The sequence below is a fragment of the Lutra lutra genome, chromosome 14 (genome assembly GCF_902655055.1).
Source record: "Lutra lutra chromosome 14, mLutLut1.2, whole genome shotgun sequence".
Taxonomy (NCBI): domain Eukaryota; kingdom Metazoa; phylum Chordata; class Mammalia; order Carnivora; family Mustelidae; genus Lutra; species Lutra lutra.
This window is the reverse complement of record NC_062291.1, coordinates 40745677-40886450: the sequence shown is the minus strand read 5'-3', so window position 1 is coordinate 40886450 and position 140774 is coordinate 40745677. Positions and strand designations below refer to the sequence as shown.

Genomic DNA, 140774 nt, shown 5'->3' with positions numbered 1-140774 from the left:
ATGTGATTATGGGTGCAGCTGAATTAGGGCCTTGGTCAAGGGCAGGGGTGCCTGCATGGAGACCAGAGCCCCGCTGTCCTCCCTGTGCACTGCCCAGATGGCTCCCTCCCTCTCCAGGGCCGCCCTAGCCCCTGCCTGGAGCCCCGCAGGGACCTGCACCCTCGGAGGGTGGACCTCACCCCAATAGCTTGGTGAAGAGCCAGTGAGAAGGTTGGTCCTCCTTGCTCTCAGGATCTCAGCCTGCAGCGCAGTGTCATCAAAAAGGGGTGGGCGAGGCGTCCTGGACGCCAATGCATGTTGGACTGCATTCCTTGTGACAACCACCTACCCCTATCGTCTCACTCTGAGCCACACGGCAGTCCCTAGAAGTATTGTCTTCGGGTATTAGTTGGGGAAGCAGACTGAGAGAGGTTAAATAAGTGGTTCGAGATGACACGAGCAGGAGGCGCTCGCTGCGAGAGTGAGGTGTGACCCATTCTGTCCGAGGTGCAGTTCTCCGGGCCGCTCTTACATGTGCTCAGCCCTTCTGCTGGGATGTTCTCTGTTTGTTAGCTTTAGTCTTTTATTTCCAGAATTTGTGCCTTGTAAGACTCTCCACAAGGGTCTGGGAGGGGCTCCCCTTGGCTGGCTCGTGGCCGCCCACTTTCCTCCCTCTCTCGCAGAGACGGTGTGCAAGACGGGCATGGTGCTGCTGTGCGGCGAGATCACCTCCACGGCCACAGTGGACTACCAGCGGGTGGTGAGAGGCGCCATCAGGCACATTGGCTACGACGACTCTGCCAAGGGTGAGGCGGGGCCCCGGGTCTGAGACACGTGGGTGCCCCAACAGTGTGTCTGAACTGAGGCTCTCGGTCCTCCGTGAGGGCAAATACCCCCGGGAAGAAAACATGCCTAGGCCCGTCTGGCAGGGTCAGGGGTCAAAGTCTCTGGGAACAGCATGGTGGCCCATGTGATGGTGTCCAGTTGAACTAGCCCATGTCTGTCCCTCTGTCTGTTTCGACTCTGGTCTTCTTGGTGCAGGCGAAGGCTTTGAAAGAGAGAAGTGCCTACCGAGGAGGGGAGCTGCCCCCTGCTGGGGACGTGTCCTCTTTCATTGTTTGAGGCCCTCTGCTGTACTCCTCCCGCAGATGAGGAAACTAAAACTTGGGAATGTCCACCCTTTGTGTAAAGCGACAGCCAGCAGTCAGCTGCCTGTGTAGACCCCTGTGCTTTCTGCTTCTCTCTGCTGCTTCTCATGATAGAGAAAAAGTCGACTCTGTCTAGAAGTGGTAGCCATGGCTGGTGAAGGGGGCAGGCTGGCCGAGGTGGGCTCCAGTGCCAGGCAGTGCGGGGACCTGCTTTCCAGGAAAGGGACACAGGCCCTGGCAGGAGTAGGAGGAGCTCCACGATCAGGGGAAGTGACATCTGGAAAGAACAGGAGGGTCCAAAGCAGATTCCAACATCGGAGACAGGGCAGGATGGGATGGGGCTCAGCCTGGAGTGACCTCAGAAGACCGCCGCGAGAGCCAGATGCTGAAGGCCTGTGTGCACGGACATCCCAGCTACTGGGTCTTTAGGGCGACGTGTGCCACCGCTGTGGGTCAGGGCAGACTGGAATGATGCAGTGCACACCTGTGAGTGGGAGCCCCTCGCGACTGCAGGTGCAGACACAGAAGCTCAGGGCAGCCACCTTCTGAGCTGCCCAGAGCACTCCCTTGAGCACATGACAGTTTGGGGGGACTGTGTTGGGAATCAGCGGGAGGAGGACCAGTGAGCACAGGCAGAATCTCCCAGTCAGCACACGAGGGTGTTCATAGAGGAAACACTGTCCCCAGGCAGCAGCTTCCCGACAGGCTACCCTGCAGAGCCTTCACCCTGTTCCACAAGGAGAAGCCGATTGTTTACATTTGTGTAGACCTTATTCAAGAGCAAGTCTTGTTCTTGCTATGCAGAAGGGAAACTTCCCAGGAGGCCATGTCTCCTAGAAAGAGTGAAGCGGGGCGCCTGGGTGGCTCAGTGGGTTAAGCCGCTGCCTTCGGCTCAGGTCATGATCTCAGGGTCCTGGGATCGAGCCCCGCATCGGGCTCTCTGCTCAGCAGGGAGCCTGCTTCCTCCTCTCTCTCTGACTGCCTCTCTGCCTGCTTGTGATTTCTCTCTGTCAAATAAATAAATAAAATCTTTAAAAAAAAAAAAAAGAAAGAAAGAGTGAAGCGAGCGAGAGGCCAGCTCTGCTGCTGGTGGCATTTCTGCGTGCCCAGCTTGTCCCCGCGCCTGCACCCACAGGAGCCCGCGCAGCGTGGCGGCTGCCCTAGCGGGGCCCCAGGCTACCTGCCCCTCACTGCTCTGGGCTGCACAGTCGCTGGGCAGCTGCCTTTCCGGGCCCTGCTCCTCTCTCCTTAGTCCCCTGAATTCCGTGTTTCCAAGTCACTTGGAGCGCTTGATGGATTTGCAGCACTGAGATGATTCACCGTGATTAGGAAAAATGCAAAGTGTTTAATGCACGGTGGTGAGTCCTTGGCAGCCCTCTAAAGACGGTTGTTGGTGTGTGTGTTCAGAAACATTTGCTGGGAACAGGAAGCTGCAAGGGACAGAGGCTACCTGATGCTCCCGGGGTTGGGCTGCTGCCTGGCATTAGATGACGCGGTACCAGGTGCCCAGTGGCCAGTCGGTGGCACAGTGTGCAGTGAAGGGAGGGAGAAGGAGGGACGGTCCAGGGGCGTTTACTGACAGCCGGTCTGATTTGGGTGTGTGGGGATGGGGAGTCGGAGGAGGAGTGTTCTGCACAGAGACATAAAGTGGAGGAAGAAAAGCGAACCACGCTGAAGGCTACACCCAAGGGCTTGGCTGGGGCGGTTCAGCAGGGAGGGGCTGCGTGGAGCTGAGGGGCTGGTTCTGCTTCATTTGGCGGGAGGTCCCCACGTGAAGCATGCGCAGGAACAGCAGATGGATCTGGTTGGCTGGTTGGTTGGTCGTAGTGAGCTCACACGGACAGCCTCGATAGAGCCGACTGGCAAGAGAGTGGCAGCTACTCAGCCTGCCAGTAACACTTGACCTTGTGGTGGGGCCTCTGTGAGTTTCAGCCCCTCATTCATGCAGTCCCCATGGCTGAGCCTGGCAAGACCTGAGGACCGTCAGGGAGATGAGTGTGCTGTCCAGGCGTGGCAGCCCCTCCCCGGGGCTCCTTGGGCTGGGCTGCCGCCCGCCAAACCTCTGCGAGCCAGTTCCCAGCCTACGGCCCTTTGCTGGGGAGAACAGCCTCCATCTCCGTGCCTGACCTTTGGGGATGGGCGGATGGGGCCTCGGGCTCCAGAGGGATGCTTTTCCATTACGCTCCAAGCCATGTGCATAGCTTGGGATCAGAGGACTCTAGGTCTGGGAGCCTGTCTGGGTAATTCCTGTGCATTATATGTGTCCAGTATATTCAATACCTGCACCAGGCACACACCTGGGCTCCAGAACTGCAGTGCTGGAAGGTGATTTTCAGCCTGGTCTTAGAAGGTGCCTAAGGGGGCAGGGCCAGAGTGACCCACCTGCTCTTCAGCCTGAGCGACTGTAGCTCTTGATCTGGTTTTTATATAATCTGGGTATAATTTAATATAGTAAAGTGCACTGTGGAGGGTTTTCTTTGACTTGGAGTTCCAGATGATCATATGGGAAGGCTACACGGGCTTCCCATCCCTGGGCCTTCAGCTTTGAGCCCGACCCACCACAGCTGGTTAGAGACCACCCACCTCAACACCAGATGCCACATGAGGAGCTGAGCAGTCCACCAGGAAGCTCACAGCCACGCTCTGCCTGACCCGTCCCCCCACTGAGGCCCACTTTCCTTTCTGCCTAGGCTTTGACTTCAAGACCTGCAACGTGCTGGTGGCTTTGGAGCAGCAATCCCCGGATATTGCCCAGTGTGTGCATCTAGACAGAAACGAAGAGGATGTCGGGGCCGGGGATCAGGTAAGTACACAGGGAGCATGGGCGCAGTGTCGGGTCGTGGGGATAGCACTGTCTCTCTCCACCCTGGCTTGGACTCTGGGGAGGAGCTGGCCGGGAAGGTCACGAGCACTGGATGGGGTGCAGTCCCGTGTGGGTGGTACATGCAAGAGGCACCCGATACACCCGAGAGTGCCAGCCAAGTGTTAGATCAGAAGGACGTTCCCGCCGTGTAACATGGGCCTTGCTTGGCCGGCCCTCCCCCCGGCTGCAGGGCTTGATGTTCGGCTATGCCACCGACGAGACAGAAGAGTGCATGCCCCTCACTATCATCCTCGCTCACAAGCTCAACGCCCGGATGGCGGACCTCAGACGCTCTGGGGTCCTCCCCTGGCTGCGGCCCGACTCCAAGACTCAGGTGAGCTTCCTCCTCTCACCTCCCACGGAGCCCCAGACACCCCCTTCCCGCACCCCGTGGCCCTCTTGATTTCGTGTCATCACTCGGATCAAAATGTTCAGTCTGGACATGCAAGAGTTACTGATTGTGAAAAGAACTCTTTGTTTGAAAACTCTTCAGGTCTAGATGTTTTCTCTCCCAATTTTATTATGAAAAATGTTTAAAATACAGAAAAATAGAAAGAGCAGTTCTAGATCTTTCCTTGTTGCCCTCTTAGCATATATTGACCCTGGTCACATGACTTCCTGGTCCCTGCCACAGGGTGCTTGATCGGTTTCAGACATCGGTCACTGCCCTTCCACCTCCACAGGTCTCCCCACCTTGAGCAAGGACTGAACACCGAGTTGACAAGGGCTGTCTGCGTCTCGCTGTGACCCTTCACCCCTGTTTCCCATAAAAAGGCTCTCCCTTTGCTGTTTTGGACTCCCTGTCCCCTCGGACCCTGACCTCACTGCTCCATGTGGTGGGGAAATCCTCACCCATGTCCACATTTGAAGGTTGACCGTGATGCAAGTGCGGACATGGGAGGCCCCCAGTCTGCCCCCTCTCTCTGCGTCCTGCCTAGTTTAACCCTGGTGACCCTGCTGGCCCCTTTCCCAGGGCTGCCTTCTCAGTTCCTCCTCTGCCCTCCAACAGGTCCTGGGCCCTTCTTCACACGCTCTCCCCCTCCACCCACACTTCTGCCCAGTTTCCACCGTGTCCCTCTCAGCGCCCCAAGCTTCTGCCTGCCAGGTCTCTGAATCAGCAGCCGTGTTTCCCGTCCACCCTGTAAACACCTGTGCCTGGGAGCCATCATGTGTGGCCTCAGTGTTGTCTCCTCCACAGCTCAAGGGAGTGCAGTGGTGCCCCCACCTCCTGCTCAGTGCCCCCCTGCCCCCCGTCTCCACCCTGCTTTGCTTTGTGCTTTCCCTCCAGAGCATCTCTTCCTCTCCAGCCTGGTTCCCAGGGCCAGGATCCACACCAAGGATTCTCCCTGCCTGGAAACTCCCCTTAACTCCCTTTGGACTTTTAATTTCTTCTTCTTTTTTTTTTTTTTTTAATTATTATGTTCAGTTAGCCAACATAGAATAGAATCCTCTGTAGTTTTCTGCTTCCTATAGGGGGACAGAACCCTACTTGTTATTCTGGGATTCCAAGCCTTTTATGGTCTCCCAGTTTTACCTTCCTCTACCTCCCCTCCCCCAGTCTGCTTAATCTGGCTGATTTCACTCCTGTTCCCCTTATTTCTAGTGCTTTGCACCTGTGTTCCCACCCTCCACCTTACCTGGAATCTTCTCAGGTCCTCCCCTCTCCATCAGTGGCCCACAAAGCTCCCACCTCCTCTGGCTTTCCCTGGTGGCCACCACCTGACGGGGCCTTCTCTTGTTCCTGTAGTTGGAATTGGGCCCACGTGGTTGTGTAGCTCAGCACAAAGCATGTGACTGTCCCGTTATTACGAGGTGCATCCTTCTTGGCCCCGGTGGGAGGCCGCACAGGGCAGAGGTCGCCGCTGGGCTGATTGGGGCAAGGAAGTGCACTTGTGGCCTAAAGCAAACCCTTCCTGGTGTTCTCCAAGGGACCCCTAGGTGGGGAGGGGAGCCATCAGTACTCCTCAGGGGTGCTCTGAGGTTGTGGGGCAGGGGAGCTGACATGCAAAGACTGGTGGGATTGAAAGAGAGGGGCACACAGGAGGCGCTGGGGCACCTGGGCCGGTCCTGAGGCAGGGCAGCGCTATGGTGGAAAGTGGGGTGGAGATTCTCAGAACACAGAATCGTGGAACAGGGGTGGGAGGAAGTCGAGCTACAGGGTTTTCCTTTTCCTTGTGTGGCCGTGAGGCCCGGAGGCACCCCCGTGGGACCGGCCAAAACAGGGAAGGTCTGCATCATCCCGCTTAGTACTTGGAGGCTCCCAAGTCCACGATGGGGGCTGGGGGACCATGATGTGCTCTTATGGGGGCTCCCTTCCTGCAGGGCTACACAGAAGCCTCTTAATGCTACCTGGACACTGAAGTCCACCTGACTGCCCTGCTGCAGGGGGGCTGAGCCCCTGGCATCGTAGAGGTGTGGGGGTGGATCGGCCCCGGCCAGCTGTCCCACAGTCCCACAAGCGGTGCCTCCCCATGAGCCATACTGGGTCAGAACCGGTTTCTGGGCCAGCTCCCGAGCCCATTGGAGAAGGGCTTTCATGACCTCAGCAGAGTGTTGACTGTGAACAGGATGAGTCTTTCCACCTGAACAAATGCTTGCTGCTGATATGGGACTCGAGTGGTGGTGTGGACGGCTATTTTTATACCTAGTCAGAATGGTGTTTTCCATGGTGTGTTTTTCCCCACATCTTGCTGACATGCTGAGATAAGGGACGCACTTGGAACTCTTTGCCCTGCCCCAGTTGTGTGGCTCTACATGGAAGCCCAGGGCTCACGGCTGGCCGAGTGGGACATCCAGGGAGCAGGCGAGGGGGGAAGACGGGCCCTGCAGCTCCTCAGGGTAGGAGCCTTCTCCTGGGCCTGATGCCCACGCAGTGGGTCTGGTCCCAGAGCCGGCCACAGGCCTCCCCTCCTGGGAGCCCCCACCACAGATGTCCCTGTGCCCCTGCCTCTCGTGCTAGGATCAGATGTCACGTGGGCAAGGCCCTTCCTTCTTCTGGACTCCACCTCAGGCTTTTCGAAGCAGGCAGGGCACAGAGTAGGAGTTGTAAACAGGCCCAGTACTTGGTGGACAGCGGAGGGGCCTTGGGCAGGCAGAGATCCTGCCAGAGGCACAGCCCCGGGGAGGCACTGTTGGCCGTCCCATGGTCCTCTCAAGCCCTGGCCTAAGAATAGTGCTCCGCCTGGTAGCCCGTGTTGCTACCAGGGCCGTCTGGCCCAGCTGCACTCCTGCGGGCCCCACGTGCCCTCCCCACCCCCGCCTAGTGTGTCCACAATGCCTCGGGTGGCACAGGGGCCTATGACTCCTGAGTGTCTCTCCAGGTCCTGAGCGGCAGCCTTCTGCTGGGCAGTGCCCCGGCTACCAGGCCACACAGCCCCAGGGCTAGCAACCGCTTCCCCCACCTTGAGGCGCTAACTGCTTTCCCAGGTTCACCTGCCATCCACACTGTCCCCCTCCCTCTCTCTCTGTCAGCCTGGTGTGTCCAGACCGCAGTCCTTGGCCACTGGTCAGATCAGGCTGTGACATCGGCCTCTTGTGCTCGCTGATGGATCAGCATAGCCCCGGGTCTGTGAAAGAGGATTTTGTCTGTGCTGCTGTGGGAATGACGCCAGCTTTTGGATGGGTCAGAACAGGGTTTGGCTTTTTGGCTTTTCTCTGACTGCTGTGTGACTTCAGACAAGTTGCTCCACTGCTCATACCTTGTTTTTCTCAATTGTAAAGTGGAGATAAGAATGCCAGTCTTGCTGGGATGACTTAAATAGGACTCGGCAGGGCCCAGAACGGGTGCAGCGCTGACACAGTTGGGTAGAAGGGAGCATCGCATTGCTCACTTGCAGGGGTCCTGCACGTGGGCTCCCTCCCTCCACGTGCTCTCGGCTTTTCCTTGCTTGAGCTGAGATACCCAGATGGCAGTCATGCGCGGCTTTTCGCCCTCTCAGTTTCAGCCAGCCTGACCTGAGTCCCTCTCACCCTGTCGCTACAGCAGGCAAGTCCCCTGGCAAGTACACTTCCAGAGCTCGTCCACTGAGGGGCTGCTTGAGGCGGACGTCTGTGCTTCTTGCCGGGAGCCAGGATACCTTGGCTCCAGGCTGTGGAGGGTCAAGAGAGGGTTTTGGCCATGGGACATTTGTTCGCACCCAGTGCCCTCTGAGATAGAAGGCGGGGAGTCTAGTTGGGTCACAGATAGAGGAGAAACTCTGTAACCCTGAGTCTCTAGGGGGCACTAATAGGGGTCCTAGGTGGAAACTACTTATGCCTCATACCCAGTTATCCCATACTTAGTGTGGGGCAGTTGCTCAAATATGAGAATATGTCAGACTAACTTTCCCGGAGGCCCTTGGAGAGGACAGGAGCCCCCCTCCCCGCCCCAACTTGGCTCCCGGGAGCCTGATAGCGATGTGTCCTTAGCTCAGGGCAGTACCTTACGGTGTCTCCTCCTGTTCTTGTGACCCAACAGGTGACAGTTCAGTACATCCAGGACAACGGCGCTGTCATCCCTGTGCGTATCCACACCATCGTCATCTCCGTGCAACACAATGAGGACATAACCCTGGAGGCCATGCGCAAGGCCCTGAAGGAGCAGGTGATCAAGGCCGTGGTGCCCGCCAAGTACCTGGATGAAGACACCATCTACCACCTGCAGCCCAGCGGGCGGTTTGTCATTGGTGGTCCCCAGGTGCGCCCTTGCCTCTGAGCAGAGTCCTGATTTGTCCTTGTTACTGGGGTTGCTCACCTGCCCAAGCATAGCGGAGCGGGTAGCTTTGCGTGGCTCAGCCACATCTGGCCTTGGACAAAACACGAGCTCAGCTCTCACTCCGTGGGGCTGGTTGTGTGCACATCAGTGCATGCAGAATGACATGTCCCCAGGACTCTCCCACCTAGTACGTCCTGGCCCCCTGCCCCCCGGTCATACTTGCCCATGCTGCTGCCTCACCCAACTCACCATTGCAGGTGATGGGCCTTTCCCAGGGGGTATTACGGAGTTTTTGCCACAGGTTACCTTAAACTCATGTGCGGCAGGTGTTTCGATGGGGACCCCTGCTGCCCCCTTTCTTTTCTCTCTCCCAGAGGGAGGAAGTAGGGATTGGCAGAGCTCCCCAGAGAGGCTACTGACCTCTGCCAGGCGGTTCTTAGCTGGTTCTGTGACCGAATATAGTACAGGTACACGGGGTAAAAGAAAGGCAAAGCTTACTGTCATTTCCTATAGGACTTCTCAAAGCCCAGATGTGCTAGTGGGAATTGTGGGTCTCAAAGCCTGGGTGTAGAGTACGCAGTCTTTCCCCAAAGCCCTAAATGTGGAGCCCCTGCCCGCTAAGAACATGGTGATCGCCCGAGGCGGCACAGAGCAGCCACGTGAGGAAACGGGCCTCATGGCCTGTGCTGGGTGCCACCAGCCAGGACGACAGTCCGGGGTGTACCTGTCACAGTACAGTTCCCTCCTGCAGTTGGATTTTTCCAGCATGACCGTCTCACAAGAGCAAAGCCTGAAGTAGGCGCTGGCTGGGGTTCCAGAGAGCCTCTGGCCCATCGTCTGCACTTGCCGATGGGGCTCTGTCAGCTTCCCTGGCTTTTGTAATGGGTCAGTGACTGAACTGAGGTTAGACACCAAGGTTTCCAGCTTTAGGGACAGGGAAAGTCTTTAAAAAATGCCCACAGGCAGCCTCAGGGAGCCCTTGCCACATAAGTCCGGTGGCCCTCAGGGTGCTGCCGTGGTCTCTCCGCCCTGCCCTCTTGGCACTCTGGTTCTTATCTCCTCCTTATCCTCCTTTCCCTGTACAGGGGGACGCAGGCGTCACTGGCCGTAAGATTATCGTGGACACCTATGGCGGCTGGGGGGCGCACGGTGGCGGGGCCTTCTCTGGGAAGGACTACACCAAGGTGGACCGCTCGGCGGCGTACGCGGCCCGCTGGGTGGCCAAGTCCCTGGTGAAAGCGGGCCTCTGCCGGAGAGTGCTGGTGCAGGTGCGCGGGCCCCACTCCAAACCTCCCATCTCGGCCCCCGGTGAGGACATGCTGGGCTGCTGGGAAGCCCACAGACTTTGCCAAGGGCTCTGGGGCACGGACCCTGAAAACGTGAGGGAGGTGGAAAAAATCTGCAAGGAGATAGTCCTCTACAGAAAGGGCTGCTCCCTGTGAAGATGGTGGGGATTCTTCTAGGCAGACAAGGCTGGGGAGCACGTGGGGCAAGTGATGGGTGGTCCAGCTTCCTGGAGAGGTACAGAGGCTTCTGTCCCTGACGCTGCTCTCTTCTGGAAGGTTTCCTACGCCATCGGTGTGGCTGAGCCACTGTCCATTTCCATCTTCACCTACGGAACCTCTCAGAAGACAGAGAGAGAACTGCTAGATGTGGTCAATAAGAACTTTGACCTTCGGCCCGGTGTCATTGTCAGGTAAACGCGCTACCCATCGCTATCAGACAGGCCCTTCCTCCTCCCTCACCCAGAGGCTCAGCTCTTGCTGGAAGAGAGACAGAAGGACTTCCAGCCTCCCCAAAGCAGGAGGACCTCCAGGCTTCTGGCCCAGCATGACACACACCCCAAATGCAGGATGCCTGGAGGAGGCTGGCCTGGGGACACTGACGGCAGTGGGGCCATCTTTAAGCAGGTGGGGGGTCGTAGGAAAGTAGTTTTAAGGCCTAATGCTGAGAGTGAGCCAGCAGGTCTAGTCCCATCTACCCTTGTGTCTAATGCCATCCCTGCTTTCTGGAGCATGGCGATGTTATTGGTCTGCACCAGGCCAGTGGAGTGGAGAGGAGAGGAGTGAGGCACAGTGAGGCCAGAGTTCAGATCCTGGGTCCTGGGTGCGTCTGGCTGAGCCTGTCTCCTAAGGGCCAGTGACAGTCACCTCAGAAGGTGTGGTATAGCACAGATAGGAAGTTTATGGGAAATTGCTCTGAGTAGGGACACTCCATGCAAAGATCATCACACTGTTAGTCACTCCTGTGTTCAAAATTCAGAGAAACTCTACTCCTTTTCCACTTAAAGTGACCCTTTCCTTTGCTGACTATGCAGGGATTTGGATTTGAAGAAGCCCATCTACCAGAAGACGGCATGCTACGGCCATTTCGGAAGAAGCGAGTTCCCATGGGAAATTCCCAAGAAGCTTGTGTTTTAGAGCTGGTGGGAGTGGGGCCTGATCTGGCCCTGGAGGGGTCTAGGTGGCCTGGTTCCTCTTCTTCAGGATCCCAGCTCTCACATGTCCCAGACCCAGGGCCCTGACTGCCCTCCCAGGGTGTGTCCCTCCCCCAACCCCCGACTCACCCCCTCCTGGACCAGGCCACACCCTGAGGGTTAGCCGGGAGCTGTCATCACTGTGAATGGCAGGAGGCTTGCTGGTGCTGGGAGTCACACCTCCTCAGGAGGGTAATCACAATGTTCCCCTGCTTTTCCCTCAGACCAAGGCCATGTTAATTTAGTGGGAAAACCACCCCTGTCGAGAGTAAATCCCCCTCACTCACCTCCCCCGTGAGTGGCCTGCTCCTCCGTCACAGGTCCCAGGGATCCTGGGTGGGCCAGGTTTGCCCTTCACATCTGAGGCCCGTGCTCAGAGCCAGGGCCTTCCCGGAGGCCCCCTGGGCGAGGCACCTGGCCGGAACAGGAACGGGGCTGACCTCTCCCACGTATCCACACTTGTGCAAGGGACGGAGCTGATTACTGATCTCATTTCTTCTTCACTGCAACATGATGGGGCGACACCACACCCCCACTTCTATAGGGGGAAACTGAGGCACAGGCTACCTAGGTAACTTTCCCAAGGTCCCACAGCCCCGCGTCAGGACCTAGACATGAGTCCAGGAGCTCTGACTCAGGAACCTGTACGCACCCCCTGCCCCCCGCCAAGCCCTTTTCCCACCTCATGCCAGATGCAGACCCGAGCAACAACAAAGCAGATTTGAGATGAAGCTTTGTGACTTCTTCCCTGAAGACCTGGTGTTTCTGCAATTAGGGGATTAACCCCTGGCTCTGGGTGAGCCCTGGGCAGTGGCATGCGAAGACGGGACAGAGACACAGCTTGTCCTAGCTCAGGGGGCCAGCCTTTCAGACGGAGCACCAGAACCCTGTGTCCTTCAAGTCCTTCTCTCTCTTTGGCCTCGTTATCTGAGTGCCATTGGAATAAGTGGGTTAGCCCCTCAGATGCCCCTTCCAGGGAGGCCAGCGGTGAGGCCCGAACATGTGATGTTAAATAGTGACCCAGGTGGCATAGCTGAACTCCCAGTGGTAGACAAGTTGGCTGGGATGTCCTGAGGAGATCCTGCCTTTGCCAGGTGGCTGCTGGGCCACAGTACTCACAGGGCCTGAGTGGTCCTCAGTGTGCTGGGGTCTTGGAAGCTGCACAATCCCCTGCCTTTCCATCCCTGGCCAGCACTTCCCACCCTGCCTGTCCTCAGCCTGGGCCTCTGACAGCATTTCTGCATTCTCCCTAACTGCCTGGACCACGGGCTCAGGTAGGGCCCCCTGTGGGTCCCAAGAGAACACTGGAGACTGGGCTTCTTCCCAGGGCACGTGATGCTGGTTCTGGCTGAACGGGCAGCCCGTGAAGCCCCATCTGGGGAGCAGACAGTCTACACTGGAGCTTGGGGCCCAAAGCACAAAGACCTGAGGCTCTTTTCTTTCTGTCAGAGAAAAGGCAGCTCTTCTGGGAAGGAAAAAGAAGACCAAATTTGCATCTAAGCCCAGAGCTTGTGTCCACTCTGGAGGCTCCGATGTGTCTGTGGGCGTGGGTCACCCAGCAAGTCTCAAGCTCCTTCCAGGAGTGGGGGTCGCAGGTTTGTGGGCCGTGAGTTCCTCTCACTCGGGCCGCATTAGAAGTCAAAATTCACGATGGTATACTTTCCCCACCCCCTAGAGAAACAAGATCTTTTTTGGGGTCAACATTGTTTATAAGAAACTGGAATCTTTATTGTTAATAGTTCCTGCTAGGACAGGATAAATAAAACAGAATAAACAGTCCTTCTGTGAATCAGACTGGAGGAACAACTACTCTATGCTTAGTTTTTGTCGGCAAACCTCCAGACACCCCAGCTCTGAGGAGCATCCCCTAACCCTGAGCAAAGGGGGTACCCCCTGCTCTGTGTTTCCCCACCCAGGGCCCCCTGTTCCTGTCTGCGTGGGCTTCTCCACCAGAGATAAAGGCTTCTCCACCAGAGATGAAGGCTTCTCATCCCCAGCGACTGCGTTGTCACTGCGTTTCTCTATTTACCCCTCACCACACCCCGCCGAGTTTCATGGGGAGAACCTGAGGCCCAGGGGGTGAGAAAGGTGACCCGGGCACCCGGCTGGCAAGCGGCCCCCCGACTCCCGAGTGCGCATGCTCCATCACCACATGCTACCGCCCCAGGGCCTGGTGCCCTCCCTGCGGACCATCTGTAGCACGACTGTCACGAGGGGGCCCCTCCGGCCATGCTGTCCATTGGCTGAATCGATGAAGTCAAATGAAGGAACTGCAGGAGGGTTTTGGTGTGCAGAGAGATGAGCTCTGTAATCCCCTGTTCACACACTGTGTGAGGAGAATTCAAAGGGGACATTTGTATTAGCAGACTGTAGGAGCAGAAGCCCCTGGAAAGGCAGTCCTAAGGGTGCATGCAGCTGGGTTTGGGGTGGGGGGGCTTTCTGCACTGTGTCCTATAAGCAGGCTGTGGGGAGAGGACCCTGCTCTGGAGAAATGTCTGGGTCCATGCTGAGGGAAAAGCCGCATGAGGAGGCTTTGAGACGGCTGGTCCGGGTGCCAGGAAGGGCAGAAATGTGGCCAACACCTGGGAATGTGGCAGCCGTGTGGAGAAAGCCAAAGGCCACAGGCTTGCATAAGACAGTATCTGTGACTTGGGCAGCTACTACAGGGGCCATGCAGTGACCTACTTTTCCTAGAACATAATCCACATTTTGAAAGAACAGAAAGAGACACTGTGAAACATTGGAATGCTTGCCTGAATGGGAAGGCAGTGAAGGAATGGGTTTTATGGACATCAAAGGGTAAATGATAAGAGAGAGCAGAAGGAGAAGCCACTTCTGAGCCACAAAGTCTTTCATGAAACCCTCCAGTGTCACAGTGTTGTGGAAGTGGTGAGGGACATGGGTGGGGGGGGGGGGGTCAGTAGGTAGGAGGAAAGCCTACCAAGGACAGTGGGGTGTCCTGGGAAGTCAAGTGAAGATGGTATGTCTGGGGCCAGGGAGGGCTCACCCATGAGCAATGATACTGATGGGTTAGATGATGGAAGGCCTCAGGGGTCCAATGACTTCAGTGTGCGGAGATGGGTGGTGGCTGGGAAAAGGAAGAAGAGGCTGTAATGCCTCTTCTTCCCACCCCAACTTTTAATTTCTTGGTACTTCTACTAGACTTCTACTAGACACTGAATAAATTTTAGGGTGCATGACTAAGCTGTCACTGTCCCATGTGCCCGCCCAGTGTCCAACTGTCTAGCCTCATTCTGGGTTCCACTCCCTGTCACCATAGTCCAGACTTCCCAGCTTCTATGGCTTCCTTGAACAGGCCCAGCTCATTCTCACCTCAGGACTTTTGCACATGCCATTCTATCTGTGATACTCTTCTGTCTTTTTAAATGGATGCTCCATCTCATCCTGTAGGTTTCAGAAGAAATTTCTGTCTTTCTGAAAAGCCCCTTCCTTGTAACCTCCCATTTCTACCCATTTTTAGTTTCTTGTTTAATGTCTAACACAATGTGTAAATATGTATTTCCTTGTTTAAACCTCCTTGGGGCCCACCCCTTCATGACTCTTCCACACCCACCCTCCCTTCTCTTCATGTAGTGGTACCTCTGCATCCTTCCAACCTCAGTTTACCAGTCACCCTCCAGAAGGACACTCTCAAACGTGCTCCATAAATTATGACCACCGCCATCTCTATCTTCTCCTGGACTTCCAAGGCTGCCATGCTTTATGGACGTCAGTGCTTGCTTTTTCATGCCTGTTGCCCCCACAGGACTTGGAATTCTCGAGGTCTTACCTTGTCGGCTCCGTTTTGCCGTTTCATACCTGGATCCAGTGCAGGGCTTGGCCCAGAGGGGTAGCTTGTTGTAGTCAGAGCAGAGAATGGATTCTAGGCATGTCTGTCTCTCCTGCCCTTGAGCTCTCCTTAGCAAAGAGATTTTGGAAGAGGTGAGGATCCTGCTTGCCCTCTGGTAGTTTCTGTGCCAGGCTCAGGTGCCCAGAGATACAAATTACAATTTTCAAGAGAATTTTTTTAAGGCACCCCTTAATGTGTACTGTTATGACTGTGAGGACTTTTTGTTTGTTTGTTTGTTTGTTTTATTTGTGTGTTTGTGTGTGACAGCACACGCACATGCAGGGGGAGCAGCAGGCAGAGACAAAGGGAGAAGCAGACTCCTCACTGAGCAGGGAGTCAGTTGAGGAACTCAATCCCAGGACCCTGGGATCATGACCTGAGCTGAAGGCAGACACTTAACCTAGGCCACCCGGGGGCCCCCTGTGAGGACTTCTACTATAGTCACTTGGCATTTTAATCTTTCAATACAAGATGTAGACGTGGGATGACAAGATGACAAGCCCCATTTTCCACAGAGAAGCCAGAGGAAGATGACACTGGGCAGGGAGGCAGTCAGAACGGGCAGGGGAGAACTTGGTCTGAAAGGGGTTTTAGAGGTGGCAGAGGCCAGAGGAGTAGGGAAATGAGAATTAGAATCAGCATCTCAGCAGTGGTGGTTATGGTGAAAGGCTTGGGGTGGGGAATTAAAAAGACATTTTTGCCTGTGACAAATCCCCTGGAGTACCTGTGACGCAGACACAATGTGAGAAGCAGTGTGACGTAATAACCAAGATATGCAAACAGCCTAAGTGTCCGTCGACAGACAAATGGTTAAAGATGATGTGGTACAGATACAGGATGGAATATTATTCAGCCATGAAAAAGAAGGACATCCTACCATTTGCAACAACTTGGATGAACCTTGAGGGCCTTATGCTAAAATAAGTCATGCAGGGGCACCTGGATGGCTCAGTTGGCTGAGCAACCAACTCTTGCTTTCAGCTCAGGTCATGATCTCGGGGTCACGAGATCAGATCCCACATCAGACTCCCTGCTCAACAGGGGATCTGCTTGAGATTCTGTGTCCCTCCCTCTCCTTCTGCCCCTCCCCCTGCTCATGCACTCTCTCAGTAAATAAATAAAATATTTTTTAAAATTCAGGCAGAGAAGGACAAATGCTCTATGATATCATTGTTTGTAGAATCTTAAAACACCAAACTCATAGAAACAGAAGAGTGGTTACCAGAGGCTGTGAAGTGGGAGAAATGGGGGAGACGCGGTCCAAGTGGAACAAACTTCCAATCAAAAGATGAGTAGATTCTAGGGATCTATTGCGCAGCAGGGTGATTATAGCGAGTGTCCTTGGAAGTTGCCAAGAGACTAAATCTTAAATGTTCTCGTCACTGCCTGGAAATGGGCAATTATAGGATGTGTTGGAAGCGTAAGCTAGCGCAACAGGGGTGATCACTTCACAATATATAGATGTATCAAACAAGCATGTTGTACGCCTTAAACTTACGCAATGTTACATGTCCATTTTATCTGAAAAAAAAAAAAAAAAGGCAGGGTGACAGGCACCTGGTCCCTGGGCTGTGAGGTCTCCTGCTTTCTTACCATGACACCTTCATGAGGGAGGTTTTGAGGAAGTAAAGAAAAGGCGCTGTGGTCTGGGTGTAGCTCATGGCAGCCCTGGAAGTCAAAAAATGTGGGTTCAGTAAATAATTCAGTGGGAAGCAGGAAACAACCCCTGGAAATGGGGTCATTTGCAACCCCGGCATCTGTAACAAAGAGGTTCCTGGGTGTCCACGAAAATAAGGCGGTTGCACAAGATCCACTTGATGTGGCTCTCACAGGACAGTAGGAAACTCAGAAGTTGCAAGGGAACTAAATTGTCAAATCTGGTCTCATAAAAAAGAGATGTGCCCTGGGGGAGAAAACTCAAAAGGTCAAAGAGATGTGACAAAAAATATTTGCAATTTCAATGGAATGGAATCAGATCAATAAGAAGCAAGGAAACCCCAGTAGTAAGTGAACAAAGTGTAAGGACGGGAGCAAAGAGATGTCATGAAAAGAAATAGGAAAATCCACAAGAAATGAAAGCTGCTCATCTCCACTCTTCAAGAAATAAAACTTTAGGGACGCCTGGGTGGCTCAGTTGGTTAAGCGGCTGCCTTCGGCTCAGGTCATGATCCCAGCATCTTGGGATCGAGTCCCGCATCGGGCTCCTTGCTCTGCAAGGATCCTGCTTCTCCCTCTGACACTCTGTCTGCCTGTGCTCAATCTCTCTCTGACAAATAAATAAATAAAATCTTAAAAAAAAAAAGAAATAAAACTTTAAAAACGCAATATTGTATTTTGGCAAATAGCTGAAATTTAAGAAGTTCTTAAAATCCAGAGCTGGCACCAGTGGCATGATGGCCCGCCCTGATTACCAGGCGCAGTTTTGGAACATCAATACCTGAGACCAAGTCTTGCTCTCTCTCTGAAATTCAGTGGGAGATGGTGGGCAGTGTTGGGGTAGGTGCCCTGGTCGTAGCTCTCTTGTTTTTGACAGACTTGTTCCACTAGCGAAAGAGAGACACTGTGTCCAGAGGGACCAGGAACACGCCAGCAGCAGTTCCGCATAAGTTCCAGAAAAATGTTTTGCCCCGGGGGTTAGAAGGAGACAAAAGCCCAGAGGTACCTGAAGTCCCGGACATGTATGTCTGAAATGGTCTGGAGCGGCCAAAAGTGGTTCAAAGATCTTGAAGATATGTGGAAAAAACGGTTTCTTCTCAGAATCAGATTCCACCCCTTGAACTGGAAGCTCGTGAAGGTTGGTCCAGAGTATAGGAGGCTGAGAGAAACCCCATCGCCTCCAGTCGGGAGGTGCGGACTTGTGCCCAAGAACAATGAAAGTGGTGACTGAACCAGAGTTTCTAGCCGTGGATGCTGGCGCGTTCTGTGATGTAGGCAGAGTCTTTGTCAAGGAGCGTGTGCTCCCTGCCCCTGAGCCCCACTCTGGCAACAAGGCCGTCCCCTGGTCCCTTTTCTTCATTCCCAAGGGCCGTGTTTCCAGTGAGTTCACATGTGGAGGTTATGGCAGGAGGAGGTTTTCTTCCATCCTTTTCCTCCAGGAAACCTGGGGGAATCCCGGAGCTGGCTTCCCACTGATGTGGGTTGTCAAGCACGACAGTCAAGAAAGAATTCTTGAGACATTTTACAGCATAGGAAGGCACCTTTTATTATGGCACAGGCTCAGGACCCGCGGGCAGAAAGAGCTGTGCTGAGATTGTGAGGAGTGACGGATTACCTACTTTTTTGTTAGTGGGCTGAGGGATAACGTAAGTCTCGGAGGAATTCCTGCATGCTGAAAGTCGGACCTACATCACCTTGCAGGTCCAGCTATTGTCAAGGTTGCCTTTAGTCTAATGAAACATCATCATTAAAAGGGCAGTGAGTTCTTCCGGGATGTCACGCTCTGCATCAATGGGCTGCAAGTTGTACGATTTAATTTTAGCTGCATTTCTCTTGCCTTTGTTCTCCTCATCTCCACGAGGGGTCGCTATCCTCCTTGCTCTCCCTTGTCCAGAAGCGAAATAAGATGGCTTCACGGGGCCCACAGTGTGACCGGATGGGGGCAAACTCTGAACCAGCATGTAATCTCTTATTTTGTTCAAATGTGGGTTTTTTGTTTCAGATTTTATTTATTTCAGAGAGAGAGTACGAGGGGCGTGAGGGGCCGAGGGAGAGACTCCCGGCGGAGTGCAGAGCCCAAAGCAGGGCTCGATCCCGCCAGCCATGAGATCACAACCTGAGCCAAAACCAACAGTCAGAGGCTCGACCGACAAAGTCACCCAGGCGCCCTCAAATGTGCTTTTGTATATTCTACATTTGTTTTTATTTTTTAAAAACTTCTTTTTACATAAGTATTTTTTTCTCAGATTTTCTCAGCTCTCACTTTTTCTCAGTATTCTAAAGAAACCCTGGACAGCATTTTAGTGATTATTTAAATTATTCTCATCATATTATAGTTTCTAGAAAATACAGGGAGTTAAATTTAATGGGATGACAGAATTTGCTATTTCTTCAACAACATGCTATCATGTGAGAGCAATTCAGCCACTGGAGACATGAGAGATATCAGAGAACTTTGTCTCTGCCGATGCTTCTGTGTTGCTCTGGGACAAGAGAACAGCGGGGTTTACTTCATGGTCTCCGTGAGATAGTTGATGAAAGAATGCCTGGGCCCTGCTGATTGCACAGAGGGCACGTGTGTGCAGTGAGGGACCCAGGGACACTCCTGGTGGTCTGGGCCAGGCAGGGCTCCTGCCTCCTTATGATCAGGGCCCTGGCCGGGGTTAAACCATCTCAGCTACTCATGGCAACAAAGGTAAGTACAGGCTGGGATTCTCAGCTCTGCTCTACCTCTCCAGGTGGTGAGGGATCTGGGCAACTGGGGCCCTCAGTCTTTTCATCTAGAGTGAAGAGCCTGCCCCAATGTTGCCACTATCTGCACAATGTGTGTGCCAAGGACTTTGGGGGAAAGCCTGTGCCAAGCTCTGGGGCACGAGGCCCTTGGGGGGAGCCTGTGCCAAGTCTGTGACCTTGGGACTGGGGGTTGGGTGTGAATTGCTGTGCCCAGCAGCCCAGCTGAACCAGGATCAAGCATGTCCAGGGCTGGATGTGGATTATGGCCAAAGAGCAAAGCTGGAGCCTCGGGCAATACGGTAAACAGTCCTGGGACCTTGGACAAAGTTTACCCTACCCTGAGTAATAATCCCAACAGAACTTGTCCAGCACCTAATCCACAGCTGTGGGCATTGCGGACAGAGAATGTGCTGGGTTCTTCAGGAAAACCATGCTTAAGATACCAGCTGGAAAAATGTTCGAACCAGGTTCTATAACCTCCAGGCTGTGCCACCTCTGGTGAGTTACAGAACATCTGAGCCTCTTCCTCCTCTGTGATAGGGAGTGAAGATGGACCTTCCTTCCAGGGAGTCTGGGAGAGATGCGATAGATGTAAACGGTCTAACTAGTCCCTTGTACCTGGTAATGGCTCAGGAAAGGGCAATGGTTGACATTAGGCTTCTCCAGGGACATATTACTAAGCCAGCCTCCGTGGACACATGGAGACGGAGCCCTTCGCCAGAAGAACCCTGACAAAGGGAGGCACACAGGGTCAATTCTCTGAATCTGTCAGACTAGCACACGGGAAAAGCGGGGGAAGCAGGAGAGGATTCTCATGGATAGACCCTGGGGGAGTCGGAGCATTAAACTGTGGCTCCTGTTCTCTTAGGGCACCTGAACAAAGTAGCCCTCTGTGAAGGGGGACGAATGAACAGAGGCTCTTGTCTGCCCAGCCCTTCCGTTAGCTGCAGATTTTCGTGCAGCCACCAGAGGACAGAGCTGACTCACACTCTCTTAGGGGACCATGCAGGGATTTCCTCTGGGGAGTTCTGTGTGTGGGGAGGGGTGGGGGAATGGGGAGGTGATGAGCCCCAGGGCTCGGAGACCCCCATCCTTCACCATGGAACAAGAGACCATTCAGAGCCCCTGAGAGGTCAAGACGCCCTTTCCCACATTCCATCTCTCCAGAACAGGACAGTGCAGTTGAGACAGATGTTCCTGTATCAGTGTAATCGGATTCCTCAGGGCTTTGCTGTGCATCTGCTCCCTCTTTTCCCAGGGAGTGCTCGCCACCTCTTCTTCATTAGGGGATTATTGTTCTCAGGGAGAAGGATCATGCACGTGCTATCCCATGTAGGGCTTGTAACCAATGTCTGTCAGCCAGGAACTGTCTGGGTGGCTCCGTCGAATGAGCATCTGATTCTTGGTTTCAGCTCAGGTCTTAATCTCAGGGTCCTGGGATCGAGCCCCGCATCGGGATCCACACTCAGCAGGGAGCCTTCTTGAGATTCTCTTGCTCCCTCTGCCCTTCCCCTCTAAAATAAATAAAGAGTTTTTAAAAAAAGATTTTATTTATTTATTTGTCAGAGGGAGAGAGAGGCAGGCAGAGGGAGAATCTGGCTCCCTGCTGAGCAAGGAGCCCGATGTAGGGCTCAATCCCCAGACTCTGGGATCCTGACCTGAGCCAAAGGCAGATGCTTAACTGACTGAGCCACCTAGGTGTCCCTAAATAAATAAATCTTTACCAAAAAATAAAGGTATAAAAATGGAGTCCCACTGCAGGGTCATGATTAGCAATAAGAGGCAGAACCCCGGTTGAGCATGGGTGGAATTCATCATGTATGCACATTCTGCACGGAGCCCCCTCCCCACCCCACCTTGTGTGATCACCACTGGTGCCCTTGATGGGAGGCGGGGGGTGGGGGATGGCTGGGCGTTTCGGGGGCAGGGAGAAGAAGTGGCTGGCATCAGGCTCTGATGAACTGGGAAAAGTTATGTTTGCATCTAAAATACATACTCCTCGGGGGTGCCTGGGTGGCTCAGTGGGTTAAAGCCTCTGCCTTGGCTCAGATCATGATCCCAGGGTCCTGGGATCGAGCCCTCCATCGGGCTCCTTTCTCAGCAGGGAGCCTGCTTTCCCCCTCTCTCTGCCTGTCTCTCTGCCTACTTGTGATCTCTGTCTGTCAAATAAATAAATAACATCTTTAAAATACTTACTCCTCTTATTGGGGGAGGGTTGTAGGCTTGGAAAACAATCCCTGCACAAAGGCTCCAGGACCCTTCTGCTTGAGGACGCCCACCCATGTCCCCACCATGGCATAGCCTCTCACTCCTGGGGTTCTATAATCCCCTGCTCGGGATTGACCTGTCCACCTTGACCACAGGCAGCATGTGGGCCCCGTGACACATACACTGAGGTGACCAATGCACTCTCTATTGTTCCTGAGCAAGGGGGAAGCTCAGAGACAGCCAGCTGGCACCCTTTGTTACACACACACATACACACACACGTGCCCACGCACACTGGGACATGACACCCAGGCAGACACTCCTGTACTGACATGGGCAGAGACACATGTGGACAAACACACAGTTGATATGATACATACATGATCTCCATGCAACCCCTAACCTCCCCAGACATAAAAGTCATGCAGGCATGTTCACGGGACATGTCCTGGGGAGTTGCCTGGACAAGGCTTTTTGGTGGCAGCACATGTGGCTTGTGGCCAGGGTCCCTGCAGCAGTCACCTGCCATGGTTACCCTCCTAAAGGCGCACTCTGAAAGTCCCTCCAGGCCTGGCTCCTGGCCCCGCACAGTGTGGGGTTCATCGCCCAGTGTGTCCCCTCAGGTCTCAGGCCGGGGCACCGCTGGGGGACAGAGTCCTGGCTCTCGCGGAGACTGGGGCTTGCCCTGGGTCTGCAGGGGCTGCGCTCCTCTGGCTCGGGTCATATATATGAAGTCTACACTCAGCTTTTTATATTTATATTCATATTCATATTCGTATGTTTTATATTAACACCATTCCCCCAGAAAACCATGGTGTGTGGGGCCAAAGTTGTTTCGGGTAAGTGTTGATTTGAAGCCGGAGTCTTTACTTGGTTGTGGTCCCCCCCACCACCACCCCGGTCAGAGGCTCCCAGCTCCGACACCCACCCCACAGGCCCTCTGGCATGAGTAGAAGGGAAAAGCAGCAGTAACACATAGCGGCGGGTGGTCCCAGGAGATCTAGTTCAGAATAATACAGGTGTCAGGGAAGCCCTGATCCCCCTGAGCAGAGGGCGAACCCCGGGCTGGTGTGTGGGGACACGGTCCCTGTCACTCTGGCACTGTGGGGCCAATTTCCCCACACCAGTTGCTCTGCCAGGGCCTTGACCTGAATCATCACCATTAATTACCTATCCAGCCCAGTGGGGAGATAGTCTCACTACTGTCGCTTTAGAGATGAGGGTCTGAGTCTCTGAGAGGCTCAGCGTCACGCTCAAGGGCTGCTTTCTTCTCCAGAGCCTGCTCCTGCCCCCATGCCCAGCCACCCATGTCCTTGTCCGTGTCGCCTTTCTCCGACTGTGCGTCCAACCCACCACCGTGAACATCCTGGGTGGGAGCCAAATGGGGCTGTTAGTCTCTGTCCTCAATGCTTTCTTTCTCTCTTCCCCTCATGAAGAAGTCATGCTGAGATGGACTCCAGAGGCTGACCCTGCTGGTGGCCAGAGGGAGCCTGTGCCTGGAGATGGCCCACTTCAGGCCACAGAGGGAGGCCTCCAACTGCGTGTTGGTGCTCCCAGTATGAAGAGTCCGGGGGATGAGGGAGAGCCAGTTCAGGAGACCAGGAGAGCACAAGGGAGTGGCCAGTGCACAGGAGGTGGAGGGAGTCTGTGCCCGGAAGTGACGTGAGCCGTATTTCAAGGCTTCATTGGCTACATGTGGCTGGTGACTACAGTGCAGGATAGCACAGGTCCAAAGAGCCAGCCTGGGCCCAGCCTGGGGAAGGGCACCCACTGTGTTAACCGAGACTGAACTTCATAGCCCCTTGGCTTGGGAGATCTTGAAGTCACCACATACACACTGATGAAGGAAGGGGCTGTTTAGCTATTGAGTAGCTAGTGGAGGGTATGAGAGGGGATAGTGGTTCTTTCCCCTGACAGCTAGTCCCTTCTAAAAGAAACAGGCACAATCTGGGGGGATGGCCCACCCCCAGCTCCAAATTGGCTATTTAAAAGAACCTCTTTTACAACCCAGACACCTCCCCCCACCTCCCACAATGCATACCTTCCTCCTCCAAGATCAACTTCACCTGGAATATTTGGTTCAATGAAACTTCGTCATCTCTTACCCACTCTGGTGTGAAAAACATGGAAATTTCCAGTAAGGAACCTATGAAGGCACAAAAGCATGGAGACGAGCCCTTACCTGGTGTTAAGGAAGAAACAAAGCTCTGTGGAAAGCACATAATCCGCATTCTCTCTGGGCATGTGAGGTGGTCCAGCTAAATGAGATGAGCGATAGCTGTAAAACATACGAACCTGGGGCGTCTGGGTGGCTCAGTGGATTAAAGCCTCTGCCTTCGGCTCAGGTCATGACCTCGGGGTCCTGGGATTGAGCCCCACATCGGGCTCCCTGCTCAGCAGGGAGCCTGCTCCCCCCTCTCTCTGTGCCTGCTGCACTGCCTACTCATGATCTCTCTCTCTCCCTCTGTCAAATAAATAAATAAAATCTTTAAAAACAAAACACAACAATACATATGACTTTGAAGATCTAATAAGAAGAAAAATGAATGAAAATGGTAATTTACGATCATTTTATCCTGATTATATGCTAAAATGATACTTTTTTGAATGTATTGGGTTAAGTGGCATTAAACTTCATGTGTTTTTTTCAAATGTGTTTTCGTGTGGATAGCAGAAAATTTAAAATTCTATCTGCGGTTTGTATTTCATTTCTAGTAGTGATCCTAAAATCTGGGCAACCCCAGGCAGCACCGTGGACTCACGTCCACCTGTGGAGGATGGGTGATAAGAATGGGAGCAGCTTCCCTGGTGAGATCAGGAACCCCACGCCTGTGGTTTGGCTGCCCTCCAGGATGCCGTGAGGGACGACCCTGCCCTGTTCTGGAGCCACCTGAAGCTGAAAGCTCCAGAGAACTTCCTCTCATCATGGAGATTCAGGTCTTCCAGAAAATGAAACCCAGACCATCACCAATATTGGTCCCAAATCTTGATCTGAGGGGGCATTCTCCAACAGCCCAGAACCCCATGCCAGGTGTTGACAAAGAGATGCTCCAGTCCCTTCTGGAGTGTTTTTCAAAGTCTGGGTGGAACGTGCTGGGGTGTGATGGCTGTAATCTGAGGCCGGGGGATGCAGGAGGGCTCCCAGAAGGGCATCCCACACAGAGGCGACAGAAACATCCAAGCCACAGCTTCAGGGAGAACAAGCCTCTCCGGACCGTTTTGTGTAGACTCACAGCTGATTGGGTGGCAGTGGTGGGACTGAGCAGGGAGGAGACCAAGATGTGTGTGAGGCTGTGGGCTCATACCTTCTCTGAGGAATATAAGTAGGGGTGGGATGGAGAGATCCATGATGGGAAAGGTCTCTTCAATTCCAGTCTAGACATGAGGCTGAAGCTGCCAGAAACTGGCTGCTGGTATTTCTAACCCCTCAGACTGGGCTCCAGTATAATCCACCCTGCTTCCTTCCTGGGAAGATGAGTAGTGGCAGAGCCCTAACCGAGTTGCTGCTGACCCCTCCCGGTCCCTCTTGGCTGTCAGTCCACACTCCGAGTCCACACCGAGCTCAGCCCTGCCTCCACCAGACAACCTGGTGTAAACAGCCATGGGAGCTGGAGCCCAGGCTCGGTGCCTCAGCTCTGGGCGTCCAAGTGCCTGGAGCCTGCTGTTCCAGAGAAAGAGACAGACACTGAGAAGCCCCTGCTTGTAGTCGACTCCCTGCTCCGACAGACACTTGTCCCTAGGAAGGCTGCTCAGAGGCACCTGTGAGACCACGGCCACACTTGGTCCTTTCGCTCACTGTCCTGTCTACTTTGCCTTACCTTGCTCCATCTCCATGTATTCAGGGCAACTCCATCAAAGCCCCAGGAGACGACCCTCAAGTCCAGAGGCAGGTGGGTGACTGAGGGGTCAAAGTAAACAAATCTTGAACATTCCTCCTTCTGGCTCCTCGATGTCCCCTGCCAGCTTCCTGGAGAGCTGGGGTTTATTTGAATAGCAGCCTTGTCTATGCCATATCTACACTCCATGTTTCAGACCCCTGCTCACTGGCCACGCAGAGCCCAGGAAAGATGTTTCATCCCAAATCTGAGCCAAGGATCATCAAGCTTGTTATGGTCCCAAATTATACATCATACCATGACAGTAAGCCAAAGGAGTTCTCTCCTTCCTTACCAGAAACCTCTGCTTGTCCAAGCCCCTACAGGCAGGCCTGCCCCATGAGATACAAGATGCCCAGTTAAATGGGAACTTCAGATAAACCTGAATAATTTTTCAGTATATAAGTATGTCCCCAATACTGCATGTGGTACTCTTATATTAAAAAGTTATTTGTTGGGGCGCCTGGGAGGCTCAGTGGGTTAAAGCCTCTGCCTTCGGCTCCGGTCATGATCTCAGGGTCCTGGGATGGAGCCCCGTATCGGGCTCTCTGCTCGGCGGGGAGCCTGCTTCCCTCTCTCTCTGCCTGCCTCTCTGCCTACTTGTGATCTCTCTCTGTCAAATAAATAAATAAAATCTTTTAAAAAAAAAAGTTATTTGTTCCCTATACATGCCGAGATTGTAGACTGGTCTAGCCACAATGGAAAATAGTATGAAGTTTCCTTGATAATTTAGAAACAGAACTACCATAGGATCCAGCCCTCCCACTTCTGGGTTTCGTTTCCAAAGGAAATGAAAACTGGTTATAAGAGATGTGTCTGCACTCCCCTGTGTGTTGCAGCATTATTTACAATAGCCAAGGTGTGGAAACAACCTATGTATACATGGGCAAAGAAGGTGTGGTGTAGACATACAGTGGAATAGTAATCGGCCAGAGGAGAAAGGAAACCCCGCCACTTGTGACAACACGGATATAATGTGTGTATCACCTCTATGTGGAATCTAAAAAAACCTGAATTCATAGACACAGAGTAGAGTGGTGGTTACCAGGGACTGGGGGACAGAGGAAATGGGGATATACTGGTCAGACTCTACAAACTTCCAGTTATAAGATAGTTAAGTTCTGGGCATCTAATGCACAGCGTGGTGATTCTAGTTAACGATGCTGCATTATAACCTTGAAAATTGCTGAGAGAGTAGGTCTCAAATGTTTTGCCACCAAAAAAAAAAAAAAAAAAAAAGACACACCAAATATGTGAGGTGATGAAGGCGTTAGCTAGAGCTCCAGGGGCAATGATTTCATGATATGTGAGTGTCTCCACTCAATACCTAAACTCACACGATATTATATGTCAATTACATTTCAACAAAGGGCAAAAAAAGAAAATGCCTAAAGCGTGGGGTTCTTCCCTGGAGTTTAGAAGGCACACTAGATAGTATGGGAAATTCTAGGGGCATGGTGTGAAAGGTGAAAGGCTATGTTGATACAGTGTTAGGAAAAACAAGTAATGTGAATTTTTAAATAAGTTGGCATTTTTAGGTAATAGAAATAGATTTATTTATTATGAAATTCTTTTTTTGATCAAATGGCATTTGATGGAGAGGTACCAATGTAGTGTGTGTGTGTGTGTGTGTGTGTAATGTGTTGACTGTCTCCGGGAACAGCCTAAATTCTCTTTTCCTTCATGTTGTTGTGCTGACACCCAGATTCCTGAGATTAGACCTTAAACTATAGTTAACTAGGAAATTTGCTTCTCTATCTCTTTGTAGGCAGGAGTGGAATAAGTACACCCCTCCAACTGTGGGAATATTATGGCAGAGAATTTAAAATGGCTAAAAGGAAAAATCAAACCCTTGGGGGGCATCTGGGTGGCTCGGTGGGTTAAGCCTCTGCCTTCGGCTCAGGTCATGATCTCAGGGTCCTGGAATTGAGCCCTGCATTGGGCTCTCTGCTCAGTGGGGAGCCTGCTTCCCCCTCTCTCTCTGCCTGCCTCTCTGCCTACTGATCTCTCTCTCTGTGCGTCAAATAAATAAATAAAATTTTTAAAAAATAAAAGAGGAAGCTTGAGGAGGAATGGGATCTTTTGACAGCACTGAAATAGCTTCCACAAAAGGGTTATCAGTGAAAAAGAGAAACAGAGCTAACTTTATGATGGGGAAGTCTGGCCCGCACCATCTCAACCAAATGACCTGAGTGAATATCACCGTTACTGAGACGAATCAAAACTGCACCTGCTAGAACATGACTGGAAGGACACAGCGTCATTTCTGTGATGTGCCTACCAGACGGGCAGAACCCAGATGGACTCCTGAGACAACACATCCGAAAGATGCAAACTGAGAGACATTTCCTACAATTAACCTGTTAGTGTCAGGAACTGTCAAGGCCATGGAAATTAAGGAAAGACTTTGGCACTGTTTCAGATTTAAGGCGATGAGACAGACGTGACGACTACATGGGACATGAACTCCTAAACTGGATCTTTTTCGCATAAAGGACGTTCCTGGGCGCGTCTGGCAAATTTTGTGCAGGGCCTCGAGGTTATATGGACTTATTGTATCAGTGTTAATTCTCCTTTCCTTCCTTCCTACCCCCCTCCCTTCTTTCCTTCTCTCTCATTCCTTCCTTACCCCCTTCTGTCCCTCCCTTCCTTCCTTCTTCCCTCCCTCCTTCCTTCTTTCCTTATTTTTTTGTGGCAGAAGGGCAGTCAGAATACTCCAGACAAGACAAAAATCACAATCAAGGAAAGTCAGGAAAATCCGCTCCAGTTCTGTGAACTTGGAGCATCCTCTGTCAGAAGTCACAGAAGGGAGAGTGGCAGCTACAGCATGAACAAGAAGGCCAGGTAGCTCATTAGATGGGTCATTTTATTGGAATTATGTATGACACAATTTTATATATTGGCATTAAGCTACAAAATGACTCAAATAATGAAATAATATTTTAATGTTTTTAAAAAGTATTTTAATAAAAATCACATAGGATGAGTCACTGTTGATTTCTTGACCTTGATGATTACATTGTGGTTGTATAGGAAAACATCTTCGTATGAAATATAAAGTAAAGATCCAGGTAATGGAGTGTCGTGTTGGCAATCTGTTCTCATTGGTTCAGAAAAAATTGGTACTACACCTGCCGTTTTTCTGTTTGATATTGCTACAAAATAATAATTGAAAAAAAGAAAATCAGGGACACCTGCGCGACTTGGTTGGTTAAGCATCTGCCTTTGGCTCAGGTCAGGTCCTGGGATCGAGTCCCACATCGGGCTCCTTGCTCAGCGGGGAGCCTGCTTCTCTCTCTGCCTCTGCCTGCCTCTCTGCCTGCTTGTGCTCTCTCTCTCTTTCTCTCTGACAAATAAATGGGTAGAATCTTTAAAAAAGGAAGAAAGAAAGAAAGAAAGAAAGAAAGAAAGAAAGAAAGAAAGAAAGAAAGAAAATCGAGGCTCAAAAGTTATATAACCTGACCAAGGCCACACGGATAACAGGGTCGGCTCCCAATCCCAGCTAAGGTGTGACTGAGTCCCAGATCCCCACCTTCACCCACACAGCCCTGGCCGTCCCGGCTGCCTTGCCAAGGCCCTTCAGAATTCACCCACGTTCCTGTTCCTTCACCTGCAGAGCAGTCCTCCCTAACCCAAGCCACACTGAAGTCCCTTTCATGGAACTGCTGCCCCACCCACCCCAGCCCTGTGCCGGCCCGGCCCCCCATCCCGCCTGGCCGGCCCCCCACGTGGGGCAGCAGCAGGCAGCGGCAGGGTTCGGGCTGGCTCCCTCCTCCTAGGAGTGGGGTCCTTTTAGCTGAGCCCCCACTTTCCCAGAGTTGTCTCACTCTGCCTGAGGACCTCAAGATTTTTCAAGCCACTACAGGTAAACACGGTGACTTTTTCTGGCCTTAGCTCCCCACTGTTACCATCCCTCCAGACAGAGATCCTCCCCCAACCCCACATCAGGTGGCCTGAATAGGGGATCTCATCAGTCAGGGTTTCATATGTTATCCCGTCCTTTAGAACAATGACCACTGCAGGTTACAGACATCACCCCTGTACCAAACTGGGAGCCGCTGCCCTCCGGTGGCCTTCCAGGCACGGCCCTGCCTCCCCACCGCTGAGCCTGCCTGAGCAGGGGAACTGGAACTCGCAAAGGGTTTGCCTGTGACTCTGAACCTGTGACTCTGAACCACGTGCCCACCTGCTTCGCCAGGGGCTCCAGAAGCAGGCCCCGGGAGGCCAGGGAGGGGGTGGTGCTGGGCAGCTCGCTCAGTGGTGAGACCTGTCCCCAGACACACAGCTTGTCCTAGCACCACCTGACCACCCTCCACCTAAGCCATGGCCTCTGTGCGGCCTGGAACCAAAGGGCTCCCGTCCCCGGGGCCAAAGAGACTCTGGAGCTGGAATGGCCCCAGGAAGGGGCCACGTGGAGAGATAGCCTGTGTGTGGCTGACTGGCCTGTTTGCTCCCCCAGGGAAAGAGCACGGCCTGCTATGGTGTTCTGTGGAGGTGGGCATCTGGAGGGATGGTGACAGTAGAATGGGGGGAGAAGGCCCCCTTCACGGCACGCCTCCACCCGTGCCTGGGTAAGGGCTCTCGTCCTTCACTGCTGGGAAAGCTGGCAGCGGGGAGAGTGTCCCACCCCCTGAGATGTTAGCAAGTGTCCTGAGTGCCCCTCCAGCCTGAGTGCTCTGTGAGGGAATGTTGCTGTGTAAACAAGATGGCTGCTTCCTGAGGCCCTTGTGACAGGAGCCTCTCTGGGCTGGAGAGGAAGCCTGGAAGCCTGCGTGCATATAAGTGGGGCTGCCTGCCTCTCCACGCCGCCGACCTGAAGGCAGAGGTCCACAGGGGCTCTGTTTGCGAGGGTGAGTTTAAACCCATCCCTGTGGTCCTCCCTAGGGCACAGGTTGCAGGAAAAGAGAACCAGCCCAGCGGTCACAGGCGTAACTAAGGGCCAGACTGGGAAAGAGGGGGCCTCCCCGTGGGAGTCATTCCCAGAATCATAACGATGGATGCAGAAATGTGGGCTTGCCAATATCCTCATTCTCTGACCCTGCAAGGAGGGTAGCTGACAGTATAAGGACAGAGGGAGGGGGTGACGCCATCCCTCCTCCCCACAACCCGGGAGGGAAAGGTCGGGATTGTCTCCAGGGCACAGGAGTCAAGACAGGTGACGTGAGTCCCCATGGTCACACCGCGAGGTGTAAACAGAGAGCGCATTAGAAGCCAGGTCCTCTGACTGTCCAGGTTCCCCTCACTAGCTCAGGTACCATCCCGCCTCCAGCCCCAGAGGTGGGGTGTGAGACCGCAGAGGATGCCAGCAGTTTCCAGGGACAAGTTGGGTCTTTCCCTTAGTCGTGTCTGTACCTGCACTGGCCCCCAGGCCTGGCCACGTGCCTGAATCTTGACAAAGCACAGCAACAGGGAAACCTTGGCAGATGTGTCAGATGAGCCAGTGGTGCTTTCTCGCTGCAGGAAAATCTCTGGGACAGAAGCCATGTTGCTGCGCCCTTTGGCCCTCACTCTCACCTTGCTGATGGTGTCCGGCCTCGAGTACAGTGGGAAGGACATCTGTGGTGGCCACCCTGGCATCCCTGGCACTCCCGGATCCCACGGCTTGCCGGGCAGAGATGGGAGAGACGGTGTCAAAGGAGACCCCGGGCCTCCAGGTACTGGGTGAGTCCCTGCCCTCAGCTGAGGGACAGGGACCTGTTTCCAGGAGGCCCACTTGTCCTGGGCTCTAGGCTGGGTCCCCCTGTCAGTGGGATGGTGGCGCATGGTGGGAGTTGGGAGTTGCCTGGGGGACTTAGACTGGTTACCCTCAAAGTGCCCATGGGATGACAGGTGAATCAGCTCAGCTGATAAGGGGGAGTCCCTTTACATCAGCCCCAGCTCTGCTGTGGGTGGTAAATAACACACATCCATGTCCCCTTCTCTCTGCAGGCCCCATGGGCCCCCCTGGAGGAATGCCAGGCTACCCCGGGCCTGAGGGGGTGACTGGAGCCCCTGGCGTTGCTGGAGAGCGTGGAGAAAAGGGGGAGCCTGGTGAGAGGGGCCCTCCAGGTGAGCAGGGCAGGGCAAGTGGGCCTCAACAACACAGGCACTGCGCCCAGGTGGCCAGTTAGGTGAGGGATGGTGGGGGTCAGACAGAACCCTGGAAGCCCGCAAAGAGCATGCTGCTCAGCCTAAGTGAGAGAAGACGAGGCCAAGGAGAGGAGTCAGAGACTCCCGGGCAGTCGGCCATGGCGAGGACTGGCGGGGGTTAGAAGCGCTCCACACGCCACAACTGCTGATGGGCACAGGTAGGGCATCAGGTGCAGGATGAGAACAGCGCCGGGAGGCAGGGAAGGCACTTCCTAGGGCAAAGGTAGGGGGTGCATTCTGAAAGGTGTACAGGGTTATGTGGGTGCTGGGCAGATGAAGCGAATGGGAGCCCCACATACAGAGGGGCACTCCAGAGCTTAGGGCGGTGACCAAGGTCAGTCAGGAGAACACAGAGAACCACAAGCTCTACCTCTCCATCAGAGCGGCTTCCTATGTCAGTGTTTGAAATCCTGCTTCCTGGACAACTGCCCACTATTAACCAAGCTGCTGGGTGGCAGGTGGGGAGGGGTGAGGTTGAAGGAGGAAGAAGGGTCAGGATCAGGGGTAGAGACCACGGTGAAAGCCTATTCTGGCAGGCAGGTAGATGATTCCATGGCTCAGAGCCAGGCCAGACAGAGAAGGATGGGTATAGCTCATTTGCCTTTGGTGGAGGGGGAAGGAGGGGGGACCTTGCCCCCAAACCAGAAAAACCCATAGGAGTGGGCCGACGGAGCCGTTAAAGGACAGAAGCTATTAAAGGCAGGAAAGAAGGGCAGGTGGGAGCTTAGCAGGTGCAGGGCTGCAGCAAAGGACAAGCGTGGAGACACACTCCAGGGCCAGAGCAGTGGGCATGGACAAGTAAAGGCTCGAAGCTGGCGTCAGGCCTGCTTGGCCACAAGTGGAGGTCTTGCTTGGCTGGACCCTGATCGTGGGCGGGAATCTCTTGACAGGGCTTCCAGCTTCTTTAGATGAGGAGCTCCAAACCACACTCCACAAGTTCAGACATCAAATCCTGCAGGCCATGGGAGGTAAGGGGGTTCCACAGGGGCTTACAGCACAGAGTTTCCTCCATTCCCAGTATCGGGCTCCAGAACCTCGAGACTCGACAAGCGGGGGTGGATATGCAGGTCTTGGGGGAAAAAAAAAATGATACTTCCCTTTCCTGATTCTTTGAATGTCCCCAAGGAGACAGAGGCAGACACAGTTCAGCTCCCGATGTCAGGGGAGTATAAGTTCTCTGCCTATCTTGCCATTTTTTTTTTTTTAAGATTTTATTTACCTTACTTATTGGTGAGAGAGAGCATGAGAAGGGGCAGGGTCAGAGGGAGAAGCAGACTTCCTGCTGAGTAGGGAGCCCGATGCTGGACTTGATCCCGGAACTCCAGGATCATGACCTGAGTGGAAGGCAGTTGCCTAACCAACTGAGCCACCCAGGCACCCCCTCTCTCGCTTTCTATTGAATCTTGTAAATTGGAATTCCTAGCACATAATAGATGGTCGATCAGTAATTGTGAAATGGGTGAACGAAGAGAATGATAAGAGCAGGGAGGGGGATTGAGGAAGACGCAGGCTGGCAGGGTAGGAGAGGAGAGCGGGCGTAAAGACAGGGAGCCCGAGCGAGGGGCGGGGACCACGAGCCAGAGCAGTCGGTGGCCTGACTTGGTTTCTCTGCTCCAGTCCTCAGCTTGCAGGAGTCCATGCTGGTCGTGGGAGAGAAGGTCTTCTCCAGCAACGGGCAGTCGGTAAATTTTGAGGACATTCAAAGGTTATGTGCCAGAGCGGGTGGTCGCATCGCTGCCCCGACGAGCCCGGAAGAGAACGAAGCCATCACAAGCATTGTGAAGAAGTACAACACTTACGCGTACCTGGGCCTGATGGAGAGCCCTGACTCCAAAGAGTTCCTCTACCTGGATGGGGCCCCTGTGAATTACACCAATTGGTACCCAGGGGAGCCCAGGGGGTGGGGCAAGGAGAAGTGTGTGGAGATGTACACAGATGGGCAGTGGAACAACAAAAACTGCCTGCAGTACCGGCTGGCCATCTGTGAGTTCTGAGAAGGCCCCTGGGTGGCCAGGTAGATAGGGCCCTGCCTTGCCGTCCAGCTTCCAGCCGGAACATGTGCCTGATCTCTGAGATGCTACAGCTCCTTCCCAGCAAAATGTATTTGTGGCCCCTCGAGCAGGAGGCATTCTTAGCCACTCCCCTCCCCGGTCAGGTCCGGAATCCTCGCCCACTTCATGCATCAGAAATCAGTCTGACATGTCCCTCCCCACTCCCCCAGCCCCTCTTGGCCCTGCACTGCAGGTGCCCCTCCTAACCTTGCCCTTGATCAAGAGTCAGAGACTTCCTTCTTCCTCCTCTTGTCCGGTTTTTTCATGGCCAGATGGCAACAGTGAGGTCCTGGGTTGGAAGTTCCCTCCAGAATCACACAGCAGGTGCCTGCTTCCCAGCCCCCTCTCCTCTCCCTCTGCAGACTACCCACTGCCCAACCTCATCAAGATTTGGCAGTTCTGATCAAGCACAATGGTGTGTAGGGGGGACTTCTGGGGAATTCCATATGTGTGGGGCTAAGGACGCATTTGGGATTCTCTGGCAGCCTGGAGCCTATGAGGGCACATCTGGTCAGTGTCTCCATGAGGCTGGAGGGCTGGGGGGTGCCCCGGCATGTGCAGGAGGCCAACCTAACCCTAATAATTTCCTTGAGTCTTGGGTTGCCTCCCAACTCCCTGACCGAAAAGCAGCCTGTCTACACCCCTAGGGAAGATCTCACCCCCCCACCCAGACATAATCCAAGTAACTTCTGGCTGATGGACGTGTCCACACCTATTTTGGATCTCTGTGAGGTGTTCACACCTCTCACCACACCACTGGCTGTTTAGTGAGCACACAAATAGCGTATGTGCCAAGTCTATGTACCCAGAACCTTGCCAAGCACTTCTAATACATCTAATACATCTTATGAAATAGGATTTAATCTCTACACAATGCCATGGGCCCAGCCTGATTTCCCCCCATTTTTATTGAGGACGCAAACTCAGAGAAGTTAAATGTTCTGAATTGTATGACTTGGAGCAAGTGGCAGAGGCTGTATTCAAACCTGTCTACCCAGACCGGAAGCTCATGCTCAAAACCACCTTGCCTCTTACCGGACAGAGGTGACTGAAGTGTAATAAACCATGACTGCCTTAACATGAGTTTTCATTGCTTGGATTTCAAGAAACAAAAAGTTTCTGTATTTCTAGAAATCAAATTAACTCTGGCTCTGAGCCCCAACTTACCTCAAAAAAATGGAGAGTTCCATCTCAGGTAATGCCTTCTTTGTTGGGTTGGAGGGGCAAACTGCTTTGCACCCCTAAGTCGTACAAACATACGGCAAGCTACGGAAAACATCTGGAAGAACATAGGGGCATTCGTGCTAATGGCCGGCATTAAGATATCTCCTGAGCTAACCCCACACGATTCCTTTGTGGGTGGTGATACTATGCCTTCCATTTTCCACTCCGCCACCTCAATGTTTCCCATAGCCCGAAGGTGGTGGTGCAGGGAGCCTGCTTCTCCCTCTCCAGCTCCCCCATGCTTGTGTTCCCTCTCTCTCGCTATCTCTTTTTGTCAAATCAATCAATCAGTCCTAGAATGTTTGCAATGCAGGGTTCTGGGGTAAAGATTGTATGAAACATTGTGAGGCCATGTATTCATTTTTTTTAAAAATATTTTATTTATTTATTTGACAGAGAGAGAGATCACAAGTAGGCAGAGAGGTACGCAGAAAGAGAGGAGGAAGCAGGCTCCCCACTGAGCAGAGAGCCCGATGTGGGGCTCAATCTCAGGAACCTGGGATCATGACCTGAGCCAAAGGTAGAGGCTTTAACCCACTGAGCCACCCAGGTGCCCCTTTATTTTGAGAACAAGGTGAGCTTCAAGCTTCCAGATTGTACATGTCTGCTCTATGACTCTTCATCAAACTTGTTATATATTATATTAGTGAGTTACATGGATTTAGTTTTTGATATCAAACCATCCTTTCCTTCCTGGGATATACCCTCCCTGGCCTAGGGGCTGATACTCTCATCACACTTACTCTGTGCCAGGAACTATACTTGGACTAACTCATGTGATCCTCCTTAACCCTATTTTGTGGATGCTGTTGTTGTCCCCATTTTACGAATAAGAATACTGAGGCTCATAAAGGTCACAGTGATGTGCCGTAGGCCATATGGCCAGTTCGTGCGCGGTCTGGGCTGTGAATACACGAGTCAGGTTCCAGGGACCATGCTACTGACCACGGATGCATGCCTGGACGTCAGTAGCTACTTTTGACTTCTGGCTTTCAGGTGGGTTTGTGTCTGCTCCACATTGTTTAATTAATCCAATATTAGTAGTAGCAAAGACATATTCTCCCATGATTGGAAAAACCAGAAGAGGCCGGGTTAAATGCCCAAGCACATGGAAAGCTGCTATTCCTCTTGTGTCTGCTCATGGTCACATGGCCAAGCCGAATGTCACAGGGGGTGGGACATAGAGCATCCCACATACTCCAGGGACAGACTCCACAATGTACCATGGCCAAGGGCATGAACGTGTAATTCTATGATGTGGAGACATAAAATATCAGCAACAGTAATCCAAACTTCTCTGGTCAGATTTGCCAAGTTTATTTATTTTGTTCTTGTAAAGAACATGTTTTTTAAAAAATTATATTATTAACTTTATAGTTATTTCCTTATTCTAATTCATTAATTCGATTGTTTAAATTTTCATTCTTTCTTTGCTTCTTTCTTTCTTTTTTTTTTTAAAGATTGTATTTATTTATTTATTTGACAGAGATCACAAGTAGGCAGAGAGGCAGGCAGAGAGAAGGGGGAAGCAGTTTCCCTGCTGAGTAGAGAGCCCAGTGTGGGCCTCCATCCAAGGACCCCGGGATCATGACCTGAGCCGAAGGCAGAGGCTTAACCCACTGAGCCACCCAGGTGCCCATGCTTCCTTCTTTCTTATACTGTCTTTTAAAAAATATCAGTTTGGGACATCTGGGTGGCTCAGTCAGCTCAGGTCATGATCTCAGGGTCCTGGGATTGAGTTCCATGTCAGGGTCCCTGCTCAGTGGGGAGCCTGCTTCTCCCTCTGCCTGCCGCTCCCCCCGGCTTATGCTCTCTCTCCTCTCTCACATTCTCTCTGACAATAAATAAATCAAATCTTTAAAAATAAATAAACATAAAAATATCAATGTATCTGTTAAATAGAGGTAGCTATCCTGGGAGGACTCCTTCGGAAGCTTGTAGTATCAGTCAGCTTTCATTCTGCTTAATTTCTACTGTGTTTGGTAATTTTTACAAGGGGACCTTGAACTTAGCTGATCTCCATCTGAGAAAATCCTGAGGCACCTAGCATGAAAGTCCCTATGGTGCACTAGGGAGTGACAAGCTGACATACTTGAAACACTATTTTTCATCTTGGCATAAATAGCCAAATTCAGTAATAACCACCTCGGCAGAATAATATTAGCGGGTAACATGCATTAAAACCCAGGCCTAGGGCACCCGGGTGGCTCAGTCGGTCAAGTGACTGCCTTTGTCTCAGGTCATGATCCTGGAGCCCCAGGATTTGAGTCCTGCCTCAGGCTCTCTGCTCAGCGGGGAGTCTACTTCTCCCTCTGACCTTACCCCCTCTTCTGCTCGCTCGCTCTCAAATAAATAAATAAAATATTTTCTTTTAAAGATTTTATTTATTTGACAGAGAGAGAGATCACAAGTAGGCAGAGCAGCAGGCTGGGGTGGGGGGGTGGGGAGCAGGCTCCCTGCTGAGCAGAGAGCCAGTTGTGGGGCTCGATCCCAGGACCCTGAGACCATGACCTGAGCTGAAGGCAGAGGTTTAAGCCACTGAGCCACCCAGGTGCCCCAATAAATAAAATCTTAAAGACAAAACAAAAAAGCCAGGCCTACCTGAGGACATACTAAAGAATATGCATCTTCAAAGGAGGCTCTTTCCCCAGCAAAGTCTAGGCTTTCTTGTCCCTTTCTTTGCTCATCCCTCCCACCTCCTGCCATATTATCTCCCCTGCTTCCCCGAGCCACTTTTCCTCTAGTCTGTAGCATCAAGGGTCCTGGTTTATGTAATTCTCTGCTTCACATTCCTGCCTTTCTGGGAGGTCTGCCCATTTGCTGCGTGGGCTGGATGTTCTTTGTCCTCTGGGCCTGGGGCCCTTCAAAGTCATGTCAATGGCAGCAGGAAACACAGCCCTCCCACGGGTCTTCTGTCCAGGGGGCCCCAGGAATCTAGGAGGGCTGCCGAGCGGGGCATAGTGACTTTGAGTACACAGAGCTGATGACCCTCAAGAAGCCAGAACCCCAATCACAAGGCAGAGTCCAAGGGAAGTGGCCCCGCACCGACTCCCCACCAGGGAAAAAGCAAACCTCTCGAGCTGTTTGATAAGACTGAGTGTTTCAAAGAGCGAGTGTAAATTTGGGGGAGGGCAGGAACCAAAGGTCAGGTCAGGGACTTGAAAAAGGCCACTTGATCAGGCTCTGGAGATAAGCGGATGCTGCTGGAAACCAAGTGCGGAGGCACCGTGTGGACTGGTCTACCCCTGGCTCTGGCGCATGATCTCTGCTCCCCGCTCTGCCCCCACTCTCTCAGGGGACCCGTCCTGTGTGCCCCCCCGCCCCCGGGGTGCACCGTGGAGACAAGCCAGTGAAGCAAACGCAGCTCCTGCCCTAGAAAAGTAGCCGAGAACGTGGGCAATGACATTAGCTCTGGCTGGCAAGCAGTCAGGGGGGCTGCTCAGAGGAGGAGGCGCAGGGACTCCTGCGTTCTCTGTTTATCCAGCTGCCATGACTGCTTCCAGGCACCGCTCTGGATGAGGCCGTAACAGCTGAGGACAAGATTCCTGCTCTGAAGGAGCTCTTGTTCTAAAGGAGGGCGGTGGTCCACGAATATGCCACTAAATAAACAAGACAGTCCTTCGTCTAGGTGTATCTCTAGTGGGCAAAGAATTAAAACAGAAAGACATGATGGGGGGCACCTGGGTGGCTCAGTGCGTTGAGCCTCTGCCTTCAGCTCAGGTCATGATCTCAGGGCCCTGGGATCGAGCCCTGTGTCAGTTTCTCTGCTCAGCGGGGAGCCTGCTTCCTTCCCCCCCAAGCCCCCCCCATGCCTGCCTCTCTGCCTACTCGTGATCTCTGTCAAATAAATAAATAAAATCTTAAAAAAAATAAAAAGAAAGACAGACAGACATGAGGGAGTGGCTACTTAAAATTAAATATTAGAGGGAAGCCCTTTCTCCAAAGAGAATAGTTGAACTGCAAAGTGAATGATAATAATCATGCAAAGACAGAGACAAGTGTCCTAGGCTGCAGTAGCTTCAGTGCAAGTGCTCACATCCAGCTTTGAACTTGAAGTACCTCCAGGTACTTCCTTCCCTGGGCCTCACCCTGGGACATCTGCACCTCATCCAAAAAGAGTACCTTCGGTAAATGTTGTGAAGGAGAAGGGAGGAATGAGGCTACTCAGTGTTTAACCCCTCACAGCCCCCATCCCTACCATAAACCAAACACAAGTTTGGAGGGGGGGAAGCTGAACGAGTCAGGGCAGGGGACACAGAGTGGGGAGCCTGTACGTGTAGGCATGTGTGGACATGTGTGTGCTCACGCTTAAGTGTGTTTGGTAGAATGTCTAATCGTGTCTCTTCTAGAAATAAATATCTAGGGGTGGGGGACTATTGTCTAGACTATGATTCTGGGGAATCAGACGGACAGAGCTGGACGCTCGGGAGGGACGAGCAGGAGGAGGTGATTGGGCTATTCAAGTAGTGAGCTGCCCAGTGCTGGGCCTCAGACCCCAGCACTGGCACTGGACAGCCGCCCCAGTAGACACTGGTTCTGAGGACAGTTGTTTATTAATCTGGGGTTGAAGGCTGGTCCAGCGCTGTCCCTGGTCATAAGGTTAATTGGGCCTGATGTCTGTGGGCTAGAGGACCTGCTTCGCGGCCATAGCCCCCGTGCTTTGAGGAGAGCCTAGTAAGTCATTTCTGGAGGACGGAGGGAAAGGCCTGGGCCAAGGGTCCAGCAGGGGCTTGGGTGGGGTGGTCAGGCCCATCTGACCTGGGACATTTATATCCTTTCAGGGTCCATTTGACGTTTCTGCAAATGAAAGGATGGTCTTGTCAGGCAAAGGGAAAAATGGAAGTGGGCTATTTCTGCCAACAACATGTTTAAGCTCTGACCCTGGCCTCCAGGATGATCAGGGGAAGTGGAAAAAAAGAAAAGAAAATAGAAAAAAGAAAGGTGGAGATGAAAGTGATCAAGAAAGGGGGCGCCTGGGTGGCTCAGTGGGTTGGGGCCTCTGCCTTCGGCTCAGGTCATGATCCCAGAGTCCTGGGATCGAGCCCCGCGTCGGGCTCTCTGCTCTGCGGGGAGCCTGCTTCCTCCCCTCTCTTTCTCTGCCTGCCTCTCTGCCTACTTGTGATCTCTCTCTCTCTGTCAAATAAATAAAATCTAAAAAAAAAAAAAAAAAAAAAAGAAAGTGATCAAGAAAGTTCTCTTCTGGGGCACCTGGGTGGCCCAGTGGGTTAAGCGGCTGCCTTCGGCTCAGAGTCATGATCCCAGGTCATGGGATCAAGCCCTGTGTTGGGCTCCCTGCTCAGTGAGGAGCCTGCTTCTCCCTTTCCCTCTGTCTGTCACTCTGCCTACTTGCACTCCCTCTCTATGTCTCTGTCAGAAAAATAAAAACCTTAAAAAAAAAGGAACTCAACACTTCTCACTGTGTCCTGCAGGAAAGGAAAGGTTAAGACAGCAGACAGGCCGGGGAAGGCAAGGGCAAGGAAGCAGTGAGGGAGAAAGGGACAGGGACTCTGGGATGAGAGGCCAGACAGGCCCACGGGGGCTGGGCTGCCAAGCTTCTGGAAAGGGGGCTGGCTTGGGCATGAAGCTGAATGGTAATCTGACGGCTGGCTCGGGGCACAGAGCTGGGGAGGCCTCTGGGCAGCCTGCAGACGATCCCGCCAGGAGAAGGAACTGAGCTGGGGTGCACTGTGCAGCTGACAGGCTGCCGGGTCCAGCATGAACCGAAATTTCAGGAGCCTGGGTTCTGGCTGGCAAAAACGACCTCTCAGTGGAAAATCTCAAGCCAAGGAAGGAGAAATCTGTCTCGTCTGGCCGGGATCAAGGACCAAAGGAGGTTCTATTCTGAGAGTCAGAAGCCTGCCTCAGGGCACCCTGGGTCCTGAGCCCACCCCCCACCCCCAAGTGCCTGTCGCAGGGTAGAGACTTGCCGCAAGATGATTGGCAGGTTGACAGGGAAACAACTAGGACTAATCCCTGGGGCTGCCGTGGCCCGGAGTGAAGGACAGAGTTCTTATGTGGAATGAGAGAAAGGATATCAGAAACCAGGTCCTGCTGAGAATGGGTCTTGTGGGACCTCAGGTTACCTACTGGAGTTTGAGTCTAACTTTAGGGCCCACAGGAAGGGGAAGAAAAGGGAAACTGAGGCTCCCTGGGACCTCAAGAAGGGAATCAAGAAAGAGGAGCCAAAGCTCACGCAGGGGCTGAGCTCTCCATCTTTCTGCCAGACCACAGAAGCAGATGGTTAGTTTGTGATCACCAGACCTCGTGGGATCTCATGTATGGGGGGTGGCCTAACTTCCCAAGGCTCGAATCCACAGGCCCCTGGTGTATCACTCTTGCGTGTGCGACTGTTATATTACCCTTGTTTCAGCACTGAACTACTTCTACTACTTTTCACTTGTCTGTCTCTCCAACAGCTTGGGAGTAATGCAGAGCCAAGAGCCGCGATGGTCCCTTCTGGGTCTCCTGCCCGGAGCACAGGGTCTGGCACAGCAGATGGGGTCAGCAAAGGTTGACAAAGCAAGAGGAGATGGAATTATTTCCCCTGACTTTCTCCACCCTAAGGTTCGGGATCATGCTCCTGTTTTCATCACTTCCTGTCCTTCTGTGTATGCTGACAGCAGCCAACTCAGAAGCAGAAATCTCGGGCGATGCCCAGAAGACGTGCTCAGTGATTACCTGCGCCATCCCGGGCAGAGACGGGCGAGACGGACCCAAGGGAGAAAAGGGAGAGCCAGGTACAGGGCAGGCTGCTCTGACTTCCTAAATCTTTACCCCCCACGGGAGACCATTCCCTAAAAGATGTCTAGCAGAGACAGGACAACACTCATCTTCCACTTACAGCCACGTGACCATTCACTTAGGCTCATTCTTGTGAAAGGTCATTCCCTCCAAAACAAAGATGATTCTCCAGTTCTGCAGGAGCCCAGATTTCCACACGGGAATCCTCGATGTGTGGTCACTTGTAGAGAGCAGACGTCCTGCCCGTTCGGGGAACTGGCCCTTAGCACAGGCTGGAGAGCAGGAGAATCTTTTTTCTTTGGGCCACCACTGGCTTACTGGAGTTTCTCTGGGGTCAAGGTAAATCACATTGAACTTCTGGAAAAAGAGAAGGAGCTACAGCCCCTGAATCACTTTTCCTTCCTCTTACAACAGGACAAGGGCTCCGAGGTTTGCAGGGCCCTCCAGGAAAAGTGGGGCCTCCAGGAAATATCGGGGCTCCTGGGGTTCCTGGGGCTCCAGGACTAAAGGGCCCCAAAGGAGACTGTGGAGATAGTTCAGGTAAGGAACTCACCACCCCCCAGTGTGGGCCTAGGAGAACCATGGCTCTGGGGCCTTAAGGGTCAGGTGGGAGGTGGTTCCTATTCTCCTGCTCCATTGGAAGATGCCAAACTGCTCCCGACTGGGTACACTCGTTCCCCTGACCCTTACTCCCGAAGGCAGACTTCCAAACCCTGCTGTTGCCTCCCCAGGGCTCTGTGGGAGATGGGCCCTGGCTCTTCCTCAGCAGACACAGTCTATGTGTGTCTCCAGGCTGGGAGGGAACGGCGGTGTCCTCTCAGCGGCCAGCTTTGTGTGTAGGGTCAGAAGAGTGCCGTGAAAATGGTCGGTTTCCTAGGACCCCTGAATCATGGGGAACGTCATGGCAACTTGATTCAAGGTCAAAGGACATAAATTCAGTCCCAATAAAAGTAAAATGATGACCTCTTGTTAATACCCACCAGCTGGCCCATCAAAATTATGAGAGTATTAAAAAGTTTGCCTGGAATAAGAAATGAAAGAGAATAATTAAGGAAATTTTTCAAAAGGGAGAATAATGAGTTGGGCTCTTTCTTATAAATAGTTACAATATTGCAACACTTAAGCACTATGTGAACAAAAAGATCCAGAGTCATAATTTTTAAGTTATTTATTATTATTATTGTTAGTTCAGAATTAATAGTTTACAAAAGCTACTAAGAGTATCTCAGAAGGTAGGAATCCAGAGGTTTTCTTCCTTTTGCCTCATTTTGGTTTCTTGTTTTTCTAGACTAAGCATACTCTTCAGTAAGCTCACCCCACACTCTCCTCTCCAACTAATGGTCTTCTCATTAAATGCCCTTCTTCCTACTGCTTCACAGTTGTTGAGACAACGCTGGCTAACCTGGAGAGGGAGATAATGAGCCTGAAATCAGAACTGGACCGTGTCAAAAAGTGTAAGCTCACTTTCTGCGTCCCAGGGCGTTCTCGGCTCTCATCTTTTTCTGGCGTGCTCTCGGTTTCAGGGGAGGGTGGACAAGGATTAACATTTATGAACACTTACCATATCCCGTGGCCCGTGCTAGGTTGGCATTCCCTCACAGTGTGGTTTCATTCAATCCTCTCACCGGTCCTATTTGTAGGGCTTAGACCCATTTCATTTACAGGGGAGGAAAGATCGGTCCGAGAAAGGTAGATAATTCCCTCACTGTCCCGGAGCTAGGAAGTAGTGAAGGAAGGACTGGATGCGAAAGTCTGCCTCCTCTAGAATCCTGCCTCTTTCTTCCGCAACCCCTTGGCTCAGATGGCTATCCATGCATACCTGGATCCCAAGCCCAGCAGGGCAGCCCGACCACCCCCTGCACCGGGCCAGTTTGTAACAGGTGTTCATCTGCGGTGTGGGAGAAAGGCTGTGAGCTTTCCACCATGGACTTGCTTGCTCTACAGCTGAGGAGGGCATACTTACTAGGATCTGACCTGGTGGTTGAGCATGGGGCTATTTTTCCGAGTCCTGAGTTCCCAGAGCAAATCTTTTCCCCCCTAGTGTCCTGGGCTGAACCCCAAGCCCAGTCAACCTCTCCCACCCATTATGATTTCAGTGCAAACCTTCTCCTTGGGCAAAAAGACTGGGAAGAAGTTCTACGTGACCAATGGTGAAGAGATGACTTTTTCCAAAGTGAAGGCTCTGTGTGCTGAGCTCCAGGGCACTGTGGCCACCCCTAGGAATGCCAAAGAGAACAAAGCCATCCAGGATGTAGCCAAGAGCACGGCCTTCCTGGGCATCACGGATGAGGTGACGGAGGGTCAGTTTATGTATGTGACGGGGGGAGCCTGACCTACAGCAACTGGAAGACTGGTGAGCCTAACGATGCCAGTGGGGAGGACTGCGTGACCATCCTGGAGGATGGGCTCTGGAATGACGTCTCCTGTGGCATCCCCTACCTGGCCGTCTGTGAATTCCCAGCCTGAGGAGGCAGCTACCTCAGCCCCCTCCTGACCTCCCTGCTCTGTTCTCTCCTGCTGAAAGAGAATTCATGGCTCTGCTAATGTTGACTCATTCCTTCAGGGGTATGATGGGAAGGAAATAAAGGGGAAGGGTCTGGGAATGAGGAAGCAAGAAGAGGTTGACAGCAGAGTCTGAGGGTTTCTGGTCCTGCCTAAGAGCACAGCAACAGGTCAGAGTCAGCCGTAGAAATGGTCAATTCAATCCCTTCCTTAGTGAGGACCCCTCGGCCCACCAGACAGACCTGTGGAGGGACAGTCTGTGTCAGAACAGTGGACTTCAGCCTCAGGAGATGCCGTTCTTTCTCTCCCACGTGTTGCCACTACGGGATGCCAATGTCTCCTGCCCTCTGTGCCTCCCCATGGCCAGCCCGGCCCTGCAGGACGTGGGTGCTGTGCTTGGTTGTCCTTGAGCTGCACCCCCAGACCAGAACATCCAGCAGTATCCCCCATGGGTAACAAGAGTTAGTTCCAGGAGTCCCCTTACCCTGCCCAAGTGGCAGCCTTTCCCTCCTACATACCTTGAGGATACCCATTTGATACTGTGATGTATGCCAGCATCACGGAGGAGGCAATGCCTGAGCGGGTTGTGTCCCTCTCCATAGCACAGGTCTCAATCCCTGCACATTCAGCTTCCCCTTCCCTCTGTGACATCCTCGTCCCAGCCTAAGTCCACAGGTCCATTATTATAGAGACAAGAAGAAACACTCCCCAAAGGTAAGTTTCACACCCTGTCAAATTATCTAGCATCATTCAAATTATGGACATCACCCTGTCAGATCATGCAGCAGCATCGGGTCACCAGACAAAATGTCCCCTGGGGACGCCTGGGAGGCTCAGTCGGTTAAGCCTCTGCCTTCAGCTCAGGTCATGATCCCAGGGTCCTGGGATTGATTGAGTCCCGGATCGGGCTCCCCGCTCAGCTCTCCCTCTGCCTGCTGCTTCCCCTGCTTGTGCTCTCCCTCTCTCTCTGACAAATAAACAAATAAAATCTTTTTAAAAAAGAAAAGAAAAGAAAGGAAAAGAAAAGAAAAAAACCTCCCTCTGAGCAGGGTTCTGTTGCCGTCTTAGCCAGCAGCCCTGTTTGTGACCAGGGATGGTTTCCAGGAACTTCAGAGTAAGTGGAGCTGAGATTACATGAGTCCACGCAGCAAACCGAGGGAGGAATGTGAATTCCAGCTTCAAGTGTACACCATTCACAAGATGAGGTTAGAAAATATTTATGAATGGACGAAGGGCCACTTCCACTTAATGAACTATTCTTGTAGAAGTACTTTCCTTCGCATCTAAATTATCAGAGAGAACACCCAATATTTAGGGGGAGCTCCGGGCAGGGACTTGCTGGTGGCCTTGACACTGGCAGGGGGACAGTGACAGGACCTGAGTCCTTGGCCTCTAACACACGCAGACTGTCCCGTCACTGAATCTTCTGCGAGGCTCTTCTCCAGGCACCATCCCTAGGGACAAAGGGAAGAGAATTTTTGTGACGTCGAGCAGAATGGTTCTGTTTTCAGTGCAAACCCACATGGCTTACCAAAGGGATGGGGAGCTGCTCACAGTGTGGAGGCACAGATGGAAAAGGGAAGACCAGAAACTTTTTAGAAGGAAAGAAGATACACATACAGCAACCCTGAACAAGAGAAGTTCCATCAGTGAGCACTGAAGTTACACCCTGAATTTTGTCATAGCCAAGACAAAAATGAGGAAACGGACAGATGGGGCGCCTGGGTGGCTCCGTCGGTTAAGCCTCTGCCTTCAGCTCAGGTCATGATCTCAGGGTCCTGGGATTGAGTCCCACAATGGCTCTCTGCTCAACGGGGAGCCTGCTTCTCCCTCTCTCTCGCTGGCCACTTCCCTGGCTTGTGCTCACTCTGTGTGTGTGTGTGTGTGTGTGTGTGTGTGTGTGTGTGTGTGTGTGTGAAATAAATAAATAAATATCCTAAAAACAAACAAACAAACCCAGACAGATAACCATTATGTAATTCCTTCTTATTTATGTAAGGGAGTGGGGTCAGGTCCACCCTCCTTTATACCATGCATAAAGGACAGTATCTTTAGCTGTAAAGTGGCAGAGGTTAAAGCATGTATTTCAAGTGGATGGTTTCCCAGGATGTCCAGATTGCCTCCTAAATCAGGGAAATGCGGGAGAAAACTACAGGACAAACTCGGATCCTTCCATTCCCCCTGCAGGATTCTTCCTCCCTTGTCCTTCCTTGATCCAGAATCTGATCATGTTTTCAGGGCTCCTCTCTCTAAATGAACCCCCTTGCTGCCGTTCTTCACTCAACCTGGAACTGAGGTCCCTGCCTCCCTGTGCCGTCTCATCAAGAAGTGGGGCGCCGTGCAAATTAGCTCCAGGGAAGGCAGAGACGATCTCCTGATGCAGGACCCTCGTCAGAGTCCAAAGACAGAAATCGCAATTCCTCCAGGCTTCCCAGGATCTGGAACAAGAGGGAAATTACAGATTCAGGGTCTCTCTCCCTCTCCCAAGGGCTAGGGGCAGGCAGTTTCCTTCCCCACGGAGCACGCCAGGGTTAACATCTCTTGCACAAGGCATGTGATGAAGGGAGGTGCTCCAAGGACACACCTTAGGGGGTCCAGTGAGCACAATCCTCTCGAGGCCTGTTGTTTGCTCTGATGCAATGGGAATTTCTGCCATTGCATCCCCAGGCGGGTTTTTTTTGTTTCATTTTGTTTTTGTTTTTGTTTTGGACCAGGGAACTGGGAGATGCATCCTCGCTGCAGTCTTCCTTTGCTGCCTCTTGCAAAGAGGAAGAACCTGAAGGTCATGCCTCAGAACGTTCCTGAAAAGGAAGCTGCTATTCAGACCTCTGTGGGACTGGGGCCGTGACTCTGGAGTCATGCCCAGGAGAAGAACCAGGCCTGACTCTCTGTGCGCTCTGTTAGGGCTGAAGGAGAGGCGGCTGGGCGGGTGGAAAGATCAGGATTTGGAAGCGGGAGCCTGAGGTTTGAGGTTAGCTCCCTGACTAATGCACTGAGTGGCGGGTTGGCTCTCGGGGCCTCAGTCTCCCTATCTGTAAATTGGTCTATAATGGCTTCTTCCTTTGAAAGTTGTATGAATCAAGAGTTACACAGAGTTTCAGAGACATGGGGCCTATTTCATGGGCAAAGGATCTGAGAACTGTTTTCAGTTTTTGTTACCTGTCAATGAATTTTGTCCAAACTGTGGCCCAAACACTTACCACCTATTTTTCAAGTCCATAGAAAGCCAGTATGAATAAGTTAGAATGGCAACTATGCCCTGTTCTCAAAATGGGAACGCTGAATTTAAATTACATCTAAAAATCAACATTCTCTTACGGAAGTACAGACACAGCCAGTGTAACTGTAATTTGCTTCCTAGGCCAGAAGGAAAACAACTACCAAAGCTCACAACATTGAAGGCCCAGGCTTCAGCCTGAGTTTAGATCCTGATCTTATAAGACCTTGCTCCTGCTGGGTCATCTTTATTTGGAGTCCTATAGTTCTGCTGATCTCAATTTTAGCCATGCCCCAAGCCAGTGGAGGGCGACTTGGGGTACCAGTTGGAGGCCCAGATTTCATTCCTCAAATCCCCTTCCTGCCTGGGACCATCCCGCCTCCCTTCTCTGTGGCTGTCAGAGATCAACCAGCACCAGGGGCCAGTCAGATCATGTGTCGTGGAGAGAGCCTCTGACCTGGAATGCTGTTTGCTCATGACTGTTAACCGCTCTGTGCTTTGGAGCCTGCCGGGAATCAGGGACTTTCTTCTCACTCACCAGGAAGGATTGAATGTCACTGTGGGGTTTGGCTTTGGAGATGTTGAGAAGTGGATTTTGCAAAGTGTTGCTGCCCTGTGACCCTGAGTGGCTGATGGAGTGCTGGGAAGATGGGAGGAGCTATGGGCTCGGATTCTGGGAAGGAGTGCTCCCCATCCCAGCAGCAACCTGTGTGGGGAGGAGACAGCGTCTCCAGCTGCGGACCGGCGCGTTGTCCAGGCAAACACATGTGTCACGCTCTAAAGAAGTGGGATACAAGTAGCCATTTACTGGCTAAACCAATGCCTTGGGCTAGGCTAGGTCCCTGCTAACCCCAGGTGTGGAATGCTCTGTCCTGGACGACAGTGTTTTTGTCCCCCTCACGCAGCTCTTCAGAGTAGGGACCAGGAGAACTGCCTGACATGCTGGACAAAATCAGGCTCTCAGCCCCACCCTGGATGCAATGAATCAAAACTTCAGAAATCTGTCATTTTCTCGACATCCCTAGGCAATCCCCATGAAATCACTGGCCCGAGAAATACTATGGGGCTTTCTGCCTGCATCTCACCTCCGCAGGGAGGCCTGGGCTCCTCCCTTCCTTGTAGGCCCTTCATGAGGTGAAGTGGGTCCCGCTTAACTCCATATTGTCAGAGACCAAACAATCTCCCTCAGCGGTCCATGTCCCACTAGTGACTTCCAGCAGTCTGGAAGCGACTGCTGACCCGAATCCTTCCCTATGCATTTCCAGGGCCCAACCTTCCAGGGTGTGACTTCGGGGAGTGGGTCTGGGCCTAGAACAGCTCTGGGGAGCCTCAGAGGTGAGGCACGGGGCAGGTGAGACTGTGTCCGTGGGATTGTGTGTACATGGATTTGGGGGCTATTTATACGTATGTTTGTGCACGTGTGAGTATGTGAGTGTCTGTATGGAAACCAACAGACCCAGTGCTCAAAAGTCCCAGCATCCCGCCATGAGGGAGCTCAGCCTTGGCCTTCCCCCAGCCTGGGTCCAGGCCTCTCTCTGCACACCGCTCGCTGAGGAGGCATGGTTCGGGGAGTTCCAGGGGCTCTGGGTGAGGTGTGTGGGTGCTCGGTCACAGACAAAAGGGTCCACAAGGGGCCCTGAGCTGGGCCCCAGAGAGACTGTCCAGGTGCTAATGTGCTCTGCCCCCTTCCCTACCCCACTCCCCGCCCAGCCCCCAACCCACCACCCCACCACACTCCCCCCCTACCCACCACCTCAACCCCAGTCACCATTACAATGCTCCATTGTAATTGTAATCCTGGAATCATCTCAACCATTTACTCATTCAAGTTATAACTGTGAAGCAAAGCCATTAAGAAGACTCTGGAGCCAGACAGCCTGGATTCAAACCCTGACCCTACCCCCTTGCGGCTGTGTCACCTTGGGCAAGTCACACACGTCCCATACTGGAGGTCCCTTCTCCGTAAAGTTGGGATAACAATTGTGGCCCTTCATGGGGTTGTTTGTTCCCGCTGCTGTGGTGATGATCACAACACCAGGTCCCTCACCCCTGCCGTCCCAGGGCCCCAGGAAAGGGCTGGAAATCGCACCCGCAGTCAGTGGCGGTTGAGTGAGCAAATGAGTGACTGGATTTCAGTCCTGCCCCAAAACGTGGGACCCGACCGCCTTCTCGGGAACTTGACTCAGCTTCAAGCTGGACTCCAGAGAGAAACAGCCAAATTTTCTTTGAAATATGGCAATGGGCACAGCCTGTGGCCTTGAGCGCCGAGCCGTGGCCTCCTGCTGCCCTCTGCTGGCTGTCTCTAGGATCAGGCTAGCAAACTCAGAGAGATAGCAGGGGGAGCAAAAGGGGGGTTCCCAGGGGGAGCAAAGAGGGGGAGCTTCTCAGGAGCCCTTTGCTACTTCTGAAGCTCCTGCCTTCTTCCTCTCCTCTTTTGCCCTGGGGCTACACCCCCTTGGAATGTCTTTCCTAAACGACTCTACCTCTCAGGCCAGACCCAGATGCACACTCTCTCTGTGTGACAAGTGTCCAGCAAGCCCTCAGCACTAGTGGGATTCTCCGCTCCTTGTCTGCGTGTCTGTCTCATTTCCAAACCTGAGTTCTTCAGGATTGGACCCACGTGTCACCGCCACCCTCCTCCTCTGCATCCAGGGCAATTTCAGAATCCCCTCAGGGACAGGACCTCAGGGCTCACCCTTTGGAGGCTGGGTTTGTGGGCTTCCCATTGGGCTCCCCGTGGACATTCTGGGTACCTCTCTCTCAAGGTCAATCAGAATCAGGCCCTGGGCTTTTTAGACCCCATTCCTTGCTCCCCTGCCCAGCAAGGAGGTTTATCTGTGGTCTTGGTAGTGACCTCTCATCCTCTCAAAAGTACTGAGGAGTGCAGGCTGAGGACCTGCAAGTAAGGAGACTTGGGAGAGCGCCTGGGCACCCCTTGGGCACTGGCAGAGGGCCCAGCACACAGAGGGATGGGGGATCCACTGCGGGTCTCGAAGACAGAAGACCATGCTGTCCACCCGTCGGACAATCTACGGGGTGATGGCTGTCCTCCTAAAGCTGGCCGCCCAGCTTGTGGGAGCACCAGGAGTCCTGCAGAGGTTCAGAAAGGGCCTTCGCTTGGCTCCCCGATGAAACTCAGGGGCACCTGCCTTGCGGGGCTCCCTCAGGTCCTGCAGAGCAGTGCCCCCCACTAAGGTAAGAATGGCAAACATCAGCACACTAGGCTCTCCTCCCCTATGTCTGGGGCAGACAAAACGCATCAAGTATCTGCTACTCAGCCTGAATGAGACCCAGAAAGCCATTTAACCCTGCCATTCTCACCAAGGGATCTGGATGGTGTGTGCAAAGTGACTTCCTGTCCACTCCGGTCTGGTGCACCTGCCAAGTCCAGCTTCCTGTTCACCTAAGACCCCACAGCCTCAGTAATCACAGAAGGACTATCCAGTGCCTTGTGTGGGGTTGCACGTGTGACCCTCATCCCCAGCAAGAATGGCCCCTGGGGAGCTGACCTTGCCTGGCTGGGCTGAGCCCTTCCCGAGCTCTGTCTGGAAGCCATTCCTGGGCCATCATCACCTCCCCCTGCCTTCCACCGATGAGATCTGGTTGCCAAGCACTCCAAGGACTGGCATCAGAAAAGGTGGTGTGCATTTTGGCCTCACTGCGGAAAGGAGGTGTGGGGAGTCTGGAGGTGGAGGGCAGCTGGTTTCGTCACAGATGGCTTAACATCGCACTTGCTGCTGCTGGTCATTGTCAACTAATGTGCCAAGGTGATGTGCTAAGTTCCTGGTCAGAGAAAGAACAGTCTCGTCTTCCCCCTCCCTAGCCGGGATGCTGTTAACTGCCGCAGCCTCGGGGCCACCCTTGTGGATCTGGACCCCAAGCCACAGAGTCCAAGTGAGGGAGGGCTGTGGAGGGATGGCCATGTCCATTTGTCCTAGCTGCCTTTAAGCCGGGTCAACACCGAAAAGAGTGAATAGATTGCCTTCAAAGTTCTTTTAGTCTTTTTCGTATCTGTGGTTATAGTGTCTTTCTTACTGCTGGAGAGCTGACCCTTGACTAGCAGACCTTAGGGACACTGACCTCCCAAGAAGTTGAACCCCCATGTGTAACTTTTGTCTTCCCAAAACTTGACTAATAGCCTACCGCGGACCGAAAGCCATACGCATAACACGAAGGCTCAAGGAACGCACTTTTTTTTTTTTAAGATTTTATTTATTTATTTCACAGAGAGAGAGATCACAAGCAGGCAGAGAAGCAGGCAGAGAGAGGAGGAAGCAGGCAGAGAGAGGGGGAAGCAGGCTCCCTGCTGAGCAGAGAGCCAGACGTGGGGCTCGATCCCAGGACCCTGAGATCATGACCTGAGCTGAAGGCAGAGGCTTAAACCACTGAACCACCCAGGCGCCCTGGAACACACATTTTGTATTGTTACACATATTATACACTGTATTCTTGTAACAGAGTAAACTACAGAAAAGAAAATGTAATTCAGCCATCAGGAAGCAGGGGAACATTTATAGTACTATCCTGTATTTATAAAAAGAGAATCCGCACAGTCTAAACCTGTGTGGTTCAAAGGTCAACTATATGGTGCATATTGGTGTTTTGTTGTGTTTTTTTTCTTATATAGATTTATCAAGATGTGTGTTTCCCATTTGGCTTATTAAAAATCTGATTTCTGGGTTAATTTATCATCTCTATCATTTATATGTACTTTATATTTTATCAGTTTCACTTTGTTTTGTCCTTCCTTTGCTTTTTGTTGCTTGAGAAATTTGTTTTAAATAGATGAATACTTAGTTCAATTATTTTCAGTTCTTGCTTTAAAAAAACTTTTTGTGGGGTGCCTGCGTGGCTCAGTCAGTTAAGCATCTGCTTTCAGCTCACATCTTGATTCCAGGGTCCTGGAATCAAGTCCTGCATCAGGCTCCCTACTCACTGAGGAGTCTGCTTCTCCCTCTACCCTTTCCCTACCCTGCTCCTGATCTCTCTCATGCTCTCTCCCTCTCTGAAATAAATAAATAAAATCTTAAAAAAAAATTTTTTTTGTAATAATGAAAATAAAGCATATGTCCCTTGAATATAGCTTTAACTCTATTCTGTAGATTTTGGGACACGTGGTGTTGCTGAATTTAGTTGTTTTGTTTTTTTTTTAATAACTGCTAAGATTGCATTTTTTCATGTTTCAATACTACTGGACATAAGTATTCCTTCTTTTATGAATTTTTTCTTCTCATTCTAATCCCATTTTTCCTTATTCATCAGTTTCTTACTGTTTTTTCTCTTATGTGCTTTACAAATAAATCAACATCTTAGTTTTCATTTATGTTGGGTTTTACTTTTTTTTTTAAGATTTTATTTATTTATTTGACAGACAGAGATCACAAGTTGGCTGAGAGGCAGGCAGAGAGAGAGAGGCAGAAGCAGGCTCCCCGTGGAGCAGAGAGCCCGATGTAGGGCTCGATCCCGGGACCCTGGGTTCAGGACCTGAGCCAAAGGCAGAGGCTTTAACCCACTGAGCCACACCAGGCACCCCGGGTTTTACTTTTTGACAGAGAAGTTTTATATATTTTTTGTGTTGTCTGACGTATCAATAGTATCATTTTGGATTTTCTTCTCTGTTATCACCCTTAGATAGCTTTTTACCCCTCCAAGACTATAGAATCATCACTTCTATTTTCTTCTGATTTTGATTTTTATATGTAACTAAAAGCATCTGACTTAATTTTTTCTCTAAATGCTTAACCATTATTAGCTGAGCTATCATCATTTTCCTACTATTTTGGTATTCTATTTTTATCATGTATAGATGATACAAATGTGTACATACCCATCCTTGGACCCGGGTTGTATTTGTGGGTTTTCACATCATTGTCTCTATCCCAGCATCACTAATATACTAATTTGGTTAGCTTTACAAAACCTTTTAACATAAGAGGGCCAAGTCCATTCTCATTATTTTTTGTTTATTTATTTATTTTAAAGATTGTGTTTATTTGAAAGAGAGAAAGCATGTGTGAGTGGGGGGAGGCGAGAGGGAGAGAGAGAGAAGCAGACTCCATGTTGAGCATAGAGCCAGACTCCGGGCTCAATCCCAGGACCTGGAGACCATGACCTGAGCTGATATCAGGAGTCAGATGCCCAACCGACTGAGCCACCCATGCATCCCCATTCTCATTATTTTAAAAAATTTTTCTCATTGTTCTAGGATGTTTATTCTTTCCTAAGAGCTTAGGAATCACTTGATGAGGTCCGTAAAGGACTTGGGATGGAGTCTCCGGCAAACTCAGGCATCCAGAAGGCCAGGCGTCAGTCTGGCTCAAAACCCAGCCCCGGTTGTTCCCTCCTCTTCTTGCCCTGACCCAGCCCTCTGGTCACAGGCTGCCCGTGCTTGGCCCCAGGCTGCCGCCTGACCTCTCAACCCTGGCCTGGGCCCAGCCACGCACACCCGAAACGCAGTGTTCAGGGATCTCAAAAAAAGAGCAGAAAACCTGGTGGTGAAGACGCAGCGCTATTTCCTCAGATCAAAGTGCCTGGAAACATCTTGAAAGCACTTTATTGAGCCCTACAAACAGACTTGCAAGTAGAAATTGAGGATTTCGTTCACTCAACTCTTTCATGTATTTACTCCATTCGTTCTGCCGACGTACTAAAAAAAATAAAAGTACCATTTTGCTCAGGCAGGGCCCGCATGCGTCCCTCTGGGCTCAAAGGGGTTTGAGGCAGGTGGTCTGAAAGATTACACTGCTCAAATAAAGGGAGGGCACAGAGGCTACTATCTGGTGTGCCGTGGTTAAGGATGGGCTATGGATGCTACCGTTACAACCCGCAAATCTCACTGGAGCCCAAGCAGATGCAGTGATCACCTCGGATGCACAAGGACAGCTGTGCTCCGTGAATCTGCTCAGGTTTCCAGAATGCTGGATTGTACAGTGACCGGTCAGCCACTGATGCCTTCTGTGATCACAGTGGCAGCAGAAAAGAGGGGACTTGAGGGGTGTGCACTGGTCCTCATCTGCGTCCTCCCAGAGGTGACACATGTCACAAGCCTTCCTAAGGCCTCCCTCATTGAAATATTGGTGGAAAACGGTAGAATCTACAAAACATGACTGAGAGGCCTCAGTCACAGACAATTCTCCTGAACAATAGCGAGAGTCTGAGGAGCCTAGAGATTGCACAAGGAGACAGCTCCCTATTCTCCCCCTTAAAGAGTTTTAGACTCACCCACTCATTCTGATTCAGTTAGATTCTAATGTAATTCTAATTTTTGAGCATCTCGATTGCCCATTGCTGGAACACAGTCTGTGGCTTACCTCTAATGTTAGGGATGTGCAGAGCTGCGGCATCTATGAGGGTGGGACCCACCATTTCCACCTTGTATCCAGTGCCTGGACAAATATTTGATAAATAAATTCCTATTTTACTCCTCCTGATAGAAACCTGGTTTCTCTGCTCTTGCATAGAAGACATGGGTGACTTGAAAAGCCAAGCACACTCCACCCTTGGGTAGACTTGGGACTTGCAAAAGATAAGAGTGATGGAGAATGCCCTCAACATAAGCTATTCCCTTTTATATCAAGGGAATTTGGAAGGAAGCTAGGATTCTGGAAGAGCAAACGTCAGAGGTCTCCCCGCTGGCTCTTCATTGCGGGTCGTGGGCTAGTTTGGCGCCAGGAGGGTTGAGAACCAGGAAGTGACTTGAGAATCTTCTGTTAAACTGAGCAGGGCCTTCCCTGTGAAACTGCTGTGGTTGTCCCCCATCCAGACGGGGAAGGATCCCAGCCTGCTCCCATGATGTCACCTGGCACTGTGAGGGTCACAACATCTCCTGAGAACCCAAGAATCACACAGCCCTGGCTTTACTTGGCACCTAGGCTACTAAACCAGGGACCAGGGCTTCTGTGGTTGGGATGGGGCTGGAAAGGTTTAAGATCTGTGTTGACTTTTGCCCTTGATAGAAGTACTTGCAAGGGAAGCCTCTACACTCAGAAATGGGCTCGGGCCTGAATTCTCTGAAATACTTGCCTCAGTCCTCTGCATGAGTCAGGCTGTGTCTACAGAGCCCGAATAACCCTCCTTGCTTGTTCTCGGAGCTGGAGAGCAAACCAGCACCCTGTGGTCTTGTGGTGCTCGTAGATCTGCCACCTGTTTCTAGTGTCTGGGGTCTTGGCATTCCTAGCCTTCAACACCACAGGAGATTTCTTTCCTTCAGACTGAGTCACATAGTGCTGCACTCTTTCCTTCTCTCTTGTCAAGAAATAGCCTCGGCTTGAGTGTTGGGATGGGTACTTGATCCCTTTTAGAGGGTCTGCCCAAACCACCATTTCCTTACATGGATCCCAGTGGCCATATTGTTCCATGCAGACCTACCCTCCAGGTTTAGGTGATTGGACCAGAGGCGGGCATCTGAGACAGACTCATTTTGAATTGCTATCAAGTGAGAGCTTCTCATCTCTGTGTGGCAATCTCTGGGACACACGTTTCCCCCTACATGGGCAGTGGCGAGAGTGGGAAGAGGAAGCTGGGGTGGAAAGGAGGACGAGGAGAGGATGCAGAAGCCAGGGAGACAGCACGACGTTGTCTCCCATCTCCCTGTCCCCCTTGGCCAACTCAGAACTCTCTGTTCTTAGAAGAAATGCTCCTATGTTGCTTAAAATTCAATTTCAGTTGCTCTCATTTGCAATTAAAAAAACCCAGAAAGACCTTTCTAAGCCCCCTTAGCGAGTGTGTCCAGGTGTGGCCTGTGTGCTGTCAAGTTGTTTGCTCTTACTCTGGAGCTGACTTATATTTCCAAAGCTGCCAGGAATTGGGGATTTTTTTTTTTTTAGTAACAGCAGAAAGATCATGGCACAGAGCCTGAGCCGTGTGCTCGTGGGAGATGAGGTTTTTGTTTTCAGGCATGCTGTCCTATGTACGAGACGTGGCTGCAGGAGTGTTGGGCCCCAACTGGGGAACCCACTGAGGAAGGGTCTGAAAGGGCAGAGCTTGTGATGTCTGGGAATAAGGGACAGAGCGGTTGGCTTTCTGTCTAGGGGAAGGGGATCGCCTCCTAGGAGCCTGTGCTTCCCTCAGGTGTCATTCCAATTTCTTAAGCGTGGGTGTCATTTACTTCTTTTTTTTTTTTTTTTTCTAATGCCAGAGAGAGAGAGAGAGCATAAGTAGGAGGAGCAGCAGAGGCAGAGAAAGAAGCATGCTCCCCGCTGAGCAGAGAGCCCGATGCGGGGCTCGATCCCAGGACCTTGAGATCATGACCGGAGCCGAAGGCAGACGCTTAACCCACTGAGCCACCCAGGCATCTCTTGTTTACTTTCTTTGTGGTGCTCATCCTGATGAGCACAAGGGTGATGTACCGAACTGCTGAATCACTACATTCTACACATGAAACTAATGTAACACCGTATGCTAACTAATTGTAATTAAAAAAACTAAATTTGAAAAAAAAAAAAGAAAATACCAAGAAAAAAAATTTTTGGACTACCATGTCAATAAAATCAACTAAATTTATACAGAGGCCTTTGACCTAAACATTTACTGGCCCAAAGTCTAAGCTCTGAGGTCCGATGACCTTTGTCATGGGACTGAGCTGTAGTGCTGATCCTGCCTGTGGCCTGGCGTGCCGCCCTGCCCACTCTGCGTCCTGGTTTCCATAGCTGTAAAATGAGGAGACTTTGACGAGATCACCTCTGAGGCGGACTGGGGAAAGAACCTTCCTGGCATTGCCAGGCCAGAGGTGGGCTGGGGGGATAAACGTGAGCACGGCTGGACACTGTCCATGCCTGAGATTGTGGGTGGGTCTAGGGTTGTGTGGCTGGAACGCCCTCCTGTGGACCAAGAGGCAGTTGTATGACCTGAAGAGAGAGAGAGATCCGGGGCTGTGTAAGGATGAGGCCCAGTCTACTGGGCATAGGGCCATACAGTCGGGGAAGCAGACACTCACTGACAGGTGAGTCCTCTGCCTGTCCCCTGTCCTCTGCCACTTCCTGGGCTCCGGCCTTGAACTAAGAGGCCCACCAGCCCTGGTGCTCCAGCTTGAATTGGCTAGAGGGGCCTGGGGTTCAGGGAGAGGTCCCCAACAGGGATACGCATACGGGAGCCATCAGGATAAGGAATTGGAAGCCTTGGACAGAATGAGTCCCACCCGGAGTGAGAGTCAGGCCAGAAGAGAATGGAGGGAAAGCAGAGGCCAGCACGGCGTCATGAAGCCGTCAAGAAGTGGGAGGGAAGAGAAAACATGGCTGATGAGGCTGGGACGAAAGTCAGCAAGAGTGCGGCTCTGGAAGCCCCAAGGGGCAAGAGGGAAGGGCAGGGCCGGTCAGCTGGTCGAACGTGGCTGACAGCTCGAGGAGGAGGAGAACAGCCGAGGAGAAGCCACTGGACTTTGCCATGGGGAGGTCTTGGGGACCCAATTTTATTCCTTGCAACTGGGAAAGCAGCCGGCCCCTTCTTCCTCTGACAGGTCTTCCATGTGCGAAGCTGTTTGACTCTGAGAGAGGCATTGTGCGGGTACCTGCCTTCTTGCCTCTGCCCACAGCTCTGTGGAGAAGCCCTGGCCAGCAGGGGTGGCCCCATCTGACTGCGACATTGGCGGCACACAGGCCTGGGCCCCCACTCACTGGCCAGGCTCCCCGGTGCAGCCTGCATCCTGGCGGCTCAGAACTCGCAGACCACCAGGCGCTGCTCCCCGCAGGACTTGTCATTCCACTTGCCGTTGGTGAAGATCTCCACACAGTTCTCTGAGCCACCATTGTTGTTGGGCTCCCCAGGGGCCCAGTTGGAATAGGCCAGGGGCTCCCCGCTGGGATAGATGAACTTGCCCTCTGTCTTGATGTCAGTCATGCTCAGGAAAGCAGCCTTGTTGTGAGCAGTGGCCAGCTGCTGCACGGCCTCATTCTCGGCTGCAGAGCGTGGGGAGGCCATCTGTCCCCCGGCCTGCATACACACCAGCTGCGCGTCCTCAAAATTCTTTTCAAAACCTCCTGTCTTGAAGATCTTCTCCCCAACAGCTCGGCCATTGGGGAAGAGGTCTACTAAGAGAAGAGGAGAGCCAGGTTGGGGTTATGGCAACACCTGGCCCGAGCTCAGGGGCTCCAAGAACTTTGTGCTCCAACTGGAGCTCCCCACCGACCCCAGGCCTCCCCTATGGGGTATCAGGGCACCAGATAGGATAAAAGTGAGGCACTTGGGTCCAGAGCACCCCTGACTTCACAGTGCATGGTAGGAGAAAGTCTTGTGGTCTGTACTTATAGGTGAGGACCCTGGAGGTCTGGGAGGTTAAGTAAGGGGCCCAAGGTCACAGGCCCGCCAAATGTAGGGTTGGGATTAAACCTTGTTTGCTGGGACCCTAGAGCTGGAACATGCCCTTTCTACTTTACCCCACGTCGTGTGCTACGGCCAGTGGGGATTGGATCGACTTTGGCCTGGGAGATGAGTGTGGCGGTTGGTGCACTTTCTGAGAGTGTGAAAAACAGACCCCGCCTAGGAGCGTGTCTGGGGGTTGCCGTGTGATGGGTGGGGGGCAACAGGGGACATCTGAGAGATGCTCTCATCTCTGCACTCACCGCAACCCCATGTTGGCCCCTTGGTAAGCATGTGGGTGAGGGTGATGCCCCAGCCAACCAGCCTTCCCAGGGTACTGGGTGGGAGGATGAAAGCACCTGAGCGGAGGCACGGGGAGGGACTCGGGAGAGCTCTGTCTGGGAATCTGAAGCCAGGTGTTTCGCCCCAACCTGGCACTGGCTGTCTAGATGGGCAAAGGAAAGTCACCCCCCCCCTTTTCAGGGTTTCTAATTCCTTATTTCTAAAGTGGGCGTACACCTCATAAAAGCATCACCCACGTGACTTACCAAGCATCTCTCTTTAGTCCATCCCATCCTCATCCCTTTGGCTTTTGGGCTCAGAGATGAAAGTCCTCTGGGCTCCCTAGAGGGCTGTGCCTTGTCCTCCCTGGGCCTCCCTCCTCAGTAGCTTCAGCCTGGGCTCGGGGGACGGATGCTCCCCAAGGATGGATTGGAGCAGTGTGGCCCCTGGCGCTGGCCTGCACGGGGCCCGCATGAGGGTTCACGTTACATTCCTGCCTCTGGGCACATAGCCCAGATCTGGATGGTAGCATGCACCATCCAGATAGGTGTGCACGCCTCTGCTCGTGCTCATGAATGTCACGGTGTGGGCTGATCGATGAGTACACACACATGGCGGGGGCCTGAGGACATGTTCTGCTTGGTGTGCAGCGGTGGGCATAGGAGTGAGTGAACACATGTGCATGTTTGTGGAGGGAGGAAGACATACCCAATGTCTGAAACTCTCGTCCTTGCTACTTAGGTACTTAGGGGCCGACCCTGTGTCTTACCCAGCCAGGCCCCTTTATGCTTTACTCCTTCAGAAAACGTCTCTCTCTCTCTCTCTTTTTTTTTTTTTTTTTTGGATCAGGGAGATTGGATGAATGATGCAGACTTAGAGCTGAAGTAAGGTCGAGCAGATGAGAACTGGGGCAGTCAAGGACTGAGGTGGAGGTTCCGAAGGGCACAGGGCACTAGGGTGTGTGTTCCTGGGGGCCCCGACTCAGCAGCATTCCAGGGTGGCTGAAACACCTGGACAGGTGCAGGCAGAGCACTGGCTGGAGCCCAGAGGTGGCCAGCCCCCTGCCAGGACCATAGGCATGTCCAGGTGAGGCACCTGATGGCCACATGGCAAGGCCAAACCCCCACCAGCCTTGAACCCCGAGGACAGCATCCCAGCCCCAGCTATCAGAACAGCGTCTGGATTCTCTGATGCCTTGGGCTGTGAAGCAACGCCCCCTGGGCATGCGCACACAGGGTCCTGCAGACATAAGAAATGCACCCTAGGTTGGGTGTCCACAGTCTATCACAGGGACCGACATAGGGTAAGCAGGGTTCAGGGCATTGGCCAGGCCACAGGTGGCTGTGATGCTGGGGGGCATCTTGGCACCTGATAACGTCCATCCTACTTCGGTCACCCTGTTGAACTGGTGATATGGCCACATCCTCTTAACTGTCTCTTGTGTCCACTTGCAGACCCCTGGATATGCTCTGTCCCAGTCCTATTCTCTGCCCCAGACCCCGCTCCAGAGCCAGGTCAAGCCCTAAATATGGTCCCAACCCATTCCAATCCTAGACCCAAGCCCAATGCCAAAGCAAGGCCCAGACCCAGCAGGGGCCTAGTCTCAGTGTCTGGCTCCATTCAGGTCCAGGAACTTACCTTTCCTGTACTGAGAGAAGGCGTTCTGGAGGTGCTGTACCTGTCCACGAAAGGCCTCCACCTGCTGCCTCAGAGCAGTGATGTCTGCCGAAGATAGAGGCCGAGGGAAGGTGAGCCCAACAGAGTTTGGGATCAGCCCAGATCGTAGGCCTCCGGGAAGGGTGACCAGCTGCAGGCACATCCTGGGGGTGGGTCCTCAGAAGGCCACATCTGCTGACATAACTGGCCCCTGTTGCCCCCAGATTTCCCGTGGTTCTACTATGAACAAACTGTTCCACAAGCAGGTCCCTGCACCTTACGGACACTAACCGCATGACATTTGAACTCCAAATTCTGGGGGTCCCATCGCACCTCCTTTTGGGGGTATGGGAATATTTCCCATCCATTGGGTTATTTGATACTCTGAGCTATCCTTTGAATTGGGAAGCAGGATATGCTTTCCCCCGGTGATCAGATGGAAAATAGCTCAGGGTTGCCCTCCAGGAAGTAAGTCTAGAACCAGAGCCTAATTCTCCTGCCTTCGTGCCTGCTAGCTTTCCTGCTTCCCACCACTCCCCATGATTAATGCGGCTGAAGTCCAAGAGGATAAGTTATCCTGATAGAAAAAGCACCACCTCCCTCCCCTGCCCCCACCCCGTGGGAATCCCAAATCCGACAGATACCACCTTACCCTGAATCCCACTCTCTCCCTTCGTGCCTTTGTCCCCAGGAGCACCTCTGTCCCCCTTCAGTCCTGGGGGTCCTTTGGCACCTGGAGGTCCCGGCGGACCCATGGCTCCAGCAGGTCCTGGGATCACAGAAAAAGAGCTGAGTGAGCTCTGTACACATTTTCCAGAATTTTCAGCCTCCCAGGACATGGACCGTCCAACTAGCCTATGGCCCCCCTTCCCCTGTATGGACTCTTCCCAGAACCCAGCCATGCCCTCCCTCCATACACTGACTGTCCCATCAACAAATGACCCACCCCTCTGGCACCCAGACTAGCCCTGTTGCTCAAGTGTCATTCTCCCTGGATGCAGACAGCTCCCAGAGCCCAGCAGTCACCCTCTTTGGACATAGATCTCTGCGCTCCCCCCTCCACCCCTACCCGGCCCAGTCATGTCCGCTCTGATGTGAGGAGTGGTGGGGGGGCAGGGGGTGGTCGTCAACAGCCCCAGGGGGACACAAGGGAACTGGAGCCCGGCCCTAGCTCCCTCCATCACTCACCTGCCGCCCCAGCATTCCCTGGGGCTCCTCGCTCACCGGGGGCCCCTCTCTCTCCTTTAACACCCGTGGGGCCTCGTGTCCCCGCAGAGCCCGGCTTGCCTGCCACACCCACTTCTCCTGAGGAAGGAACCAGTTGGGACAAATGCTTCTGAGAACGTGATCAGTAGAGGAGTTTTCACCCACCGCTCCAGGACGAGAGAGAGAACTGGGGACAAGGTGTTCCTTACTGGGCTTCCTCCATGGAGACAACCGGGAAGATGCCATCAGTGTGGCAATGGGAGGGTGGGGCAGTGGGAAGGGGCCACAACGATGCAGTCTACCCAGCACTGACCCTCTGGCATTTCAAGCTTGTCCCGGAATGCCACCGAACTCCTCATTGCTCCCTCCCAGACCACCTATATATACCAACCACCTACCTTTGGGCCCGGCCTCTCCTTTTGGGCCAGGTGGGCCTTGAGGTCCTATGCTCCCCTGCTTCCCTGATGGACCCTCTCTGCCGGCTGAACCAGGCACACCTCGAGGTCCTGGAGGTCCTGGAGGAAAGACCAGCCTAGTCAGTGACACTAAATCTTGTTGGAGGTGGGAGCACATGAAAAGACGAGAGCAGCAGCAGCAATTCCAGTCTTCCCTGAAAGAACCCAGTGCCACCTTCCAACAACCTTCCTCCTTCTTCCTGGGATGGGATCTGTGCATGTCTACCGGCCTATCCCAGGGGAGGCAGCTCCTGCAGACTGCCGCATTCCATGCCCAGCTGCTCACCAGATGGTCCGGAGTCTCCCTTTGGTCCAGGCTCTCCAGCAGAGCCATTGTCCCCTTTGGGCCCAACTGGGCCAGCTGGGCCAGGCGTCCCGGCTCTCCCTACAGCTCCTGGTAAACCTGTAGTGGCAGAAGAGATGGGTATAAACCTGGCCTTGGGCCCAGGAGGAACCAGCTGCGTGTACCATCAGGCCCCTTGCATGCCTTCAAGATTCTACAGGGTGTAGATGTTCCATCTCCACACTCTTGGTCCTGTGGTAATCCAGGAAATGGGCATCTTACAGATGAGAAAACAGGCTTGCCAGAGTTGGCTGCGGGTTCAAACCAAGACCCACGTGACTTGGCTTGTCCAAAGTATTTACAGCAGGCAATCTGTCAGCATTTACCCTTTATCATGGACTGCTTGTTCTCCCCTTCTCAGAACCCAAGTTTCTATCAGAAAGGACACCTGGCATTCATTACCAGGGAACTGCAAATCAAAGCCACAATGAGATAGCACCTCACACCTGTTGGAAAGGTTATGATCAGAAAGGATGAGAGATAACGAGTGTTGGCCCGGATGTGAAGAAAAGGGAGCCCTTGTGCACTGTTGGAACATAAATCGGTGCAGCCACTGCGGGAAACAGAACGAATGTTTCTCAAAAAATTAAAAGTAGAATTACTATATGACCCATCAATTCCCCTTCTGGGTATTTATCTAAAGGAAACAAGAATACTAATTCAAAAAGATGGGGACCGCCATGTTCACTGCAGCATTGTTTACAGTAGCCAAGACATGGAGAGAGCTTAGAGCCTAGGTGTCCATCGATGGATGAATGGATGGAGAAAATGCAGGTGTATATATGATGGAATATTCCTCACCCCAAAAAAGAACAAAATCTTGCCATTTGCAACAACATGGATGGACTTTGGGGGCCTTATGCTAGATGAAATAAGTCAGACAGAAAGACAAATACCATGTGATCCCATTTATATATGGAATCCAAACAGATAAGCCAACAAACAAATGAAAACAAAAAACTCATAGATGCAGAGGACAGATCGATGGTTGCCAGAGGTGGGGTTGGGAAGTGGGTAGAATGGCTCGCAGGGGTCAAAAGATACTAATGTCCAGGGACGCCTGGGTGGCTCAGTTGGTTAAGCGGCTGCCTTCGGCTCAGGTCATGATCCCAGCATTCTGGGATCGAGTCCCACATCGGGCTCCTTGCTCGGCAGGGAACCTGCTTCTCCCTCTGCCTCTGCCTGCCACTCTGCCTACTTGTGATTTCTCTCTGTCTCTGACAAATAAATAAAATCTTAAAAAAAAAAGATACTAATGTCCAGTTATAAAATAAGTTCTGGGGATGTCATGTGCCACATGGCCACTAGACTTAAGAATACAGGATCGCATATGTGAAAGTTGCTCAGAGAGTAGGTATTTCTTTTCTTTTCTTTTTCTTTTCTTTCTTTCTCTCTCTTTCTCTGTGTGTGTGTGTGTGTGTGTGTGTGTGTGTGTGTGTGTGCAAAGTGATAGAAGTTTATTAAGCAAGGATACAGTAAAAAGTTCTCAGGAATGAGAGGGATCCCAACAGGGTTGTCCCTGAGGGCCTTTAGTGTTGGTCTTTTCTAGAAAGCTAACCAGGGAACTTAAATCCTTTTAACCTATCACCATTGAGCAGGTCTAGTGACGATAATTTCGATGGCTTACTTCTTTATTAAGGTCTGGTTATTTTTGTTGGTCACAAGTGATTATCTTAAAAAAAGACACCACCCCACATGCTTAGGGCCGGGTGGTCTGGTTTGTTCCCTTATCTCTGGTTTCCCCACACCCCCACATTTTGGGGATTTCTGTGAGTCTGATCACATAGTCCCTTATCTAATTTCTCCCTAACTAGCCCTGCCTATCCCTTACTCATTCCTCCTCCTGGAATAGTAACCCTTACTGGCATCAGGGAATGGGACGATGGCCACTCTGGCTGCTTCCGGCTGAGATGAGGCGGTGGGCTGTGCGACAGTTAGAATCTATCCAGGGTTTGGTCCGGGGGCCCGCGGTATGGCTCCCAGGGGTCCTGATGGGCAGTAATCGGTACATGCATCAGCACATGCAAAAGGATGAACATAAAATAAGAATTAGGCCCAGAATTTTGATCACATCCTTTAGCTAAGAACCCCAATTACCAATTTTGTCATAAATGAGTGGATATCTTGATCTTATTTAATGGATCACAAATATCCCCTATCAATAGGGACAACTTGCAGGAATTAACTGAAATAGTAAAACAACATGTGAGGAAGTTCCTCGTACCCCAAATGGTGTAGCAATAGCAGGCAGTTAATAGTGGCACGGTTCTGGAAAAGTCCCTCTCTGACTTCACGTAATGATTGGCTGAGTGTATCAGCGCCTGGGAAGTATCACTTGGAGTCCTGGTGAGCAAGTACAATGTTTTGCTTATTTTATATTGCAGTCCTATGTAAGTCGTGGAAGTCCCATAGTGAGTTTTGAGGCTCTTTTTCCAAGGAGGACTGTCGTATGTTGCATGTTTGGCTAAATAAAGCCTTCGTTTGCAATTGTATATCAACAGAGGTGGTTTCTAGGATAAACAACTATGAGATAAAACCATCAAGAAGTTCTTTTTGTTCAAGGTCTAGCCTTAACTATATCCTAATTACAAGGAATCCCTGGCAAATGGGAGAAGGCTAGTCACAGGAGATAAGGGCATCCCCAAGTACATTATCCAATTGAGTCATCAAGAAAGTGGGATTACCCAGGGGCGCCTGGGTGGCTCAGTGGGTTAAGCCTCTGCCTTCAGCTCAGGTCATGATCTCGGGGTCCTGGGATCGAGTCCCGCATCGGACTCTCTGCTAGGCAGGGATCCTGCTTCCTCCTCCCTCTCTCTATCTCTCTGTCTCTCTCTCTGCCTGCCTCTCTGCCTACTTGTGATCTCTGTCAAATAAATTAAGAATCTTTAAAAAAAAAAAAAAGAAAGAAAGTGGGATCACCAATTGTCTCTGTAGGCCCATAGTTAACCCCATGCAGTGGGGTACACTCTGGCTTTAAAGGAGCAATTTTTGTTACCCCAGCCACATAGAATTAGCCAAGGTGCTGACAGAGTTACACAATCACTGGGGAATCACATCCACTTTTTTTTTTTTTGCTGTTTGAATAATCATATGCCCATGGGGTCCTATTATTATCCCCACAGAATAACAAGAAAGATTGCTGATACATGAGCTATTGTGGCAATTTCTCTGAAGTTTACCACAAGTCAGGGAGTAGATCTTAAAAGTTCTCATCACAATAACAAAGAAATTGTATGTACTACGCGTGGTGATGGACGCCGATGAGACTTCTTCGGTGATCATCTCACCGTACATGCAAATATTGAATCATCATGTCATGCATCGGAAACAAAGACAATGTTATATGTCATTTACACCTCAAAAAAGGCAAAAGCAACGGAATATGCTCTTGAAACTTTAGAAAAGAGACCAGATTGTTACCTGTGTTATCAGTATGTGCAACGAGATCCTGTTTCACGAGTGCGTACATGCGTGTGTAGGGCACGTGCACAAGCAGGAAAAGACACAGGAGAAGCACATACAGAAGTGGGACCAGTTGTTCCTTCCTCGTGACATGAGGTAATGTTAACTTTCTTCTCGTTTCTTCAGTGGCCGCAAATTATTTTTGTATTGGAAAAATGATCAAGCCTATTCTTAGAAAGACGTGTTACTCTGGAAAGGCTGTCTAGTCCTGACATTACTCAAGATTTACCTCCAGAAGACTAACGGGAGTAAATGACTTATCTAAGAGTTTTACACTCTTAGTTCTGTTCATTTGGTTATTTATTTCTTTACTTTTTTACTGAGGCGAAATTCATATCACATTAACCTTTTCCAAGCACACAGTTCCGTGACAGTGGTCTGTGACTACCTCCTCTACTGAGTTCAAAATCATTTCATCACCTCTCAAAAAAAAAACCATAGCCACTAAGCCATCGTCTCCCCACGCCCCCTCCTCCCAGCCCCTGGACACCACTGGTCTGCCTTCTGTCTCTATTTCCTACTTTGGACATTCCGTATACATGGATTCCCACAACCTATGACCTTCGACGTCTGGCTTTTTTTTAACTTAGAGTGATGTCCTTGAGGGCCATCCACTTGGCAGTGTGTCTCGGGGCTTCATTCCATTGTATGGCTGAGCAGTGTCCCACCGTGTGGACAGAACACGTCTTGTTCGTCCATTCACCTGTCACCTGGCATTTGGGTTGTTGTGACTAAAGCCACTGTCTACATTCACATGCAAAAAGAAATGACACCTGACAGGTGGTGCTGACTCATTCATTCAGTTACTTGCTCACTAAGAAACCATCTATGGAAGACCACCGTAGGCTTGGCACTGGGCAACACGCAAATGTTAGCACCAGGTCCCTGTCCACACGGGATTTGTAATAGGATTTTCAAATGTGAGGCACAGGTCAGGAGTGAGGAAGACAATTCACAAGATGTGCCTCACCCTGTCTCATCATCACCTCAACCCCAACGTGCCCAGAGCTCTCTTCCTAGAGGAAGAAATGGAACTTCAGGGCAAGGAGGACTTAGAGAGACTTGCAGAGGGAAGGTGACATTTCAGACTTGGAAACTGTGCTCCCAAGGGAGGAGAGACCAGGACTGCCTGGGCCAGAGCAAGCCGGTGGCGGGCAGCTGATGCCTGGGATGGGTGGCTGAGAAGCTCTATGCTCAGCATGGATACGATCCTCACTGGGAATGCAATGGAAGCATAGAGAGTTACAGCTTGGGCCCCAGGTCCCATACAGTATGGGCCCCAGGTCCCATACTCACATACCCCAGGCCCTGTGCTGGGGCAGAGATGTCCTGCCCCTAGGCAGAGCCTGTCTTGGGCTCCTCCCTGGCTGGGCTGGTGGCCGGTAAAAGGAGTGGTGGAGGTGTCCCATCCATCATGCACAAGCCCTAGAGGCCAGGAGAGGGGACATCCTCTTCAACAGCAAGCACCCATGCCTCCAAAAACACTAATTATGTGGCACCTGGGTGGCTTAGTCTTTAAGCGTCTATCTTCAGCTCAGGTCATGATCTCAGGGTCCCGGGATCGAGCCCCATGTGGGTCTCCCTGCTAGTGGAGAACCTGCTTCTCCCTCTTCTCCTCCCCACTGCTTGTGCTCTCTCGTGCTGTCTCTTTCTCTCAAATAAATAAAGTCTTTAAAAAAAAAAACACTAATTTTGCATCCTAGTGTCCCCCAAGGGCCATCCCTGTCCCTTAGTGCAGCCTGAAGTGAAGCTTTGTGGACCAGCAATGTGGCCGGTCTTCACCGCAGCAGACCCCTCCTCCCGCTGCATTTCACCTCCCTTCATTCCACAAGTACTCGCTGAAACTACTACTGTGCAGGAGACAGCATCCTCAGTGCTGGGACACGGCAGGGAGAGAAGCAGAACAAAATCAGATCCCTTCCTCATGGAGCTTAATCCCAACTGCAGAGAAATGGATCCTAAAAGTTAAAATGTACCACGTAGGTAATAAACGTAGGTTTTATTAGATAATAAACCTAGGTAATAAACCTAGGGTTTATTAGATCAGAGTAAGTGCCACAGAGGAAAAATAAAGCACAGAGAGTGTCTTCCGAGTAGGGTGGTCAGGGACAGACTCATGGAGAAGGTGATCTGTGAGGAAAGCCGGGAGGAAGGCGAGTGACCCACAGGGACGGCTACGGGGAGAGCAGTGAAAGGGTCCCGAGTAGGTGGGGGAAGGGTTGGGGGTGGCAAGTGTGGTTAGGGATCAGCAAGGAGCCAGTGGCCAGAGTAGAAGGAGGCAAGGTCAGAGGAGTAGGCAGGGCAGAACGTCCTTGTGGGCTGCAGAGGGGTGTGTGGCTTTATTTCGAGGGAGATGCATGCCCTTGGAGGGACTCTCTTGCTGAATCCTTCTGGGCAGGGATCTTGGAGATGCTGAGGAGTAAGGGGACTGTCCCTGGAAATACAGCCCCCAAAACAGGGTGGGGTCTTACTGACCCTCCATGATATGCCTGAGGCATCAGCACAGTGACCCTACTCCACGCTCCACCTCTGCTCGAGGCTTTCTTCTCTCTGGCCTATCTGGAACCCTGTGCGTCAGCATCTGCAGGGGACGCGGTCAGAAGTGCAGACTCGAACTTGCGTCAGGATTCTGAGGTGCTCGAAGCTTTCTAGGAAATTCTCAGACCCGTAGTGGTTGAATGTCTAGTGTGTCTGCAGTCCAGGAGCCAGACGGCAGCCTGTCCCCTGGCCCAATGGGATACGGTTCTCTCTCCAAGCACCGACCCGAGGCCAGGCTCAGAATGTGCATGGGGCGGGGGGGGCGGGGTGGGAAGGGAAGGCATCTGCGCAAAACGGAGAGAGCTCAGACACACTGGATGCTGCAAGGTCACAGGGTGACCATAGAAAAGGGCTCTCTAGGATTTAATTCAGGGCCCCTCTGAGAGCTGGAGGGAGTGGGGATTCTCTAAAATGCTGACACCTTCTTCTAAGTTCCCTTCAAGGGGGCCTTCCCCAAGCACCAGATCATTCATGTTGGGAGGAACTTTGTCTGCAAAGGATGGACAGATGCACAGAGATACTCACTCATCCCTTACCCTACAAAGTTTGGGAATGTTATCCATTCTTTCCAGCTTAAATGCTGTTAGTTTCCCTCATCCCCAACCAAAATGCAAACTCCTGAAAGATAAAAACATCCGTGGATCCCACCATTGCCCTAGCCCAGCGCCTGCGGGTCCCTTGTCCTAGTTACTGGTTCACTGAACTCTGACACCTTGCCACCAAGACCCAGATCCTCCCCTAGAGGGAAGTACTTCTTGGATAATTCCCTTAATAATCAGTACCTTTGGGAACCTCATGAGAATTCACCTGACTGGTCCAGCAGGAAGATGCACCTTGATTCTGAGGACTTAATAAAAAGCAAAGCCTTGGCTCAGTTGCCACTATGCAGTTGATATTATTCCCACTCATAGATGAGCAAACTGAGACTCGGGGATACCGGCTTGTCCCAGGGTGGGTCTCTGCTGTGGAGATGGACCTAGCTCTGTAGCCCAGATCTGTTTGATGCACAAGCCCATGTCTTTCCCCCTCCACAATGGGTGTCATTTGGCCTTTCTGCGTCACAATGTTCTCAGCCAAATAGAGTTCCTTGTGAAATGTTTGGTAGGGTTAAATGAATTACTCAGGGAATGCCCGAGCACAAGGCTGGACAAAGAAATGTGGGCTTCCTTCCATTTTCTCTGTAATGTACTAGGGCAAATCCTTCCGATCAGACCTGAGTCTGGGGCCACCGAACCTTCTTCTTTCCCATTCTCCATGCAGTATTAAAAATATTTCACACCCCACACAGACACCATTTAATCTGGACGAAAAACTGTTAATCCCTGGGGCCAGGTTCTGGAGAGCCACAAATTCCAAGTCCCCACTATTTCCTCATTCTTGGGGTGGGAGGACTCAGAAGACTCCAGGGGAGGAGTCAGGGCAGCTGGTGTGGAGGGAGGCACCTGGGGCTCAGAATGGCTGGTCAGTTTTCAACTGGTAAAGCAGTGTTTCAGAAAGACCAAATGTCTTAGGGAAACCCACCCCTGGGGAGGAAAAAGTCCGCCTCTGAGCCTTCCACAGCAGCACATCCAACGTTCCCAGCTGGTTACAATTCCAATGCCCACCCCTTTCCACCAGGACGAGCCCATGGCCCCAGCTCTACCTGGATCCCCCTTCTCGCCCCGGGGGCCCTCTCTCCCATCCCGTCCATCACGACCGGGCAGGCCATTCTCCATGGGGCTACACATGACCAGGGTGCAGGTGCTGGCCGCTGTTCTCTGGGAATAGGTCTTCATTTCTGCTTCCAGGGAGCTCAGGGGCCGTGTGAGCAGCATCAGCATGGAGAGAGGGAGGAGAAGCATGGCCTAGGCAGATGAACAGAAAGAGAAAGGACATGCTCTTGGTCCTAGGACATAGGTTAGGGCTTGGTCCAGCTCCTGAAAGTCAGGAGAAGCACCTTTCCACCTCCCCCCATCCTATGGAGCTGAGAACAACAGGGCTTCCAAAGCCAGGTAAGGCCCAGGTGAGCATTTGGTCTGGCCTGGGAGAGCATGAGTTACCCAGACGGAACCCAGGACATGGGTTGACTGCAGTATCCACCTATCAGATGCCCCATGTTGTCCTTTCTCAGGTCTTCCCTTGGACACTGCCATTGGCACAGGGACTAGGATGTAGAATTCCTCACTGAAGCCATATGTCCCATCGGGAAAGATTCACTGGGTAGTTCTAGAAAGGACCTTTCCCTTTTCTGGACCTCCTTCTCCCTGCCTATACTATTAAGGTGGGTGGCTTAGCTCTGACCAGGCAAACCCATTTCCTCTCATTTGCTGTCTTGGATGGACTAGCATTTGTGTCATTGGCAGCACTGTTCTAAAAAGAAGTCAGAGTCCTGGATGCTTAGTGATGTCTATCCTGAGCACAGGAGTGTACGTGGTTGCTTGTTTTCCAGGTGATTTGCCATCCCTGGACTAGACACTGTCTCCGTAAGGAAATTCCCATAGAGAGCTCAGGTGAAAGTTCTCAGAGATACTAAATTAGCAACTGGAGAGCCCCTGGGACACGTTGCGTTCTGCTTGGATGACCTAAGAGAATTTGAAAGAAAGGCCTCATGGCAGAAGGGGACGTGTGAGATGGGTTCAGTCTAGGGAAGGCTAGTTTGGGGATAAGAAACAGCAGATGTCCCATGGCATGGGGCATCCAGTTACCCTCTGACTGGGACCTGGGGACTAAATGAGACCTGGGCAGGTACAGGGCCTGAGTCACCTGCAATCCTGGGCTTTTACCTCTCTCAGACAGATACTGTAAAGTTATGAGCAGGGAAAGAGCCTGTGGGAGTGGCAGAGGCTCGGAACAAAGCCCGAGGGACATGTGCAAAGGAGGAGGGGATCACCAGGCCTTGTGGCAGAAGCTCAGTCATGAGCACCCAAGGACACAAGCTGGAATAAGGGCATCGGCCACTGGTCTGCAGTTACCTCAGCTCTGGGGCTCCGCACCCCAAATCTGGGGAAGAACAAAAAGCAACAGGCGTTCTTCCCGGCTACTCAAGATGCCACAGAAGGCCGCATGGTCCACAGTAGGAGGAAGTGGCCTCGGAAAGAGCTAACTCACAGGTTTTCAGACGTACGATTCAGAAGAGGCATTTTAGCGGGGGCGACAGAGAGAGTGGGCCGAGCCACAGGCGCCTCAACCCAGATTGCTCATGTCAAGCTTTCAGATTCAGATTTTATTGAGAAAAATGTCTCCTCTGAAAATTGGTTGGAAAATTAGTGACCCAGTCCGGTAAGTCTATTTTTTAAAGTAAACATTTGAGTCTAAGAGAGAAGCATGAATGTCCATGTCCCACAGGCAGCTGGTACGTGGATGGGCTTAGAACCCAGGCCCCTGAAGGCCTGGTCTGTTTTTCTCCTCTACCACCCTTCTTCCTGAGGAAATCAGCAACGGGGTGGAACTAAGAGAGAAGTTGAAATTGCTTTTTCCACTGGGGCTTCCAGACAGTGGTGTCTGGGGTCCGACTGGATGTCAGCCAAGTGAGCCACCCTCCCCCGGCCCAGAGAACTTAGGGAGCAGTGAGGGGCAGAAGAACACCCCTCGCTACCCCACTCTGCCCCCCACCCATCACACCTCCTAGACCAGAACAGCATCCCAGACCCTGCCTCCACAGCCCCAGTGGGATAAAGCAGCCATTATGGGCAGGGAGATATTCGCCAGGCATTGGGAAAATCAAAAGGCAGCAAAGGACAGAAACACTCACAGTTGCTTCTTCTAGGCCTCCAGGATCTCCAGGCCAACTAGGCTTTCCTTGGCAGGCACTGGCTATTTATGCCGGTCTTGTAGCCTGAGCAGCCCAGCCCCGTTCTGCTAAGAGCTCTTCCCACCAAGTGGGGCAATTTCTTCCTTGTTGACTCACTCTCACCTCCACCTGGGTTCTGGAAACCTGCCACTGACATTCATAACAATACACGTGTATCTCCCTAGAGTATATAGAGCACCCTCAGGCTGTGATCTCACCGGGAACCCCCTGAAGCCCCACGTGAGTGATACGGCATCATCGGTGTCTGTATTTTACAGATGTCCAAAAATCTGAGCTCCAGAGAAGACTGGCAAGTTGCACGAGGATCTACCCTATTGCCAGTGCGAACTGCATCTGCCGATTCCAAAGTCCAGGACCTGCTGTGCCCACTTCTCTTCCTCCTTCACCTCAACATTACTGCCCAGATATTAGGAAAGAGCGGGGAGCTCCTTGGCATATCCGGGCAGGGGCGGGGCAAGTGGAGGAACTGTAGAGGCTGCAGCTTGGGGGTAGGGGGACAGTGGCTGGGGGAACTGCCACGTGGCGGGTCGTCTTTTACTTCCTGCTTTAGATCTCAGAGAGACCCCTTCTTGCCTTTTATGGGCTGGCCTTCCCTTAACTTCCTTGCCCTCATCTCCCACCTTTTTAGCTGAAGTTTGCCCTGTGCATTACTCAGGTGACTGGTTTGGACCCCTGAGCAGCTGATACGCCACTGCAGTCCTCCCCAAGGGGAATCTAACTTCCAATCACTGTAAGACAGTTGCCTACCCTCTTGCCTTTGCTATCAAAGGCAATCTCTGGGGCACCTGGTTGGCTCAGTGGGTTAAAGCCTCTGCCTTCAGCTCAGGTCATAATCCCAGGGTCCTGGGATCGAGCCCCACATCGGACTCTCTACTCAGCGGAAAGCCTGCTTCCCTTCCTCTCTGCCTGCCTCTCTGCCTACTTGTGATCTCTGTCTGTCAAATAAATAAATAAAATCTTAAAAAAAAAAAAGGCAATCTCTGCTTGCTTCTAGATTCTTGTGGCTTTATCTCTTGCATCTTATTCTCTGCCTAGTTCCACGTACCAGGGGACCCGTGTCTCCAAGCTTCTCCTTTGGCCACTGCATTGATGGTGCCAACTCCTTCCTGTACTTTGATGTTCCCTGTGGGATCCCCTTGTATATTGTAGAATCTATAATGACTCAATTCATAGGCAAAGGTCTTCTGTTTCCCTTAGGGCAATTTTTTTTTTGAAAGCAGGATCCGTAGTAGGGCCACCTGTGCCCCTAATGACAGAGCTCTTTCATCATTAACACAGAGCCCTCCTCATTCTGGGATGTTCATGTTTCTCCTATTTCTCTCCCCAAATTTGGGAAGTTTTTCATCATTATTTCTTTAAATAGACTTTTTTCCCCTATGTCTCTTCTCCTTCTGGGATTCCCCTAATGCATATATTATTTCTTTTGATGATGTCCCATAAATCTTAGAGGCTTATTTCACTTTTTTTTTTCCTTCTCTGACTGGCTAATTTCAAAAGCTCCACCTTCAAGTTCACTGATCTATTCCTCTGCTTGGTCAAGTCTTTTGTTGAATCTCTCTTGAATTTTTCAGATTGGGTAGTGTATTCTTCAGCTCTAGGTTTTGGTTGTTGTTATTGTTGTGATCTGACTCCATATCAAGGGCAACAAAAGCAAAAATAAACAATCAGGACTACATCAAACTAAAAAGCTTCTGCATAGAGAGAGAAACCATCAACAAAATTAAGACAACTGACTGAATGGGAAAGGATATTTGTATATGATGTATCCAAATAAGGGGTTAATATCCAAAATAAATAAAGAACTCCTACAACTCACTAACAACAACAACAAAAAAACCCCCAACAATCCAATTAAAAAATGGGCAGAGGATCTGAATAGACATTTTTCCAAAGATGAAGTACAGATGGCCAACAAGCACATGAAAAGATGCTCAACATCACTAATTGTTGGGAAGATGCAAATCAAAACCACAGTCAGAATGGCTAAAATTAACAAGTTTGGAAATGATAGATGTTGCCGAGGATTCAGAGAAAGGGGAACCCTCTTACACTGTTGGTGGGAATGCAAGCTGGTGCAGCCACTCTGGAAAACAGTATGGAGGTTCCTCAAAACGTTGAAAATAGAGCTACCCTATGACCCAGCAATCGCACTACTGGGTATTTACCCTAAAGATACAAATGTAGTGATCTGAAGGGGCACATGCACCCGAATGTTTATAGCAGCAATGTCTACAATAGCCAAACTATGGAAAGAGCCTAGATGTCCATTGGCAGATGAATAGATAAAGAAGATGTGGTGTACACATACAATGGAATATGACTCAGCCAAAAAAAAAAAAAAAAAGACATCTTGTCATTTGCAACAATGTTATGTTATGTTAAGTGAAATATGTCAATCAGAGAAAGACAATTACCATATAATCTCACTGATATGTGGAATTTAAGAAAGAAAACATGATCATAGGGAGAGAGAGCTTAAAGTAAAACAAGATGAAATCAGAGAGAAAGAGAAACCATAAGAGACTCTTAAGCATAGGAAACAAACTAAGGATTGCTGGAGGGAAAGTAAGTGGGAGGATGTGGAAACTTTGTGATGGACATTAAGGAGGGCACGTGACGTAATGAGCACTGGGTATTATATAAGACTGATGAATCACTGACCTCTACCTCTGAAACAAATAACATTATATGTTAATTGAATTTAAATTTAAAAAAAGAAACAAACACACAAAAAGCATTGAAAAAGAATTTACTAATATTTTTCAAAGAGGAACTGGACTCCAGAAGAGAACCAAAGTAACCAATTATTCATGACTGCAAATATTTATTCTTTGGAATTCTGTGTTTTCTCATTGTTGAAATAGGAGAATTTGTTTCTTGTTTCACAGCAACATAACTGACTCAGAAGTGAAAACCTCATATAATCCTAAATCTAAGAAGTTTAGTAATTCATCTTCAGGGCTTGTACAAGTAATCTATTTTCTGGAATTATGCTATTACTTTACTGCTTTTTTTTATTCCTTATGTTTAATGGGTCCAGGTGTATAATTTGTCTCCTTATGTATATGACATTTTCAGTGATGGAGCAGAGACTTATAGTCAGTTGTCAAGACCTGGCAATATTATTTAGTCAATTTACTCAATCTCTATAAGCCTAAATTTCCTCATCTGTAATGTGAAATTAAAGATTATGCCTTCTTTGGGGCACGTGAGTGGCTCAGTCGGTTAAAGCATCTGCCTTTGGCTCCAGGTCCTGGGATTGAGCCCCACGTCAGGCTTCCTGATCAGTGGGGAGTCTGCTTCTCCCTCTCCCTCTGCCCCTCCTGCCAACTCATGCTCTATCTCTCTCTCTCTCTCAAATAAATAAGATCTTTTAAAAAAAAATTATGCTTTCTTCTTGACATAATAAATGTAAGTCAAAATCTGGCAATATAAAAACACTAAATCAATTTTAACAACAACAACAATAATAATAATTTAAAAAGAAAGTCCATGTGCAACTCTGTAAGTGACCATCACTGCTTTACATCCGACACCATCCAGAAAATACTTAATTCCGAAAGAAAACAGCATTCTGGGATGTCTCTAAAAATTATGACATCATATTACGAAGAGTCAGATGGGTGAGAATATTATCTGTGGTCTTCTTCGGACATGTGTTGATTAGGGAAATGCAAACATATACCATGAGCAACAGTGAGAAAGGAACAAAATTCTAAAGATCACCTTACTCAGGGGTGCCTGGGTGGCTCAGTGGGTTAAAGCCTCTGCCTTCAGCTCAGGTCATGATCCCAGAGTCCTGGGATTGAGACCCGCATCAGGCTCTCTGCCCAGCAGGGAGCCTGCTTCTCTTCCTCTCTCTGCCTGCCAACTTGTGATCTCTGTCTGTCAAATAAATAAATAAAATCTTTATAAAATAAAAAAAGATCACCTTACTCAAAAACATCTTTTGTGTCTTTGTTAAAATTAGAAACAATGCCCAGCAAAGCTCAAATACCAAGAAGCCCAATACTGAGAAGTAGAATTAGAAATCAGTTGATAAAATCAATTGGTACACAGAAAATAAAATAGCACTGGAAAATTCTACTGGGGGCAAAAGAAAAAACTACCCCAGATCTTGAAACACTATATGGAACATAGTGAAATATTCTTTTTGGCATTTATGAGATTACTACAGAGACAGATTATAAAATAGAAAGAATTTTATCTGTAAGTATCACACAATTTCACTTGCTTCCTCAAGAAAGTAGGCTACAGAGAAAAGCAAAAATTCATGGTTGAAGATGGTGTTAAGGATGTTATGCTTAGGGGCGCCTGGGTGGCTCAGTGGGTTAAAGCCTCTGCTTTCGGCTCGGGTCATGGTCCCAGGGTCTTGGGATCGAGCCCCGCATCAGGCTCTCTGCTCAGCAGGGAGCCTGCTTCCTCCTCTCTCTCTGTCTGCCTCTCTGCCTGCTTGTGATCTCTGTCTGTCAAATAAATAAATAAAAATCTAAAAAAAAAAAAAAGGATGTTATGCTTAAAAGATAGGAGTCCCTTCATAAGACTTATAATTGCAGAAATTTGGGAAAAAGAATTATAATGCAATGTTTTAAAATATCCATAATCATAAACATGTAGAGATAAACACACTTAGTTACACATTTGATACACTTTACTGAGGTTTTTTACATTATAATTTTTAAAGGATTGATAACATATACAGAATTTGGCATCATGTTTGCAACTGATAACATAACATAAGCATTTACCATGTAAACCACAGTGTTTTGTAAGCATAATTTTAATTATCATAATATTTAATATTATTTATTGTATTCTAATATTTAACAATTTCTGAAAGCATTTTCATATTTGTTACTTCCACATTTTTCTTCCTAGAAATACCTCTCTGCTCTTTAGGAACAAAGCTTTATGTACAATAGGAAATAACTGCCAAATTATTTCCAGAAAAGTTATACCAAAATAAATCTTCATCTCTAACAAATTATCATATCTAACTATCGTTAACAAAACCAGCATAAAATGTAATAATTTTAATCAACTTTACCAGTTTTGGAGAAAGAAATTAACATCACCTTGCAGTTGTAATTTTGGTTTGATTAATTTTGTATTATGTTGAACATTTAAAATAAACTTGATGATCTACCTTGCATCTTTTGTTAAGTTATTAATTCGAAGTGAGGTTCTTAATGATTTGCACATGCTTCTTTTGGCTGACATTAAATTTTAGGTAGTCAGTAAATGTTTCTCAAGTTGTATGTTGCCATTGAGTTGTGGTCTTATGTTTTTTCTAATTTAGTGAGGAATCTAATTTACCATACACAAAATTATTTTGTCCTTTGGTGCTGCTTCTGTTTATTTTAAGATAAGAAAATTGTCCTCCAACTTTTAAGATTTGCTTTCAATATTTTTATTAATCATTTAGTAACAATTAACTTGATTTCATCTGGAATTTATTAGTGTGTATATAGATGTATATACACATATATAACACATTTGTATGTATTTTACATGTATATGTGTGTATACATGCATGTAATATATCCCACACCAAATCCAATAAAGTTATGCGACAGAAAACAAAAAACAGGAGACATAGAGATAATATTTGCAATGTATACAACTGGAAATGTGTTATTCGTGTCTCTTATATACGTCAAAATCTCCTTTTTTTTTTAAAAGATTTTATTTATTTATTTGACAGACAGAGATCACAAGTAGGCAGAGAGGCAAGCAGAGAGAGAGAAGGAAGCAGGCTCCCCGCTGAGCAGAGAGCCTGATGCAGGGCTCGATCCCAGGACCCTGGGATCATGACCTGAGCCGAAGGCAGAGGCTTTAACCCACTGAGCCACCCAGGCGCCCCACGTCAAAATCTCCTTAAAAACCACAAGAGAAAGACAGGGACCCCAAAAGACATTTGGACAATTTCTGGAACAATAATTCACAGAAGGGGATCCCCCATGGTTAGATAGCCTTTGTAAATACACTTGACTTCACTAGCAATTACAAAAATGTGTATCAGAGGACCAGGAAGATGCTGTACTTCACCATGATGCTGACTAAAGATATCAACCGGATCATCTCAAGGGCTGGTGAAGATGTAGGAGAATAGAAAATGCCAGACACTACTGGTGGCGTGGTAAACAAGTATGTTAATGCCAGAGTATAATTTGGAAATGTTATTGCATTGAACATGTATATGCCCTCTGACATCTCAGCTTTTTGCCTGATGATAAACAGCACAGACAGCTTTATGGGGAAACATACAAAGTATTCACCAATTAAGATATAAGGTGAATATAAATGTGAATGAGGCAAATGAAAAAAAAATAAAGCAAAAGTTACTAAGAATCATTTAGATTTAAATCATTAACATGCAGAGATCGGAAAAAATAGCCCCGGGTGCCAAGATCAGAATCAGAACAGAACATCACCCAACAATTCATGCATATTAAGTACAAACCTGTAAATGACTGTGCAAGAGAGAAGAGGATTTGCGGAATGGGTTTGAGGGAACGGGCTGTATATTAATGTGTAGACGTACACACACATTCCTAGAGTCCTGGGCTGATGAAGGCAGTGTGCTTGAAAGGAGGCATATAAGGGGTGCCTGGCTGGCCCAGCTGGTAGAGCATATGACTCTTGATCTTGGGGTTGTGAGTTTGAGCCCCATGCTGGGTGTAGAGCTTACTTAAAAATAAAATCTTAAAGGAAAAGAAAAATAAAAAAAGAGGGACACCTGGGTGGTTCAGTGGGTTAAGCCTCTGCCTTCGGCTCAGGTCATGATCCTGGGGTCTTGGGATCGAGCCCTGCATCAGGCTCTCTGCTCAGCAGGGAGCCTGCTTCTCCCTCTCCCTCTGCCTGCCACTGTCCTTGCTGGTAAGCTCTTTCTCTCTCTCAAATAAATAAGTAAAACCTTTTAAGAGAGAGAGAGAAGTTTAGGAAAAAAATATAGTAAATGATAAATAAGAAGAAAACATATATTTGAGGGAAATAAAGAAGCTAGAAGTAAGTCATACATAAACAGATTGCAAGGTAAATAAATGAGAGGAGGAGAGGAAGAAGAAAATCAAGAAAATGTAAAAAGCACTATAAAGGTATGAAAAATCAACAAAACAAAATAAGAGATGATATATCACATTATAAAATCATAAAGGGAGAAGACGTCAAAGTAGAGAGTAGAAAGGAAATGTAAAAGAAAGAGAGAAATGTGAAAAACTGTGAGCTGTAAGGGTCACCAAGCCAAATGACTAGATGACGAAGAGACAGACAAGCAACAATAAAAGAAGAGGTGGTAAAGGAAACAGAATAAATGGAAAAACTAGACAAGACCGCATCCCACCGATGAATTAGATAAATGCAAAGGCCTTAAAGAAAAGTGAGGTAGGGGCACCTGGGTGGCTCAGTAGGTTGAGCCTCTGCCTTCAGCTCAGGTCACGATCTCAGGGTCCTGGGATCGAACCCCCGCATCTGCCTCTCTGCTCAGCAGGGAGCCTGCTTCCTCCTCTCTCTCTCTCTGCCTGCCTCTCCGCCTACTTGTGATCTCTGCCTGTCAAATAAATAAATAAAATCTTAAAAAAAAAAAAGAAAGAAAAGAAAAGAGAGGTAAAGAATTGAGAGACTTGAAAGGAAATTATAACTGGAAAGTTTTCTGAGCACAGGAAAATACAGAAATGAGCTAAAGCAGCAAAACGAGTGGAAGAAGGGGCACCTGAGTGTTTGGGTTGGCTAAGCGTCCCACTCTTGATCTCAGCTCTGGTCTCGATCTCAAGATTTTGAGTTCAAGCCCTGCATTGGGCTCCATGCTGGGTGTGGAGCCTACTAAGGAAGAAAGAAAGAAAAGAAAGGAAGGAAGGAAGGAAGGAAGGAAGGAAGGAAGGAAGGAAGGAAGGAAGAAGGAAAGCAAGCAAGCAAGAAAGAAAATACAAGTGGAAACAAAGCTGTGATAATAAGACCACACAGGCTGTCGACAAAGGAAAAGAGAGCCACTCATGAAAACGACAGGTGCCGAAGAGCAGTGAAAGTGAGCTACAGATAAAGGATGGAAAGCAGCGAGAATATTAATAGTAGAATATTAAATTCGTAGGCCCCTTTATGGGCCATGCAGACTCCTAAACAACTTACCTGTGATAATTCGTTGAATCTTCAAGAAAAAGTTGCCGTTTTTGTTCCCACTTTACAGGTGAGGACGTGGAAACACAGGTGGTCCAAACATAATGCCCAAGGTCATCCATCTAGTAAGGGACAGAGCTGAGATTCAGCCCAGGAAGCCCGGACTCCAGATTCAGCTCTCCTAACATTGTGCCGTGACACCTCATAAGGAGGAGCGACTATGGGATAAAATCGGAAAAATCAAAATTTAAAAAAACCCAGAAGATGTTGGAGAAATGTGGGTGAGAAAAGGAAACATGAAAGAGATGAAGACAAGATATGCAATGAGGAAAGAAGAGAAAGCAAGGAAGAAAAAGAATGAGAGAAAAAAGAAAACCAGAAGGCAAACAAATGATGAAAAACGGAGAGGACGCATACGGGAAAGAGGAGAACAACACGGGCAGTGAGCCTCAAGGAGAGACAGGAAGTCTTTTCATTCCATGTGGGAGCCGAGGTGGAAGCGACCTACCTGAAGAAGTTGGCCGCCTCTCCCCCACATGCAGGTGGGATGCAAACCTTGGAAAAGGAAGAAATAAAAATATCCTCAAGGGGGGTGCCTGGGTGGCTCAGTGAGTTAAAGCCCCTGCCTTCAGCTCAGGTCATGATCTTGGGGTCCTGGGATGGAGCCCCGCATCGGCCTCTCTGCTCAGCAGGGCGCCTGCTTCCCCCACCCCCTCTCTCTGCCTGCCTCTCTGCCTACTTGTGATCTCTATCAAATAAATAAATAAAATATTTTAAAAAGAAAAAAAAAATATCCTCAACGAGGAGATGACTAAGTTGACTGGCATTACCCTTCCTTTTCAAACAAAAGCAGAAAGCATGAGATAGAACATATGTACATCTGATAGAACAAAGCTTGTTAATTCATTTAAATGCCTAACATGTCACTGATACTTGATTCTACAAAGAATTATTATGTGAGAATTTGCAAAAGGCAAATGAAAAGCGTTTTGAAGATGCCTACTTTACGGTGAATGACTACAGACCACAGTCAGCAGATCACTTACCTCCTAAGCCTCCTTGTTTCCAGCATGACAGCAGGTAAGTCACAATTCAAAGACCAGGATTTGTTCATCTTTATTTATAGACTATGATTTTTGATTGCCAGACACTTAGATCTAGTGGTGTACTGGTAAACCAGCTCTTTGAAGTAAAAAGTACTCATTGGTAGTGTTTGCTGATTTCCATGATTTTAAACTGCAAATGGTTTAACAACGGAATTGCAAAATTCCTGAATATGTTCTCAAGAGCTACTATGAGCCAACTCCCTAAAACACCACTGCGTTAAAAAAAAAAATAGTATCATGAATTTCCAGCTTTTTTTTTTTTCCTTTCTGAGCTCATGGAAAAGCATTTGTGGCAGAGATGTTGTGACACCAACCACTTTAATGTACAAATATGCTCAAGAGTGACTACGTGATTATTGAATGTTTGAGTACATTTAAAAAAGAAATCATCTGACCTAAAAGCATTCTTCAAAGTCTTCATCTATGAGGGCAAAGACTTTTTCAGGCTAAGTGTATGCTACTCATATGCATGATAGCTCCAAAAATATGCACTGACTTTCACTAATGTGAGAAAAATAATGTATTAAGAGCTGGCTACTTCTTTGTGCTAGTTACCGGAAGTTGTGTGGCCTCAGCAAAGCCATTAAGCCAAGTAGCCTCCCTATAAAATTAAACTCACCTGACAAATTGTTGAGAGAATTACCCACACCAGGTCAAGACCTCATCCTCCCTGTAGAAGATACTGAGGCCTCAAAACTTAATCCCATCTGCTCATAACACCAGCCTCTAGTCACATAATATATACTTGAGTTTTGCCTCTCAGATAGAAAATATCTTTGATCGATACTTTGATCTAACCCACTGTATCCTCCCTCACAGTTTAACCAATTAATAGGTGTCCTGATGCTTCTTCCTCTCCCTCCCCATCTATACCCTTTGGTTTTGTAAAGGTCTGCATGTCTTCCCTCCACCTGTGTTATCTCCTCCTGGTGATAGGATTACAAAATAGGAAGTGTGTTTCAAAGTCTTCTCTGATAAGATCTCTAGAAACAGGGAGGCAGTAATGAACAATACACCTGACAGGGCACATATTCATTCCATTTTCCCCTCTCTGCATTTAGAGTCAACTCTTAACAAAGAAGCTCTTGGGAACCCAATACCTATCTTTGAAACAATGGTCCACAACATAATTGTTGACAAACAATGAAATGCTATCATTGCTTCCTCAATCCTGGAGTCAGTCTAGGGATGCATTTCTGGGTGTTTTCTATGGAAAATCTGATAACTCATGATAAGGCTTCTATGCTAAAGACACCAATATCTGTGGATCTGCTGTTATGTCCTGGGCATTGTGCACAAATGTACCTCTGTTCTCTAGACTGACTACTGCAGATATTATCAGAAAAGAAGCTTTAAACACAGGTGGAAACTTGGAAGCAATGAATACATTGGAGAGTACCATTACAGAGTAAATGTCATCCCACACTGCTTCCTGGACATTCTTTCCTCAACATCAATTCAAATGAACCCAGTGCCACTCAGCCCACCAATCACCACATGTTCCCACAGAATACACTTTTATTACTAGGATTTAAGTAAATGTGTCTGTCATCTGGAACATGAGCATAAAGAGAAAGAAAAGAAATATTGTTCTTCCCTGTATGCCCTCAAACTGAGGTCCCCATAGTCAAAGGCATATTGATATTATAACATTGAAACAACATCCTGATCTCAGAATTTTCCCCTAGAAAGTTGCTTTGAGATATTCATTGGCAGTTGGAACACAGCCTCTCTGATATAATTGTGATTTTTCCAGGTATCTCTTTGAAAACTGGATAAATGCAGATTATTTCCACTTCCATGTTGATCTTGCCATTCAAAATATTTCAGTATGGGATTTGGGCTATTTGTCCTCTGATAGCTACACCATTCTAGTTCTGTCCAATTAATGCTTGGGGGCAGCCTTTCATTCTTAGGTATGATGTAAACTGTGGGCTTGTCATATATGGTCTTTATTATGTTGAGGTAAATTCCTTCTACATATAATTTGTTGAGAGTCTTTATCATGAAATGATGTTGCATTTTGTCAAGGGTAACATGTATTGTCAAAAAAAGCCACAAAAACATTTATTGTCAAATTTTTGTCAAATGCATTTATTGAGATGATCATTTGATTTTTTTTCTTAATTCTGTTAGTGTACTACATGACACTTACTGATTTGGTACATTGAACCATCCTTGCATCCCAAGAATAAATCTCAACTGATTGTGGCATATGATCCTTTTAATATGCTGTTCAACTGGGTCTGCTGGTATTTTGTTGAGGGGCACCACAATATCATGAGACTTATCGGTGGAAGCTTGACAAAATTCTGACAATAAATATTATAGACAAATTACCTTGTGCTTCTGCCAGGAGGAGGTCAAAAGAAACCATTTTTTAAATACAACAGAGTATCCTGTTCTTCTTAACAAAACCTACACTCAGGAAGAACTAGTTAATCAGACCTAGCCTGCTGAGATCCTATCAGAACTGAACCTGACCTGGTAAGACGTGAACACCTAACTCCCGCCAGCTCTAGCCCTCCATGTGAGAGAAGCCTACCCATCTTCTCCCACCTACAAGTGGACAAAAGAATCCAAGAAACAATTGTGAATCCGACAGTCCAGAGGCATAGACTTATAAAAAGATTAAGTCCTACTACGTGGATGGAACTAGAGGGTATTATGCTCAGTGAAATAAGTCAATTGGAGAAAGACAACTATCATATGATCTCCCTGATATGAGGAAGTGGAGATGCAACATGGGGGGGTTGGAGGGTAGGAAAAGAATAAATGAAACAAGATGGGATCGGGAGGGAGACAAACCATAAGAGACTCTTAAGACAAGAGACTCACAAAACAAACTGAGGATTGCTGGGGGTCGGGGGTTCGGGAGAGGGTGGTGGGTTTATGGACATTGGGGAGGGTATGTGCTATGGTGAGTGCTGTGAAGTGTGTAAACCTGGCGATTTACAGACCTGTACCCCTGGGGCTAATAATACATTATACGTTTATTAAAAAAATAAAATTTAAAAAAAAAAGATTAAGTCCTAATCATAGAATGATAGAATGCTTCCCCTCGGCCCACACCTCACTACCACATTACTAAAAGTCTAGTAAAGCAGTTCCTTTTACCCAGCACACAGTGCCTGACTACCAAGAAAAACTTACATATTGTATGTTCTTTTTTTTTTTTTAAAGATTTTATTTATTTATTTGACAGAGAGAGATCACAAGTAGACAGAGAGGCAGGCAGAGAGAGAGGAAGGGAGCTTCCTTTCCCGCTGAGCAATGAGCCCGATGCGGGACTCGATCCCAGGACTCTGGGATCATGACCCGAGCCGAAGGCAGCGGCCCAACCCACTGAGCCACCCAGGCGCCCCCATATTGTATGTTCTTTTGTGGAATCTTAAAAAGACGAACTCATGGAAAGAGAGAGGATATTGGTAGTTGCCCAGGACTAGAGTCGGTGGTGGGCTTGGGGGCAATGAGGAGATACCCATCAAAAGGAATAAATTTCAATTATAAGGTGAGTATGTTCTAGACATCTAATGTATAGCATGCTGATTACAATAATACTGTATTGTATACATGAAATTTGCTAAAACAGTATCTTAAATGTTCTCACCACAACAAAAAATGGTAATTACGTGAGGTGATGGATGTGTTAACTAACTGTACTCTGATAATCATTTCCCAATGAATATATATATATAGAATCATCACATTATACACTATAAATTTATACAATGTCTTATGTCAATTACATCTCAATAAAGCTGGGAAAAATTACAAGGCATACAACATAAAAAAAGAGAGAAAACACAATTTGAAGAGACAGAGTAAGCATCAAAACCAGACTTGACAGGGATAATCGGAATATCAGACCCAGACTTTAAAACAACTGTGATTAATATTATAAGGACTCTAACTGATATAGTAGACAGCATGCCAGAACAGATGGGTAAAGTAAACAGAGACAGGGAAAAACTAGAAAGAACCAAAAATAAATGCTACTGATGAAAAAAACTATAATGAAAATGAAGAATGCTTTTGATCAATGCTTATTGGTAGACCGAAAATAGTAAGTATCTCTGAGCTAGAGGATAACTCGAAAGCTAATAAAGGAATACTTTAAAAAAAAAAACTCTGCCTACAGGGGCACCTGGGTGGCTCAGTCAGTTAAGCTTCTGCCTTCAGCTCTCAGGTCATGATCCCAGGGTCCTGGGATCAAGCCCCACATCGGCCTCTCAGCTCAGTGGGGAGCCTGCTTCTGCCTCTCCCACTCCCCTCTGCTTGTTCTCTCTCTCTCTGCCAAGTAAATAAATAAAATATTTAAAATAAGCTAAATAAATAAACATTTTAATTAATTAATTAATTAAAATAAAAAATAATTTATTAAAAATAAATTAATCAATACATTAATAATTAATAAATAAAATATTTTACAATAAATTAATTTAAAAATTAAAAAATTAAAACTCTGCCTACAAATCTGATAACCTAGATGAAGTTGACAAATTTCTTTAAAGACACCATGCGCTAAAACTCCCATAAGAAGAAATGGACCAAAAAAGGTAGAGGAGGACATCAGTAAGATAGTGAGCTAGGAAGTCTCAATGTGCATCTCTCCCCCAACAACAATAAACTTTTTAATAAAATAACTAACTGAGGGGCATCTGGGTGGCTCAGTGAGTTAAAGCCTCTGCCTTTGGCTCAGGTCATGATTTTAGGGTCCAGGGGTCGAGCCCCACATCAGGCTCTCTGCTCAGCGGAGAGCCTGCTTCTCCCTCTCTCTGCCTGCCTCTCTGCCTACTTGTGATTGCTGTCTGTCAAATATATAAATAAAATATTTTTTAAAAAATAACTGAGATAAGTCAGTTGGAGAAAAACAAGTGCCATATGATTTCATTCATATGTGGAATTTAAGAAACAAAACAAAGGAAAAAAGAGACAAACAAAAGACAGATTTTTAACTATAGAGAACAAACTGGTGGCTCCCAGACGGTTGGTGGGTGGGGGATGGGTGACATGGTTCGTAAAAGGGAACTAAGAGCACACCTATCATGATGTGCACTGAGTAATGTATAAGATTGTACATCTGAATGTATATTATACATCTGAAACTAATATAATTCTGTATGTTAATTATACTGGAACTAAAATTTTTCTTTATTTTAATAAATAAAATGAGGAAAAATAAAAATAAATAAATGTCCCCAAAAACAGCTCAGAGAAAGCTCTGGACTTTAAAAAGCAGCCAAAAGCCTGGAGACCTCAAAAGTTGAAAAGAGACACATCGAGGGACGCCTGGGTGGCTCAGTTGGTTAAGCGGCTGCTTTTGGCTCAGGTCATGATCCAGGCATCCTGGGATCGAGTCCCACATCGGGCTCCTTGCTCAGCGGGGAGTCTGCTTCTCCCTCTGTCTCTGCAGCCACTCTTAGTCTGCCTGTGCTCACTCTCTCTGACAAATAAATAAAATCTAAAAAAAAAAAAAAAAAAAAGAGAGAGACACATCGAAGACTATGGGAAGTGCATTAACATGTATCTTCCCATTCGCCAGTCAAGAGCAGCTTGGAACCACAAGGGATCCCCTAAGAGGAGTGTCAATGGAGGGGGAGAAAGAGAGCAGGAGAACCCCAGAGAGCCTCACTGCTGTGGACACGTGCAGGCTTTGTTACCCAGGTATCCCACAGTCTGCAGCAGTGCTGCTCCCAGCTGGTGGAGCGGCCTGAGTCCCAGCCACTGTGTCTACTTCCACATGCTGGGGCTGTCACTTGGGGTGAGTCTTACTCCCAGAAGTCCCAGTTGCCACTGTGCCCCACTCTCTGGGATCAGGATACCACAGCCCCTCAGACGGGAGTGGCCTCTGGCCTGCGCCCCACCCACTGGATCTCAGGTTGCAGCTCTGAGCTGTCATTGTGAGGACTGGCCAGCTGTTGCCCTGAGCCCTTTCCCCTGGGTCCCAGGTCACGGCTCCGAGTTATCATTGCCACTGTTCCCCTGAGCTCCATGATGCACTCAGGTTGCCGCCCTGACAGGTCATCACCCAGGAGCAATGCCACTGCCCTGAGCCTGCAGAACCCTAGGTGACGATTGAACCATCACTGCCTGAGAGCATTGCCAGCACTGAGCCCAAGTCCCCAGGTCTCCGCTCATGGCCCTGACGCCTCATTGCTGGGGCCAGAGTCCCAGGACATGGCTCTGAACTGTCCTTGCCTTCCTGTGTGGCCACTGCTGAGTCCTACCCACATGTCGACTCATGGTTCTGAACTGTTATTGCTCTGATTCCAGGTTCCCATACATGGCTTTAGTGAACCACCTACCATCAGAGCATACTGCCGCTGACTCATGACTACCCCCTTGGGGCCAGATTTGAGACTTTGACCTACCAGCCCCAGGCTGTGCTGCCAGGGTACTCTGCCCCCTGGGTCCAAGCCATGCCTGAAGCTCGTCAGGCCAGGGCCAATGCTGCTGCCTTCCCCCCGGCCCCACCAGCCAGAGCCACTTCATCCTGCAGATAAAAGAAGAACAGGAGAACCCAAGAAGCCTTCACCTCTGAGGACCCCAGCAGCTCTACTTACCAAGGCCACCTGCATGACCTCTGCAGTGTCAGCGCCAGGAGATTCCCGCTATCTGTCCAACAGCAAGTGCCGCTGATGAAGCCACCACGATGCCTTCCCAGGAGCCAGAGATGCTGCATCCCACCAGCATCCACAAAACCACCTCCAGATGGAAGTTTTTCCCCACAGAAACCAGTCTAAAAAGACCAAAGGACATGACTGTGCAGAGCCATCAGTGCAAAACCAGCAGAGACACGAAATGCAAGGAAACATGATGCCACCACATCACCGTAATTGTCAAGTAACTGACCCCAAAGAAATGGAGAGCTTTAAGTTATCTGAAAAATTTTTTTGTTAATAATTATTTTAAGAAACTCCATGAGATTCAAGAGAACACAAACAACTCAGTGAACTCAGGGAAACAATAACATGGTTGGCGGGACCCTCGTGCACCCTTGGTGGCAATATAAACTGGCCCGCCACTGCAGGGGGATGGGACAGATGGGGGCATAAGGATCCACGTCTGAAACTAATAGATGCATAAGTCCTGACGAACTAATAGAGTACAGAGACCACAGACAACACAGCTCCACTGCAAACACTCAACTTGCTAAGAGATTCCATTTCAGCTGCTCCCACCACTAGAGGAAATGCCGATGATGTGACGTGAGAGAGGTGTGAGCTAATGTGACAACGCAGTCACACTGCAGTATAAATGTATCAACTTTATGTGTTGTACACTTAAACTTACATAATGTTACATGTCAATTTTATCTCAATTTTAAAAATTATCCTTATTTTTCTATTTTCTCCTTCCTTTTGAAATGATCGTTTCTAGACTATGTTAGTGTATAGCAAGGTGTGTGTGGTTCTACTTTTGTACAACAAAAATATCCTTGAAAAAAATAAATATTACTTCATTGTGTTATCGAATTGCATTCTGCTCCATTGTATAACTTTTCAGTCTTTCACTTTCTCTTTTTTTGCACTGGAAGGTGTTAGAATGAGGCCAGGACACACAGATCTAATTCATAGCTTATATCTGCAAACACACCTGTGTCACACTACTACGAACAGCCATGCAGTGGATATCCTTTATGGTGTGTCTAGGTACCTATTAGACACTAAAACACAAGGGTCAGACTATTCCAACCCCAGTATTTATCATCAAAGTACAACCAGCATAAGTTATTGTGCCTAATATGAACTGTACATTCATTAATCATCTGGAAATCAAAACAGACACGCATGTGTGTGTGCATACACACCCACATATTAGTGGTACAAATGTGTCTGAAAAGGTTCTGATATAACAATTTGACAACATTGATACCATGCCATTAGTTTTATTTTTAAATCATTTCCCAGGATGATTCTGTTTCCCTTCTGTGATTCTCAGGATTTGTCAGAGATGGGAGCTCTTAGGATCACTAGTCACCTTCCCAGATTTGCAACATACATGTAGAAGGAGTTCTACAGGTTACGAAAATGGACCTGATATTTGCCAACTGAAATAATTTTTGTATAGAGTGTGAGATAGGTGTCTCCTTTATTCTTTTCCATGTAGATGTCTAAGGTCTTCTAATACCATTTCTTGTAAAGCCTATACTTTTTCTTCTTCTTTTTTTAATGAAACTGCCTTTGCTTTTTTTTTTTTTTTAAGATTTCATCTATTTATTTATTTGACAAAGTGAGGGAGAAAGGGGGGGGCGAGGGAGAGAGAGAGAGAGAAAGAGAGAGAGCATGACTAGGTGAGGGGCAGAGGGATTTAGCAGGCTCTCCGTTAAGCAGGGAGCCTGATGCAGGACTTAATCCTATTCTAAGCATTCTTTGCAGAAAATGTGAAAAACATTCGTAAATAAATTGTTTACCCTCCCAAGGAGATCTGTTGCTGAACCACAGTATGGCTGGTGGGTTCTTACCCAGGCCTGGGGGGTGAGTCCCAACTCTCCCGCCAAACCGAAAGGATGCTCTGACTTTCTTCCCCCAACTCTAAGATCCAGCTAGATCACTAACCGGTAAATCCAATTCCTGCTCCAGAGGCAAAACAGGGGCTTCTGGCACCCAAGTCTCCGCCCCACTTCAACAGGCATTCACGGGAGGTGCCTGACAACCCAAGGGACCTGGACCTGACCCAGAGCCAGAACTTGACACTTCTGGTCCCCAGCTCTCAGGCTCAGCGGTCAGAGGGGCAGGACTCCCTTGTTGAGTCCCCGTGCTACACTCCACACACCGGCTGGATGTAGTGTTCTTGCAGAAGAAAGCCCCAGAAGCCCCAGCCTGGAGTCTGACCCCAAACTTGCACCAGCTCCTGGCTGGACGCTTTTGTTGCAAGCACGCACACATGCATGCATGCACGTGGGAGTCTGAGAAGGGCGGCGGGGCCTCAGGGGAGCAGGTGCCTTTTGACAGCCCTGTGGGGAGTGGGATCCACCGCTCAAGGCTGAATCGAGAGGTTCCTCTGAGCTGGTCCACAGGGACATCCACCCACCCAGACCTGACTCCTGGAGCCCTCCTTGGCCTGGGGAAGTCCCGTCCACAGGGAAATACAAGCTCCATAGATACTACCTGGGTTTTTCCAAACCTCTGACAAAGAAGAAAAATAAAAGTACAAATTCGAACTGCAAAATGCAAAATACATAACTACATATGCTCTAGGCATAAAGAGGATGTTTCCAATGACTTTATGGCAATAAATTTGAAAATTCAGGTGAGATGGATATTGAGGGGAAAATTCAACTTGCCAAAAATAGCTCAAGGAGAAATGGTTGTCCTATAATCATTTAAACACATAATTAGTAGACCAAATTCTTCTGATAAAGAAAACATCAGACCAAACTGATTCATTAGGAAACTCATTTAATAAACGGATAAATTTTTACACAAGATTTTAAATGGTAAGTGGTGGCCTACATAATTCATTCCAGAGCTATCTTAACATGATCTAAACCCCTAAAGATAGTGTCACTAAAGAAAATTATTAGAGGCCTTCTCCTTCATGAACAGATATCATGATCTTACTAAAAATATTAGCAACGAAAAAAAATATTAGCAACTTTAATTCAGAAATACATAAGGATACCTCATAACCTAACTGGGTTATTCCAAGAATACAAACATTCTTTAATATAAGAAAAACCTATCTAAATCCCTATATGAACAGGTTACAGGATTAGAAACTATATTATGGTAATCAAAGAAAAAAGGGAATTGAAATTTTCAAAATCTGTACAGAAGGAAATAAACTGAGCCAATCAGAAGTAAATGGATTCCTTCGGCAGAAACTGATAATACATAATATAGTAAATATCATACTGAGTGTGAAATGGGAAATGTAGACAATGATGCTGGCTATAACTCAGTATATATAGGCCATGCATCATAATATAAAAGGTATTTTCTTTTCCTCCTCACCTATTGCAACTCTCCATGATTCAGTGAATATAAACCTAGCCCATGTTTTTGTTCTTGCTGCATATTTTATGTGTACCCAAGAGTAACCAATGTTATTTATTGCTGAAGCTCTTATTTCATTTTTATAAACATCATGCTATAAAAATTAGGCAACTTGATTTTTCACTGAACATTGTATACCAGAACTCTCAACTAAACAGTTCTGGTCTATTATTTTGAATTGTGCAGGATTATTACTTTAAGTGATATTTATTCGGGGGCTATGTTGTGTAAGTATGTGCAAGTTTCTTTAAAGGATACATCCTGTAGCAGACTTGCCAAACATCTACAACTTCAAGAGGAATATTAACTAGGAATATTTCCTAGTGGTTGTGCAAAATGACTATGCAAATCATACTCCTCACAGCTGCTAATTCCCCCACCTACTCTCAGTCTGATCTGTAGTAACAGATGGGAGATATTTGCAAAATGAAATAGATCTGCATGTCAGATTGCCTTGGAAAAGACGTAGGAGACATGCTTTATTCTGCAATTAATAGGACACGATTTGGGTTAAAAATCTAAAATATGTTAAAACACATTACACAGTGTAGAGGAAAGCATACGAGACTGACGGCAAATGCTCCAAAATGTTTGAGAAATGATTCTGTACCCTAACGCTCAAAATTATGAAAACCATTTCAAAGTTGGAGGTTCACAGACACCAGGCTAGTCCTCAAAAACACTGGTTTAACAACACAGCTTTTTTAGATGCTCAACCAGGTACTCTCAGATCTTGTGAGATCTTGTTGGTGCCCATCCACACTCTAAATCGACTCCCAGGAAGCAGCTCTCAGCCAAGAGGACCGGTGAGGGCTGCCAGCCAGCTCAGGTACAGGATCACCCTGGGGCTCTTCGAAGCTCTGTTTCCAGTGCCTGCCTCAATTAGTCTCACCTGAGGGGCTGCCTCCTGGTTGACCAAGCTGACATTGCTGGGATGGCCTTTGCAGTCAGGGCTCCAGCAAAGACATGTGGCTGCTGCCCTGCTTCTGCGAGTAGAGAGATTTGCTGCAGCAGCCTTGCAGGCTAATCCAAGGGCAACCTCCACCCCTACAACCCTCCCCGCCCCAGCAAAGTGCAGGGGAGGGTCCTTTGCATCCTCATAATTCTTGTAGGCTATCTTGTCTCTGAGGTGGGGGGAGGGGACGATATCTAGGGCAGATGCTGTGTAAGAGCCTCTTTTTTCTGAAGCCCAAACTGTTGCTCATTGACACCTGTGTTCTCCCTGTTGGCTGGTTTTCTACTCCAGACTCTAGTCCAGCTTTTCTCCAAGGCACTATGAACTGCACAGCCAGGGGCTGAGCCCTGGGGGACACTGCCACCCTACTAGGAGGACCATCAGCTCATGGAGCTTTCCTGAACACAGGGCTTAGGCTCAGGCTCTAGAGAGACCTTTGCCTTGGGCTGCTGCGTGGATGACCACGGGATGATGACCTATGGCTGTTTTTTTCTGAAGCTTAGAACCATTTTCTGGAGCCACATCCTTGGTCCCAGTGGTGGACCTTTGTAGACCCCTCAGCCCAAAGCTGCTGCCTTTTCCTGCTCAACCTGTGTTAGCAGAGACCTGACCACTACTGGTTTGAAAGCCTCCGCCCTGCTGTTGTGACTGAAGGGATGGCACCTGCTGCCCTGAATCCCCAGGATTCAGATGCATAATCAGCTGATCCTGAAACACAATTTGTCTTGATTCCTCTGAAGCCGAGGCTGCTGTAGAGGACAGCAAGTAGCCATTCTGCTGCTGACCTTGATAGAGTGGGTAAGGACAGCAGGCCTGCTCCTGCTGCCACCCCTCCTCTTGCTGACTATGAACTTGCGGCAGAATGGAGGCCCTCGCGTTCCAGCTCTGCCCGGTGTTGGGCTCATGCTTCTCAAAATACTGCATGGAAGCAGAAGGATGAAGACAGATCGCTGATCCGTAGCTATAAGATGAATAACTGGGATACAATCTATTCCCTGTGTCACCCGGATACTCCGAAGCACAGCTCAGTTCTTTTTTAATGCCTGGGACCCCAGTGTCCCCCGAGCCATCCTGTTGACTGGGAACCCATTGTGTCTCAGGAGAGAAACAGTCCGTGCCTTCTAGAAGAGCCTTCAGGGTAGAGGAGCAAGTCTGCTCCGGGGCCCTGATGGGAGACTCTGCCTGGGAGTTCTGGAGGCTTCCATGTGAATGATCCTGGATAGGGAATGCGTGCAGTTTCCTAGCAGCGGATATTCTCTGTCTCTCTTTCAGTGGGAGGCGGGCTCTTCTGTTCTGGAACCAGTTCTAAAGAGAAAAGAGACTCATGATTTATCAGGTTGGCTTATCTGGTATCATTGCACAGTGCATTTCCATAAGGTGGGAGAGATCATAGTTTGGCCTCATCTCAGTGTCTCATCAGTGACTCTCCTCCTGACCTTAAGTGAGAGGTGGGAAATAAAGGCCTTCTTTCCTGGGGCTGCACGTGTAGTGATGAAGCCACACGGCATAGCTCCAAACGCCCAACTGCCTCACTCCTGTCCGTGTAAACCTTTCCAAATCCGCCGCCAACTTGCTGGCAGCCTCCTCTGCCTTTAGACAGAACTCATTCCCAGCTGTTCCCCAAGCACACTGAATCTTCCCCACACCACAAGTGTTTGGGGATTTTTTTGGTTTTTTGGTTTTGTTTTTCAAGTAGGCTCCATGCCCAGGGGTGAAGCCCAATGTGCAACTCAAACTCTCGACTCTGAGATCAAGACCTGAGCTGAGACCAAGAGTCGAATGCTTAACCAAGCCACCCAGGTGCTGCCCCCACACAACTTACTTTTTTACTCAAGCTGCCACACCAGAATGAACTCATGACTCCACGTGATTTAAATCGTATTTCGAAATTTGTTTTCTGAGGCTACACATAGGCAAGAGCTTGACTCATAACTTGACTGTGTGATGTGACCCTATGTATTCTACTTAGGACTTCCAGTCTCCCATTTTTTTCCTCCCTAAAGTAAGTTATACACGCCAACCATAATCCCTAGGACTTTGTGGGGGTGGGTTGGAAATGATGCAATGCTTTCTGAGACAATCCATTCTAATAAGCCATGGTTGTGGTAGGTTAGTTAGTCCTACAGCATAGGTAACAGTGTCTGAGGGGGGCCTTTGGCCATTTACACTCTTCTGGAATCCCCTGTCTCCAAGTTCAGGAATGCTTGCGGCCATTAGTAGCACTGAAGCTGGAAGGATCTTTGATTCACTCGTGATGATTGCTTAAAACAAAACTCTATGCCCAATGAATCTGACATCTCCAAACACTCATTCTGACAATTGCCCAACATCGATAATTTTACAGAAAGCAGAGTTGCAAGAGTCAGTTTGTCAGATGTCGTAGGGCCAATTAGAAGATCATCTCATGAAGCAAGTGATCAACCAAAAAGCAAGTGTGCTCACTTCCTCTGATGTAACAGCCTCCTAGGATCCTCCCCCAAGCCATGCTTGCTTCCTGATCACATCACAGGCATTTTTCTCTAAGCATGTGCATCCAACTCTAACTTGAACAGTCATGTGTGAACTTCCTATTATGGATCCTCTTATAAAACTATCCCTCTGCCAAGTATGGACAATGAAAACATTTTTAAAATAAAGATTAAAAAGCAGTTTGAGGGCATCTGGGTGGCTCAGTGGGTTACAGCCTCTGCCTTTGGCTCAGGTCATGATCTCAGGGTCCTGGGATCGAGCCCTGCATCAGGCTCTCTGCTCAGTGGGGAGCCTGTTTCCTCCTCTCTCTCTGCTTGTGATCTCTCTGTCAAATAAATAAATAAAATCTTAAAAAAAAAGAAAAAAGGCAGTTTGAACTTGAGAAACCCAAGTCATGGATCCAGAAATGTAAAGAAAACACAGTACTAAAAAAAAAAAAAGAAAAGAAAAGAAAAGAAAAGAGGAAAACATGGCCTAAGAATGTTTATGTATCTGACCACCCAGTTCTTTCCTGGTTATTAACTTATCCAGATTTTCTACTTATTTGTATGGAATCGCTGATTCGTATTTTCCTCACAATGTTTCTAGTTCATGAAACTTTTACAACTGAACATCATTACTCCATTGTATTTGCCTATACTTTGTATCCTTCAAAGCTACTTAGGTCTTCCGGTTGGAGCAACCAATCAATCGAGTGATTTATGGATAATAACAGAAGAGAAATATGATAATTGTGTGTATAAAAATATCACAATTCTAATAATTTCATACAGCTGATGATTCACCAATTGTTTCCAAAATTGTAGCTGAGATTTGGTTCATGATGGGGCACATGTCAGGCTCAGTCAGATGAGCACGTGACTCTTGATGTGGGAGTTCTGAGTTTGAGCCCCATGTTGGGTGTAGAGCCTATTTAAATAATTAAACTTATAAAGATATTGGCTCATGCAACAAATAGTTGTGAAGCAACCACTAAAGCTGTGAGGTATTGTGTCAGTTGGAGGGACCCTATCAAGTCATTTCTCCTGCACTTCAGACCTGTATGTCCAAACTGTTCACTTCCTATCTCTGGAGGTTTAACTGGCAAACCAAACATCGTGTGTCCATAGTGAAACTCCTAGTGCTTCTGTCTGTCATAAAACCTCCATTCCCAGGCCTTCCCTATATTAAATGCAACTTTAATCTTCCATTTGCTTAAGCCAACATTTTGCAGCCCTCTTTATTGCATATGCTATGAGACAGAATGCAGAGCTCTCTTAGCAAACAATCACGAGTCTTTCCATCTTGTCTGTACTACAACCAGTGGCCTGATCCAAACCACCATTGTCCTCCTGATTTGAGATAATTGCAATATGTTCTTGACTGGTCTCTGCTTCCAAACTTGCCTCACTGGTGTCAGATTTTTCCAGGAAACACAGAACATATTCATACCCACATTGAGATGAACAAAAAAAGTGACCCAGATGTCAATACTTTGTCCCATGTGATGAAATACTATTAAGCTTTTTCTTAATTTCTTGCATTCTCCATATTGTCTACTAAAGCCTCTGCCTTCAGCTCAGGTCATAATCCCGGGGTCTGGGATTGAGCCCTGCGTCAGGCTCTCTGCTCTGCGGGGAGCCTGCTTCCCCCACCTCTCTCTCTGCCTGCCTCTCTGCTTATTTGTGATCTCTGTCTGTCAAGTAAATAAATAAAATCTTAAAAAAAAAAAAAGATATAGCAAAACTTTGAAAATTTCACTTACATCAATTGCATATATTTGACAATACAGTCGTTCAGCCAGTTTTTTTCGAATGATAAAATCAGGGTAAGGAGTTTCTTCAAATACGTGATTAAGTAGGCACAATTCATCCTGAGTGAATTTACGTCTTGGTTTTCTGTTTACTCTTCTCCCTGTTGTTTCTTTTACTTTGTTATGACCATCTTTGTTCGGGAATCCTGAAAAACCTGTAAATGGAAAAACAAAAGCATTGGGGGAATACTGATAGTATCTAGAGGGGAAAAAAAGGATCATTGACTGGCTAACCATTCATAAAATAAAATTTTTAGAAAGTAATGCCCTACCTCATACCTATTTATAAGATTGCTAATGAGTTAAATGCTTATCTTCGAGCCAGGATACAGAAGAGTTTCTTTAGCCCAAGAGTCACACACTATAGGGGAAAAGACAGATGAGAAAATGTTCAGCCTCATTAGTAACTGAAGAAATACAAAATAAGCCAGCTCACACCCATGCAATCACGGGTGTGATATAATAATCTACCCATAATATAGATGTATGGGGACGGGATGGGGGAAGGAAAATAAAGATTAAATAGGAAATCTGCATTCCCATGTTGGTACACTTTATTGAAAACTGTTCTAAGAGACACGGAGGACGTTATATAATGATAAAGGGTCAATTCACCAAGGAGCTAAAATAATTTTAAATATTTATGAACCAAACCTCAGAGCTTCCAAATATACGTAGTGAACATTGACAAAAATTGAAGGAAGAAACAGGAAACACAATAACAATAGACTCCGATGTCCCAGTTTCAATAATGGATAAAACAACCAAACAAAAGGACAACAAAGAAATAGGGGACTTGAACACCACTATAAGCTAGTGGGACATGACAATCCAGAACACTCTATCTAACAGCAGAACGTACATCCTTCTCAAGCACACAAATAGCATTCTCTGGACCACATGTCAGACCACAAAATAAGTCTTAAATTCAATGACATTGGAATCACACTCCTCCCCACTCCCAATCATAATGGAATGAAACTAGAAATCAATCTCAGAACGTAAACTGGAAAATCCACAAATCTGAAAACTAATCAATACATTCAAACAACCAAAGGATTAAAGAAGCCACAGTGAAATGAGAAAATACCTTAAGACAAATGAAAAATGTAACACCAAAATTTATGGGATGAAATTTGATAGCATTGCTAAAAGAAAAGTTTACAGTTCTAAACAAGCACATTTTAAAAGATTTGAAATCAACAATCTAGCTTTATACCTCAAGAGACTAGAAGAACTAAATCCAAACTCAGAAGATAAAGGATCTAAAGAAGATGAGAGCAGAGATAATGAAATAGAAAAGAAAAATTGAAAAGCAACAAAACAGTTGTTTTTCTTTTGAAAGGATCAACAAAGTTGATAAATGTTTCCCTAGATTAACTAAGGAAAAAAAATAAACTCAGAAATGAGGCCACTACAATCAATGTCATGAAAATAAAAATGTCTGTAAGAGAATACCATGAACAAATATTTACACCAACAAATTGGATAACCTAGAAGACATGGATAGACTTCTGGAAACACACAACTTACTGAGACTGAGAAACACTGCTGAAGCAAATGAAACAAGATACAACAAATAAACAGGTATATCTATGTTCATGGATTGGACACCTAACTACTGGTAAAACGTCTGTACTACCCAAAGTGATTTTTTTTTTTAAGATTTTATTTATTTATTTGATAGAGAACACGAGAGCACCAGCAAGGGGGAGTGGCAGAGGGAGAAGCAGTCTCCCTGCTGACCAGGGAGCCCTATTCAGGGTTCGATCCCAGGACCCTGGGAATTATGACCCAAGCTAAAGGCAGATGCTTACCTGACAGAACCTTCCAGGTGCTCCTACCCAAAGTGATTTACAGATTCAATGAAACCCCTCTCGAAACTCCAATAGCATTTTTTTTGTGTGGAAATAGAAAAATTCATCCTAAGATTCATTTGGAATCTTAGGAGACCCTGAATAGCCAAAACAGCCTTGAAAAAGAGCAATTTGGAGATCTCACACCTTCTGATTTCAGAACTTACCACGAAGCTATGGTAATAAGAAGTGTGGTACAAACATCAAGACGGAGAGGTAGACCAGTGGAATCGAAATGAGAGCCCAAAAATAAACCTCACATATATGGTGAAACGATTTTTGACAAGGGTGCCCAGACCATTCAAGGGGAAGGGATAATCTCTTCAACAAATGGGGTTGGGAAATTGGATATCCACATGACAAAAAATGAACTTGGACTCTTACCTTACATCATATACAAACATTCAAAAACAGATTAAGCACCCCAACAGAACTAAAATAGAAAACTCCTAGGATAAAACAGGGGCAAAATCTCATGACATTGGATTTGGCAATCATTTGTTAGGACATCAGAAGCACAGGCAACAAGAGGAAAAAAAATCAGACTACATCAAAAATTTAAATTATGTATCAAAAGACAGTCAACAGATTGAAAAGGCAACCTAAGGAATGGGAGGAAATATCTGCAGATCATATCTAATAAAGGGTTAATATCCAGCATACATAAATAACTCCTACAACTCAAGATTAAAACAAATGTGATTTAAACGGGCAAAGGACTTGAATAAATATTTCTCCAAAGATACACAAATGGCTACAAGCATATGAAAAGATGTTTAATTTTACTAATCACTAGAGAAACACAAATCAAACCCTTAAAAGAAAACTTTCATCATAGTTTGTCTCTGCCCAACATACGTCCTTCATTTTTTTAAGGATTTATTTATTTAAGAGAGAGTGTGCGTGAGTGAGCAGGGGGAGGGCAGAGGCAGTGGGAGACAAGTAGACTCCCCACTGAGCAGGGAGCCCAAGGCAGGGCTGGTTCACAGGACTCTGAGATAATGACCTGAGCCAAACTCAAGGCCAGAGGCTTAAACGACTGAGCCAGCCAGGCGCCCTGCAAAATGTGCCCTTTAAACTGTTGAGCACAGTTTCTACTTTCTACCAGAGTCAGTTTCTACTTCTGAATTCCTGAACTCACCAGAAAGTTCTTTTTCTTCCTTCTCACCTTCATTGTTTCTCCTTTCCCAGGTGAAAACATGGCACATGTATTATTAAGAGCAAGGCTAATTTGCGACATGGATGGAACTAGAGGGTATTATGCTCAGTGAAATAAGTCAATCAGAGAAAGACAATTATCATATGATCTCCCTGATATGAGGAAGTGGAGATGCAACGTGGGGGGCTTGGGGGGTAGGAAAAGAATAAATGAAACAAGATGGGATCGGGAGGGAGACAAACCATAAGAGACTCTTAATCTCACAAAACAAACTGAGGGTTGCGGGGGGAGGGGAGTAGGGAGAAGGTGGTTGGGTTATGGACATTGGGGAAGGTTATGTGCTATGGTGAGTGCTGTGAAATGTGTAAACCTGGTGATTCACAGACCTGTACCCCTGGGGCTAATAATACATTATATGTTAATGTAATATTTTTTAAAAATTATTTAAAAAAAAAAAAGAGCAAGGCTAATTCTCAGAGAAGCCCCTGGCATTTAGGATCAATGCTTTCTGAAAAAGTGACTCATCCCCTGCCTCATGGCTGTCTCCCACCTACAAGGTTGCCAGTGGCTCCCTCTAGTCAGAGGACGAAAAAACTGCCCCCACACATTTCCAAATACTGGCCCTAGGGACTCAAGTCCTTCCTAACTGCTGCTGGATGAGTTACTGGACCTCTTTTGTGTCTCCATTTCTCCACGTCACAGGGCGTAAGCAGATCTATAGCATGGAGCCATGAAGAAAAAATTAGATATACAATTCATCTAAAGCATTTTGAATAAATCCCAGCTCATATTAAGAACACAATAACTGGGGCACCTGGGTGGCTCAGTGGGTTAAGCCGCTGCCTTCGGCTCAGGTCATGATCTCAGGGTCCTGGGATCGAGTCCCGCATCGGGCTCTCTGCTCAGCGGGGAGCCTGCTTTCCTCTCTCTCTCTCTCTCTCTGCCTGCCTCTCTGCCTACTTGTGATCTCTGTCTGTCAAATAAATAAAATAAAAATCTTAAAAAAAAAAAAAAGAACACAATAACTGTTGGCCCTTTTCTTCCAGAAACTCATATAGACTATAGGGGAATGGTGCGACCATGTTGAATTCCAGACCACCCATAACCCAGAGCCAAAGATGTTAACTAACTGGAAGCAGGAGAGGAAGGAAGGCCACAATAGAGCATTCTGGAGACTGATTCCTAGCCCTGGGTCTCCATCCCTATCAGCACAGCAGATGTCAAAAAAGCCCCCGGCTTCCCAAACCTGGTCTGAAATAATCCCAAAAAGGCCTACAAAGGCCACGGATGGCTTAAAGAGAAAAATTACCCTGGAATTTCCAAATCCAACCTTCTTCGTTAAGAGAACAAAGAGACTCCCTGCTGTGCAAATGAAGAGACAGATGCAGAGTCTGTCTGCAGGGAGGGCATCGTCCAGGGAGAACAACTCACAGCCCGTGTGTAACACGCAGACACGTCCACTTGTGGGAGTGAAGACTAGATTGGCGGCTATAGGAAAAAAAAAAATCCAGGGAACAAAGCAAGTCTTGAAAACACTATTAATGATGGTAATTTTCTTCCTGTTTCCTGTGTTTCCTCAGAAGAGTATTAAAAGGAGGGCAGTATGGAGTGACCCCTGCAAGACCTGGAAGCTAATGAACCCCCAGCAATGTTGTTTATCTCCTCTGTGCTGAGCCCAAATCAACAGAAAGGGCCAGAGGGAATCAGGGAAAGAAGCCCCCATTTCTCCGTTTTTCGTAAAATCCATCTCTCTGGGCCAAACCTTTCCTGGTTTTGGGTGACGATGAGCATATCATTTCACCCCCTTGAGACAGTGCTCTCCCAAGAATTAATTGCTCCCGGGGTCGTAATTATTCCCATTTAGGGTGCTAGGGAAGTTATCATGCACCTCTTTTACCTTGGGAAGTAACAGAAGTTGGAAGACGGTAAGGGCGTTGCCCAAGGGCAGGAGCAGAAAGAGGCAGAGGCTGAAAGTCGAATCTGGCTTTCACAGCAGACACACAGGGCTGGGCTCCGCAAACCCCAGGGCCTCAACCCCAGGGCCTCGGATGATAAGGAGCAGGATGGATTCCCTCATTAACCCAGTCCAAGTTGGCCTAAGCCCAAAGGGCAATTTCCTTCATGGGAAATATAAACAAAATAGTTGAGCTCCGAAATTTTATTTAGATCTTTGATCCACGGCTGCTGGGAGGAAGAGGCTGGTATAAAGTAAAAGGAAGCACTGTTTTTTAAAAACTCCATCACTTTCCTACCCACTGCCCTTGAGACGAGTCAAGGATCTTCAGCCTGAGGGCTTGTTCGGAGCTTCTAGCAGAGGAGCCCACCTACCGGTACAGCCTTCACCGAAGAAGGGTCCCACTCCATCGGGGAAGGCGGACCTCTCCAATGGAATGCGCAGCTTAGGGAGGGAGGCAGATGAGTATTTAAGGGAGGAAGGGGCACATGCCTGGCAGCCAGATCAGCCAAGAATCAAGCCTGGTGAACAGTGGGGTGAGAAGATGTCACAGCCGGATCACTCTCACATCCATTATCTTCCGCCTGAGCCTCTGGTGTGAGGCTCCAAGTTCTGCAGGGTTTAGGAACACACGACACTAACAACGGACCAAGAGAGCACTCTGTTCACAGCAAAATGGTACTCAGGGCCTTTGGTTAGGGAGACCATCTGGAGATGGCCAAGACTGGGGGCAGTGGGTAGGGGTAGATCTGGTTTGAGGTTCGACCACATTCCCTACCCCCTGCCGCTCACCACCAATCTATATAAAGACTTCCCAGTGTCTCTAAAAGGCAAATGGGCACATTCATTAAAAATAAAAACTCAGGGAGCACCTGGGTGGCTCAGTTGGTTAAGTGACTGCCTTCGGCTCAGGTCATGATCCCAGAGTCCGAAGCCTGCTTCTCCCTCTGACCCTCTCCCCTCTCATAGTCTCTGCTCTCTCTCACATAAATAAATAAAATCTTTTTAAAAAATAAGCAAAAAATAAAAACTAAGTAAAAGTAGCAAGCAAGCAGACTTTTTTTGTATCATCACAGACCCTTAGAAGCAGGGCTCTGGAGTCCACTTACCTGTGCTCTGAGGCTGATGGCCCACGGGGCAGGGCTGAAGGCTACCGTCCTTCCAGGCCACACTCTGCATCTTTGGCTGCTCTCCTGACGCTGGGCTGAGGGCCATTTCTACAGCAGTTTCATGGAAGGCTCCACATCCTGCCAGCATTGAGGCTGGGCCACCACTGCTTCAGGATCACTCTGATGCAGTTTTGCTTCTGAGACAGAGATGATGATGGGACCCGTGGACTCCTGGGTCCACCAATGGGTATCTGAGTGGCCTCTGACAGATAACTCATACGTCACTCACTAGAGTACCACGCAAAAGACACAAGGTGCAGCTGAACAGAACACAGAGCCTTCTCGCCTCCTGTAAGTGTTCATCTAGAAAAAGAAATCAAAGTCAAGATCCCCATATTTTCTGAGGCTACTTTCTCAAAGAACAGGAGGGTCAATCAAGTCTCTCCTACATCCCAAGCTTGCAAACTTCCCAATGATTTCTGAACTTCACAGAATATCAAATGCTTTCTTTGTGAAGTAGGAAAAACTAAAATCCCAGTGCCACTTCATTTCTTCCAGGATAGCTCTTTGGGCTTGGGCCATTTTTTTTAACTCTTTATCCCATTAACTTTTCACCATACATGAAAATTGAGAGAGAAGAGTCTGATGAACCTGGCGATCCCGTCACTCAACTCTGCGATCCAGCAACACCGTCTATCTCATTTCATGAAACTACCCTTTCCACTCATCTCAACAGCCCCTCCTTATTCCGAAGTGAAGCCTAAACATACTATTCCACCCTGAAATACTTCTGTACACCTAAAATATAAGAAATCTTTTTCCAAGACCAGTTCCTTATTGTCTGTTATTTATTAAGGTTGGGTCTCTTTTTCCTAAATCTCCCCCCCAAGTTTTGTTGAGATATAATTGACAAGAAATCCCTTTTATGTGACCAAAGTTTCATCTTTAAATACCCAAGCATCTCAGAATGTCCCACGCCCGAATCCAGCGCAGAGCACCACAGTCACATCAGTGACAGGAGCTGTCCCCAGCCTCTAGGCCTGCACTATGAAAAAAGGAAAGCTCAAAGCCCTACAACACACTAGAACATCAAGGAGGCTGCCTCCCCTCAGAGAAACTCACCACTGGGAGCCTCATCCAGCCTCTACTCTGGAGCCTTTCCAAATGATAAAGCGACAAGACCAGCAGAGCTGTGCTAATAAACACCTGACGTGCCCACCCTAGACCCACCTTACAACACAGCCCCTCCCCGGACACGCCTCTTGATCACATCCCCAAATCCGCCTTTTCAAAACCTGATTTCCATTCTTTAAAGCACCAACTGAAACTAATTTTATTTAATCCTCATAATACCCTGACAAAATAGGCCTTATCCGCCGCACACACACCCCCCCGCCCCCCCCCCCCGCCCCGCTTAGACCTGAGGACACTGGGGGCAAAGAGAAGTTTAGACCCCAGGGTGAGCCTCTGACAGTCAGGGGCAGTCTGACCTCTGACCTTCTGGTTGTCACTATCACCCGATTATGTGACAGAGTGCTGGCTACGTGAGAACAGAAGCTTCGTATGGTTCACAGATGATCCACAGTGCTTGATCTAACCCTGACGCGGGTGCGACTGGAGACAGGAGAGACCAGAGATCAATGCCGAATAAGGATTATGGGCGTTAGATCATTTGCTAATTCCTCTTAATCCCCAAGACAGTCCTTTGAGATAACAGAAACCTCCATTTTACAGATGAGGAAACTGCAGGCCATTGGCATTTTCTGCACAACTGTACAACTTTCCCAAATACGTGGGAGAAAGTTTTCTATGCTCTAGGTGTGGGCAACGCAAGGTCTGTTTGACAGCTGTTTCAGATTCTTTTGTCAAAATTCAGAGGGGCCCCCATGGACCCCTGTCTATTTAACCAATCTGCTACAAATTTACATGGCAGGCCCAAAGAACAGATTTTTCATACATTAACTTAAATTGTAGAGCCCACTGTTTATAGAGATTACTTATACCCGATATACATATGAGGAACCTGAAGCACAGAGAGGTCAAACTCTAAAAATAGGGAAATGCCTAGAGAACCATAAAGTAGATAATAGTAAGGGTTTTAATTGGGCAAATTAAGTCCATAGAACGTGACACTCTTGATCTTAGGGTCATGAGTTCAAGCCTCACAATCAGCAGTTCTGCTCAGAGTTTAGTTAAAAAAAAAAAAAAAGCATTAATTGGGTGTGTTAATGGCTGAGGTGCAACTGGAGCTCCATGTTTCTGACTTGATCCCAAAGCAGATCATGCCTCACCAACCAAAGCAAAGAAAGCATGAGGACCAACAGACTTGAAGGGCAGATGAAATCATGGGAGGTCATGTCAGCGAGCTATGGCTGTAGATGGGTCCTCTGCTGGCTTCGATAGCTCCCCCAGTCTGTTGGGGTAGTAGGTGGGTGCTCTGAGGTGGTTGAGGGTACTATGTGGGGAGCAGGAAGGGTTGGAGGAGTCTGGAGACTATGAGAACAGAGCAAACCAAAATAAGGTTGTACCTAAACTGATTTTTCTGGACTTTTTTTTCTTCCCAGTAATTCAAAGTTCAGTTCCAAACTGTTTTTTGTTTTATATTTTCTCTCAGAACCTTGCGTTCACAGGTGTCCCCTCCCTAAACTGCTTCCCAAAAGCATTTTTTTTTAAAGATTTTAGTTATTTGTTTGACAGAGAGATAGAGAGAGAGCACAAGTAGGCAGATCAGCAGGCATAGTGAAAGGGAGAAGCAGACTCTCGGTCTAGCCCGGAGCCTGATATGGGGCTCAATCCCAGGACCCCAGGATCATGACCCGAGCTGAAGGCAGCCGCTTAGCCAACTTAGCCACCCAGGTGCCCCACCCCAAAAGCATTTTTACCAGATACCTCACTTCCTTGTATTACTCGCCTTACATTCTTTCTCACCTCCAGTCTATCTGGCCTCTGCTCCCACTCCATTTTTGGACGTAACTGGCAAAGTTCAACAAGTCAACCCTTACATTGCCCAATCTTATGGTTAATCCTCCTCCTTACGTCATCAAACATTATTGGCCAACCTTTTTTTTCTTTTTGCTAAAAACTCTCTTGCTTCCAATTCTTTATAATAAGCTTGGCCTCAAGGGATAGCCACTGAGTCCTTTGAACTTTTTAAAAATATCGCAAAACGGTAAGAGCCCAACACACAGCAGGTGCTCTGCATGGAGGCCCATGATATGGCTGTGAACTTGCACATATCCAGTCTTTGTGCTCAGAAAACCAGCATTCAGGTGAACTTTTAGTACTTAACTCACAATTATCACTGGCAAGGCAACGTTAGAACTTACCAGATTGCCTAACAGGGAGTTTCATGACCTGGCCACTACTTCTTTCAGCCTGGTCTTAAAGACTCCGTGGCCTCCTGCAAACTCTTAGCTCCAACCAAGCCAGGTCACTTCCAGCCACTGTGATACTCTCTGCCTTCCTGGCCTATAGATCTGCCTCCTGAGCTACAAAAGTAAGTTTCAGGCAACTTTAAAAGAAAATAACCAAGGGCAAGGGCTCCTGGGTGTCTTAGTCTGTTGAGCATCCAACTCTTGATTTTGGCTTAAGTCATGATCTCATGGGTCCTGAGATGGAGCCCCACATCTGGCTCTCTGCTCAGCAGGGTGTCTCTTGGAAATCCCCTCTCTCCCTCTGCCCCTTCCCCTGTGTTTTCTCTCTCTCTCTAAAATCAATCTTTTTTTAAAAAGTTAAACTTAAATGTCCCCAAAATATGGTGAGTCCTCAGTTTGCTTACACCAACGATGCAAGATGTTCCCTCTACACAGATATGTAAAACAGAGTATTTCATTCATTCATTCATTTACTCCATACAGATTTCTGAACCCCTACCCTGTGCCACAGTCTTCTTTGCAGAGATCAGCAACAATGTATTCATTATATCCAAGGCTGGGTCATTTTTTCTTTGTTTTTTGTTTGTTTGTTTTCATTTTTACAAAGACATTACATTTGCCCTTAGGTGATACTCTTCTTTTTCTTTCTCAGTGTATGTGTTCAAAGTGAGATTATTAGGTATTTTCACTTCCTTCTATCCCCTTTCCCATACTGAAATATTGGCTGCTCACGAGAACTTGATCTCTGCAAATTGTATACAACGTGCAGCAGTATTCATAAGAAAGAGTAAAATTATTTATGCAGGTGTGAAGTACCTGCAAAGGCTAACCAGCCCAGGAAATCAACACCTGGATTTGTGGAATAAAAAATAAAGGTTTGCAAGATGCCAGGGTGGCTTAGTGGGTTCAACGCCTGCCTTCAGTTCAGGTCATGATCCCCGGAGGAGTCCTGGGATGCAGTTCCGTGTCCGGTCCCCTGCTCAGAGGGGAGTCTGCTTCTCCCTCTACCCTTGCCCCTGCTTGTGATCTCTCTCTCTCAAATAAATAAATAAAATCTTATAAAAAAAAATAAGTTCCTTATTTAAGTATTAAAGCCGCAGTCCATAAACTTGGTGAATTTGGCAAACTGATGATTCAGCAAATTGGCTTTGAGCATTTTGGGTCTTGTTGACTTTATGTAAATTGCCCAATCAATGAACTGAATTTTCTCAAACTGAATTTTAGCCATTTGCTCTCCTCTTCCTCTCATAACACCGCACTTAGCTGACTGACGTGTAACAACAATAAGAAGACTAACCAGGAAACATTTATTGAATTTTTACCTTATGCCACCTTTAAACTAACCACTTCCCAAGCACATATAAAAAAAAAATCAGAGTCCCTGTAATGAGCATGGGGTATTATGTAAGACCGATGAATCACTGACCTCTACTTCTGAAACCAACAATACGTGTTAATTAATTGAATTTAAATTTTAAAAAAATGCATCAATATTAATTCATTAATTCTAATGAATGGACCATACAATTGTAAGATATTAATAATAAGGGAACTATGTAGGAGGGTGGGGGATGGGGGGTGAATATGAGAAACTCTAAGAACTATCTGCTGGGCTCTTCTATAAACCTAAAATGGAATTTAAAAAAATAAATAAAGAGATAATAAATAATAAAAAAAATTTAAAACACCAAAAGAGTAAAAATCAAAAATAATTATTTGGAAAAAAAAATAGAAGATTCGGGGTCCCATAGGCCAAGATCCTGCACAAAATCTAATCAACAGCAATTAACAGCATCCTCTGAAGAGCTGTGCGCAGGTCAAACACAGCCTCCTATCCCTTTGCCTTCACCACACCCTACCTGTTAACTCTGCCCACTTCATTCATTTGTTAATTTCATGGCCTGAGGACTTCTCTTTTTGCCACCCCTGAATGCAGGATATCAAAGTTTAAGGCAAATGGTCAGTTGGTGTTAAAAGATTAAGTTATGCTGCCCGGAGTAAGTCTTTATTGATTTGCCTGTTGTCCGAGAACTACACCGTCCCCACTTGGACTGCATTTGTCTTGTTCACCGTTGTATCCAGGGCCTAGCACTGTGCTTGACACCAGAAGGGTCCTCAGAAATATTTACTATTTGAATGAATGATGGAACATTTTCTCCATCCCCATACTACTACTTCATCTATCTTTCAACTTCCCTGCTTCCCCTGCTTCCAATTTTACTTCCATCCAACGTATACCATTTTCACTCCACAGATTTAAAAAAAATTTTAAAAATCTTCACTGACTCATCTTGCCAAAGGGATCAAACTCCTCAGTTTGACACCCAATGACATTCACAGGACCCTACCCGCCTTTCCAGCCTCCCCTTCACATTGTTCCTTCTTGCAACAAAATTGCTTCTAATTCTCAGGACACACAATGCTCTATCTGATCCTGGATATTTGTTTGGATTCCCCTCCCGATTGTGATCCTAGGAGGTGAGGGGGGGCAGGCTTTATCAGCCCCTGCTCACCCATCTCATCAGCACTCCCCCGGGGGTACTATTATGTCTGTACTTCATGATCCTGCAGTCGTTGTTTATTTGTGTAGGGAGGAGAGTAGAGTTAAAAAAAAAAAATCCCCAAATAGATCATAATTCCCCAGTCATCATAATTTAAGGACTAGTTCATTTTTTTCTTCCTTAATTTTAACAGTTACCTTTAACATAAAGTAAATGATTTGATATATGTCAGATCTATCTCTGAAGTATCATTTTCATTGATTTATTTGATTTGGGTTTTAAATATCAGATGTTTTAGATTATTATAGTTCTTAATAGTGTGTCTTAATACGTGGTAGGCCAATCTTATGGGGAAAAAATAGTATCTTATTTGGGCTTTATTTTGCACTCCCAATTGCCACAAAGGTTGAACATCTTTTCATGTTTCTTGGCCAGTCGAGTTTTCTCTTTTAAGGATATCTAAATCATGCTCTTGACTCATTTATTGATGATATACATTGAAGCATTCCTTCTTCCAAGTCTTTCAACTTTATGATGCCATTCATAAGAATGAAGTTTTTAATTTAGATGCAGTTAAAATTTCTATCTTTCCCTTTATAGTTTTTAATTTTAATATTTTGCTAAGAAGTTTCCTTCCCCATATTTTCTTACTTGTCTTCAATGTGTAGGTCCTAACCCATCCAAAGGAGAGAGAGACACTGTAAAGGGTGAGAGATTTCTTTGCCAACCCAGTGGGGATGGCAACATAGGACAAATGGAGGATGAAAACTTTAGCTACTTGTGTCTCTTGTGAAGAGGGTGAATTAGAAAAGACAAAGTCCTTTTTTTTTTAAAGAAATATTTGTCTTGGGGCACCTGGGTGGCTCAGTGGGTTAAGCCGCTGCCTTCGGGTCAGGTCATGATCTCAGGGTCCTGGGATCGAGTCCCACGTCGGGCTCTCTGCTCAGCAGGGAGCCTGCTTCCCTTCCTCTCTCTCTGCCTGCCTCTCTGCCTACTTGTGATCTCTCTCTGTCAAATAAATAAATAAAATCTTTAAAAAAAAAAGAAATATTTGTCTTTTTCATAGTTTTTTTTTTTTTAAAGATTTTATTTATTTATTTGACAGGCAGAGATCATAAGCAGGCAGAGAGGCAGGTGGGAGGGGAGCAGGCTTACTGAGCGGAGAGCCAGATGTGGGGTTCGATCCCAAGACCCTGGGATCATGACCTGAGCTGAAGGCAGAAGCTTTAACCCATTGAGCCACCCAGGCACCCAAGGACAAAAACCTTTTGAATCTCCAGCTGACATCTCCAGTTGACTGTGGGTTCTTTATGGATTGACATAAACAACTCACATCTGACTGCTGGTCTCCTGGTAACTTCATCTGGATTCCTTTTGTGCACATGATGGTGAGAACTGTACTTTGTAGAGAACTGTAGGTCAGATTTGATAGAGATTGCCTGTGGGTAGAAGTGGTAGTGATGAGGGAGCAGGAGGCTGGCTGAGGACAAAGCAAAAGCTGGCACCTTGCACCCCCTCTCCACTCGCTCCCCTCGGTAATGTGTGTGACATTCCTCCGGCACCCCTGACTGCCATAATCGAGAAACAAATAGTTAACTTGCAGAAATCACAATCCTACAAGACAGGAGTCTCCCTTGGTTTACAAATGTCCTAGAGATCTACAAACAAAGAAGTTACCTTATCAATAGCACAATGTCCAGAAGCAAATAACTCAGTTCCTCAAGCCCTAAATAAAGTTAAATTTCTTCTAAACCTAAATCTCACTAACAAGGACATTTAATAGGAGAAATGTGAAACTTTATCTCTAGATCTCCAAGATAGTGTCGAGAATCATTCCCAAGCATATGGCCCACTGATACACATCTAAAGGGTCTGACAAGAAGATTTTTACTACTAGTAATAAATAACCTTTCTCCCAACAATAGCTAGCCCCTCAAGGTCCTGGAGACCTTGCTTCCAAAATTCCTTAGAGACTAACATCACCCCCTTTGTTCTCACCTACCCAACTCCTGTGTATATTAATCAGCCACGCCTCAGGATAACAGGGCAGCAGCTCTACCTGCCCACGGGTCCTGTCCCCGTGCTCTAATAAACCACCATTCTGCACCAAAGATGTCTCAAGAATTCTTTCTTGGTCATTGGCTCCGGACTTCAGCCCACCGAACCTCTCCTAGGTTTTAGAACTTCATCAGTAGTGGTGTAGAAAATGGTTGGGGTCTGGAGCTGATGGCCAAGAAAGAATTCTTAAGACATGTTTGGTGCAAAATGCAGTTTTATTAAAGCATGGGGACAGGACCCTTGGGCAGAAAGAGCTGCAGTGGGGTCAAGAGGGTGGCTCATTATATACTTTCAAGCTGGGAGGTGGTCAGGGACAGCACAAGCCTCCAAGGACCCTGAAGGGGCTAGTTAGTTAGGAAAAGGTTGTTTATTACTATTTAGTAAAACTCTGTCAGGAGACCCTTCAGATGTACATCAGTGGGCCCTAAGCTTACAGGATGATTGTTAACCTGTATCTTGGGAGGCTGAGATAAAAAAGTTCCCAAAGGAATTTTTGTATGTTCAAGTAGACTCACAGAATCCTGGAGGTCGGCCTAAGATTACCTTTTGCTCTTAGTGAAGGATCAACATGGAGGCAGCTGAGTCCCTAGAGGAATGTCACTCTGCCTGTTTCAAGCACTCGTCCATGGGTTCTAAGTAGTGAGGAAATTTTATAATTTCTCTTCTGCCTTTGTTTCCCACATCAGTAGAGCATAGGAGGGAATGGCCCAAGGAGAGCAGAAATTAAGCCATGGTTTAATCCAAAGGATAAGAAGTGATGTTAATCAATAGAACCCTTGGCTGCTGAGTAGATATGAGGGCAACCAAAGGCGGGGGTTGGGGGACCTGTCAGGGTTCCTGGAAGAAGGAACTCAATATTAACATGATCAGGGGAGCCTTGGTGAGGACTGACTCTGAGGATAATAGTGGAGTTGTCTTTGGAGTGTGTGTGACACCTTGTAGAGATGACCAGCAGGCAAGTGGAGGGAGGGAGGCTAAGCCTGGAGACATTGTTTTAGTCATCCAGATGGAGGCCAAAATTGAATCGCAAAGGCTCTATAAACACAGGGAGAAGATCATATAGAAAAGTCTGTATCAAGGGGACAAGAAGTAAAAGAAAAGCTGAGAAAGCAGAGAACCATGAAGGTGGTATGATGGGAAGAAATTAGGACTGAGAAAAACTGTTTAGGACTGGTAGGTAACCCAAATACTGACAGGCATTGCACTTTATCTGTGAAATGGACTGTCTCACCTATTCTGGAATTCATTCCATAAAACATAATACCCAACACACTCTTGCAAAAAAAAAATGAGGAAAGAGAACATTCCCCTGTCAGTGTCTCAGTCGTTAAGCATCCATCTTCGACTCAGTTCATGATCTAGGGTCTGGGATTGAGCCCTAGGTTGGGCTCCCTGCTCAGTGGGAGGCCTGTTTCTCCCTCTCCCACTCCCCCTGCTTGTGTTCCCTCTCTCGCTGTCTCTCTCTCTCTAATAAATAAATAAAATCTTTTTTAAAAGGTTATGGAAATACTCCACAACTGATCTATTCCACAGCATGGTCCTGAAGAGTGCCAGAACACTCCACTGTCACTTGATTTCCAGTATTCCACTTACATGATTTCTGACATTTCTCTGTGCTGTTTCCTTTTCTTTCACATAAAGGGCAATAATCTACTACCTAGACTTGTTTTCATAATTAAACAAGCTAATCCTTTTTTTTTTTTTTTTTTAGGATTTTATTTATTTATTTGACAGACAGAAATCACAAGTAGGCAGAGAGGCAGGCGGGTGGTGGGGTGGGGGAAGCAGGCTCCCCGCTGAGCAGAGCCCAATGCAGGGCTCGATCCAGGACCGTGAGATCATGACCCAAGCCAAAGGCAGAGGCTTAACTCACTGAGCCACCCAGGCGCCCTTAACGAGCTAATCTTCTAAATACAGTACTTAGAATAATTTTTCCAGCATAGTAAGCACTCAGTAAATACTACCTATTTTTTTGTTGTTTGTGTTTTTGCTTTTTTTAATCAGCTATTGTTTCTATCTGCTTTTAAGGTCCAAGAGAAACAGCATTTTTTTCATGAAGCCTAATCAGAGCACACTTGGGTTTGCTATGCCTCCCGGCTCACATAGATGCTATAGTATTTAGCACAGGGCCTGACAGAAAGGTTCAGTAATTATAACCAAAACTCAGAAAATACTATAGGCCAGACACTTTTGTGAGTGTTGTTATTATAAGTATTGACTTGTTTAATCCACCAAAAGCGCTGAGGTAGGAACGGATAGGATATATCCCCATCTTACAGAGGGAGAAACTAAGGCCCCATATCAAGACTTAATACTTAAGCGAACTGCAGTTTCATTCTCCACTGCCCTCCACTCCCCTTATGTAACCTTTAACCAATCAAGGGAATTTCTTGGACAACACCAGAAGGTAATCCCTCTTACCTTTTCGCTGGGCGATACTCCCTAAAACAACGCAATCTTTGCTAATAAATTCCTTTTCTTATACCCTCTCTCTGCCTTTATTAAAAAACAAAACACTTTCCCTTTCCGCAGCTCAGCAGAGCTCCTTTCTACTTGCTAAATGGTTGCTGCCCCATTCATGAATCCTTCTCTAAAGCCAATTCGATCTTTCAAATTAGTTTAATTTTTATTAACAATGACTGGTGTACGCTTAGGCCCAAAATGCGTAGCAGAGCTAGGACTTAGACCCAGGTCGTCTGTCCCACAGCCCCTGCTCCTAAGTCCTGCGCAGTGCGGTTCCACACATCTTCATTAACGGAGAGGCAGAGCATCACTTCTCTCGGACTCGCGGTTATTGGAGGCGGAAGCATCATCTATTCCAACACCTTTCTCCTAAATGCAGGAAAGTGCCACTCTTAGAGGGGGGGATCTCCCAGCCCGGCCGGCCAGAGCCCAGCGAGCCCGCTGCCGGCGTTCCCGTACCCGCAGGGGTCTTAGGGTCCCGGGAAGGAGGTGGGAGCAGGGAGCGAGGAGCGGGGAGGAGCGCCCGCCCGAGCCCCGCCCCGCCTGCCCCACCCCGCGCCGCGGAGCGCCCAGTCTCGCGTTCTCGGGGATGTGCCGCAACAATGGGGACGGCGGCGGACGGTAAGGCGTACTTCCAGAGAGGCAGTCTGTTCTGGTTCACCGTCATCACGCTCTCCTTCGGGTATTACACGGTAAGGGCAGCTCCGGCGGAGCGCAGGCCAAGAGCAGCGGGCGGTGTCCCCAGCGTGGGACCCGCGTCAGCCGGCCGAGGGGTCGCGCAGGCGCAATCCGGCTCTGCGCGCCCGGAGTCCAGGGGGAAAGGGGACCAGGCCCGGGAAGAAGACGCCCGCGCACTGGTCCGCGCCTTCCGCCTCTTGCCGCCGTCCCGCGAAACCAGTTGTTCAGGCTTTCTCGGTAAGGGAGTGGGGGCGGGCACTGCTGCTCCCCATCCCAAGACTCAGTAGGTCTTTCAAGATGGTGGTGACGAGGTCCGAGGTCGGCAGGCCTGCTGCCGCCTACTTCCGTCCGGCGAGACGTTTGCCTTCGCTGGTCACTGTCCTGGCACTGGGCTATTTCGCGGTGAGGCGTGCGGCTGGGGCGGTGCATCTCTTTTGGCCCGCCGGGCCCTCGTAGGGCGAGAGGCGCCCCACTGGCGAGGTCTTGCGCTTGCGTCGGCGCCCCCCGGCGGTTGCCTAGGTTACTAGCGTGAGCGGGAGGTCGGTGGGCTCGCGGGATGGTTTCTGCTCTATCGTCCTTTCCTTGGCGTCCTCGTCCCTCCCCGGTCACTACGACTCAACCGAGAGAGAGCGGAGTTCAGCGAGGGGGAAGTCACGCTGACAGGCTGCCGTGGGCCGGGTCGGGCAGGATAGGGCTTCCGAAGCAGAGTGCTCGAGGCAGTTGGGATTGTTTGGAAACCGCGGTTAGACCTAACGGAGGGATAGGGCGTTTGTCAGGGTCCTGGCGTAGATGTGGAATTAAGACAGATCTCTGCTGAGACGAGAAGCGACTTTTGTCCGGCTGACAGAGTTCGTTTGAAGGATGATAGGGAAGACACCTGGAAAAGTAGGTTGGGAACTAAGTTGGGGAAGTGAGCTAAGTGAAGGGAGGCTCATCTGTTTAGATCTTGACCAGGAGAGATCCTGGACACTGGGGCTTAGAAATGTGTTGTCGTGTCCACGGTGGTGTTTGCTGTCAAATCTGCTCTCCTTGCCTCTGATTTCCTCACACGTAAAAGGGTGTTGAACTCAAGTGTTTTCAAAGGTGCGTTTCTGTTCTAGGATTCTGTGTTCCTGACTAGAAAATAGATGGAGGAAAGCTTTGGGGACTGCAAATTGGGATACCATGGAGCTGGCATTATTCGGACATTATGGAACTGGGTAGCATTCAATTTAGGATATTATGAGCTGGCACGTGCTGCCCATTCCATTCCTTTTGGTTTTGGAGGGTGCAGTGGTATTTTATGCTTTCTTTAAAGTTGAGATGCGTAAGACATAATGGGAGGAGGAGTACAGCTCTTGGCTGAGATCTGAATGGGACAATACATTCTGGACCTGTTGGCACTTAATTCTCAGAAAAACCTCAGCTGGCAGAGATTACAATATAGAGACTAAGGGAAAGTTGCTCAGATGACAAAAACCTAATGTGATGAAGTATTTGCTATTAGCACTTCACAAGCTTGACGTTATTTTCCAACTCTGTGAAGTGGATCATTCACAATTTTATTTTTTATTTTTTTAAAAGACTATTTATTTATTTATTTGGCAGAGTGGTCACAAGTAGGCAGACAGGCAGGCAGAGAGACAGGGGGAAGCAGGCTCCCTGCTGAACAGAGAGCCCGCCTTGGGCCTTGATCCCCGGACCCTGAGATCATGACCTGAGCTGAAGGCAGAGGCCTAACCCACTGAGCCACCCAGGTGCGCCCTCATTCCCAGTTTTAGATGTAGAAGTGAATCCTTCAAAAAGGATTCGAAATTAAATTGGTGTTTGGCTCAAGCCATAGCTTCTGCAATGAAGAAACTATCCAGGGCACAGAAACCTAAAGCTTACAATCTGTATAAAATAATATTTTGGGTGGAATTCACCAAGTATAGAAGTCATCCAGCCTGGGCACGGAGTCTGATAACCATATAGCTTCCTCCCCATAAATCTCCCCCGGAATAGCTTTAGTGGAGATGGAAGCACAGATGACTTAGTTCATCTCTAGTTTTTTCTTGTAGAATCAGGATTATTTCACAGTCTCTCAAAAATAAACGTTTGCCAATTTAAGTGACTTAATAGGTATTTTGTGTTCCTGGTTCTCTTGCAGTGGGTTGTTTTCTGGCCCCAGAGTATCCCTTATCAGAGCCTCGGGCCCGTGGGCCTCTTCACTCAGTACTTGGTGGACCATCATCAAACCTTCCTGCGCAATGGGTAAGAGGGCTCTGGAAATGGGATGTGCACCCTGCAGCTCAGTCCTGCTGTAGATCTAGAAGGCCTACACTTGCTTTAAGCTATGTGAGAGTGTTGCTGGTTCACATTAAGGCACCTTTTTGAGGTTTCTGTGTTAGATTTCATCAGCAGATAACCATCACCTTAAACCAGGCTGACTTTGTTTCAGGTATTGGCTTGCCTGGCTGATTCATGTGGGAGAGTCCCTGTACGCCATGGTTTTGTGCAAGTAGGTGTTTTTAATAGCGCTTTATCGTTTTTCTCTTGGTATCTAATATAAGTTGAGAGTAGCCACATTTAAATAATTCATGCGTTTGTAGGCCGAGAGCGTTCTCAGGGTAGAGTTGAATCTCCACACCTAATACTGAGCCTAGTCGGGAAGGAGTACTTAGTAACTGTTTAATGAATGGATTCATTTTGTTTGTGTTAGTTAATTAACTACTTAATTTAGATTATTTTTTCTCATTAAAAACAAAATTCTCTGTATATTCTCCACCTATAACAGAAGATTTGGAGGTTGCCTTCTAGTTTGAAAAAGAGCCAGTGTATTGACATAGGCCAGTGATTCTCAATCCTAGTTTCACAACTGACTCACCTGAGTAGGTGAGTCCGTTTTTGAAATATACATGTCTGGTGTCCAGACCCAGAGATCCTGATTGGGGAGGCCTTGCCTCTGAAACGGGAATCTGTCATTTTTTCCCAGCTTCACAATTAACTCTGGGATGCACTGCAAGTTAGAAAAGCCTCCCAGCTCAACCCTGTTTGCAGGTGCCAATATAAGTTAATACTGTGTGAGGGTCCTAGGAAAGATTCTCTTGACATTAGTACTTCATGTAAGCCTGTGCAGACAGTCTAGTGATGTGAAGAGGTGGTTATAGTAATGCCGATTACTTTGCAGTTAACTTCTGGTCAAGATGAACTGTGACCTCTATTACAGTTGTATTGCTTCTAAAAGGAAGAGATAAGATACTTCAGAACAGGGCACCTGGCCTGGGTGGCTCAGTTGGTTGAGTGACTGCCTTTGGCTCCGGTCATGATCCCAGAGTCCTGGGATCAAGTCCTGCATTGGGCTCCCAGCTCCAGGGGGAGTCTGCTTCACCCTCTGACCTTCTCCCCTCTCATGCCCTCTCTCTCTCTCAAATAAATTTTTTAAAAAAAGATACTTCAGAACAACCATGTTTTAATAATAAAAGTAATATTTTTTGAGTGCACACTATGCCAGACACTTGCTAAGTGCTTTTAAGAGATGATGTTACTCTATCTTCCCATTTATCTCCCTAGGAGAGGAGCAGAAAGCAGCTCTGCTCCCTCTCAGGCCTCTCCAGGTCCTCTCACCCTGTTGTCTGCCTCCCACCCTAGCCTGCTTACTGATATTGCCAGTCACTGTTGGATACCCTCCAGTCTAGTCCAGTCTATTTATTAAAAGCATAAACTGGTATGTAAGTCACAGTGTCTTTTCTCATCCAGCTGGGGCTCAGGAGCCTGCTGTGGGGAAGAGAGTATAGTTGGTGGCTTCTCTCTCAGGCCCCTTCTTTTTCCTATTTGCTAGCAACAGCACTTGTGGCCCCTTGGGGTGGGAGCAGTTAGAGGAAACAGGGTCAGGCATCTGGGAGCTATGGATGTTGCATACCCGGTGGTGGCTTTTTTTTCTCCAGGGGTCCTGGTGGAGTTTTGAGAAGCCAGCCATCATTAGAGATCCCCCTTCTTTAGTTCCCTTGATGGTTCCTTCAGATGTTTCCTCCAGCCTGCCACGGGCTCTTTCCTCTCAGGATCTCTGATTGGGGGGAGTTTTTCCCTCCCTCCCTCCCTCCCTCCCTCCTTCCTTCCTTCCTCCCTCCCTTCCGCCCTTCCTTCCTCCCTCCCTCCCTCCCGCCCTTTCTTCCTTCCTTACTTCCTCAGAAAGCGAGAGAGCACAAGCATGGGGAGCAGCAGAGGGAGAGGGGGAAGCAGGCTCCCTGCTGAGCAGGAAGCCCTCTTTTTCCTTGTCTGGACCAGTGAGTTTACCTCATTCATTTTCTTGGTGCACAGTATTCTATGATGTGGATGTGCCTTAGTGCATTTCACAAATGCCCCCCCGCAATAGACTTTTAGGTCTCTCATTTTTATTATTATAATACTGCAAGAACATGAGTTTCTCATACTCATGGCCCTTCAGTTGTTGCTGATTAAAGGAAAAGCTTTCAACATTTTGCCTCGTGTTTTTTCTAGGCTCATGCAGACCACCTCTGTCAGAATAAGGAGGTTCCGTCCTGTTTCTGAGTTTGCTGAGAACTTCTATTCAGAATGGAAGCATTTTTCAAATGCTTCTGCATTTATCAGGATGATCCTATGATTTTTCTTCTTTAATCTGTCAGTACAGAAAATTGTATCATTTCTGCATGCATTGTTTTTAAATTTTGTTTTAGAAGTCATCCACATGAGACTTTATATACAGATGAGGCTAGCAAGCCATTCACTGTAGTTGGGTCATTTTCTTTTGAGCTTTGTTTTAAGTGGTTTAGCTTGAATGACTGCACCAAGATGTTTATTATTATTATTATTACTACATGCCAGCCTTTTACCAAGTACTTTGTGTATGTTATTTCATAAATCATCTCAAAACTTGCTGAGATAAATACTGACATTCCTATTTTTCTTTTTTTTTTTTTTTTAAGATTTTTATTTATTTATTTGAAAGAGAGAGCACAAGGGGCGGGGAGGGGGAGAAGCAGACTCCCAACTGAATGGGGAGCCTGATGAGGAACTCAGTCCCAGGACTCTGGGATCATGATCTGAGCTGAAGGCAGACACTTAACTGACTGAGCCCTGATACTCGTGTGTTTCAGAGGAGGAAACAGATGCTGAGAGAGAATGAGTGACTCTCCCAGCGTCGCAGCCAGTTGTTGACAAGCTAGAATTTACACTGGCTTTACCTTCAAAACACTTCCTCTAAAGCCATCCTGGTTCTGGAGCTTTTTAACCTTATCTGCTCTTCAGAATCTCATGAGAAATGGTTTAATAATATCGTGCCCTAGGCAGTAGCCACACTGCATCCGAGGGAAGAGTGTACCATCCTAAGTGCACAAGAAAAATGAAAATAAACTGTGCGAGTTTAGAAGCTGGAGGAGAATGGCAAAATAAACCTAATGAAAGTACATAGAAGGAATACTTTTTTTTTTTTTTTTTTTTTTTTAATGGAAGACAGTAACTCTTATGAAACCGCAGCATTAAAATTCTGGTGGCTAAGTTCTTTTTTTTGTTTTGTTTTTTTTTTAGGTCTAAAGGCATCACAGATGGTCGGGCTCAACTACTCTGGTTCCTACAAACTTTCCTCTTTGGGATAGCATCTCTCTCCATCTTGATAGCTTACAGACCAAAACGCCAGAAACAGACTTAAAGAAGATACTCAGAAGCTTTCTTTACACTTTTGACGTTCAGCCTCAGTGTTTTGGGGTGAGGAGGGGGATGCTGAGTTACTCATCTTTCTACTTTTCCAGAAATTTAAGACCCTCTAGTTATTCATTATTCTTTCATATGCTCTGGTTTAGCTTGACGAAATGATAGGAAAGGATTTAAACTTCGCAGTTCTGTAGACTCACCTGTTTGGCCAAGGGCTTCCAGCTACCTTCTTGAGGTTCCTAGCCATGTTCGTGCTCCTTGTGTCATCTGGTTTAAGCTTGTACTAAAACAGCTTCTTGGTATAACTTTGCTCCCACTTCTGACCAAGACACCATACCCTTACTGCCCCATCTTAGCTCTCCTTTCTCCCAATTTTTTTCCACCTTTCTGAACCAAAACAGAGTGACATTTCCACAGCACATCAATTCCACACGCACTAGGCACCTGGGAAGCAGGATCTTATCCTCTCAAACTTCCATTTCTCACACACCAAGAAAGATAAGGAAGATAAGCAAGTGCATGGAATGGGCCAGGCCCAGCAGTAACCTGGAGGCACAGAGGACATGCTGGGTACCTAGAGGAGAGGATTGGAGATGCCTTCCCTGATCGAGCTAGCCAGAAGCCGTCCTTCCCTCTGTGTGGCCCTGAGGACACAGTACTCTGTGGTGTGCAGGGGTCTGATAGCCACTGCTAGATGGCTCCTTCCAGTCAGGATCACATGTTAACTTTATTTTTTTTTTTCCAGCACCTGTCCCATTGCCTTACACACAGGTGTTCTGTCAGTGTTTTCTGAACCACAGACCAAAAACTGTATTAACTTTCCATTTGTTCACTATCATTCCAGTTGTTCTGTGAAAACTATAGAACCTACTCAGTGTATTCTCTTCTCAAAGAAAAGCACAGGACTGCCCTTGACTGTTGGTGCCCCCTTTCTCAAGGTCCCTGGTAGGAAACTTGTGTCTTTTTCACACTTGCCTATTCTTAGTCATTTTCTCCATACTCTGTAGCATCTCCCTCCAGCTCCAGCTTACTCCTGAGCTGGAAATTCGAACTGGAAGCTAGTGACTACCTCTCCCATTCACCTGAGTAGACCTTTTTAACTACTGACTGGTCAGGGCAGGAGGGTCACTGACTCTGTTCCCTGATCTTGGCAGAATGACTCTGTCACCTAGGAGCCACTAGGGTTTGTTTCTTGGAGGACCACCTAGGCATTCCCTAGTTCTCCAGGGACTAGACCGTATTTTCCTTCTATGATGCAGTAGGGCACATTTTCTATTTTAAGCAAACATTTATGAGAGCCCTTTGCCGCCAAAAAGAGACCCCAAGTAAAAGTACAACCCTGAAACATTCTGGACTATGAATTGCTTTTGGGGGAGATGACTTTCTACAACTTAATTTCAGTTTTTCCTGTTTTTCTTGTCATGAAGGGATAGCCTTTTGGTAGAGAAAAAAAATTTTTTTTAAAGATTTTAGTTATTTGACAGAGCACAAGCAGGGGGAGAGGGAGAAGCAGGCTCCCCACTGAGCAGGGAGCCCAATACGGGGCTCAATCCCAGGACCCTGGGATCATGACCTGAGCCAAAGGCAGACGCTTAACCCACTGAGCCACCCAGGTGTGCCCCATGAAGAAAATTTTTAACCATCGAGTTAAACATCATGGAAATCCAACAGAGTTTTTAAAAGCATGGTCCTCTTGAAAAAAACAGTAATGACAGTAATATGAATGGTGACAGCAACACTATGCAGATTATTGAGTGAAATGAATTAACTTGAATAAATGCTGTGAATTGTCTTCTCTATTCAGATGCTTTTTTTGTATGTCCATTTTGTTATACTGCCACTTGATTCTGCTTTTTTCCAAGTAGATTCTATTATGGAACTGTTTGTACAGTTCAAATATCAAGACTTTTTTCATTGATAAGGTTAGCATGCCCTCATTGTAGAGCATGTGACCCTCGTTATGCTTATAGAGCTGCCCTGAGCCCACTTCACTCCGCGCACACTGTCTCATGGGTGGACATGAGTGTCTCCTTTCATTGCAGCATTTGTCCTCCTTTCGATTTCATTTTTATTTGTTTAGCACCTGATGAAATCCATGCAGCAAGTGAGAGAAGTACTTTTAGTTTTTAAATGCCAGAAGTATAAAATCCTATCATCTCATTTGGGGTATTATCATGACTTAGGGCAAAAAAGAATCTTAACGAGCAAATGGTGAGGGTCGTTTTATAGGCCCGTAAACTGCATCCCATCAAGGTGAAGTAAGCCGAGTCCAGACTCCAGCTGGAGCTTGTGTGTCTCCCATCCTCTGCGGCCCAGGAGCGTAGACGTTAAGTCTGTGAAGCAAAAAGTGAACAGAAATGGAGACATTGCCTTCATACTGAAGCTGTAATGGGGATGTGGGAGAAACATCCTTGTTGAGTTCAAATGAGAAAAGGCCAGAGTCATCTCAGTGGAAGCAACTCAGGAAGGCAGACAAATTAAACTGTTTTCTTACCTCCTGCCCCTACCCCGAAGATGTCAGGAGCATGTATAGTTTGGAAGAACAAAAAAGAAAAGACCGATGGAAAAACCCATGACTAATGACCTCAGCACTTCAACGGCAATAGGCCAGCGCGCAGTGTTTCCTTGTAAACATCCCGCTTGTTCAGGACCCCATGCGAGCCACATCTAAACATGCTTTTTTTTTTTTTTTTTAAAGATTTTATTTATTTGACAGAGATCACAGGCAGGCAGAGAGGCAGGCAGAGAGAGGAAGGGAAGCAGGCTCCTCGCTGAGCAGAGAGCCCGATGTGGGGCTCGATCCCAGGACCCTGGGATCATGACCTGAGCCGAAGGCAGAGGCTTTAACCCGCTGAGCCACCCAGGCGCCCCTAAACATGCTTTTTAAAAAGCCAAGGTTTTAAAACAAGGCTTGGGCTTAAGAGGTCATATTCCAGATACATTAAGAGGTTCTTGAGCAAAACATCTTGTCATCTGAGAGCCCTACATATTTATGCGGAGGGTCTGAAAACACAAAAGAGAAGTTGGAGAACCTGCCTTTGATAGAAATGTGTGGTCACATTTTTTATCTCTGCCTGGGCCCTTTCTGGAGCCTTGTTAATCAAAGCTCTTAGTTCAGCATAAATGTCAGTTATCTCGTTCCCTTTTTGGCACAGGCAAAAAGTTGCTAGTAGGGCAGCCGAGTAATAAATTTTGTAAATGTAGGAGACCTCTCTACAAGGCGGAGTATCCACATCAAATTGGGAATGTTGGGCAGTGAGAAACTATAATTATTTCACAGTTCTCTATGACGAAGAATCTATCCTGATTCCACAGCGGATGCTTGAAGATCCTATCCAAAATACTCTATTTGAAACTTCTTCTTTCTTAAAAATAATTTTGTCAGAGTGAGAGAGCACAAGCAGGGGGAGCAGCAGGCAGAGGAAGAAGCAGGCTCCCCGCTGAGCAAGGAGCCCAGTGTGATACTCGATTCCAGGACCCTGGGATCATGACCTGAGCTGAAGGCAGATGTGTAACAGACTGAGCCATCCAAGTGCCCCCCCCCCACCGTATTTGTAATTTCTATAAACATTTTAAGGTGGCTTCTAAACTTTCTTAATAGGATTGAGTATATTCATTGCCTCATTTTTGTTTGTTTGAAGGTGGATTAGGGAAAATGCGTTTGGCACCCTAACACTGTTCAGGGAAATGTTCATGACAGGGTCAGGGGTGGGAGAGTCTGCATTATATGCAGGGAGGTTTCGGTCCTTGGATGCCCCATGAAAAGATTTACGTGGGTTTCCGTGCTCCAATAAAGACAACCAGTGGGATAGTAGCAAGCACAAAGCAGCTTATTACAGGAAAGTGTGCTCTCAAGGTGGGAGAGCAGGCGGGTTCCTTGAAGTTGTTTTGAAAATGGATATTACTGGGTCTATCTGGGCTGCAAAGAGCTGTGAAGTACAGTGGTGTGGTCTCTATAGGAGGCTGCTTCCAGTCTTTTGGGAAACTCCTCCCATAGTTTGGTGGGGAAGTTTTTGACCCTGCAAGCTTGGTTCTGGAATGGTCTGGTGAGGCTTTCTCCTGGGGGAGCAGGGCTGTACCCGCAATGCAAGTGCATTATAATGAGTCTAGGGGTTACCTTGGGGCAGAAATGGAAGAGGAAAACGCATGTTCTGCACCTGTGGCTCCTGATCTATCAAGCCCAAGGTCTTGGAAACCACAAGGTCAGGATATTGAGCTCCCAGGCTTACAATGTGTAGCATTTTTTTAATCACCATCCCTGCCTTCAGCTCTAGTCTCTATCATTCCCCTTCAAGGACTTGGGATTCAGCTTCAGAGATGTTCCTTCCACTGCTCAGATCTAGCTTTTCTCTAACGAAAGGACTTTTCACTTTTTCTTTGTACAAAGCTGTTGCACGAGATGTTCCTAGTAAACAGAAATTAGTTAATAAAAATTGCCACTAGAATTTGAAATCTTGACATTACTATAAATGAGGGTAATATCTATAATATAGAGAAGCATTCCCTAGGCCTCAAGCAACCCCACAGCACTAGTCATGTCTACATTGCACCATGAGACCCTCCCTAAGAAGAAAAAGAGAGGCTTAGTTAGCTTTTATATAAGGTTTCTATGCATATCAAAGGGACAGGAAAAGGACTCATAAATACAGATTACTCATAAATATACTGAAAAATACAAAAGTATAATATGTTATATATTTATGACATTATTATTATATATCCGCAAATATACTTTTTTAAGGATATTCTAAGAAAAAAGGCAACAGGGAAAATTCAATCTTATTTATTCTTTTATCTACCCTTTATTTACCTTTTTATTTACCCTTACCCATAACACATCATTAATTTTGATATAGCCCTCCTGTGTGTAATTTTGCAAATGAAAGTAAATACATATTTAGGTGTCTTAGGTGTCAGTTCCGCCAATAGATACCCACCTTGGAGTAGATTTTCCAGACAAAAACGGGCCAAGGCTCTTTCACAAAACACCTGACATAGGATTTGGGGGGCCCATCCCCGGGAAAGTGGTATATCGAGCTAAGAACGAAATTTTGAAAAACTTTCCACTTTCTAACCCTCTAGAGTCCTCTAAAATCTCAATGAGATGAAACTGTTCCCCTGATATAACCTCAGAAACCCCAAGTTGGATTAATTTACTTTAACTTTCTTACTACTGGGAAATGAAATCATCCAAAAAAAGACAAGATCTGATAAAGAAAATGCTCCTTGGGGCACCTGAGTGGCTCAGTGGGTTAAAGCCTCTGCCTTCGGCTCAGGTCATGATCCCATTCTTGCAAAATGTCCGTTGTTTTGTGAGCAAGTATCTTTAATGTTAATGAATCATATTGTGAAATATTAGAACTTAAAGACCCAATCATGTTGCAATATGTCAATTACCACTAAAATCTGGCTTCTTGAGAAGGACTTCAAGGACAGTGTGAATTTGGTAACTTAATCTGATTTTCATTTACTATCTAACAATTTGCCAACAAGAGCTGAATTGCTCACATTCCACATTGCTCCCTTGGAGGGGGAAAAAATCTGTCTCCAATGCAGTGTGAGAAGCAGCTGGAACCTATCTGTCTGTGAACAAGACAGGTAACAACAGAAAAAGAAAGTCCGGGCTGGCCAACTAGCAGAGCTCAACTTGGATGCCTCCAAAAATCTACCTTAATTTTGCTCAATTTAGAATGGCATTAAACAACACAGGATATGAGCTGAAATTATGCTTGTAGTCCACTCATAATAAGAATGCTGGAAGGGGCTGCCAAAATTTTCAGCGGGACACCCCACTCATCTTACATTAAGGAGAAACTGAGTGCTTGTGAGGCAAGGTGACCACCAATGTCAACCAGCCAATTTGAGGGCAGACCTATGTCCCTGAATCCTCCGTATTTCACGAAGCTGCCTGCCAGCAGTGTTGGATGAAAGGTCCAAAGTCTTGTTCTCAACAGCATGGCTCACTGCCCAAATATTTTACACATATTGTCCAAGAATGGTGCATAAAGAGTGAGAATTATTTCCATCCCTGTTAGCTGCCCTAAACCCCCACATCCTGCCCATGGGATGAGTGCCTGCCTTTGATACTGTCCCCATAGCAATGTATGAATACTGCGAACACTCTGCAGACCTCGGGGTTTTCTTGCCATTGATGGAAGATGCAGCAATAATATGTTGCATATGTGGAAGGAATGGGGGCATTTATAGCATTGACCAAGCTTTCATATCTGCACTCTTGGCGGGCTTGCTGGGCTAATGCTCCGGGCATTACAAAACATTTCCTAGGAAACTGAAAATAAATATATTATGGAATTCAGTGTTCCGTGTGTCACTAGTGTTGTCCTGGTGGCCTGTCACGCCTGTTGCAAAACACACTGCTGGCTGCAGGCCTGAATTCTTTAAGGGGTCCCATGATGTCCTTTGAAACTGCAGGGATCTCACAGAATGGTTTCTATCTTGATAATAATAAGAGCAAATGTTCACTGAACTCTTCCGGTGAGCCAGGAATTATGTTTAGAGCCCTGCTTGCATTCTTTCCTTTAAACCTCACTAACCCTTGGGAAGTAGGCGCTGCTCCCATTTTCCCAGTTAGAAAACTGGGGCCTAATGAAATTGTGTAGCTCTCTAACAGAGCAAGGGAGTAGCAGAACCAGGAATCAAGCCTGGATCCCTCCATGTCCAAAGCCTATGCTTGTAATGCGCGTTCATGGCCCTTTGTTTCTGGATGACAGATGTAAACGTAGCATAAAATCATTCCTTGGTGTTAATCTGTTCACAGTAAAGTACACGGCTCCATGAAATACATATTCAAAATGGACTCCACCATCTAATTCCTTAGCTGGAAAGTTTTCCATCTGTACTTCAAGCAAGGGATCCATTTGAAATATCTCTTTGAAATGGCATCGAGTAGGAAAGACATTTCCATCTGAACGTGAGTCTGACCAAGGACTGGCTAGAAGGCCCTGGGGAGACAACCCCAAACATGTCAGCCGTAATCAGGACACCCAGACCAGGGGGAGCAGGGAGGTAAATGGACACTGGCCTTCGTGGCCTGTGAGCCAGAGACCAGGCATCTTCAAGCAGGATCAAGGTGGAGATTAAGAGGCCACTGGGGCTAGAGGGGGCTGGGCAACCAAAGGGGTGTGCCCAGGATTAGAGCGAAGCGGAATCATCCCTGTGATACTGAGGCAGGGGGACGGGATTGTCTTGCAGAATGTAGCAAGGACAACTTGGCCTTCATCATTTAGAAGTTCCAAAATAATTCTTATCCTGGGATCAGTGAGCCTTTAATATTGCCTGGGATCCGAAGAGACCACGCAAACAGAGAGCCTGGGGCCTCCAGGAATCGTTCTTTGGGGAGGGTGGGGGGCACTGGTGGATTCGGCACCAAGGCTCTCAGATGCACTAAGGAAAATGGACTTGATAAGACCAGAAGGCAGCTGCCAAATAACTATACTGAACAAATCATTTCACCTCTCGAACCTGGGTTTCCTCTTGAGATGATTAAACTGGATGATTTATAAGTTTCCAGCTTTAAAATTCCTTAAAATTCCAGAAGCACTATTCAGTAGTGGAATAATTTACTTGGATAAGTAGTGAGTTCCCCATCAATGGTAGTATTCAAGAAGAGTAAGAATAACCCCTTGTCTGGTATGGCCCTAGAGAGAATTCCTACATTAGGTAGGAAATTAAGATTTGACTTTGAGTAATAAAAACAATAATAATAATATTAATTATTATTGATTAGGTAATATGTGCCCAGCACTGTTCCAAGCATTACACATATCTTATCTGGGGTATTATTAGCATTCCCATTTTGCAGAGGACACTCAGACCAGAGATCACAAGTTGCTTCCCAGAGATCTCACATCTAGAAAGAGGCAGAGCTGAAATGGAGAAAACATGTTGCTCTGACTCCCCTACATCTTAACCACCACCCGTCATTTTGCCTTCAGCCTCTGTGGCTGCCGGGATAGGCATGCCTACCCTGGCCTGGGTTGTGAGTGTGAAGTGATGCGGTGCCTTCCGCGGGAGTGGGGTGGAATGCAGACGGCAGGCTTGCCAACAAGGCTGCTTTCCCAGGCCTTGCTGCGGAGAGCCAAAGGGAGTGGCCATCATGCTGGGAACCTCAGATCGTCTGGGCCCCTCTCACCCACCACCTCCCTTCGCAGAGGGGAAGACTAACGCCCTGACGGTGAATTAACGATCCAGACTCACGCAGCAAGTAAGGGGCAGAGCTGGGAAACCAGCTGCCTTGCATCCTGCCTTCCAGGCCAGTGCTTGACGTTTTGTTTGATTTTGTTTTTAGGGAAGTGCGTTACTGTGGGAGCTCACATACGTCACTGACAGTCCCTCCGTTCTGAGATCCAAAGAGACATATTTTCTCATGAGGGCACACGGATCAACCACAGCGGCCTGGGGATTCACCAGCCTGGTTAATTATTTAAAGTTCAGTTTCTGCCTATTCTAAAAATTCTTACCTAATCTTGCTCCCGTACAACCAAATTTACCTCTCTTACTGAGCCTGAATCACCATTTCTGCTTTGAGGCAAATTTCCTTACTAAGAATGACCCACAATGACATATTCCTGCCTACCATGCTTTGGCCCCAGCCATCAGGCCACCAGAATTCTCCCCCGTCCTCTGGGCTTACCTGCTGGGGCTGGGACTTCCTGCTCACCGGCAGCCCTGAGGGGACAGCCATCGCTGGAACACTAAGTCTACAAACTACATTTATACCTCAGTTGGAAACCTGTGACCCGCTCTCCCATTTAAGCTTCACAACACACAAATTCCTCAATATATTTTAGGCTCATTAGGGAATAAAAGGTTCATAAAGGTTCATTAAAAAAAATCTGTGACGGGTAGGAACAGTTTAAAATTCTCTACTCATCTACACTTTCAGTCCTAGGGAACTGAGTTAAAAGCAACATTATTCCAGGGCAAAGATACTTGCCTATACTCTCTTTTTCCTTCTTTTTTTCCCCTCCCTCCTTCCCTCCTTCCCTCCCTTTCTTTCTTCCTTCCCTCCCTCCTTCCTTTTTATGTCCTCTTAGTTCAGTGGTTTTCAAATTTGGGGTGCAAAATCCTCAATTTCATTATGATTTAAAGAGTGTCCAAGGCCTGTGTAACTTTAGGTCACAAGCTGGCTTGAGGACCAGCCCTTTAGTAAGTGCCCTTTGGGAGCCCAGAGCACATCCACAGTCGAGAGCAGACTTTGCAGTCCACGGAGACCTTGGGCAGGTTTCTTATCCCTTCTCAATCCCATTTGTAAAATGGGGACAATGACGGGGCTCCCTCACAGGAAATGTTTGGTGAAGTGGGCATTAGTAGGTCTGGGCCTCTGTGCTCTGGTCTCTGGCACCTGCTGCATGCAAGTCCCTCCTCACCCTCAGATGAACTTAAAGACTTTTGTCAGCATCACCCCCAACTGGTGTCATGGCCGCCTCCACCTGCCCTTCAAGCCCAGGGACTGTGCCCAGTGCCACAAAGTCGGGGCCTGAAGCCCTGTTCTCCATTGCTCAGTGGACCAGGGAACTCTTGGGAGTTTAGGGGGACAGGGCTCAGTCCCTCCTCTGCTCTCCCAGGATGCTTTCTTTTTGCAACAGTGTCTTGGATGTGATTCCATGCTGGCATATGTAGATAGAGTTCATTCATGGAAACATTTCCTTAGAATACCATATACCATTTTTGGACGTTCATTTCATTATCTAAGGACTAGATTCTTGGAAGTAGAATTGCAGTAGAATTGCAGAGTCATTGTGCACATTTAACATTGTTGTAGACATTGGCACATGGCCCTCCACAAATGTACAAATCTACATTCCTACCAACAGAATATGAGACTTACAACCTGATGTAAAGGCAGAGCCATCGGGAGAACTAAATCTGAGCAATGGGTCAGTACTAGACCCATCCGAGATGGAAAGGACGAGACTTCTGCCCAGGGGGTGGGAGGAAAGGCTCCCTCCATCAGTCTGAGGATGGGCAGAATGGGAGCATCCCTCAGCAGCTCACGGTGACATAGAATGGATTACTTAGGAACCCAGGGTTGGAGGATGCTTCCCACTGTTGAGAAGGGAGAACAAAAACCTTTATCTCAATTCTGTGGCAAGGGAATCACAGCCTTTGGTTCTCAGTCCCTTTTGGATCGAGGACCCCTTTTAGGATTTGATAAAAGCATGGAAGCCGTGCCCTGAGTACACACACATTCCCACCCGTACATGTACATGCAACTTTGCATATAATTTCAAAGAGCTAATCCAAAATCTCAATGTGCATGAGACACCATGCAGAAAGCCCAAATTGACCTTCTGAAGGTTATTCTAATCCTCCCAAACAAGGCCATCATCACCTGCTAGTGCCAGCTGTCCCACAGCAGCTCACAGGTTCATAAGTTAGCCCACCTGAGCTCAGCAGAAACCAGCGGAAGAACCACTCAGCTGAGCCCAGCCTACACTAGTAAACAGCAGAATCATGAGCTCAAGAATATTTGATGTTTAAAACCATCATTAAGTGTGGAGATGGTTTATTATAAAGCGAAAGCTAACTGATGCAGTCTCCATGAAGAACACTTGGGAATGCTATGGGGGACACAAAAGAAGACTGGAACAAATGCAAAGATGTTCTATGCTCTTGAGTAGGAAGAATCAAAATCATGGAGATGTTGATTTCCCCTAAATTATTCTATAAATTAAATAAGCTACAAAGGAAACACAAATGGGAACTTTTGATAATCAGAAGAGCTGATTCTAAAGTTCCTATAGAAAAATAAAGTCAAGAAGAATCAGGGGAAAAACTAGAAGAGAAGAGGAAGAGGAACTATCCCTTTCAGATATTACAACACATTACAAAGCTTCAGTAATGAAGAGCAAACTCACGAGTATACCAACATATCAGATAAACAGAGTTGGAAACCCAGAAACAGATCAAAGTTTATAGAGGAGTTTGATATATCCTGAAGGTGACCTTTTAAATCAGTAAAGGAAACAAGTGGTACATTGGTTGGGCAGGGGTGTTTGTTTGCTTTTGGTTTGCTTGTTTGGTGAGACTCCCTTATATTCAAGCATACTGAGGACACCGACTGGCTTTTTTTGTGGGTTATAGCTAGTGATATTTACTGTCTTGGAAACTGAAACCGAAAAAATATGTTAATGCTTATTTAGTAATTCATTTGAAAATAGCAAAAATGAATGTGTTGCAAGTTAATAGCATCTTAGCAGTGTTAAAAATTAGTTCTGACCTCATGGGTCCTCTGAGATCAATCCTAAAGTGTCAGTGTGTTGTAAAATATGAAAGAGCATAATGAAAGACTTAAAATGAATTTCGTTTGCCTTGGTTTAGAGCACCTGAGTCGGAGACACTATGAAATGTGTTTAAGATATTAGAAAAATTTGCTTAATGTTGATGACCCCGTTTTCTTGATTTCCTGTTTTATTGTTACCCATGACACAAAGGGTTATTCTTTTCCCCATGTGATCTACCTAGAGAGCAAAGACTCCGAGTTTTATCAGAATAATTATATGACTTTTACGTTGATTTTATTATGACTTTTATTATTTAAGAAAACCAGGTTTCTTGCTTAGGAGAGAACTAAAGTGCTTTACAGTCATGTCATTTTCTTTAGTATCACTTTCAAGTAGGTAGACAAGTATTACTTCTCAGGTGCCCGTGATCCTACCTTAGTAGTGTTTCAACCTCCTGGGTTCTGGCCTTCCTCAAATCAATCCTAAATGTAAAACAAAGTAAAATTGTAAGGATATCTGAGATCTCCCAGAAAGCCCAAGGAAGATGATGCGAGTTTTGTTACTTCACCTTATAAAAAGAGAGGTGCCAGAAACAATTAGATGCATTTGATGTGATACTATCAATGGGTTACATGGGAAGAGATGAAATTGTTTTTGATCGGAAGGGGAGGAAACCATAGGAAATTTTCTTTCAGTGGAAAACTATGCACTGCCTGTAACACCCTGTTTTGCATTTTGGTTTTGATTCCAAGAATTGCTGTTTTGCAGTTCTATAAAATGAGGTAACTGATAGCGATGAAATGTAATTCTCGTCCCTATATGTTCACATTCTGTCCTGACGAGTAGAAGTTCCCACTCTGGAAGAAGGTAGTTTTGCTTTCATTCATGAATTTCATTCACTATTCCTTTACTTCTATACACTTGTGCTTTTAAACTTCTCCTTTGAACCAATTATAATCAGCCTTGTTCCCTTATTGAATCAGTGAAATAAAATCTATAACACATGTTTGTGTTATATCTGTTTGAGAGACACCGTTTCCCCTTTTAAAAAAAATGTAGAGGCGCCTGGGTGGCTCAGTCATTAAGCATCTGCCTTCGGCTCAGGTCATGATCCCAGGGTGCTGGGATCGAGCCCCGCATTGGGCTCCCTGCTCCTCGGGAAGCCCGCTTCTCCCTCTCCCACTCCCCCTGCTTGTGTTCCTGCTCTCACTGTCTCTCTCGGTCAAATAAATAAAATCTTTTTTAAAAAAGTATCTTTTAGTCATAAGACAGAAGCCCTGCTCATTACCATTCATTACAAAAATGGTAGCCTGAGGCATTCGAGTTTAGTTCTCTCCCTCATCCTCCTTGAGAACACCTAAAAGGCACCTGAAAGATCAGTGGCTGACATTGACCTTTACTGAGGTAACCTGGCCCATCCCAGCATGGGGTAGCCTTGGGCAAGTCACTTTCTTTCCCTACACCTCCCCACCCTTCTAGTTGGGTGGGCCTAAAATAATCCCTTCCCATGCTACAGACCCAACTGAAGCTGGATCAAGGGTCCCAGCCCTGGAACACACGTAAGTCTAGACCTCAGCAAGCGGCTGTGGGGGTGGGGGCCGAGCGGAGTTGATAAAGGTCAATACCAATTTGCATGATCTTTCAATCACGGCTCACAGGCTTTCTCCACTGGTATTAAGAGAAAGAATTAAACTCTAATGCCTTAAGTTTCTCTCTCTCTCTCTCTCTTTTTTTTTTTTTTTTTTGTTTAAAGATTTTATTAACTTATCAGAGAGAGAAAGAGAGAGAGCAGCAGGCAGAGGGGGAAGCAGGCTCCCCGCTAAGCAGGGAGCCCTATGTGGGACTCAATCCCAGGACCCTGGGTCATGACCTGAGCCACGGGCAAATGATTAACCCACTGAATCACCCAGGCTGGAGTTTAGAGATGGCTCTTACTCTGTTGGGTTAATGGGGATTGTTCCAGCAGTGGAGCTGAAATGAAGACAACATGAAGTTTTTTCAAAACTTTTATTTTTTTTTAAGATTAAAAAAATGTTTTAACTTCATTTCATTTTTATTTACTTACTTACTTACTTATTTATTTTTGAGAGAGAGAGAGAGCGTGGCCTGAGCAGAAGGGGCAGAGGGAGAATCTCAAGCGGACTCTGCTCAGTGAGGGGCCCGATGCAAGACTCACTCTCACGACCCTGAGATAAGGACCTGAGCTGAAACCAAGAGGACGCCTCCACCGCTCAACCAACTGTGTCCCCTGGGGGCCCCTCAGACTTTACTAAAGTATGCCTGTGGTCATTTTAAAACTGGAACCCACCCGTGTGCTCAGTGCCCCGATGGCACTGCAGAGCACTGCTGGTCCCTGGGGAGCCCCTCTGGTCTTTGCTGTCACCTGCCAATCCGGGGTGCACACGAAGGGACTCCGCACCAAGTTCTCGCGGTGGGGTTTAGGTTGGCCTGTTCTCGTAGTTCACGTAAAGTGAACCATACAGAATTTTTTTGGTGAAAATTTCTTTCGTGAATTGTGTTTTTGCAAGATTCATCCCTGTTGTCCCATGCAGGGGCCGATCTGTCCACGACCTGGGCAGCTGTCGATGCGGATTTGGGTAGTTTCTGCTTCTGGACTGGGGTGATCGTGCAGGTCTCTATTCCCGTCCGTGTCTTTTGGTGACCATGCATTTCCGTTCGGTGTATGCCGGGGAGTGGAAGGGCTAAATCATATTTATTTCTATGTCTATCAGTCTGCCCACGTATACAAAGCTGTGGGTTCATGCTGGTATTTCCAATTCTGATCGAACACAACAGGGGGAACCCTTTCCTTATTTGCAATTCCTTTCTTTGACAGTGAGAAACCTAGCTCCCGTTAAGTACATTTACTTATTTTGCTCAATCCTAGAATACCCATAAAATAGCTTCAGAACTGCTAGCCCATATTCTTTAGGTCTGTCAGCTCTCTGAGAGGCCATAGAAGCAATGGTACCCTGGTAGCAGGGAGCACACCCAGCAGCCAGATCCTAGTTTCTAAACGCCATTGTCCAAGACAAGGAACCTGGCTTCCTTGGAGATGTGACTGAGTCCGGGTTGGGAGCAATGGCAACATGAGATGAGCCCGAAACTTCCCGTCATTGTTAGGAAGTAAGGAAGTACTCAGACTAGAATGGGAATATTTCAAAAGGACACGGGAGCCAACTTGAAGATGCTCCTAGTGGCCATATCTGGGACAATTGGCGCAACAAAGCAAACGTTAGTAATGGATTATAACCCACAGAATAAAATAAAATATCCGTGAGTCCACAGTGAAATAATTGAATAACTGCATAAATGGGAGAGAAGAGACGGCTCTTCCTTACAATCGAATTCCAATTAATAAATGCAGAAAGAATTATGGAGATAGAAAATCAACGTTGGAAAGCCAATGGTGATAAGTATTGCAGGTAATAATCAGCAATGAGTGCTAAATTTAGTTGGTTGAAAGTGTGATGATAGGGGCGCCTGGGTGGCTCAGTGGGTTAAGCCGCTGCCTTCGGCTCAGGTCATGATCTCGGAGTCCTGGGATCGAGCCCCGCATCGGGCTCTCTGCTCAGCGGGGAGCCTGCTTCCCTCTCTCTCTCTCTGCCTGCCTCTCTGTCTACTTGTGATCTCTCTGTCAAATAAACAAATAAAATCTTAAAAAAAAAAAAAAAGAAAGTGTGATGATAAATAGGACAATTGTATAGTCTCAGAGTATCTCCCCGAATTAGATACTTATTAATTACAAAAGGAGATGCAATAATTTAGAGTGGAGAAGGAAACCTGGCAGACAACTCCTGTACCTTATCGTCCTTCCACGTTAGCATTACTAGTAATGAAGCAGGACAGTCCCCCACGTGCCTCCTGATCTGATGAACTGGGAAGGACGCGACATCACTTCTGTGGGATTCTCACCAACAACGCACAACCTCAGCCTCAGCATGAGAAAACATCAGACAGACTCAAGGTGAAAAACATCCTATAAAACAATTGGCCAGTACTCTTCAAAAATGTCAAGGTTATGAGGGAAAAAATAACTGACAGGGGCTCTTAAGATAAACCCTCAAAGTTCAGAGACACACAAAAAGAGCAGCTGTTTTAGATTAAAGGAGCCCAAAGACCCATGACAACTGAATGCACTGGAGGATCTCGGAGGGCACCCTGGACCGGAATGAGAAGAGTAGGGGAACAGTTGGCAACATCTGAGTAAACTCTGTAAATTCTTTAATTCTATTACATTGATGTTAATTTCCTGGCTTTCCTAATTCTTCTGTAGTTATTCAAGATGTTAATATTTGGGGAAGTTCTCAAAAGTTCTGTGGGAACTTGCTGTATTATTTTCCTAAGTCTAAAATTATTTAAAAAAGAAAAGATTTTTTTAAAAAGATATTATTTATTTATTGGACAGAGATCACAAGTAGGCAGAGAGGCAGGCAGAGAGAGAAGTGGGGAGCAGGCTCCCCGCTGAGCAGAGAGCCCGATGCGGGGGCCGAACCCAGGACCCTGAGATCACAACCCGAGCCAAAGGCAGAGGCTTTAACCCACTGAGCCATCGAGGTACCCCAAAAGAAAAGATTTTTAAAAGAAGAAGGAGATTGCGTGTGATTGTGTCATGGTTCAGCTAAAAACCCTTCCTGCACCTCTGCCCAGAGCATAAAGGCAGAATCTCCAGAGAGTGACGTTCAAGACCCTCCACAATCAGGCCAAACCTTCCCCCCACTGATCTCGAAGGCCTGTACTAACACTGCTTAGAAAAGTCCTCATCACCTTCATGGGGCCAGGACTCCGAACCTTTCCCTGGAAGCAGCGTCTGCGGCTGGCTCTTACTTGGTCAGCAGTTGACTTTCCCAACTCCCCAGAAACCTTGAACTCCCTCCGAGAACCCCCGCAGGCCTGTCAGGCAGTGCTCACACCCTTTCTATCCTCAGGAAACCTGCAAAGAAGGCAAGGCAACAGCGTGGGTAGACTTCGGAGCGCTCGGGAAAGCATATGAAAGGCAGGCAGGGGAATTCACAGTCTCTGCTTGGAGAGGGTGTTCCTTTTACCTCGTCTTTGCTGGTGAGGAAATTGAAGCTTAGAGAAAGGAGGTCCTCTTCCTAAGGCTACACAGCCAATGAGGACAGAGTCAGGGTTTAAACCCACTTCCTTCCCTCCCCTACTGATGGATTCTAACTGAAATGCTCTGAGTAGTCAGCCAAGCAAGGTCCCAAGACAGTTTACATTTTACCCCAGCTCCAGCCTCGAGCAGCAAAATGAGATCTCCCTCGAAAGCACTGGGGCGCCTGGCTGGCTGGGTCGGAGGAGTGTGTGATTCTTGATCTTGGGGGTGGTGGGCTCAGGTCCCACATGAGGTGTAGAGATGATTTAAGTAAATAAATAAATAATTTTTAAAAAAAGAGAGAGAGAGAGAAAGCTCTGCAGACAAGATTCTTAAAGAGCTGGGGCACCTGGGTGGCTCAGTGGGTTAATGCTTCTGCTCAGGTCATAATCCCAGGGTCCTCGGATCGAGCCCAATGGAGCCCCGCATTGGGCTCCCTGCTCTGCCGGGAGCCTGCTTCCTCCTCTATCTCTGCCTGCCTCTCTGCCTACTTGTGATCTCTGTCTGTCAAATAAATAAATAAATAAAATCTTAAAAAAAAAAAAAAAAGATTCTCAAAGAGCTGGGGGAGATGCCTGCTGACCCCCACCCACCTAGCCATGGAGGATGCTGGAATGGCGCATCGTCAACGCATTCTCGGGGAGTGTCAGTGCCTTTTACGATGACCTGAATGGACACGGAGCAATGTGAATGTGCAAAAATATCTCAGAGTTGAGCAGGCGGGACACCTTGCCAGACCCCCTTAGGCTTCAGAAAAGCCGGATTCAGGGCTTTAGAAAACACGGGCTGTGGCAAGCTGCCCTCACCAAGCTCTGGGATGACAGCAGAACCCACCACCTACAGCAGCCGTTGAAGGTCACCGAGAAACGGAGCTCACAGTGATTCCAACTCTGCTTGATACAGTTGGAGCCAGGGCAGGTCAGCTCTCGGGCTGTGACTATTGATATTATCATTGTTAATATTCAACTTCTCCCCTCCCCCATTTGTCTCCCTATACTCAGCAGATTTTCCCATGTCCTTACATCTCCTATCTGGGAAGATTCAGGACTGCATGCAAGAAAGGGAGCAGAACTAAAAACAAAGACAAATTTTTTTTTAAAGATTTTATTTATTTATTTGACTGAGAGAGATCACAAGTAGGCAGAGAGGCAGGCAGAGAGAGAGGGAAGCAGGCCCCCTGCTGAGCAAAGAGCTCCATGGGGGACTTGATCTTAGGACCCTGAGATCATGACCCAAGCCGAAGGCAGCGGCTTAACCCACTGAACCACCCAGGCACCCAACAAAAGTTCTTATATTTCCATTTGTCAGTTCCCACCTACCCCTACCCCCACCCCCCCACCGCTTTCTGCCCTGCGACGGAGACATCCACGTCCTTACCTCATTGCTTCACTTCTTCTCACCACAGCTTGCGTGGCGCTGGGTTAGCAGCCTCCTCCCAACTATGTGGAGAGGATGTGGCCTGGCTCACCCAGCCCTGAGTGCTCTCCTGGACCATACCTTGCCTATGCGGAGACAGGAAGACAAGGAGGCTTTGTGTGACCCAGCTCCAACACTTGTAGCCACTGAGGCCCTTTCCAATGGGCTGAGAGATGGCCAGCCCGCATTTCCTGTGTCCCTTGGCCCCTTGCCTTGGGTGCGGGCTAGGAGATCAAGCGTCTGCCCAGCTCCCCTCCCTTCGTCCCCCACAGCACAGCCACAGTAGGAGGCCCATGCATTCTGCAACGTGGTCTGTGGAACCGTGGGCTCCCTGGGAGCAAATGCCCACGTTTCTACCTGGGACCTGTGTGACCTTGGGTCACCTCTTAACTTCTCAATTTGCGGATCTTGACACAAAGGGCCAGGTTGATGGGAAATCTTTTTTTTTTTTTTAAGATGTTTTATTTATTTGTCAGAGAGAGAGGGAGAGAGAGCAAGCACAGGCAGACAGAATGGCAGGCAGAGGCAGAGGGAGAAGCAGGCTCCCCGCCGAGCAAGGAGCCCGATGTGGGACTCGATCCCAGGACGCTGGGATCATGACCTGAGCTGAAGGCAGCTGCTTAACCAACTGAGCCACCCAGGCATCCCGGTTGATGGGAAATCTTGAATGAAAAGGCTCTGCAAGTTACAGCCCTTCACTTGCACAGGATGCCATTAGTGTTTCCCCCCAACAACCAAGAACTTGCCCCTCTGAACCCCCAAATACCCCATTTGCCCTTTACTCACCTCCACCTAGACTTCTAACTACCTACTTACTGGCGTGGGGCCTGAGAGTCAAGAGGCCTGATACGACTTAAAAGCATGGATTTTAGAATCAGATCTACCTGGCTTCTCACCCAGGGTTGGCTCCACTCTGACCTTGACCAAGCATATCTTATTAGAAAAATGGAGGTAAGCATACCCAGCATATAGGTTTATTGGCACAAGGATTAAATGAGAAAACCCATGGACAGCCTTTGCCTAAGACCAGGTTCCAAGGAGGTCAGCAAGTAACAGAGTAAGAAGACACAATGATACTCATTGTCATTCACCCAGCTGGGCTCCAACTTGCCTTGAGGCCTGGCATAGGGTCCACGTGTTTCCCTAGCTCCTAGCACTGATGCCAATTTACCCCATTTTTAATTTTTTTGGTCATTTCCAGAGAATGTTGGAAGGAGGATATTAACAAACTGTTTAATATCATCTCGCCCAGAAGTTTTCCTGTGCGCGTTTCGGCTGATTTCTGTTGGTATGTGGAACTAAACTGATTTCCAGACACCCATCTCAGTCCAGCCAGTTCATGCAGTAACTCACATCATCCTGCTTCCGCTGTATTTTCTAAGAAAGCAATGGACCCTTCTACTATTCGCACGTTTTGTTGCCTTCAGAATGCCTCTTCGTTTGTGCTTCATTGCATGGATCACACTGTGCATAAATAGTGACTACAGTTGTGTCTTTTTTTTTTTTTTTTTCCATTGCATGGAGCTCAGTGCAGGGCTTGAACTCACAACCCTGAGATCAAGACCTGAGCTGAGACCAAGAGTCCAACACTAAACCGACTGAGCCACCCAGGTGCCCCATGGTTTCATCTTTACCTTATCCCTAGCCTAACAGGGAACTCCTCTCCCCTCTCTTCCTTGGGTGTGTGTGAACTGCTCGTGTGAAGCAAACGTGGCTACCTTGTTAAGGAAATGTCCCTTTACTTCCTTTATTTCTACCTCTCAGAATTTGTTGTTGTGTTTTAGTCTGGGATAGCTGTTTAATTTCATCGAATAATAGTTTCAGTACTTGTTGAAATGATAAGATTCTTTTATTTTTCCTTCTTTGACCTTATGACAGACATGATGGCTAGAGATTTTTCCAGAGCTCTACTTGGGAATGAATAGCTCTTTTATTTTATAGTCAGATTAGTGGCTATGCAAGAAGGAGTGTTAGGATATTTAGATGCCCATTTGGGAAAAAAAAAATTAAGTTTGAATCTTTCTTTGCAACCACATAAAAATTCTAGATGGGTCAGAGATTATACCTTAAGAAATGCTCTATGCTAGTTGGCAAAAGTATTGGAAAATATTTTTGGAGCCTTGATGTGAGAATCATAAACAAGTTGTAAAACCCAGAAGCCATAAAAGAACAGACTGAGAGACTTGGTTACCTCAATATCTAAAATGTCTTTATGATGAAAGACACCACAAAGGAAGTTAAAGACAGAGGAAGAATGGAAGGAAACATTGCCAACACACATCACAGGCACTGGATTAATAATCAGAATATGTACAAGGAGGGAAAAGAGAAAAAAGTATTTGACTAGGCAAATAAAGCTCAACTTCACTCATAATATATAGGATGTAATGAAAACAAAGTCACATTTTTGGTCTTCAAATTTTCAAATTTTAAAGAGATAAATATCCAGCGCTGGAGAATGTGCCTGGCTGGAACATCTGGGGCTTTGGCGCCCCACTCCAGAAGTATTTTATGTCAATGGCGCCCCCTGCAGCCCGGCTCCAACATTAACTAGGAGGGAATTGGGTGCGGCAACACCCCCCACCCTACCCCCGGGATGGGGGGTGTGGGGTGGAGCAGAACTCAGTGCCTGCCTCCTCCCTTGGAGGTCAGTAAGAGTTTTTGGCATATCCATCAAAATGTCAAACTCCCTCTGCCTCGACAATTCTTTTTAGAAATCCAGCTTTCAGAAACACATGAGTGTGCAACGTACATAGAGATATATACGAAAGGATGTCCATTGAAGCCGCTTTATATTGGGGGGAAAAGGAAGCAAACCATTGACAGAGGATTGTCTGGACAGATACTGGTGCATCCGTTCATGAGATATGTGGCAACTCCTCAAAGGAATGACGTGGATGTATGTGTACCAACAGAATGACCTTCAACATTAAATGTCATGATTAAGATGAATATGAATGCAAAAGCAAATCCCCAAAATACCTATTATTCAATCCCACGTATATATGTTAGTGGGCGAAAATGCATAGACCAGGAACTGGAAGTCCTCCACGCTGGGGGAGCTGGACTGGACTGGCTGGGCCCAGGGCTGGGGGATTGGTGACAGGAAGGAGTTTCAGGCTTTACTCCACATGCTTTATTACTTCGTGACTCTACCACCACGAGAAAGTATAGCGTTTGCGTGGTTTTCTTTGCAGATAAAAAATATTAAGAATCTCTGTGGGTTCAGTTTTTCTTTAACAACTTCCCACCTGGCTGAGCTACTGAGGAATGTCCTACTGAGTGTGAGACATTGTTGCATTCTAAAAAATGTCTTTCTGAGCTAGATTCTCTGGGCCTCCTTATTCCCATGAGAGTTTTAGATCCAAGTCGGCTGAGTCAGCCCAGGAATCTCGGTGCCTGTGGCTATTCTCTGGAGGAGGAAGTAAGG

General features: G+C 47.9%; 6 protein-coding genes across 12 annotated transcripts in view; 4 read left to right on the top strand and 2 right to left on the bottom strand.

Annotated features, from left to right (window-relative positions):
* MAT1A (methionine adenosyltransferase 1A) overlaps positions 1–12953 on the top strand; it is a 17378-nt gene extending 4425 nt beyond the window's left edge. Inside the window, exons 4-10 of the mRNA XM_047703394.1 lie at positions 663–785; positions 3818–3930; positions 4181–4324; positions 8447–8665; positions 9769–9951; positions 10246–10379; positions 11001–12953. Of these exons, the coding sequence (XP_047559350.1) occupies positions 663–785; positions 3818–3930; positions 4181–4324; positions 8447–8665; positions 9769–9951; positions 10246–10379; positions 11001–11103 (1019 nt within the window). The 3' untranslated portion in view covers positions 11104–12953. The remainder of the gene's footprint in view (positions 1–662; positions 786–3817; positions 3931–4180; positions 4325–8446; positions 8666–9768; positions 9952–10245; positions 10380–11000) is intronic.
* Positions 12954–30242: 17289 nt separating this feature from the next.
* LOC125085159 (pulmonary surfactant-associated protein A) lies at positions 30243–34739 on the top strand. Of its 2 annotated transcripts, none has more exons than XM_047703403.1 (5): positions 30243–30331; positions 30942–31135; positions 31410–31529; positions 32501–32578; positions 33228–34739. In XM_047703403.1, the coding sequence occupies exons 2-5, from the start codon at positions 30964–30966 to the stop codon at positions 33602–33604; spliced, it is 747 nt and encodes a 248-aa protein (XP_047559359.1). In that variant the 5' UTR covers positions 30243–30331; positions 30942–30963; the 3' UTR covers positions 33605–34739. The 2 variants fall into 2 exon arrangements, with proteins under 2 accessions (XP_047559359.1, XP_047559360.1); XM_047703404.1 differs by having other exon boundaries at positions 30303–30331; positions 30905–31135.
* A 4715-nt stretch (positions 34740–39454) lies between these two features.
* On the top strand, positions 39455–44991 carry MBL2 (mannose binding lectin 2). The gene is given in 6 exon segments (XM_047703405.1): positions 39455–39563; positions 41450–41622; positions 42041–42166; positions 43006–43080; positions 43723–43950; positions 43953–44991. Coding segments are annotated over 5 exon segments (732 nt in total). The 5' UTR covers positions 39455–39563; positions 41450–41459; the 3' UTR covers positions 44093–44991.
* A 12725-nt stretch (positions 44992–57716) lies between these two features.
* On the bottom strand, positions 57717–72439 carry SFTPD (surfactant protein D). Of its 2 annotated transcripts, none has more exons than XM_047703313.1 (8): positions 72310–72439; positions 70222–70423; positions 62523–62639; positions 62180–62296; positions 61764–61880; positions 61228–61344; positions 60558–60641; positions 57717–58369 (listed from the first exon to the last, which is right to left on the bottom strand). In XM_047703313.1, exons 2-8 carry the CDS (start codon positions 70418–70420, stop codon positions 57993–57995), a joined length of 1128 nt encoding a protein of 375 aa, XP_047559269.1. In that variant the 5' UTR covers positions 70421–70423; positions 72310–72439; the 3' UTR covers positions 57717–57992. The 2 variants fall into 2 exon arrangements, with proteins under 2 accessions (XP_047559269.1, XP_047559270.1); XM_047703314.1 differs by having other exon boundaries at positions 57717–58366.
* An 11378-nt stretch (positions 72440–83817) lies between these two features.
* LOC125084710 (cytoplasmic polyadenylated homeobox-like protein 2) lies at positions 83818–104249 on the bottom strand. The gene is made up of 6 exons (XM_047702386.1): positions 104005–104249; positions 102883–103245; positions 96757–96959; positions 93329–93848; positions 92481–92574; positions 83818–83899 (listed from the first exon to the last, which is right to left on the bottom strand). Exons 2-6 carry the CDS (start codon positions 103028–103030, stop codon positions 83875–83877), a joined length of 990 nt encoding a protein of 329 aa, XP_047558342.1. The 5' UTR covers positions 103031–103245; positions 104005–104249; the 3' UTR covers positions 83818–83874.
* A 9564-nt stretch (positions 104250–113813) lies between these two features.
* On the top strand, positions 113814–128018 carry TMEM254 (transmembrane protein 254). Of its 5 annotated transcripts, XR_007122678.1 has the most exons (5): positions 114226–114358; positions 116085–116188; positions 116376–116435; positions 126363–126515; positions 127893–128018. XR_007122678.1 is itself a non-coding variant. In XM_047702388.1 (4 exons), exons 1-4 carry the CDS (start codon positions 113881–113883, stop codon positions 119580–119582), a joined length of 375 nt encoding a protein of 124 aa, XP_047558344.1. In that variant the 5' UTR covers positions 113814–113880; the 3' UTR covers positions 119583–121387. The 5 variants fall into 5 exon arrangements, 4 of the variants coding, with proteins under 4 accessions (XP_047558344.1, XP_047558347.1, XP_047558343.1 ...); XM_047702388.1 differs by lacking the exons at positions 114226–114358; positions 126363–126515; positions 127893–128018 and adding exons at positions 113814–113970; positions 119462–121387; XM_047702387.1 differs by lacking the exons at positions 126363–126515; positions 127893–128018 and adding an exon at positions 119462–121387.
* The last annotated feature ends 12756 nt before the right edge of the window (positions 128019–140774 follow it).

Excerpts from the sequence above, each read along its gene's own strand:
- SFTPD (XM_047703313.1), bottom strand. The coding sequence starts at position 70,420 with ATGCTTCTCCTCCCTCTCTCCATGCTGATGCTGCTCACACGGCCCCTG. Across the intron at positions 61,345-61,763 it reads AGGGAATGCTGGGGCGGCAG|GACCTGCTGGAGCCATGGGT; the intron begins GTGAGTGATGGA and ends CTGTGATCCCAG. Across the intron at positions 58,370-60,557 it reads CTTCTCTCAGTACAGGAAAG|TAGACCTCTTCCCCAATGGC; the intron begins GTAAGTTCCTGG and ends CTCTTCTCTTAG.
- LOC125085159 (XM_047703403.1), top strand. The coding sequence starts at position 30,964 with ATGTTGCTGCGCCCTTTGGCCCTCACTCTCACCTTGCTGATGGTGTCC. Across the intron at positions 31,136-31,409 it reads AGGAGACCCCGGGCCTCCAG|GCCCCATGGGCCCCCCTGGA; the intron begins GTACTGGGTGAG and ends TTCTCTCTGCAG. Across the intron at positions 31,530-32,500 it reads TGGTGAGAGGGGCCCTCCAG|GGCTTCCAGCTTCTTTAGAT; the intron begins GTGAGCAGGGCA and ends ATCTCTTGACAG.
- LOC125084710 (XM_047702386.1), bottom strand. The coding sequence starts at position 103,030 with ATGCTGGCAGGATGTGGAGCCTTCCATGAAACTGCTGTAGAAATGGCC. Across the intron at positions 96,960-102,882 it reads CCATCAGCCTCAGAGCACAG|GTTTTTCAGGATTCCCGAAC; the intron begins GTAAGTGGACTC and ends TTCCATTTACAG. Across the intron at positions 83,900-92,480 it reads ACCAGGAGGCAGCCCCTCAG|AATTTTGTCAAGCTTCCACC; the intron begins GTGAGACTAATT and ends ATTTATTGTCAG.
- TMEM254 (XM_047702387.1), top strand. The coding sequence starts at position 114,254 with ATGGTGGTGACGAGGTCCGAGGTCGGCAGGCCTGCTGCCGCCTACTTC. Across the intron at positions 114,359-116,084 it reads TGGCACTGGGCTATTTCGCG|TGGGTTGTTTTCTGGCCCCA; the intron begins GTGAGGCGTGCG and ends GTTCTCTTGCAG. Across the intron at positions 116,436-119,461 it reads TACGCCATGGTTTTGTGCAA|GTCTAAAGGCATCACAGATG; the intron begins GTAGGTGTTTTT and ends TTTTTTTTTTAG.